The sequence below is a fragment of the Aythya fuligula genome, chromosome 5, assembly GCF_009819795.1.
Source record: "Aythya fuligula isolate bAytFul2 chromosome 5, bAytFul2.pri, whole genome shotgun sequence".
Classification (NCBI taxonomy): Eukaryota; Metazoa; Chordata; class Aves; order Anseriformes; family Anatidae; genus Aythya; species Aythya fuligula.
The window spans coordinates 15,981,810-16,096,137 of NC_045563.1; the positions used below are offsets into that span (position 1 = coordinate 15,981,810).

At 38.2% G+C, this 114,328-nt stretch overlaps 1 protein-coding gene across 1 annotated transcript; it reads right to left on the reverse strand.

Annotated features, from left to right (window-relative positions):
- Positions 1 to 4,097: 4,097 nt before the first annotated feature.
- On the reverse strand, positions 4,098 to 105,881 carry UNC79 (unc-79 homolog, NALCN channel complex subunit). The gene is given in 57 exon segments (XM_032187756.1): positions 4,098 to 4,796; positions 5,573 to 5,614; positions 9,960 to 10,037; positions 11,656 to 11,853; positions 13,468 to 13,654; positions 15,323 to 15,498; positions 18,513 to 18,602; positions 21,747 to 21,824; positions 26,402 to 26,506; positions 31,982 to 32,092; positions 32,720 to 32,788; positions 34,555 to 34,728; positions 35,676 to 35,761; positions 35,848 to 35,960; positions 37,104 to 37,142; positions 38,844 to 38,984; positions 40,846 to 40,948; positions 42,136 to 42,219; positions 44,226 to 44,342; positions 48,992 to 49,099; positions 51,449 to 52,678; positions 54,173 to 54,322; positions 57,487 to 57,649; positions 58,502 to 58,554; positions 58,557 to 58,586; positions 58,589 to 58,621; positions 58,624 to 58,679; positions 62,269 to 62,557; positions 64,635 to 64,700; positions 65,759 to 65,938; positions 67,505 to 67,706; positions 68,972 to 69,153; positions 69,581 to 69,738; positions 70,260 to 70,408; positions 70,491 to 70,570; positions 70,974 to 71,115; positions 71,813 to 71,854; positions 71,856 to 72,041; positions 72,651 to 72,764; positions 72,766 to 72,873; positions 73,996 to 74,136; positions 75,089 to 75,212; positions 76,083 to 76,273; positions 78,497 to 78,727; positions 79,780 to 79,951; positions 80,239 to 80,468; positions 81,506 to 81,534; positions 82,776 to 82,816; positions 83,994 to 84,082; positions 85,900 to 85,964; positions 87,576 to 87,705; positions 88,335 to 88,390; positions 89,501 to 89,593; positions 92,006 to 92,176; positions 95,546 to 95,850; positions 101,698 to 101,818; positions 105,798 to 105,881. Coding segments are annotated over 57 exon segments (8,124 nt in total). The 5' UTR covers positions 105,820 to 105,881; the 3' UTR covers positions 4,098 to 4,595.
- Between the last annotated feature and the right edge of the window lie 8,447 nt (positions 105,882 to 114,328).

Below are 114,328 nucleotides of genomic sequence, written 5' to 3' on the forward strand. Positions count from 1 at the left end.
CAGACACAGAGCCCTTCCTTTCTAATTTGCATCAAGTCCAACCAGTGGCGTGTCAACTTTAAGCCAACTGCATTTCTGTTGCCTTCGCCTGCTATTAGGCCTACTGATAAAATGAAGACCCACATCACTGACTAAAAATTCAATGTGCAGTTGAGATTCAGATCCCACAGAAAGAATATAGGCTCTGGCTCTGCTAAAGTCACATTAAGCTGCAACAACAAAAGCTGTGGATGAAACCCTCTCGGAGCTGTGTGCAAGTGGGGAGCAGCACAGGAACCTTTCCTTCAGAGCTTTTTCCAGGACACATTAGCAAAGACGAAATAGCCCTGGGCTCTGGTAATCTTCATCCAGCTTGAAAGAAGGCGATGCAGGCCAGAGTTCAGAGAAATCTTCAGGCCCAGAACATTTGTCAGTCCTACAGTACATCACGTCCTATCATATCAAGAAAAACAGAGCCAGGGAAGTGACTGTGTGGGTTTAGGGCATCTGACCCAACTGCGGCTCTAATTAGATGTCACAGAAATGTTACATATAAGATAAGGCATGTGTGTGGGTAGTAACCGATGTGCTGAAAAAGCTTTTTGTTTGTGTAGCCCTGCGTGTAGATTGGATAGTGGCTTTCTTAATAGGCTGCAGAAAGGCCTGCCCGGCAATACGAGGGATTCGGTGCAGATGTTAACCTCGCTTTCAGGTCAGAGCGTTATGTAATTTACCCACACGTCGCACCGCGTACGATGTGGGTTTTTACCATCATTTCATCCCGAGTGCCCTGCGTTGTTGAAACTCTCATGGTTCAGTGCACAGTAAATTGCTTCTTTTACTAGGTCAGCCCCAGTAACAGGCAGTGCTTTAAGCAGCTTATCACAACATATGACTAAATACTGTTTCCAAACCGCAGCTCTTTGTGATGGAGGGAGGCTGGATTCTGCTGCAGCGGCCTGGCTCCTGGAGGCACAGCCCCAAAGACACAGCCATGCTTGGATTGTGGCCTCTGTTATGTGCTGGCATTTACACAGAACACCAAATATTTGCTTCCCAATCTGCATAGGAAATAAAAAGAATTGTTGCTCTGGGCTATTTCAGAGGGAGAATGAGTGACTTACTTGAGTTGCACCTTGACCTCAAGCACTGTAAAAGATATATTTTACTGTGTTTTTAAAAACAATTAATGCAGATTTGTGTATTTCTGAAGAAGTCTACAGTGCATTTAGTGATTTTCATGGGGTGTTTAACCACACACATCTGGCCAAGCTGTGTTTATTAGTCAGCACATGCTAATCATCGATCGTAATCTCTTCCAGGCTACATTCTCTGTGATAGTGCAGCTGCTCAATTCATACTTCGTCTTAATTTGACTACGCATGACAGCTCTACAAGAACCATGCCAAATCCCTAAACCCTATGTTCAAATATGGAAGCAGGTTCTCTAAACCCTGAGCTGTAACCAGATCTAAATTCCCACAAAATCTGAAAGAGCTTAGTTATGGACCTGAATTCAGCATGTCTGTGTTTAATTCTACTAACTACCTACCACTGTATTTGCATTTTTTAGTGTTTTGCCACTCTGAATACCAAATCCTCAGAGGCAGAGATTTTGCTTTGCAGGGAAAACTCTTGTGCCATGTTGCCTACATTCGCTATCCACAGGATGCCTGATCACGTTATCTACTTTCTGAAAGTGACTTTTGATGACAAACCGCTTCCCTACAAGCGATCTGCCTTCACTCTGTAAGTTTCCACAACCTCCATTGTGCTCACCTGAGTTCCCCCTTTTTCTCACAGCCAAGGCCCTCATACAGTTGCCTTTCAGTTGTATTTCAGACTCACCAAGTCACTGAAACAGTAGCACAGAGGTGGTGAGGAGTTAGAGCAAAATACAGAAATCTCTCTCCTACATATCCTGCTTTCACAGGACCATTTCCATTCCTTGGAGGTGACCCCAGATTCCACAACAGGTGAGCCTGGGCCCTATTTCTGTGCTTGCCCAGCAAAGTTATCTTCTGTATCACAGACGCAAGCATGAATGAGATACAGCCCAGGAAAGAAAGGAGCCAAACCCAATGAAACCACAAACCACAGCTCCTTTCTGCCTGGAAGTCAAAGTTACAACTGCTTACCACTTAGTTTTTAACTGCAGTGCTGCAAGGGAGTGACAGACAGGGTCTATGAGCAAAGGGCCTGGGATGATGTGACAGTAGAGGATCACAAAATTAACAAAACAGGCAGGGCTTAGCTGGAATTACAAAGCAACAAAACACTTTTAAGGCACCATTACAGAGAAATTTCCCAAACCCTTTCTGTGAAATCAGTATGCTGGGGGTGTCTCTCTGAAGTGCCAGTGCATTAATGCACACAGCACAGGGAATAAACTTGACAAGACAGTGAAGCGGACTGAAAACTAGCTGACGGGCCAGGCTCAGGAGGTGGTGATTGGTGGAACAAAGCCTAGTTGGAGGCCAGTAACTACAGGTGTACCCCTGAGGTCAGCAGTGGCTCAAGTCCTGTTTAACATTTTCATTAATGGTGTGGATGACGGGGCAGAGCAAACCCTTAACAAGTCAGCAGATGACACAAAGCTGTGGCTGATGCACCAGAGGGTTGTGCTGTCATCCAGTAGGACCTTGACAGTCTGGAGAAATGGGCTGACAGGAACCTCATAAAGATCAACAAGGGGAAGTGCAAAGTACTGCACCTGGCGAGGAACAACTTTCTTATAAATAGCCAGTCAAAACCTGGAGAAAGGAAGTGGTATTTCCCTCTGTTACTGCTATGCCTGAAGCACTAAGAAATATCTTCTGATGGACCACTTAATAATGTTCAAATCAAAACAGAAATGCTTTCCAGAAGCTCAAAAATTCTGCCTTAGTCAGATGCAAGTCACTGACCTCAGTACAAGCAAAACTATCTGCAATTAAACAGCTTACGATGAATCTGCTAGGTTTTTCATTGTTGTTGCTTTGACTGATTGATTGATTTTATTTATTTATTTATAATGAATGGCCTATTCTGAGCTTAAACTCCATTAACGTATGAATCTAGGAAGGAAGGAAAACCAGATCAATGCCTATCCTCTAAAAACACTAGAAGGGGTCTTTTAAGCAAGCTAGTGCATGCTTTACTACCTTTCGTGGTGGTGGGCTTGTTTTGTGGTTTTTTGCTTGTTTGTTTGTTTTCAGCATAGTATTAGGTTAATGGAATATCTCCAAACATTTCCACTTTTTTCTTTGGTAATAATACTGAGGAAAGATTGACCCTCCACAACAACTGAAACATACTCAATCACTTCTTCACAGGTGTGCCTTTCTACTTCCATGCAATCAGGGAGGAAAAATGTTGATTCTTAGAGTGGTAGTAAAGACTTTATAATAGCTTTCTAATTAACAAACGTGTTTATGTTGTATTTCTTCTAATCAGTGCATTGCAGTAATAAGTACAGAAAATAAAACTGTGATTGCGCAGATTTAAATTACCAGAGGTGGTAAATTATGGTGCTCTTAAGATTTGGGGCAAAAATCACTGAATTTATTGATTCCTCCTTAGATTTCAGCAGGCTTTGGCTGAGTCCTTTAAAGATATTAAAATGCATTTGTTATTAAAATCATGTTCAATACAGTAGTATGCAAATGTTGTGATTTGTTAATATTATGCAAACTCTCAGTTCCAATCACACTCCTCTTGAAGTCTTGTAATGCAATTTCTGTAGACATCAATAAAAATAGGTCTGGGTTATCCATTTTTAATTGCATTGTATACAAGTATTACAGAAGAATGCAATACAGTATTCACAAAAATCAGAGAGGCTTCTATGAAACCTACAAAAAGCAGCACAGAATCAATGAAGTTAAAGCAATATTTCAAAAAATACTAAATTAGATTTGGCAGTTTTGGAAAACAGTATTGAAAAAAAATAAGACAAATGAATTGGCACAGTTTAACAACCTAATTTCTAAGTGCACTTTATAATAACTCTCCTTACAAGCTGCTATTTTCCCAGAAGATGATGACAAAAAGCCTCATTAGAATACCACTGTTTTGTAGTGACAGGTTTTATTGCATTGCCAGCTGTGACTCTAAAAAAAAAAAAAAAAAAACCTCCCCCAAAAGCTATAAAGGTTCCTAAAAACCCTGTTTTCTTTTATCATCAAAAAATAGCAACATAGCACTTCCATATGTTTGTGAATAGCTACAACTCTAGTTTTAAAAAAAATAGAAGTTAAAGAAAAGTGATTTTTTGTTTTAGCTTCAAAAATAATGTAAAGAAACATTTATTAACGAGATATTTCACTGACCAGAGAGATATGTACAATGTGATAGACTTGAGTCTAATCCTGCAAATATGTTCATAACTACAGACTTGAATACCTGTTGATCCTGCTCATTTGAGCACAAATGAGTAAGTGTAATTAGGGACTGGCAAGGTCAGGCTCTTAGCTTCACAGCTTCACATAAACCTTTCCACAATCTGTTCTGGGCTAAAAAGTATAGATACAGTATATGCTCTGTATACTGTGTTGTTTTTTTTTAAAAAGGTGTTCTACAGCTATCACCCTGTTATTGCTAGACTAAAAATGAACATTTGGAACAATTGACATTAATCATAAAGGATAAAATTGAGATGCAGCTTCCGATGACTGAATTTCCACTTGAGCCATTTTAAATTGGGTACACTGCAGCCATTTGCGGAGCACAGACGAGCTATTGTTCATTTGTCCTGACCCCTGTAGCATTCTTAGGCTGTGATGGTTGACGTTGCTCTGGATGGCTTGGAGGCGTAGCTGGAGTCCAGCAGATAAATGCTGTTGAAACAATGTAAAACATTTAGTTTCTCTAATGTACTCTAGTAGTAAATGTACTTATTGTCATCAAGCGGTGGTTGTTGGTCAGAGGAAGTTCCTCCACTGCCCCAATGTCACCTTTCTTTCTTCCACAGCCTGCACTGCAGCATTGTCATGAAGGACAAATATGCCTACAAGATCACCATGTTTATCAAAACCAACTACATACTTAGGCCACATCCAGCACCTTTATACCCATTAATAAAACTCTTGAGTGGCAAGCCACACTGGTCCACCTCACTCTTCCTTACAAATAGGGACAGCAGGCACAGTCTTACCCAAGTAGTCCCACAATATCTGATACATACATATATATGCACACACATATGTATATGTATGCATAAAAATATATTCATTTTTATATATAACAAAAATTCATCTTCTGAGTCAAGACTCCCAGTCATTATCTGTGAAGAAAGTTTCAAACACAAAACACAAAACCTACCAGCTACCATCTCAGTGAACAGTGTGGAAAGGCTGGGCAGCAGAACCTGGTTATTGGAAAGTGTGTCAAAAGAAACAGAGAACAGCACTGAGTACAGGGCAAGTACCGTAGCTGATGCTCTGCGTACGCTCACGCCCAAGACCTTCAGTGCTGAGCTATCCAGTGCATCTGGATGTGCTACAATGACCTATTTTCAAATAGTTTGGAGACCAAGTCTACTGACCTTATTTCCAGAATTTACAGAAATTTATAACACTGAGAATAAAAGGACAAGTTATTAGAAACAACTTACCTTTAGATTTGACTGTATCATTGGCAACCACATGGGTATTAGCTGTAAGAAGAGATACGTTTTGTTATTATACAAGTGACTGTAAACATGTTCCAGTTACTGTGAGACAGAAGGGTATCTCTATCCCATTTAACTGTCAGAATGGACACAGACTGAACCATAAATCTTCAAATGTGGTTATTTTCCAATGATGTGTATGTTTTAGGGGCGGATGTCTCTGAGGTAAAGAAGCCAGCTTCCTTTGTTTGCAGCTTGATGAATCACCAGTAGCAATTACTGATAGCACGGTTTAAGAATCGCCTTAGACAATGATGAGAGTACAAAATAATAAAAAAGGTGTTAAAGGAAATCACTTCTTATTTTCCTGTGAGGGTGTTTTTGTATGTGTAAGTGAGCAATATTGGAATGAATACAGTATATGTTCTGCATTGTGAAGTGCACATCAAGAACTGAAAAAACATAGAGCAAAAGTTCCTATTAATAAGACAGATATTCAAATGGCAATCAGCATTTTATAAACCACCAGTCAGTGTCACTGCTTCATTGCAGAATGTGACCTGTAGTCCTGGAAGCACAGACAAACTCTCCTAAATATCCAAAATGACAAGGCAAGGAGGTCTGGCAATCTGTCACCCATGGCTGATATTTATTTCAGTCTCCTGCCCTTCAGAGAACTTTTATTTCTGAGTAAGCATAACATGACAAGCTTCTGGAAGACAGACAGGCATTTCTAGCAAAAGTATTCACGTTATCCAATATTAATTTAACCACTGAGGTTCTAAAATGTTCCTCCAAATGGCATCAAAATTTGCAATTTACCAATTAAGCTACCGGGAGCTGCAAGTTAAACCTAATCACTATTGACAACATTAGATAAAGTGCTGTTTCCCTTGTGCAAGGAATGATAATTGTTTCAATTTCACTGCTGTTTTGCTAGAGAATCATATGCAGCACTGTCAGGACTGATTACTTAGCCTACCAAATGAAGAACCATATTCAAACCGCAGCATTAACAGAAAGATGAATGCCAAAACAGCTGGAACGCAGCCAGATGCAGAAGACGTGTGAGTTCTGTGCATCATTCTGTGGACTTTCGCACCAGATGAAGTGCTTAATAAGGTCCAGAGCTCCCAGGTCAAGATGTGGTTTTTGGAGAGGTGGAAATAGGTACATGTAGTGAGAAGCTATGTTCCATGCCCCTCTGCAATCAGAAATGTCACTTAAAGTTTCATTCAGCATTAATGGAGATAGCCAGTGGGGACAGAACTGGTGTCAGAAACATGGCAAGCAAGAAGGAAACTAGGCAGAAAACCCAGGGAAGGGAATTCCTCAGGGTCAAGGCACCCTTTTGCATCTGAACCAACAGTCTGGACGTCTTTTACAGTCAGCTGGGAGAAATACACACTTCTCACACCTCCTTTGGAACAAGACAGATATCTAAAGCAGATAAAGATGAATCATGACCTAAAAATAAATGTTTATATCTATTGACTAAAAAAGGTTTTCTAAGGAACTAGCTCACACTGATATTTATGCTGTAGAAGTCTAAGGTCAGGTATGACTACTGTCATCCAGCACCACTTCTGTCTTTCAGGATCCAGACACACTTAGGGAAACTAAACATCCCACTGCAGGAACAAGAAAGTAAACCTACAGCTGCCAGTTAGATAAATAAGACAGAAGAAATTTTATTGAAGTGCTTCAGTTTTATGACCTAATCCACAGCCAGCCTTTTTCACACAAAGGAATAATACAAAGGAAAAAAACAGCTGGGAGAACACATTGCTGTCAGACACTGTCAATTTTTTGGAATTGGTATTTTCAACAGGATCATGTTGATGCCAGTGCAAGTTTTGATAGAACCCTATCTGGAGAACAGACTGATTGCTGTACCTTTCTGGCTCCCCAGTTCTGCTGCCTGCCCAGGTCTCTAGAAATCTACTTTGCAGCCAATGGAGAGTTGCCTATTCTCCCTGGGTCTCTGGAAATGATTCTGTGGTTTGCTGAACTGCTCTCTTCTCTTCTCTAGGCTAATCTGCATCAGTGTCTGTCCTTCAATAGCTATTTTCCCCACTTTCTTTGACCTGGAAAACCAGAAGCAAAGCTGAACACTATCACTTCAGTTCTCCTAAAGTGAAGTGCCTTCCTCAGAGAAAAATGTAATTGATAAATTATATACGTGAGTATGTATCCATCTTTGTAAGTCCATACATACACATACACGTGTGTGTGTGCACTATCTCAGTCCAACTTAGAAAGGAAAATAAACACATAATGGTTGAAATGTATTCACAGGAAAGAGACTTCATTTTCCTCACCAGATCAGTCAAGATGGTCTAAAGTCAGATCCAAAAATCATCCTCTGAGAAAACAGGAAATGGCTCAAAGACCATAGATAGCAATTAAAGACATGTCTCAGTAAGCTCAGTATGAGGTTAATAGCCAACACAGTACCAGGAGGAGGAATCCTCATAAGTATCAAAACAAGCAGGAGATGGAGGACTGCTTATACCAGGCACAAAGAAAGAAAGCACTTCTTTCAGTGAAGGAGGAATGAATTGTTTACGTCCTCCCTTTCTCTCTTGTTTCAGGACAAATTTTCAGAAAATGGCCACTTGGAACAGTTATCCCCTGAACAGCCTGGCATCATGTGACGTCTTCTCATTGCGGTGCATTAGAAATGTATGTGTTGGATCATGCATTATTACACAATGACTTCATTAACAAGAAAAGTTTTTGCAGCACCTGGCTTCTTCAGGTGGAATAAAAGACATTGCAGTAGATATTATGTGAATGATAAATTATCAGGATTTAACAATGCTATTGTGCCTGTTTCCAAGAGGATGTCATTGGGAATTATCACTTTTGCTGAAAGAATGTGGGGAAAAACTAGGATAAATACTTATACAATTAATTAGCTTTGGAAAAAAAATAGTAACTTGGGACTATGAATCCTCTAATACTATTATGCCTGCAGATGCTCCCACAGGATTTCATGTTAGGGCTAAGTAATGGGGATTTAGTTGTCCAGATTCTTCTCCTTCACCTCCAATCTACTGAACATGAAACAAAGCTTAGCACCTTAACTGAATTTCATGGGTTTACAAGCTTGATTTTATAGTAACAAAACCTGATTTAACCTGATCTAGCATATTATTGATACTGAAATCAGATCACTGATATACTCTGAAATACAAACCTCTGGAAGTGTTCATTTGAATGGTGGCAGGAATTTAGCCCTAAAGGCCTCTCTTTTTACAGCTTCAAAGCCATTCTTCCATCTTCTTTAAAGACATATCCTTGTCAAATTCTGGACATCCTGGACTGCTCCTCTAGGGAGAGCCACACTCACTTTGATGTCCTACGCTGACGGTTTCTGTAGTGAATTTAGTCACTGCTGACAATAAATGTATGTTTTCACAATGAATGTGAATACTTTCAGGCCAGTTAACATTAAAGCCTTTAATTTTAGCTACTAAATTTTCTATTCCTCCTTGACAATAAAAGACTAGAGTAAAACAACAGTGACAAGTCTCCTTTATGGCAACAGAAGAACTATATAAACCAATATATTTCAGCTAGATTAATTTCATTTCAGAAAAAAAAAAATCAGTTGCATTTAACTACTTGTTTTTTTTTTACAATTTTCTGGGAAAAAAAAAAAAAAAAGAACTTCAGAATAATATGATGGGAAAAATGCAAAAAGGCTAGTGAAATTGATTCATGCTTGTGCATCTACCCTGATCCTTTGAACATCTATTCTGTTCCAATCTGGGTAGCATAAAAAATGCACAGAAGACTGCTGATTTCAAAAGGATGAAGTGTGAATTATTTGATCTCTTTTACTCGAAGAGTAGCCTGTTACACTCATCCTAGGGGAAGAAGATTCACTATCAAATAGTATCTGACTAAGAAAGCCAAGTAGGCACTTAAGAATAAAGCGACTATGATATAAGGCTTTGTTATCAGCCTAAAAGAATGTAAGGATCTGAACAATGAGGTGGATCTCCAAAGGATCTGTGATGGTTTAACGTTACAGACTGGCTAAAAATTCAGACAGTACCTCCTAGAAGTTCTTATAAGGTCAGTGACACCAGTTGAGTCCATTAGAGGAATAAGACCAGTACAACAATGGAAAGAGGATCAGAAGTTCATTCCAAAAAATCAGGTGAATTTGGATTTGAGATTATGTTCTGGTCTTACTAGAGATTTTATTGTCTGTTTTGCTCTACTAGATTTTATTTCTGCAATAAAAAATCAATCTCAGGTTGTGGGGTTTTTTTGTTTGTTTGTTTTGAGTTGCAGCAAAGCAAGGGACAGTGTCTCTAGAAATCACAATTAAACAGACAACACCCTTAGTTAAATATTCATGATGTGGTATGCCTACCTTTACAAAGATAGTAGAGTTGCATTCCTGTAAAGCCTCCATTAAACTAATCACATGTAGACACACCATTTCCACCATCTTGGAAAATAAAAAAAAAGTAAAGCACAAAAACAAATTAATGTCCAGTGTTGTACACTAAGACAACAATCCCTAAAAAGAATCTTGTTGTATTTGCTTGGCAGTTACAATGAATCACTAGATGTGTATTTATCGTCTACACATAAGATTAAGTATTACATGTACACACAGGGCATATTTTTCTTTATTTAATTTTCCCCTGATACAGCAGCACCTGGTAAATATTTCAAAGTATTGAATGCATTTTAATTCCTATCACACATCAAAACAAGTTGCCTTCAGCTTTCTTCATTTCAGACATCATAAATCCTTTTTCATGCCTCTGTAGTTCTCATCAATCAAGGTGTCAGAAATTGGTATTTTTATTTACTGAATCTGTTGAAAATTAACGGAGCCACAGAAAAGCATCTTTTTTCCCCTCTCCTATTAAAGACAATTTATTGTTCTGAACTGGCAGCTAGTCCATAATTTCTCCATTTGTACCATAAATTATGACAGATGCAAATATCATTTATTTGGAGGTAGACAGCATTTTATGTTTTATATTATTTAAATTCATAGGTACAAGACAAATACCTTCAGCCAACAGTAAGTACTTACAGTGCCGGCATGAACTGTGTGTACATTCCCCTAGATAATAATAACCTTAGCTTTTATGTCACGTTTTTGTTTTTTGTTTTTTTGTTTTTGTTTTTTTTATCTTCAGAGTGCTTTACAAATACTAACTAATTAACCTCATAACACCTGTGTGAGATGGGCAAGTATTATTATCACATTTCAGAGAGCAAGTACTGAGGCAGATAGTTTAATAACTTGCACTAAAGACACATAATGAGACACTTTCCCAGAATAAGGGTTGTAACTTAGGAATTCCAGGTCATATTCTTGTCCGGAGGGCTGACATTTTCCTTTGCGTCTGACTGAACAACCGTCTAGTTAGTAGCACTATGCACAGCTCCCATTCAGAGGCTAAAATATCATTTAAACACAACTTTAGGTGTTCCTTGCCTAATATAGACAAGACAGAAGGAAAAGGTGAACATTTCCAAACTTTATCTCTAGGAATGTCCTCTTCAAGTCATTCACTGCTTAAAAATGTTTCCAGAGATATCTATGTGGCTTATTTCTGTTGAGGAACCAATGGGTTATGAGTAGTCAAATATCAGCAATGTTTGTTTTTCACCATCATGTAGTAAAAAAATATCAAAATGGTTATTCACAGAATTCTCCTAAAACAGTTGCTCTTGTAAGGCAGAGTAAGATGAAACAATAAGGCCAATGTGAAAAGTAGGAAGATAAATAAAATGAGACTTGAAGAAGAGAAATAAGATGAGACTTGAAGCAGGGAGCTCTTAATCCAGCAAGCAGTGACTCTAGCTCTTGAATGCCATGACCCTGTTTCTGGCAGATCCTGGCTCAGGACCTGATATATAGATCCTGCCTCAGGTCCACTGTAGGGTTAAACCACCACAAATTAGCTTTCGCTTTAGTTTCTCAAAAGCATCAAAGTTGCTTTAGAAAGTTATTCAGCGTCTGATGTATTCCACTGAAATATGGAAGAAAAGCCAAGCCCTCTGAGTTTAATCTGTACTGAATCTGTGCACAGCATCTGACTCACCACTTTGTTATGTGCCATTAGCTGTAGGATGCTAGGTGTCACTCGGCTCCAGAACTCCAGGGCTGTAAGGATGGCTGTAAAGCTAAATTCGTTCTGATTCTGGACTGTCGGAGCTACTGCCGTTTGTTCACAATACACTGTCCAGAGCTGAGCAAATATAAATGCATGGAAGAGGGAACACATGTGCAGAACAGATGTCTGTAAAAATAGAAAAGAGAGGACAATGTTTATTGAAATAAGTGTATTCAGGTATAGTGCAGAAGCTTTCATCGAAGTACTCCTCCGTCATGCATTGCACTCTGCAGTCCTACCCCTCATTCCAGAATGTTTTCCTCTGATTAGGAACTAACCAAGGATGTTTGATAACATCATCTCCATGTTTAAAAACTGTTTTTATAACTAATAACTAAAAACACAGTCCCATGCAATCTTAATATATGACATTAAGGTCAGTCCCTTTAAAGAAAAGGTTAGTTTTGCAGAACAGCAACTCAGAACTTGTCCTGAGACTTTCTTGATGGAAAACTCCCACCACCACCTGCAGAAGGCCTGGAAGCTGGGACATTTACATCTCCATTTCAAAGATGCTGTTGGGGTACATCAGTAAGTCTGGTCACCTGCAAGGAAGGATATCATACAAAGTACAACATCTTACACCTGTCATCCATTTCTATTTCACTGGGACACAACTGCTCTCAGTCCATGTAAAGCTAACAGAGAATTCATCCTGTGTACTCAAGCATGACTTGGCTAGTAAGTGTCATATTTTGTACTGTCTGAGCCTCCAAAAGTGCTGGACATTAACTATTCTATTATAAGAAAGATGTTGCTGGTCAGAGATACTTTCCTCAGTTTAACAATGCAACAATGATTCATGCTCTGTGGCAGTATGACTGCACCAAACATTACAATGGTTGCTTGGTAACTGAAAAGTGGTATTTCAAAAAGAAAAAAAAAAAAGCCAGAAGACATGAATGGAAGCACCAGTGCCTTGGCTGGGTGAGGGGAAAGAAAGGGAGGATTTTCAGTATCAGACAAATGTGTGATCATTCTGCTTCTTTAGTTAATCAAATCCTGCTTGGAGTCAGAGTACTTCTGTATCTGTGTTAAGCTACTGTTGCAAATTGTTTACAATTTGCAATAACACTTCCTGTCAAGCGCACCTTCAGAAAAATAAAAAGTTGTGCTTGAACCATCATAGTTTGTAATTGACTCACAGCATTTATAGGTTATCCAATACTACTATACACGTGGAAAAGAATAAGCAATTCTCTAGAGATTTGCTGCAGAGATGGTCATCGCTAAAGGTTCAGTTTGGAATTCAGTTTTTCCTTCCTTATTCCTGTGCTGAGATATTTTGAAAAAGTTAAATCTCAAACTTACTTGTAGTGATTTCATCATCAGTTTACTATGCATGAAGAGCTAGCTATGGCAGAAAAATTATAGATTCTTTTTTTCCCTTGATTTCAGCTTTTAATAGTTTTACCCCTCTTTTTATCTTAGGAAGAAATAAATACTCCCATGTTGTCCACTTTAATCCAGTGGGATCTTTCTTATAAAATAAAAAAAGTAAACAGTTCTAAAACTCTAAAACTGTATTAGTGAATTACTTCAGAAACGCAGTCCATGGGATACTGTGCTGGAAATACAAGCCGTTTTAAACAGGACATGAGTTTACATAATTTAGTTTTGATGATATTTAGAAAAGTTTAAAATTTCATATCACAATAAAAATACAAGTTAGTGATAAATATTTTTCAATAGTAAGGCCAGTATATACCACATCTCCTCTTAAAACACAGAATCCCTTACCTTCGATTGCTCTGGAAACCCAATCAGAATAACAATAAGGTGGTCAGCAATTTGTGAACCTGCATCCAGTGGAATAGGCATGCAAGATGATGGAGAATTTGGACAGACAACATTGTGTGTCAGAGACCCCAGGAGTAGCCAGGACAGCAAACGAATATGTGAAACACATTCTATGAACTCTTTGGGCCTGTCAAGAAAGAGCGGATTTTATAATGCTGCAAAGTTTTCTATTTTTCCCCCAAACAAAGAGCCTCTTTAAACACTTTGCAGATGCAGTCTTAACTGTGCTGGAGGCACAAATCATTGGCAGAATTTACAAGAAGACTAGAATCACAAAGAACTTAGTGGACTCGACAACCTTTAACAAGTCCAACAGAACACACTTGGTGGGCTGGGCCTAAGAAATGGTTTCTATAAAAGACCAGAACATGCACAGTCTCACTGGTTCCATACACAGTGATTTTTTACACTGAAATCATCAAATCAGAAGAGCTGCCCAAGGGAGAGTGCTCCTTCCAGGTCCCCTAGACAGTGTATGGCTGAGAAGGCTATGGCAGGAAATTCTTCACTCCGAGACAGATGCCCTACCTTACTTTTGCTGTGTTGCACTTCTCCACAGGTAAAGTGGAGCTCATTTCTCTCCTCCTTAGCCTCTCCTTGGACATTTGGACTGCATGCTTTTAAGGGCAGGGACAGACTATGCTTTTTTGCGACACTTATTAATTATTCATGTAGTGCAATCTTCAATTGTAAAGCAATTGTGCTTAAACAATCTGAAAAGGAATAGTACTTTTCAAGTATCATCCTGTCTATCCCCTTGCTGTTAAAAAATTCAAACTACATACTCATTTAAATTCATAGGCTTAGGAAAATACATTGATTTTAGATCAAGAAACCACTGCCTAGGAGGCCACTCACTACTGTTATTCATTTCTAATTTCATGTTGTTGTCGAGGACTCACAGAACCAAAGAGGCATTTCATTATTTTTTTTCTTTGTATAGACTCTGATAAAATGTTCATCTTCAAGTACCTACAGGGTCTCACAGGAATTCCCCATCTTCACCTTGGAACGTATAATGCAATTTTTACACGTGTGAAACAGAAGCCCAAAGAGATAACAATTCCTTATTTCCAAAACTAGGTATGTACACAGAAGTACAGGCAGACATATCTGTAGGACTGGAGCCCAAGCAGCCTACTCCCCAGAAGCCTGGGGCAGGAAGTCTGGAACAAAGTTGGGACAAAAATACTGATTTGTTAAAACACAGTCCAGTGGGCTACACTCAAAACATCTCATTTGCTATCACTGTAAGACAAGGGACAGTATTTTGCCCTTCTTTCTGATCATACGACACTGCATACTCTCACAGCGAACAAAAATAAGAAACGTGTCTTGAAGAGCAGGATTTCTCTCACCTAACTTCACTAGGTGAAGTCAGTATTTTTACTGACACCTGAATAGCTTTATGTTTACAAATCTCACTCATTTGTTCTCAGTAATATCAATGAACATTTCTCATTTTTCTCCCACCATATTTTATACAAGTTTAGGACTACTCAAGTACTTGCATGCTTTTCACTGTCTGTATCTAGATCAAGAATCAAGTTCATTTCCAGTGAACTCCAGTCAAGTCAAAGGAGTTACTTTCACTGTCTCTTTGGTCTGTACTTTAAAAGTTGCACTGATGACCTCCTCTGGTAAGGATCCTGTTTGCTGCTGACCAGCTGTTTCGATGTCCCATAGCCACCACTCCCAAATTGTCCATCCTACCTATTCAATCCATCAATAAACAGAATTCCATGAAGATTTCTAATTCATTTTAATATTCCTATTTGTGGAAAAGCATCCTCACCCTTGTTGCATTGCAGAAGGAGGATGGTAAAGCCAAGGCAAGTATCGGATCACAGCTTTGTTGTCTCTGTGGTTTCCTCGTGTGATTTCCATAGCAGCAATCTGAGCTAAACCAACTTTCAGATGCCCACCAAATGTGTCTTCATGCAGTGGCTGAGAACAAGTCTTCATGTGACTCTGCAAAGCAAAGACCTTATTTCATACTTGAAAAGAATATTCTATTTCACTTCCCTGCAGTTTTTCTCAAGGTCTCTACCTGTCTATAAAACTGCAAAACTCAGAAATAGGTCTAAAAAAATTATCCAGTCCCTATATTAGTAACAATATTATGATGCAGCTTTTTCCATGGAGCCCATATTTTCAAGAGACCACACAAAAGGTGAATTATACAAAATGAAGAAGCACCTTTTGTACCAGCAAACTCAGCAGCTGATAAGTACAAACTAATGGTTGCACATCCAGACTGAAGATCAAAGAATCCAACTGTGTAACAAGGTAGCACTCCGGGCAGGAAATGCCATCTTTGTGTGATATTTCATTTACATGTACAGAAAAGCCGTCTATCATTTACCAACGGTATGACATTGTACCTCTATTCATTTGCTACAAATACCTTTAAGCCCTGGAAATATAAGTACTAAACCTTTTACCAAGAAACCTGCATACATCTCTGCCTGGGAAGATAATTACCCTGTTTTGACAGCTGTAAGGAATGTTTCACTGATGATCCTTGTGATCCTTCAGTACTTCTAGTTGAGCACACTTTGCATTACCTTCTGTCCCTGGACTAACACATGCTGAGTGCATGTGCATACTTAAATGAAAAACATATGCTTTGCACAAGAAAAAACAGGCTATCAGTAATTGAATTATTATAACAGGATAAAAATCAGTGGATCGGTAATATTTTATAAAAGATAAGGACCTGACTCCACCAACTTGTACTCTGAAAGATCACTTTAAGTCACTTTCAAAAGAAAAAAGAAATGTATCAGCATGTATATCTAATGATTTTGCTAAAGAGACAGGTATGAAGGATAGAAAGGTATGCAGGCAGATATATTCTTCAAAAATAATGGAATTTTCTAATTAAAAACCTATCTGAGCTCTATCAATTAAAATATTATCCCTAAGGAAAAAAACAAAGTACAACAATGTGAACAGAAACAGTAAACTGGAATGTGATTATCTTAAGAATTAACATTTAAACTTTGCTTATAATGCAATAGTTGTTAATATACACGACTGCAAATAATTAACTTCTTTCACAACGACTGTTCTCAGACGCACAAAATAAGACACCAGAAATGAATAAACAACTTTAACCACGTTTGCTGAATTCCTATATAATGGTTTTTCTTTTACATATATTTATTATATAATAGCATTTAATAACTTTTTCTCAGTTTTTGTGTTTTTTCTTCTGCAAAACATCACTCAAAATTTGAGAACCAAGATTAATCTTTTGCTGTTTGACTGCAACTAGTCCTATAAAGCATATGACATTCTTTGTGTGAATCTGGTAGTCCAGATGTTGTTGATAATACATACTCATAGTAAGAAATTATACAACTGGATGATCTTAGAACTCTCTTCCTAAGAACACATATGTGAATAAAACCCAGCAACACAAGTAATTATATTAAATCATTTTAAAAGAAGTGAATCTAGATTTTGTGAATTTGTTTAAAGTTTTGGCTATTTCTAAACTTAGAATCGTTTGCAATATTTTCCCGACTATCACAGGAGCACGTGTAACTTTCTCTAAAGATCCTACCAGAATCCAAAAGTAAAAAATATGGCTTCTGAAATTCAGCCTTATTTAATAAGAAATGCCTTTTCATTTTGCAAAGACAGACAAAGCTTATTCTTCACTATACATAAAATTACAGCCATTTTTGATTCTGTTAAGTTCACCTTTTTCTCAGAGTCCTGTATTACATGGACGCATATTACATGGAATCAAATCAAAACAACATAAAACTTATACCATTTGGTTCTGATTTCATTTTAAATGCTACAGAGTACAAATCTGGGGAGCTTCTTGTCTAATTTCAAAACATAAATGTGACGAACTGGGTAGAGTGTTCATTTATGTTCTAGCTATATCTGGGTGCAAAAATGTCATAAATAAATAGTCCTACCAAGAATAAAAAAGCATAAGTAATCAACATAATGGACTTAATTATTGTAAGAGCATTTCTAAAAATCAGGCTACAGTTCAAGGGAAAAGGGGGTACAAAGAAAAAGTGCAAGTAGGAGAGATCTTTCTACAGAAAATTTTTACAAAGGAGATAGGATAACTGCAAGTATTTACAAATAAATTTTACCATTCCCCATTTCTTTGGAAGTGGCAAATGAGATGTATTTCTATCTCATTTATGATTTATTTGCCAATTTTGAAAGCAGTTCTGAACTGGAAGAGAAATGGGTGAATAGCTTTAAAAAGATACAGTGCAAAGGCAATCCAACTGAGCTTAAAATGATTAATTCATTTGTACTTTGAAGTATATTTCTAGTCCAGCACAAAAGGCTGCTTCTCTTTATTGTAGGATTTCTTTTAAAGCTCAATGGGATTCAAGGCATCGGGCCAACAGGGTAAGAACTTACAAAAAGGTGTTTTGTCCAGAAGAACAAGGTTACTGTGAGTTTCAAGAGATGTCATTTTCAGTTCCTCTGAGATTCTTCCTCCTTTATGGTATTATCTTGTAGTGAAGTGTACCCTCTGGGGCATGGTGTGAGGTCGAGGGGGCAATGGGAGAGTGAGCAAGCAAACATGCAAGATAAACCAATAGGGTAAAAATTCTAACCTCATCGATTCATAAAAAAAACCTCCAGTATCAAAATCCACTACAGGTTACCATTTTTCCTGTCTTGCCTGTAACAGAAATTTTGTATGAACTCACAGAATGAAACACTCCAGTGTATTGCCAGTAACTTTCATCAGGATTAGTGCAATAGTAGAGGCCCTTTCAGGGAAACACCATACTCATTTCTCGGGAAAACAGCTCCCAACTAATCTACAACAGCTCTAACACTTAATTAATAAAAACAATAGTAATAATAATATAAAGTCAGTCTTCCTCAAAGACTTCCAATGGTTTTTTCCATTGGCAGGTTACTTACAGAAAATATATTAAAAACAGATACGCACATATACGTATTTTAGATCATGTATGCCCATAACCAACCTTTAATTTGGTCAAGGTATGCATATCTGCAATGAAATCCAGCACTTCCCCAACATATTGCCTCATGCATTCCATTGCTGCTGTTCCACACTTGTAAGAAAAAGAAATACATTTAAGCACCATATATAAAAGAAATATGTTTAAGCACCAATTTCTGAATCTCTTAATGTTTTTTCTCTTTGCTTCTTGTTCACCAGAACACAAGTTCTTGTCTGACTCAAGTTCTTTGTTTTACTTTTCAGTTGGATTACTTTACTCTAATTAGGAATATGCATTCTTTGATGTTTTTCTTCTCACTGCATTTGCCCTCTTATCTGACGATAGCATAAAGACAGACCAGGCACTGTAGCTTCTTCATGAATCATAAAATACTCTTATCTGTAACAGCAGTGAAAGATCAACTGATGAAACTTTCAATAATATACTTGTCATGCATCTGAAATTTACAGCAGTCCAGAATCAAAGTCTTAAAAGTCAATGAGAGTTTAACAACCCAGTTGTTCAACCAGCTGAACATTTCTGCAAGTAAAACCAATCAGATACAATCCCAGAAAACAAAATGCAATCACAGGAACAGATGCCCTCACAATCACATGAATTATGACAGACAAACAGGGTAAGTGACTGGTTTCATGAATTTTATGTGCAAACATCACTGGAATGAACACTGATGGAATTTGGTACTTTTTTTTTTTTTTTTTTTTTTTACACTAACAAAGGTTTTTGGGATATTCCTGTTATGAAGTCATATGGCATTTTAATGGCACTCAAGCTAGTTGCAATTTTCAAAAGAAGATGCACGGGTGGTTAAAAGGGATGAATCCAATCCTATTTGACCCTAAAGTTGTAAGCATTGAGACGTGGTCTGTGCCAGAGTAAGAACAACCAACGACCACAAAGGGAAAACAAAAGGACTCAAGGTGGTGCTTGTATTCCCACAGTACGCATTTTCATAGTTCCTTTCCTAGATCAGTGAAAAACGCCAATCTGGCCTTCAGCTAGTACAAGACATATCCAAGATGTGCAAAGCAGTCAATTGAACAAAGCCGTCAGATTAAATAAAGGCTTCTGACAGACCAGAGAACCCTGGAGAAAAGCTTTCAGAAGGTGATATGACTGACCCATGAGCCATCATATAATGTTTATATGTTAACAATCTACGGTGAAGATAATTCTAGCTGAATTCAAGAGGAACTATGAATGTTCAACATTCCTCAACATCTAGTCTATATACACCTTATTTTTAGAGGCCAAGTGTAAGCAACGCTTAACTTTAGAGGCTATTCTTCTTAAGGTGGCAAAAAGCACTATTGTACCAAGTCATAGGCTAAGGACAAAATATTGCAAAATGCTTACAGAGGGAAAATATTCTTCTCTGACCTTTATTTAATCACCTGTGCTTTGAAACACAGAAACACAAAACTATCTGAGTATATAAATGAATCAAATTTAGTTTTGATCACAGAAGTATTAAGCCATAATTGAGTTTTAGTGGCTGAAATTTGAAAAAAAAAAACTGTTAATGTTCTATTTTTAAGGAACTAATCTGAGTGCTTCTCATTTTTCTAAATTAGTATCCATCTACATGGTGTTGAACTATAACACCTTCTGGCTTTTCAAATGCTATGCAAGTCAGTTCCTTTGACAGAATAAAAAACAGTAAAATAAGGTCACTGAAAGCATATCCTCCATCCAGTTTATGTGGAGTAAGGACCCCACATGGGCTCTATATTACTGAGTGACATAATTATAAAAGATACTATACTCAAACCTCTGAAAAAAAATGTTCTGGTGCAACACTTCTCCCCAGCCTTTTGTTCCATTCAAGGTTCTCTATGATTTCTTCTGAAATGATCACTTACCTATCATACCTTGTAAAATCCATTTAAAGATGTTATCTCTATCTATTTAAACCAAGCTAAAACTTTCCACTGGGAGAAAAGGTCTCACTAAAGATATGAATTTAAAACAAAAAATATAAATAAACACACACACACACAAAAAACACTTCAGAAGATATATAGGAAAAGGCCTGATAGGTCACCCCTAAAGCTGCCAAACACATGCATGGAAACAGGTCTTGGTCTGGCTGGGATGGAGTTTGCTTTCCCTGTGGTGGCCCATATAGTGCTGTGCTCTGTACCTGAAGCTAAAACAGCCCTGATAAGCACACCAATACTTTGTCTCTTGCTGAGCAGGGCTGGCACAGAACAAGACTTGATTCTGTGATTCTGTGAAATCCCCAGAAAGCCTGGGGGTAGGCAAGAAGTGGGGAGTGGACATTGCCAGGACAGCTGACCTAAACCGACCAAAGGGATATTCCATGCCATACGGTGTCACAGTCAGCAATAAAAGGTGGGAAAGGGGAAGGAAAGGGGAGGCACTAGCTATGAAGACCCCAAACAACCACTATACATATTGAGGCCCTGCTTCCCAGACACGGTCAAACATCACTCATTGATGGGAAGTAGACAATAACTGTGTTGTTTTTTTTTTCCTCTTTGCTTCTGTGTGGCACTTACTTTTTTTTTTCCTGTCTCTTTTCCCTTTAATTAAATTATCATCTCAACTGCCTCATGCCTTTTTCTTTCCATCATACTTTCTTCTCCCCCTCTTCTTTTTGAGGAAGGGGAGCAAGAGAGCAGTTGTGGTGGAGATTAACTGCAGGGTAAAACAACCACTGGCTATACTTCATTCAGCTGTTGGGGTATTCAGTGACATGTCATGGAAGAAGTCAAGCCCTACAACTGTGCTACTTCCTTGCACATTCACCAGCCATATTTTCAACACCTAACCAATGATGAGCATTGATAATTAAACTACATTCATCAGTAGGATATATATGAATGCCTTATATTACCAGAAAAAAAATGCCATTAACTCAATTTTTTAACCAAATTATCTTTTGTAAGAATGGAGGCAATGGCTTGTAGTTTCCCACTCTGATGTCATTTTTTGAGGCATTCAGCTGGTCTGTTCTCCAGATTTTGTTTTCTTGAGCACAGGCTCCAGCTAAAGGCAGACATATGACTTAAGATTATTAGTGAGAGTAAGGGAAGCAGTATCATGTCCAAAACTTTTCAACATTAATAAAAAGGAAAAAGTGTATCAACTTCTGCCTGCAATATAGCCTGCTAGCCAGAGGAGAAATAAAAAGAACATTCAAACAAAGCATAATGAGCTAAGACATATTTTTAAAAGCCAAAACTAAGAGATGTTTGATTCAATACTTACTCCAGGCATAGAGGCAATCATCTGTTTATGCAAGATTGTTGACTCAGCTAGTTTAGTTCCAGCATCTGCACAAACAAACTAAGAAGAAATTAAAGATGAGTTATTTTTGAATTATTTGTGGAGGAACCTGAAAACCCTAATAAGTTATTCATGACTTCATTACGATCACTTCAGATCTCTTCTTGCTTATATTTGTCGTAATTTGCCCTTAGAGCTCTCTTCCTTTATAAAGAATTCAGTTTGCTCACTGTTATAAATGAGACAATTTCAATGACAAAAAATTGACTTTTACATACTTGAACATGTGCATGCTGTGCAGAAGCAACTTTAAGAACATTATGTAATAAATCAAGTTTTCCTTTATAAGCATAAATATTTATATTTGCCGTTCCTTGGATATATACAATCATAGAATCCTTTAGGTTGGAAAAGACCTCTAAGACCATCAAGTCCAACTGTTAACCTAGCACTGCCAAGTCTACCACTAAACCATAACGCTAAGCACCTCATCTACACATCTTTCAAATACCTCCAGGGATGGTAACTCAACCACTTCTCTGGGCAGCCTGTTCCAATGCCACAGTACCCTCTCAGAGAAGAAATTTTTTATAATATCCAACCTAAACCACCCTTAGCATAACTTAAGGCCATTTCCTCCTGTCCTATCACTTGCTGCCTGGGAGTAGAGACTGACCTCCAAAACGTCTTTCATTACAGTTTAAAACAAGATATAGGAAAACAAGGCAGCATGCCATGTTCTTTACTGTGATTACAATGCTTTCATTTCAATAGAGTTCTGCAATGATTTAATCAATTAATTTAACCAATTCATCAATGATTTAATATGAACACACTGGTATAGTGTAGTTTAACTTTAGCATAATAAAAGCAAAAAAAAAAAATCCATACTGTTTCTGAGACAAGGTCAGTATCATTCTGTTATATCTAAATACCTTCTTAAGTAGTTTTCTTATGTTTTTATTTTCCTTGATTTCCTTTTTTTAACTCTGTTTCAAATCTCTTGCCCCAAAATCTCTGATGTCCACATCACCCTTGCATTAGATCTACCATTACTGTTATTTAACCTTTATAAGCTTTAGTAATATATTTGACACCACACAGATGATGTGCTTGTGCCTAAAATTGTTGTGCTAATACTGTATTTGCAGTTGAGCAATATCTGTCAATGATGATGCAAAGTAACTTTCTAACAAAGAGAATACAGAAAAGAACTTATAAACTAAGGTATAAGCCTTGATTTTCTTTCTTGATAATGAATACTGTGGTACACAAACTAAGACAGATTTGACTACGCAATATACTTTACAATTGTCTAATGTATGCATTAGCAGTGTTCTCAATGACTGGAACTCTTTTTGAAAATATATCAAATATACTTCACAGACCTAGAATTTATTCTTGTGCTTCCACGACCTTTACCTTTCAACGATAGATTTATTCTGAACTTAAGACTGCCTACTGAGACCTGGAAACAACTCATGTATCAAACCTATGTCTTGACCAAGAGTCTGTTCTTTGGGATAAATACCAGAAATACATATGAGTTTAGATTAATAATCTAATTAGGTATCCTCAGACATAGGCCTGGCTCCAATAGACTTCTTTTGCTTAGAAATTATTTTTCACCAGAATAAGCCAAACAAAAATAAAATAAGAATCTGACTCATATTTCAGTTGAGAGGTAGCCTGGAACTCTTCTTACCAGAGCTGTAATGATCACTCAGAAAGGAAAAAAAAGCCTTAGGGTTATGGGCTATGTCAATCCAGTCTTTGTCTTAGTTTTAGCAGTAACCATGACTCTCCACTTCTCTTTAAACAAAAGACCCATTAATGGACTTATGCAAATCGATGACAGATTTTCTCCTAATGGTGTCTGTATCAGAAAGAGCAATACTGATGCTGGATCTGTTGGAGAATAGATATGCTGTTTTGCTGTGTGAAGGATTTCCCAATCATTTGCAGGTAAATTAGGGTTCCCTTGTAGTACAACAAGATGCAAAAAAAAAAGCACTAAAATTCCCTGAATAATCTGGTTGCGTATATTTAGCATTCAACAGTGAATGCATTGCACTGCTACAGACACTATACAGCACTAAACATAGAAGTTAAAAAAAAAAAAAAAAAAAAATTGACAAAGAGAAATGTCATTTATTTCAGACATTTTCTTTTAATAACAATAACAAAAAACAGCAGCAGCAGCTAAAAGAACTCCTACTGGTTTCCTGCAAGCTTTCTATATTTTTTGCACAAAGGAGTAAAGGAGTTTGGGTTAGACAAGATATTAATTTATATGTGAAAAACAGCTGAGAAACTCCATTCCATTTCTAATGAACAATTAGGCCTTGTTTAGCTTATCTTTCTCATCTTTTGACTACCAAGTCCAAGGATCCTTCCTCAAGTCACAATGCAGTCAAGAGAGGATAGGAAAAACAGACTCAGAACAAGAATTTCTTTTATTTCCAGTCCAATCCACTGTCATTTGTGTTGGCTGCTACTACAAATACTCTAAGGTGTTAAAATGTTACTGGCAAGAGATTCAATGCCAGCCATGTGTAAAGAAAATAGGAAATGAGAGTATTCCCACACTGCAAAAACATGAGGAATGGGCAAATAATTGTCATGCATCTTCCTAACGTTGTCTGATGAGATACAGCATAATGTTCAGTTGGGAAAGTCTGTGGAATGAAGTGAATTACCTATATAATAGTTTGTCTGTATGATATCTCTATTCATAATCAGAGTTGTAAAAGTATATATTCCTAGCAATGTGTTATATGTAACTTTAAATCCTTCTGGTCAGTAATTAGCAGAGCAGATCTTCACAAATACATAAATTGGAACCACGAGCTTTACACTGATTTACAGTAGCTGAAGGTCTGGCTGAAAATAGGAGTCATCTAATCAAAACAGGTCAGATATAGTGAACCTTAGGGACTGACTGAACAAACAAGTCCTAATGAGACTAATATAATTTAAAGTCAGTGAAAATCCTGAAGATGTACACTGATGAAATTTGAGCATAAGAACAGTACTGGAAATCAAAATGCTGGGTGAAGAAGCTGTTCCTGTGGAAACCCGTGGAAGAGCAGCAGGTACATGATGGCCTTCATTTGCTAGGACAAATCAAGGAGACAGACTTTTTGTGCCCATTATCATCCAGAATAGCTATGCAGGATTGGGATGATCTGGTTAAAATTCTCATTCTTTGTGAAGTGGGCTAAAGATACTCTCATCTTAGCACTGATGTCACCAATCACCCTGATAGCACCATATAATCTGGAATCAATGTGGGTGTCAAATGTACATTCCTAGGAACTCCTTTGTTAGACAGCCCACAACTGATCTATCATTGAAATAAAGTGTTCCTAGCTCCTTTGTTACTTTGAACATTTTGACTGAATCTCTGTATTCTGTATGCTCTGTCTGCATAGAATCTTGTATAAAGACTAACATGTTCATGGATAAGGGGCTGTCTTGGAAATGAAAACAATTTCCATTTGGTGCTACATTAACTCTGATTTTGAATCCATAAAACTGTAGCAGACAATTTGAATGAATACTGTAGAGGCCTTGCATGGTAAAGAGGTAAGCAAAGCCTTCCATTCCATTAATGACACCAAAGAAAATTAAAGCAATTAATACACCTTATGCACTGTTGTATTTTGAGAAACCTGCTAGTAAAAACAAATATATATCTAAGTGGTTACCGTGGTATTCAAATTCAAGAGGCTGTTGAATGTTTCAGACCACACAGTACTGAGAGCTTCCAATTTGCACAGGCAATGGAAGAAGTCATCACCATCCCTCCAGTAGGCATCCATGGCAGGTAGTCTGAATACAACCCCTCTTCTTTACCATTGACTGAACAAAAACAGAAGCTGGCTGCTTCTGACAGCAGGAAATATGGCTTACTTCATCAGCCTCTGAAATATTATATAAGACATTCACAACCACATTGGATGCTGTTGTGGAAGGTATGAATAAATCCCGAAGCGAACGTAGTATATGGGAACAGTGCTAGGAGGAAATCCCAGGCAATTATCATTTAGCCTTTACTTCCAGCATATAAGAGAAAGTTTTCCTTACTGACTCTATCAGGTGATTGACTGAACGTTAAGGACAAGTGTTTACCAGTTCCAAATTCCACTGCCAAGACTGAAGTAGTATGTTTGCGTTCCCAAATGAGGACTTCAGGATTGACTAGACTATGAAAATTAAGCTTCCCCATCATTTTCACCATAGGACTGAGCTGTGCAAAATAATGGAGCAGTACAAAAAAGTTACTTTATACCGCAATCTAGAAGAAGTCAGCTCAACACTGATGCCCATGGTATCAAGCTGCATCACTACAGCTTAAGACAGAAAGAGGTTGGTGGTTAAGTTATTTGAATCTGATGGTCTTCGGTTGGAATGAAAATAGAAGTCTAAGAATAAAACAAAAAAGCAAGCAAACTGTGGGAGTCTTAGCAGTATGCACCTATGGTTACAAATGTAACTGGATTCAAATTTTAAAAAGTGTTTCCCCTGATAATGCTGGTACTTTTTGCAACCATGTTGGACTTGAAAATTCTTTTTGCTGAATTTCAGTTAAGACAGAATCTATGTGAGAATAACGTGAGTCAGATCTCCTGTACCTGCACCAACAGCAATAGATTCATGTCTGGTAAGGGTGACTTTAACTTCAGTGCCTGTAGCAACTCCAATATGACACTGCGTGTCAAGTAGAATTTGTCCCTTTCCTAAAAGAGAAAAACACAGAATTATGAATGGCATGAAGTTCACTGACACCCACTAGTAAACCATAACAATACTTTTATCTAAATTTAAAAATAAAGTTATAGAAGTGCACTTTTTGCTCTTATCTTACAAAAAGGCTGACATCATTCATCAATTATCCAATTCTACAGATCAGGTGGAATGGACATAAACAAGAAAATGCATACAATTTTTGCTTGACTTTGCAAGGTATTTCACAAGAAACAGACAGACGGTCATACAGCCCAGGCATGCACGGTAGATCTCCCTGCATAGTTACATATAAAGGGAGAAGGAAAAGCAGCAAGGATTGACACAGAACAAAACTGGCAATAGTATTTAGCATTATTCTTTCATTAAACCTGCCAAAAAAGGTCTAGATTTTACCATGTATTTTACAGTTGTCATTCCCCTTAAAATAAGGTTGTCTGCAGTAAGCAGTACTTTTCCACTTACACAATAAAATCTATCTTGGCTACAGCTGCTACAACAGAAACGTTTTAAAACACATGGGGGAAAATCAGCCAATGGAGATTAGACTACAGAAGCCTAAGAGCAGAGCTGTAAAGCTGAAACAGCAAGGAGGTGCAAGAGATAAGAGGAGCCTGTTACACATCATACTTTGACGTTCTGACTTTAAAAGATAAGATAAAAATGTGGAACAAATGCATAGCCTGCTACTGACCATAGCAACTCAAACATTTGGATCAGCTAACAGACTTACATCAAGCTCTCTTTCAAATGACCATTAAAGAAGAAAAAGATGTCTAATAGAGAGAGCATATCCAAAATGAGATAAAGATTTAAAGATTAGCATCTTTTATCTTGTAAATCTCATGCATTTGTCTGCTCACTTGAATAAGTTAAATGCCTGTAACTTTTCTCTTAGTCAGGGCCTCAGTTACTGCAAAATGGAGTAATGCTGGCCTTTTCCTCTAAGAAATCGTGCAAGGTTTAATTAGTGACAGTCAGTTTGTAGCCCTTCTCCAGCTGCATACAGTAACAAGCTCAACTAAAAGGGAAAGAGTTGGAGGAGGTGAGTGGCTGGAAGTAAGACTGAGCTTTGGTTACTGCAGACCTAAGTTCCTCAGAAAGTTGATGTCACCACATTTTATCTGGGTAGCACACAGCCAAACAAAGCTTACAGGAATGCTGAGTGCCTCCCACGGCATCCACATGCCTCTTAATGAAAGGAGATTTTAAATATCAGTCTTTAGTTTGGAAGAAGGCACCAAAACAACAGTATAGCATGTCTGTCATAGAGATTACAACACCAGTCTGTGAATCAAAAGACCTTACTTCAAGCTCCTGTTTTGCCCAACACAAGCAGAATTTTTTTTGATCTTCAATTACATTGACTGTGGTCAGGTAACACATAAGCTGATGGAACAGGCCCCACACTGCGGTGGTGCTTCTCTGAACACATTGCAGCAGTCAAGCTGCTGAACTTAACAGAAAGCTAAGGCTCCAAGATATTTAAAAAAAAGAAAAAAAGTCCATTCCTTTACAGCAGCAGAGCAAACGCTGGATCAGTGCAGCTGTATTATGAAACAATGTCTTGAGGGGACAAGTACTCAAGTCACAAATCCCACATGCATGAATGGTGCTCTGATCGTATTATGTCCTCAGTAGCTCATCTCCATCAAGGCCATAGGCAGATGCCACAGGAAGAAGAAAAACAGGGCAAGCATGTATAATTCCCACTATCACTCTCATAGCCAGTAACTATTTTTGGCTCAGGGAACTTCTGAGGTCAGTGTCATTTCTGTATAATCCTTAACTCTCGGTGGATTTCTCTTCCACATGTGTCCACTGACCTCTTGCACCATGTCAACTTTTAGCACGAATTATTTGGCAAGGAGTCATTGTTTAAAAAAGTCACTTCCTTTTACTTGCTTTGACATTGGTTCCTACTAACTTAATACGTTCTTGTACTGGGCAGGCATGAAATTACCCACCCCTGCCTGGGTCACTTGTGACCTTACAGACCTCTGTCACATTCCCATCAGTTGTTGCTTTTTCAGATCGAAGAGTGCTGACTTAGTTGCTTTGGAACATGGAGTTTATTCCATGGTTTGATCCTTCTTGCGTTCCTTATCTGAATTTTCTCCAGTTTTACTACATCCTTACTGGGCATGGGGAACCAGAATGGTGCATGGTACTCAAGGTGCAAGGGGACCCTGATGACATATATTCCCCAGCAAGAGTGAGCCTTCCTACTTTCACATGCCTTCACACTCCTGAGTCACACAACACAATGACTTGCCCAGACGGTTGACAACTGCATCCCCCAAAACAATTGACAGAATTTCCTATCATTAATCCAGTACAGCAGCCTGCACATACTGGAAAAGAGGTAAAATTATTGTATAAAATGATAACACCTGTACTACACCGGATACAATTGGACCATCATAAATTAGTTTGTCAGAACACTGGGGAGGAAACACAGACTTCACAAATCCCAGCTTTCCTTTTCTTTAAGGATAATACAACAGAAAGCAAACTTCTTCTCAAACGACTCTTAACTCATTGTCTAAACTCCCAATGTTTGTCCAGCACACGCAGTGCACAGACAGATTAAGGAAAATCAAGCAAAATGGTTTTCGACCTCTTGCTTTCTGCACTGTAAATCGGAAATGATGACACTGAAGTCAGTGACCCAGAGTACCCTTCCTACTGATGTCTCTTCACTCTTATCATTCTGATGGTGATAACTATGTATAAATTATGCTTTTACATATTTTAAGAAATCTATACTCTGCCACAGCTCAGTGAAGTGGCATTAGTTCCATGAGAATAAAGCCTGGAGGACTTGTGTGTAAACATGGAACCAAAGAGTCAAGACTGCAACCCCTTTAGTCTCTGTTCAGCCAAAGTAACTTTCTCAAATGTCTATGCATCCCTACAAAACAAATGCATTGCAGCCTTCAAACTACGGCTTGCCAGAGGTGTATGTGTAGAATGTGAAGTTTATTTCTAACAGTATCTCAGTGCCCTTAATAATAAGAACAGTAAATTTGGTTTAATGCAGTAGCATGCTACCATCCGAACAAGCCAGGATAAAGCAAAAGCCTTTTTATTTGCCTGCTTTGGTATTGCAACAATTAAAAATATTGAAGATCGGCCATCTGAATGTTCTTTAAAAATTCAGTATCAAAATCTTCCCATGTACAATTCAGTGGCATACTCCATTTATTTAATAAGGGCCAACATGTTAGTAGAATGCTAAGTTTAGGATTAAGCTTCAGCTGCTGTAGGAGGTAAGAGAGCCAAAACATGTTCATTTAGGACCTTAAGAGACTTGAGAGCAAAAATGATAAGTTAATAACAATACACAAAAGAGATGCTTCTCTCAACTGCAAGTTCCAAAGGCACTGAAAAAATCACATTGCTGATCTGGAACAGAAACTCAGACAAGGAAATATCGATTGATGTGAGTCTTCAGGCTCACCGACAAGAAGTATTCCTGCCATAGGGTGTTAGGAAAATGTTGGTAATAAAAATAAAGAAAGAAAGATTTGGAGTGGTCGAGCAGCATTGACTTCTATGAGTTACATATTAGACTCGCTTGTTTGAAAAGAAAAAAGATTCCTTCACAGCATATCTGAAAGTTGTATCATGTTGTGACATGGCAACTTGTTCAAGTCAGTACATTCAAAGGTACAAAACAAATAATTAAATCTGAATAGTTTCAGTGTTCACAAATAATATTCCTTCTGGAATTCACTTCTACATGGTATTCTATCACAAACAGCACTATTTGGTTCTAGTGATTTCCATTGTAGAGAAACACAAATAGCTCAACTAGCCTGTTCTTTCTAACAGCAGTCATTAATTTGATATTTTTAATGCAAAACCATGGCAAGCTTTCAGCAATAACAAGGATAATGTAGTGTGGAGTTCCACTAAATTAAGCATTTTGTGGATATAAATTGCAGGAGAACATTCGCTAATGATTCCATTTCTGGGTCACCAGGTTGCATTAAACTAAATCAAGAAGGAGTTTTTACCAAGTGCTATAATCCAAGTTTCCTGTGTGCAATTAAGTACTAAATACAGTTATAGAATATTGAACAAGGAAGCATTCAAGAAAAAAAAATCTGTTTTGTTTTGTTTTTTGTAATACCATGTTTTAATAAAATTTTCTTAAAATAACTGGAACTGTGGAGTTTGATGGGAGTGAAACATTTCCTGTATTTCAAAATTTGCTTTAGAAGGCATACATGAAACAGTCTTATTAGATCTCAAATACAACAGCTGTGTCAGTTCTAAACAGGGCTTTTTTTGTTTGTTTGTTTCAGTGAACACCCTTCCCTCATTCTAAGTTAACATTTTTCTTCACTTTACTACGCCTTGCCCAAAGCCTGAACTATAGATTTAATTCAAATTACTTCCAATAGCTGGATAGTCTCTTTTGTATTCAGCAATTTTTTTTTCTTTCATGAACTCTTTCAAGTAAGACAAAAAAGGGAATATTTGCTTACTGTAGTTAAACTTGCAGTTTCTATTTAATGCTACAAACCATTACATCCAGTGAAATATTTTTGTGTTGTGGTACAGGTTTTCTTTGGGAGTGTCACTGGTTTTTCTCTTCACTGTCTGTCCAGTGATACTTTAAGTCTTACTGACTGAAGTGATGCACGTTCCAGTTGTACAATACCAACATAGAAAATTATGTAGCTACATATGAAAGAATGTTTCATGATGATCAATTACTGTTGTACCTTAATTTACATAATGAAGCATACAAGGCCCTAGTAAAAGGTTTGGTTGTTTTATGTGGGTTCTTTGGTTAACTTCTCACCAACTGTGCGAATAATGAACTTGACTAATAACCAAGTGCTCTCTGTATATCATAGATATACAGACAAGAACCTTAAGAACTTTTTAAAGGTAGACAAGCCCTGTTTTCTACACAGTTAACAGCCATGCACGTCAAAGTGAGATACCTAATACAGAATAAAACAGGATCTAAGCTGTGAAGCTCCTAACTTGGAGTCTTTCACTTTTATCAGCTATCTATTGCCTGCCCTCATAGCTTTGCTCTGAAGTGGCACTACCAGGAACATTTAAGTTTTTACTGCTGCACAAGTTACGTGGCTGAATCTGTGCACTAGGTATGACTACACAGACATTTTAAATCATGAATGACTACCAACCACCATCTCCACAAGAGAAACATTTTCAAAAATTATGAAATCATACTTCTTTTTTTTCCTGAGCAATTTTTTCAGCAGGTTCCCTTTATCACTAACTACAGTGGGAATGTGAAACTCAGTATTAATAGGCACTGAATCATCCTTTACTACTTGATTAGCCAAACTACATTAAAACTGTTGACATGTCTGAGACTTGACACTGATTTCATCTTTACTTACAAACATCCTACTTGAGGGAAGTAGGACTTTGTCTGTCCTATTTTCAGTGGTCTCTAATGGAAGATATAGTCTCGTTACCTTAGTGAAGGCTCGGTAGCACAAACCACACAGTTCCACCAGGTAGGCCAGAGTGAAGACAGCATTCTGAATTACAAAGCTTAGTAATTTTGAAAAAGGTTCCAGAAGACTCTGCAATGACATGATTTAGGGAAATCAATAACTAGTTGCTCAACAAAACAAAAACCACTCCAACTTGGAAATGTCTGAATGGAAAAGCATCATTATCTTTAGCTCAAAGGCTATTTTGCTGTGATTTACACTGTTTCAGTCAAATTGCTGTTCTATCTAGCATTTGCCTTCATTCTTGTACAACAAATTAGAAGCAACAAATCAGAAGACAGTTTCATCTCTGACACAGTGCTATGAGACATCAGAGACTCTATGGTGTTTATGCATGAAAACCTCACGGACCTCAGTGGAATTGTACAAGTGAGTGGACTACAGAATCAGGAAGTTCATTACTATTTTTTTCTCTCCCCACAACCCCACCCCCCTTTTTTTTTTTTTTTTTTTTTTTTTAAGAGGAGAACATCAAATCTTTAAGATATACACTAACACCCACACAGGAATGTAATACCACACGCTCTTTACTGTAACCTAGATTCCAAAGCTCTTACTGTTATCCAAAGGGTATCAGACTGAACAATTTTATGCTTATATATAATATTTTCCTAGCTAGAGGATCAGAATGCATTTGCAGAATAATGCAGGCTGGCTAAACATGAGGCAAGAGAGTTGCATCTTCTTGGAACTTACCCTGGTGGCACTAGTGGTAGGTATCTTCAACAAGCAAATCATTATTCTTAAACTAGAATCTAAAGAACACTGTGAACATATTTGAAGGGGGAAAAAAAAAAAGTTAGTACCTTTCTGTGCATATCTCTTGCTTTTACTGCTGGCAGCTATTAATAAGCTATAGGTTAAGTCTGAAAAATGATCCCTGGAGACTGATCTTTACCTACTTTGCCTAAACTGACTTAATCCTGAACACACAATCATACCCCACCCTCACTGGTAACATACCACAGCATGTACCTTGAAATGAGAAAATTTCACAAAAGCGCTAGTTTAGAAAAGTTACCTTTTCCTTCCTATGACAAACATCTCCTAGAAATACATTCTCACTGTAATGAAAATGGATTTAAAAACAGAGTGGGTTAGCATGTGGTATGTACTATCTACCTCATTTCTGTCATTGTCCTGGGCTGACATTTCCCCATGCCCCAAGACAAAGCTGCAACTCAGAGCCATCAGAATGTGCCTTGGCAAAAATCTGCTCCAGAGGCCCCCCTGTTCTCTGTGGTGTAATTTATTTTACTTCTGTGTACATCACACAGTTTGCAGCAGTGAATGGGACTTTCCAGGATCTATCCATTGTCTTGACTTGCCCCAGCTGCAAACATCTAAAAACAGTAGAGTCATTTATGACCCCTTAGAAAGAACGGGAGAAGGAAAGTTCAGAAGCAAGTGATTGTTTTACTTATATCGCTAATGATACCTCCCATCAATAACAGGGAAATCATAGTAAACACTCCATCTAAATGTTCTGTGAATGACTGATATGCAGATGTAACTATTAAGATTCATTTCATTGATTTTCATTTGTTTTACATTACGCAAAATGCAACAGATTGGAGTGGCTACTACCCAAAAAAAGAAAGTCTGTTTGACTTAGTAAATGCTGCTGGATAGTGCCTCAATTTACCTACACCTGAAGACATGTCAAGATCTGACTACTGCTTAACAGATGGTGACAAGGAATTTAATATGTTTCATACAGTTTGGGAGTAACACCCAATTTAAACACAACATTGTAAGTTGCAAAGGTAGATTTTTTTGATCTCTCAGTTCATACTGAGCAACACATCTTTGCATAGGAGACACATCGTGGGAAATTCACATTGTGGGAAATGAAGTCAGAATAAGGGTATCAGAATCCCTTGTTTACTGGAAAGACTTAGAAAAGTTTTCGCTGTTTACTTAAAAAACATCTGGAAATGTACACAGCGGGAGTTAAGACTTCTCTGTATGTCCTCTGAGCACTCAGAAATCAGAGCCCAAGGCTTCTAGATTCCGTTTCCATATTCTCATTACAGCTGGAACTATAACCTGGACAGTTAAACACCTTAGGCCCAGTTACTACTGGGACTATTCCCAATAGTCTCACATTCCTCTCTGCCTATTGTGTACTTTTAGCAAATAAATTAGGTGGTGATGCTCTTCTGATGAGTTTTATATAGTTTTAACAGTTAAAGCCAGATAAATTTTTACTGCCAAAATGCTGATTCTCTCTGCACAGTAACCTATTCTGACAAAGGTAGGGTATGGAAAGCGTAGATGGAAAAAAATCAACAAAGAGTGGAAGAATAATCTCTAGTCAGAGTCGTTATTGTTACACATGGAAAATATAATTAAAGGGATGGATAGGGTATACGACAAGTCCATTCCTCTGGAAACATTAATTGAAAAGTTAGAAAATGTTCACCACTACTTGTACTCTGGCTCTCATTTCTCATCCACAGCTTTCCTACAGTTTCTGAACATCCTGACCAATGGTAATATAGCTCATTTCAGATGTCTATATATCATACCTTAAGTGGCAAAACACAAGGGAGTTTGGTAAGGAAGGTCTGAAATTGATTGCTAATTGTAGTCCACAGGTTGCTGGGTGAATCCATCGGCAAGGCTTCCATAAAGGTAGCAATGTTTTCTAAACAGCGTAGCATCGCACCCCCTGCTGGCAAGTTCTTTTTGTTGTTTAAACCCTGGGAAACAAATAAGAATCATAAACAAAGGTACACTTGCAGACATGGCCTTTTAAACGATAATTGGAAATACTGAGGTTAATTTGGTCAGACCAAATACTACTCACCTCTTCCATAATACTAAATAACATTTTGTGCAGAGAATTTAAACTGTGCATGTAACAGTTAAGTTCAGTTCCTAACGTATTGACCAAAAAATGTCAATGTCAAAAGTGTAAAATGTAGAACTTTGAGCCATTTTTTTTTAAATGAAGTCCTAACTCACATCCTGCTTACATTGGCATGGCAGTAAAAAGAAAGCAAAACTTGTTTTAACCAGTAGCTTGTCTATATTTTCCTCTGGCTACTACTAAGATGAATTCACTAACATTCAGTAGACTGAGTACAATTTTTTTGCCTTATGTACTAGGGACATGCCTAGAAAGATGTTAACAGTTTTAAAGTGCTGCCAAAATCTTTGAATGAAGCGACCACGATGTAAGAGCAGGAAAATGCATGAAAGTGACCAGTACCAGCCAGAAGATAAAAGTTACAACAAAAGTAAGCCAAGAGCACAGAAGGCAATCAGTGAAAGGCAGGCAACGGATCTTTGGACTACTTAGAGAAACTGCCATCAGATACAAGGGAAAGAACAAACCTAGGAGCAGAAATCTCTCTGAAAACCAGAAAAAGTGCTGGGAAAGAGATGGTTTATCCTGCCAATGAGCAGGACTGCTCTGGGAGCTGTCTGAGTCTGAAGAAAAAAAACAAATGCTATCAGCAAGAGCAAAATCCAGAAGAAAAATGGTGAGGACAGCCAAATCCTGCTTACAGGGACAACAAAAGAAAAATTCACATTACTTTGGGTGATGTAAGTCTGAACTCTTAATGAATGAGGAGAGATGACTCCATACGCCTGATAATGCTAATAAAGCTATCAACATTAATAGAGCTGATTGCCAACATACCTCTAATAGCTGGCTCAGAGCAGCAATAGAACTCAGCTCACTGAAGTCCATAAGAGATGTGGCCAAGGTCCGTAAAAAACTTCCATCTGAAATTGAAATACCATTTTTGTGTTGAGTGTAAATACAGGGATATTTGAAGAGATCAGAAATGCACTCAGGAGCCACACTTCACCTTTAATATTGCTCTGGAAGAGCTGGGGGAAAATGCCATTTGGAGCCAGCTGATGGAAAACACAGCGGAGGAATTGCTTGGCCACACCTGCAGCATTTCCAGGGATCATCATGCTGAAATGAAAGGGAAGGAAGAAGAGAGAAATTGCCTTGTAGATGAAACATTTCTCAAAGCTGACTGTATGGCGGTAATAAGGAAGATTCTTTTAAATTACAAAAGTGTTCAGTTATGAGACAGTCAGAACTTTCCTGATTCAAAAAAAAAAGTTTATTTTATTGCTTCAGCTCAACTATTTAGAGATGAAAAAGCTATGTACACATATCTAAAGTATTTTTCTCAATAAATAGTTGCATTTTCCCTTATTGTCCATATATTTGTGCTTGTGAATTGTCAGGGTTTGAAATACAATTCTGCTCTCACCTTGTGGATTTCAGTGATACAAAATAAGGTTCTTGGATTTACCATAAAACACATGAAAAATAGGTAAACATACACATTACAATATCAATTTGCCTATTTACTCGTTAACTGCACTTCTGAGCACTTTTTGCAGCTTCTCACAATGAATGTATCCTATTCAATATCTGATTTAAGTAGAGACATCACTAGGAGGGGTTGTCCATGGCCAAGGATGACTCACTTCACTGAATGTATGGAGACAGCTAATCACAACAGATACTGAACATGGAACAAGCCAGAAAGATCTGCAGTGAAACTGTGGAAACCAGGAGGCATTTTTAAATTAATTTGAATCTGAGGGTTTTCAGAGTCAGTACATATGCGTACAGGTTCCTATTCATCTTCAGAAGGCAAGAGATATTTGAAACAACTGAAAAAGGGCAGGTTTTTCCTTACTTATAAACTTATTTTTTTATTTTTAAAAAAGTTAAATCTGATTTAATGACAAGGAGGATAATGTCCTCTTCTCACAGGTAACTAGTGATAGGACCAGAGGCAATGGCCTCAAGTTGTGCCAGGGGAGGTTTAGGTTGGAAATTACGAGAAAATGCTTCTCAGAAAGAGTAGCCAGGCATTGGAATGGGTTGCCCAGGGACGTGGTGGAGTCACCATCCCTGGGGGTGTTTAAGGGAGGGTTGGACCTGCTGCTTAGGGACATGGTTTAGTGGGTGATATCGGTGGTAAGGGGATGGTTGGACCAGATGATCTTGGAGGTCTTTTCCAACCTTAATGATTCTATGATTCTACGTTTTAGATTAACTGCCTGATTTTGGCCATGGTATCCTTTGTTACCATACCTTTCTGCTTGATTAGAGAAACTGGTACTTGATGCCAACCTGGAATTAAAAAAAAAAAAAAAAAGTAATAATAATTGAGGCTCATATGCTTTTTTGTGTTCCATTTTGAAATACCTATATAAGAATAAAAAGTAAAATAAACAAGTTTAAAAGAACGTTAAAAACATCACCAGAAAGATCTTCTGAAGTGCTCTTAAATGCAGGCATATCATGTTGGAACAACACAGAAACTCTATTCAGTCTTACAATGCCACACTTACCAGCCCCAAAGACAATTCTACTTGCCTCCCTGGATCAGAATGATCATAATGAAGTAAAACTATTGTCACATGCACATCTAGGATAGTTACTAATTCAGAGGGATGTGGAGAAAAAAGTTTGCCAGAAGCTGCCTACTGACTTAATAGTTTCTGATTAACACTGCAACATAGACTGAGGCAAAATTATCTACTTGGCAGTCTGAAGTGAGGCTTCTAATTTTAGATTTTGGCACCTGAATAAATGGCCTCGTTCTAGAAACAATAAGTACCTAGGCACTCTTGCAAAGTCAGATGAGAAATAGTGGGTTCTCAAAAATCAGGTCATTTAATTCAGTACTTGAATATAGACTTGGAAGCCCAATATGAGCATCCAGTTACGAAAATACTGAACACAGTCTTAAAGCAAATCATGCACTTCTCCAGCCTGTCCAGGTCTCGCTGAATGGCACAGCCTTCTGGCATGTCAGCCACTCCTCCCAGGTTTGTATCATTGCAAAGTTTATGTATCTGAACTAAAAGTTCATAGAGGCAGGCTAATTTACATCAGTTGATGATCTGGCCTTCAAAGTTTATCTTTGATTCAAGATCCTTTTAGGTTGGATTTAGGTATTGCTCAATCCTCTGTCAGCCTCAGAAGACAGTCACTACTCTGGTCTCCTCTCTAGTCACTACTGCAAAATCCACTCTTCCTTGAAGCACAGAAAAAGGTAGCCCACTCAGCCCTCATCCTCATCTTCCAAGTGATTTACTCTCTGTGGCTTCTTATGACCCTTTAGTAATGCTATATTTACAAGAATCACACAGAATGGAAAGCATCTGTCTCGATTAGAAATGTTGCCTCCATCAGAGTTCATTAGCAGTGACAGCAGGGAATTGCAGCATTGGAATTAATGGAAATGGAGGGCTTGAAGTGCTGCTGTGTTTAGATAGAATTGGCAGACGGAATAGAGGCAGGGCTGTGAAGAGCCATGCACCTACAGAATCCAGTCAAGCAACTTTAATTCCAGACACTGAGAGGAACATGGAAAAGGAGAGGTGTATGCCATTTCTGCACATGTAGCGCTGCTCATAAGTTTGGTCTGAAACATCCTAACACATCCCTCACACATCTTAGGAAAGGAAGTTGCAATTGCTGAGGCAGCAATGACAAGTACTGCAATATAATGGTGCACTTGAGTTATCCCATGCACACTGGGTGAAAGTCACACCTGAAAAATAGCAAACGCCTATATTTAAGACGTTATTAGAGATAATCTCATGGAGGAGCTGGTTAGGAAGCCAGGAGATGCAACTCTTTAATTAGTCTTAATAAACATACAAAATATTGTTGAAGAGCCTGACGAGTTCTCCAAATAAGCAGAACCTGATGTTATTCACTCAAAAGTTCTAAAGCATAGAACTCCATATAATGATTTTTATGTAAACCCAATTCCAAGTACGAAAGTTATTTTAATCATACAAGAGAAAGTCCTGAATTTACCGTCCAACAGACTGCATGATGTCCAACAGCAGAGGAGCAGCCAAGTCTGGACTAAGGTGAATAAAGGTTGAGAGCACAACTATGGCCAGGCCTAGTGTTTCTTCATCATATTCTTCAAGAACAGCTCCGCAATCATGGCACCTGCAGTTTTTAAAACAGATGTGAACAGATTTAAAATAAAGCATTAGTATACATATAGACACACATATTATGACTTTTTAAAGTACAATTATTTAGTACATTCTATTCAAAATTAATTTAGAAAATAATGTAATTGTGATCTTTCTAATAACTAAAGGCCATGGCTTTCAAACATTAATAAAGCTTTTCACTAGCTGCACTGGCTGTTTCTACACTGACAAATTAAAGAGGGACACAGAATAGGTCTACATTTTGGGTCCTTCATTGGTCATGTTTAGCTACTTCCCACACTCTTTATTGGCCGTCTTCAGTGTGCACTATCCAAAAAAAACCCTACTGCAGTAAAGACCTGCCCTGAGCAATGTTAACACCAGCCAGTTCGTGTTACTTGGTTTCAGGCAGGGGCTCAAGTCCCAGTAGGCTTTTACTTTGCAGTATAGACACAAACAATGACACTCATAGATGATCTCAAAGAGATTGAACAATTTCATATTGTCCTTCCTGTCAGTAATGAATTATGAATAACAAATTATGCAATTAGGAAACAATAATTTGATTGGTTCCCACAGCTGTTAGAGCTATTAAGAAGGAAATGAAAGGACCTCTCAGGGGCACAGAACCTTAGTTTTCAGAGAAGCGTCCTTTCCCAGGGCACATTTGCTGCTGAGTCACTTATCCCTCCTGAAATGTTAAAAGAAAACCAACAAAGTTCTGAAAGGGCTCTCTAATGTCTAATTATAAAGAGGATGTCAGATTCAGGAGATATGAGACAGGCTTTCACAACTGTACAAAAAAAGCAAACCAATGTGGAAAACTGGCTTATCTCAGCCCAGTAGGAAGGCTTGCTTAATTTGGTCAATCCGTTGCTAATGACTCCAACAGATTGTGATATTTTAACTTAATGGAATTGTACAGGCAATTTTCTTGCCTTTGTGACTAAACAGAAGGAAAATACGCCATCGAAGTCATGAAAGTTGAGCTCAGCTGGACTGCATGTTAATAAGTGGTGCTAGAGGTTTGGGGAATTGGTCAAAGGATGTGCCAAAGATAAGCCTAACTTTGGGGACGTTTCACTTTGTCACACAATAAGGTCTACTTCATCTTGCTGGGTCTGTCTAGTGGACTAAGCACAGCAACACAAGAAAGAACTTACAGTTGCTCTTCCTAGTTTTTGACTAAATCGATGTATGCCTCCCTACTGACTGCTTTACTTCTCCATTAAATGAGTACACTTAAGTTTAACACCTCCTTCAGAGGCATTTTAACAAGCAAACAGATGTTTGCAAAAGCTTGTGGGATCAGTGCTATATTCGTAACAGAAGTGTTGATACATAATCATGACTTTATATTTCAAAAGAAAACAAAAGAAATTCAAAAAAGAGTTGATCTTTTTTTTTTTTTCCCTAAGGCAAAAGTGATTTCCAATGGATCACAAGGAGCCACTGATTTAAAATATGGAACAGTACAATGTCACCTATTTACACAACCAGCTTTAATTAAAGAAAAATCCAAACTTTCTGTTACCCAAATGTCTTTAGTAGGCTACATATATTGTACAATATTAACCACATAAATATCCAGTTTCAAAAGGAGGGTAGAAAGCACTTCTTTCTCTCCACATACACACAATAGCACAAGTCATAATTTCACCTGTGCAAACTCACTCATATCCCACTGAGTTAAAAACACATCTTGCTGGCAGTGTTCAGAAAATTTTTACCTTGGGATAAAAAAAAATAAATAAAAACATAGTATAGGGATAAAGGATAGAATGGACTCTGTATTTCCATAACATATATTTATACTTAACTTGACCTATTTGAAGGTCAACTAGTTCTTTAAAAGGAACTTGAAAACTTACTTGTCAGTCATCACAGTGGGCTGGTCATCAGCAAATTCTTCTGGTGCAGGTACAAACATACTGACTATACTGGGAGCTGACAGCAAGCTAGATTTTGTGGCACCTTAAGGGAGTAAGAAATAATAAAAACAAACAAACAAAAAAGCAAAAGAAATCACTAAACAGAAATCCAAAATGCACTGGTCTGAAGATCAGACTTATAAAGATCAGCTATGATTTTAATGTGTACAGAAGAAAATGTGCCCGCGGAAAGATATAGTACATCCCTTGCTTCTACCAGATTACTCCAATTACCTAGAACTATGGAAAAAAGAAACAAAGTCCGTGAAAAAAAGGTAAAGCACAAAAATTCCAGGAAGGGCAGGTGTAGTTGTATCTACTTTAATATTAACATTAGCATGTTCTGATGATATTTAACAATAGAAACATCAGTTAGCTTCTCCATGTAAGCTAGGTTGAGAAAGAATTTATGACAAGATAATCCCAGTTACTTCAGGAAAAGCAAATTTAATAGCACCTCTCAGTGAAGTAATCTAAGAAACTCCCACAGTATCTGAACTCAAAATATGTGGAGTATTGAGAGCTGGTTTCAAAAGAAAGACAATCATTTCACTAAAGCATGGGAGGAATTTTTTACGTTTCTTTTACATACAGAGTTCAGTACTTCATAATTGTCCCCTGAGGTTTAGCTGGATGAAAACAGACACTCCAGAAAGTCCAGAATATTCTTCAATAACATAGGATATCATCCAGAATACAAAGAATAGAAGTCGATTTTCCATATATTTATAGCTGATTATTTTTCCCCTCACAAACAAATGAAGATCCCTCTACCTTGACTTTGGAAGTTTGCTGTCATTTTTTCTAGATGTAAGTCCCTTTGCAACATGCAAATGCTAAAAGCTGTCATAATGTAGGCTACAATGTCAGAATAAGACTTAACTACTTAAAAATGTCCTCTAGCATACTGAACAAAAGAGAAAACACCATTTAGGTAAAGAAGGTAGGTCTTTGCCCAATTGCAAGATTTTAAGTCTGTATGTATTTTGACTATGAGGGAATTGAACTGTCAACTTCTGGGTAGATGGAAAGCCTCAGCCTTTAATCAGTTGTCTCTGTCTTGAATGAAATGCTTTATCTAATAACTTTTTGATAATCTACATTCTGCAGGACAGTTGAGGGGTTTAATACAGCTGAATGGAACAGAAAATTCACCACCCTTTGGTACTAATGGGAAACCATCCTGGCAGTCTTAGCTGAGATATCAGGTCAAAAAGATGGGGAACTAACCTCTGATTCTTAGTGGTGGTCCCTCCAAGTCAGGGTTTAAGCAAACAGGGACATTGCACAGCCGCTTTCCATGCTGTATCTGCTCTGTGAATAAATACAGAACTTCAGTCTCTAACATTATGAATCCAGCACATCAGCACAAGTTTTAAACAGTTAAAACAAGAGGAAGACAATTAAAACAGCTATTTTTAAAATAATAATAATAAATACAATAAACGTTATTTTTAAAGCATAAAAAGAGCAACAGAAAAAGGAAGGAAGAGAAAGATAAAAGAAGCCTGCAAAGGAAGAAAATGACAGATTACATAACAGCAAAGAAGGCATTTTTGAGAAGTGTCATTAAAGAAGAAAGGAAGTACTGACTGTAAAGATTCAACAAGATAGGGAATATAAAAGCCCCAAAAAGAGAAAATTAATGTTTAGGAATACTGAGAGATTAGAAGTTCATGTATAGTTTTTGCTGACAAAAGCTATACACACAGTGATTTTTATTTTACAGAAAACAAGCTTGGGGGAAAAAAAAAAAAAAAAAAAAAAAAAAAGCATGAAGTAAGTAATGAGACATGGTACCTACCAGTGTTTAAAACAATAGAAAGCATATGTGAACCAAGCATGCATCAAAAACTTCTGCAGAATAAGACTGTTTCCTAGTTGTTATACTTGAACATAATGAGTCCCAAAACCATGGTGTGACAAATAGTCACACTGAGCATTTGTCCCCCTCTCCCCAAAAAAAAAAAAAAAAAAAAAAAAAAATTTAATCTGTCCAGATAATAATTTTCTTTAAAAGCTAGTGGTCAAAAAAAGAGACTGAGAGATGCAAAGCTTTCTGGTAAAGAACTTTTTACTTCGCTCCATACTTGGAGGCCTTTAGTTGATATGAATGTTAAGAGAGAAAAGTCATAGATATTGTGAAGAAATTTAGTGGAGTCAGAACAAGATTAACAAGACTGAGTTCCTAAATGGTTTTGAGTACTGACTTGTTGCTCTGGTATACAGGCTAAATACTTTTCACAAAAGTAGTAACTTTTCCACTTCTAAAACCCTGCATGAAAAGTAGGTGATACGAACTAACTCTCTTTAACAAACAAACTTACAAGTAGGACATAAAACATTGTTAACATTGACAAATTCTACCCTTTATGATTTAAGGATCTCATGCTGAGCATGCTACTCAGCAGACTGGACTAGAAAGGATAAACCTGAGCTATACGCTGTACCTTTAGCCATGCTTCAGCTACAAGATTTAGCTTGATGGGATTTGAGGCTGAAGACTGAATTAAATAAAAATCTGGGCTCAACTGTCCAGAACTGGTAGTTAGACATCCATTCAAAATGCTAAGCTCCACAAGAAGTTTTAAGTATTATTTTCTCTGGATTCACCTGGACCTACCTGCTCATGATTCCTAAGAAGCACAATTCCATAACATCACTAACACAAAGATGGGCAATGAAATACCTAGTGCCTTTTACAAACTAGAATGAGTTCACTGTTTAGTGACATCTGCTATGAATTTGGACATAAAAGAACATATTTTAAAGAAAAAAAAAAATCTTCAAATGACTAATGAGGAAATGATGTGCTTATTTCAGTTTTCATTGTCTGCTTCACATTCATCTTAAAGGGTGAAAAAACAGGTCAGTAACAGAACAGAAACTTCAGGTGTTCAGTGTGAGCTAACAGAACCTGCGCTACAGGGAAATGAGAAGGGATGGCATAAGGTGCAAATCCTTTGTGTACCAACACAATTGCAAACATATATGGAAATTAATGATTCCACACACCAAGGATGAAATTCTATACCTAATGAAATCTACAATGACTCTTCCATTCCATTCAAGGAAGTCAGGAAATAATCCAATATGAAACATTATGGGGACACCACTGTACCAGAGGGGCTGTATCCCAAATATGTATCTTCCAACTCATATCAGATGAGATACTGCTACTCACTATGTGGTTTCTCTTTAGACTTGAGATTGATGACTTATCTGCAGTAGTAGACTAGAAATACTTCTTTTTTAATGGATTGATACAGAAAGTAATTGGTTTAAGGAAACAGAAATAAGGAACAATAAACGCAGCTCACCAGTATCCCAAGTGCTGATATTGTGGGGAGCACTAGACTGGTGTTCCAGCTGCCTCTTCATTAGCTGGTTCATTGTCAGAGCTCCCAAAGAGCCTCTTTTCATTTGTCTGAACTGAGCTGCAAGTCAGAAATGCAAAAGGATTTCAGGGGCTCAAACAGTATGTAAAACTACTCTTATTTCCTGATCTTACAAGTCAGCACAAGAGAAATAGTGACAGGACATGAACTGCCTGCCCCAAAGATTTTGATCAAGTCAATACACGCTTTTCACACAACTACAGAGGGTAAAATTCTGGACCCAGCAACATCAGTCATGAATGACTTGGATCTAGGATCTCATCCACTGTGTCAACTGTCAGTGCCTTTTTGTCATCAAATAATACAAAAGTTCTTCAAAGCACTTGGTATTTGTGTAATGTAAAATCCCACCCCCAAATTCTCATGCCAACAGGTGATAGATAAATATATACTTCAACCTCACTCATGCACTACATACTGAGAAAGGAAACTAAGTGTCCTCCCAGCAAAGTATAGAGAAATGCTCTATCTACACTCGCTATTGGGGAAAAAAAAAAAAAAAAAAAAAAAAAAGGTTTGGCTGACTGTATAACAGTCAGAACATGCCTCCTAAATACCTGCTCAGGCATAACACCTGCACATTCTTCTGAAATGTGAAGCCATTCTCTGAATTGTGATAATGTGATGTCACTTTATCAAGCCTTTGAAGGTGGGTCCCCTTTATAACTTCCCTGACATTTTTCTTACATGGAGCAACAACCATCTGCTGTTTCTTAATATAATACTTCTTTAAACAAGTGTTACCACATGCTTTAAGGATGTGTCTCCTGGGAGCATTGTCCAGTGAAAAAAAAATAAAATAAAATAAAAATAAAGCACTCCTTGTGGACTTAACTATTTAAGACTTATAGTTCATGTATTTTCTCAGTGCTTAATTGGAAGAAAAAACAGACATATAATACTCCTGATTTTCTTACTTTTCTCTCCATTCATAAGAAATTCATATGGAATAAGCATAATACTTTTGCTTTGCCAGTTGAGCCCAAGCAATATATTTCCACCACTGAAACCAAACTCATTGCTGACAGCATGAAGACAGAGGCTGTCACTGAACAAGGCATGCCCACGTGCATCTCCATGCAGGAAAGCTTAGAAACTGTTGACGTAAGTCTATGTTTAAGTGCCTTCCTGAGCAAGGATAGCAAAGCAAAATCTTCTTCTAATGATTATTTTCATCAGTAACTACATTCAACATTGTTTAAAAACCACAATATCAAGCAGTGTACTTCTAAAATTCCAAATAGTACCCAGATAAGTTTTGAAATAAACCTAGTCTTTCACATGATTATTAAGCCCAGTCTATTCACAACTGTGATGAAGAAATACAGACATGGGATAAACTACAACTTTCAGAAATCTCTGATGGGTTGAGTGCCTCGGTCCTAAACTGGCTCTGCTCAGTTTCTAACTAAGAGTTTCAAATTCAGAGAAAGCAGGATACATCCTAACAAAACATCTACTTGCCCTGAGTAATAATAAACACAAAGACAACTTCAGAGGGAATTTGCACTCTAAATCTATTTCACTAGGTGAAGATTTTAAGCTTTTCCTCATTACATCCATTCAATGTATCAGAGTGCATTTAAACACTACTTTTGGTATAAGCACAATCTCCTCCAGCATTGCTCCAAAGCTGCCCTTGTATAACTGAACTTCTGAAACTGAACCAGGCCAAAAGACCCTTCCATGTTTCACTTTTTAAGTTATATTGCAGCTGCCTTTCACAGCAAATCAGGAGAAAAATATAATTTCCATCATTTCCAGGGCAAGGATTTTAAATAGATGCTTTATCACTTTATCAAGCATAGAATTTCCTGATGAAAGAACAGCAATTAATGTTAGAGCTGACAAGACCGCTTGGAGTGCAGATGACTGTCAAAATTTAGAAAATTATCTCCCTGATTTTTCTTAACAGCTTTTGCAATTATAACTTTAAAGTTTAAATGCATATTTCACATCATCAGGCTACTATTAAGCAGGTTTATATTTCTATTGTATTTACCTATTTTCCCATGGACAGACAAGATTTCCAATGTCAGTAAGTAAAGGAAAAAAAAAAAAAGAAAACCCAGATAGCTATCAGCCTTTGAATAATGCTGGAGCCAGGCTGATTGCTGTGGACTACCACGTGAATTTTTCAGTCTAGAAATGACTAGTGGGTGGGAAGGGTGGGAAGCATTTCTTGATCAGGTCTTCTACAAGAAATCTAAGAATCATGAGAGGACAGAGAACTTTCATATATTATTTGGTGAGCGGTGGAATTCCCTACTCAGCAAGAGAAGTCCAAAGCCAGTATGTTCCAATCACAATTAATGATATGCTTTCTGCAGCCAGGCACTGGCTGAAAATGTAATGATATCTATTTGTGTTACAGAAGTGCCTCGTATGCACAATCCTCATCAGGATTTAAGCAAAGCACTGTAAAGGCACATAGTAAAAGGCTAAAAATATTTCAATCTAAATATGCAAGAGACATAATGGAAAGTGTTTTGTTCTATTTTACAGCTGGAAACTGAGGCACACAGAAGTAGGAAAGAAATATTTACAAAAGGAATTTAGAATAGAATCAAATAGTTCTGTTGGAAGGGACTTTCACAGATCATCTGGTCCAGCTGCCTGACCACTCCAGGACTAACCAGAAGTTCAAGCACATTACTGAGGGCACTGTCCCAATGCCCCTTGAGCACTGGCAGGCACAAGGCACCAACCACCTCTCTAGGAAGTCTGCCCCAGTGTCTGACCACACTCACGGTAAAGGCATTTTCCCTAATGCCCAGTCTGACCCTTCTCTGGCACAGCTCTGTGCTGTTCCCTCCCTCCCTGCCATCGAGTGCTGGGAGCAGAGAGCTCCCTCTGTGTTCCTTGGGCTACACAGGCTCACCTCCTGGCTACACTGGGTTTAATGAACCCCAAAATGCAGGTTGCCCCCTCAGGTACCAGGGCACGCTGCTGGCTTGTGCTGGGCCTGCTGCCAACCAGTGCCCCAGCTCCCTCTCTGTTGAGCTGCTCCTCAGGACAATCCTCTCCATGACTTTTCCAAGTACTGATGTCTGTCATCACCTGGGGCTTTTCTCAAGCCCATCTTGTAGAATGGTACAATAGCTATCTTCCAGTCAGCAGGGACCTCCCCAAACCTTTGGTAAATTGTTGAGAGGGGGACAGCTCTAACATCCACTAACTCTTTCTGTGCTCTTTCAGTACACTGGGGTGAACATTAGGCCCTGCATACTCTGACAGTGTCTCTATATTCCGCCCCCAAGAGGCCTGTCCCTTTTCCACATGCTGTAAACTTCCTTCTGTCTGAGCTTTGCCAGGAGCTCCCTGCTCATCCATGCAGGTCTCCTGTCTCCTTTGCTTGCCTTCTTGCTCATAGGGATCTTGAGCCTGGAGCACTGCCCCTCTTGTGACAACGGTTGCCTGCTGGCCAGTGCTTCCACACACAGCACAGTGCTGGGGCTCAGAACCCCCCTCAACCACCCCCTGAGACCTCATAAACCTCACGCTATTCTCAGCACTGCCACTGCCGATGCTATGAGTGACAGATTCATGAGGCTTCCTGTCATTTTGAGCTGCTCAGTATGATCTGGATACGATTCCAGATTTCATGTATCGGAACTTACAAAAACACAGCGCGTACAGTGAAACCAGACAGAGATAGGTCTTAACTGGCAGGTCTTCAGCTGCATTCCTAAGTGCTTCGATGTCATTAGATCGCCAAGGACCATCCAGCGTTATGAGATGCACATCATACAAGATGCTTGTCATAAAACTGGAGAGGAAACCTCTATTCCAATTGCTAAATTTGCATGTCACAATAACACCATCCTTTAATAGACCAGATATCCCATCCAATCAAATCAGCAGATGCTGAATTTCAGGAATCAACATTTAACTTTCCTACAGCAATCTGAAATTGCAGTTCAGTGTGACTGTTCAGCTGATCTAGCAGCTCACTGGTATCAAAGGACATGATTTTCCCTCCTTTTTCTACTAGCCATAGATTACTGTCCCACCCACCTTCAGATGTGTTACTTAACCTTACTGAACCAGACATACTATACTGGATTTTACTGAACTGTTCTAGGATGCCTTTACCTTCCAATGTTATCTACATCTTTTCTGTTAAGCCAATGATTGCTTAAACCAACTTTGTTCACTTCCCCTGGGATGGGTACAGGGACTCTCAGATGAGTAGTTACTGCATTTCAGCTGAGCAGCTGAGAAAGTGGCATTTCAAAACATTTCTTAAAATTGCAAGAGGTTTTTGTTTTGTTTTGTTTTCCTACGGTAAATTAACAAACACGCTGACCACATTAACAGCCCTATTAAAGACCTCACCCTCTGCTTCTGCGCACTGACAGTTGACATTGCTTTCTCTCGCTGTAAAACAGAAGTTTGCTGAAACAAAATGTTTGCTTTTAATTGCCACCTACTCTAATTCAGAAAAAAAAAAAAAAAAAACACATTTGTCAAATTTGCCATGTCACAACAGAGAACCTGGCAGCCACTAACTGCTAACATCCTGCTGACCACCACAGATTTAAAAGACCTAACAATATCCACAGTTGTATTTCCAAGAATCAATAACACTCAGGGGGAAGCATTTACTATACATGATATGTACCTGAAGCACAAATATGCTACAGATTTAATTTTCAATTTAGTTCTTAAATCAGAGATTCACTTACTTGATATGGAAGAGTGACTACTTGTCTCTGGGACACCTGCCTCAAGCGTTGGTGCAGAAGATGATTCTCTTGGCATTTCCAGAGTTGAAAGTCCTTTGGCAGCAGGATCTACATACGGAAATTGTGTTTAAACTGTCAGTATTTAGAATCAATAAATATTTTCCATCTGCTTTCTCTCTGGATGTCTTTTTCACATCTTTTCAATCATCCATTCACCATCTGGCATTCCCAGCAGTTTTAAAAGGACTCAGTGGTAGTGTTTGTAGAGGCATAGAGATCTATTACTTAAAATTACTTTTTGCTGGAGATTTGTACATATGCCCATTTAGAGCTCAGAACTAATGAAATGCATGTAGATTTTGATCCCAGTCACAAAGTGATTAAAGGGACCACCCAACATGGAAATAAGAGAGGTACCACTGATTTAAAGCTAGTCTGTGATATGTTAGCATTCTTTGAAAGTCTTATCCCCAACACATTATCAGCTTTCATTCAAAGGTCTGCTGTTCTAGCAATTGGTCCCAAAGATTCAAGGAGTATAAGAAGGCCAAATCTGTCACTAAAGAAAAGATAAATAAAAATAATAATATTAATAATAAATAATAATAATAATAATAATAATAAAAACATTAAAACTGAGGGGTTTGTTTCATTATAACTAATATTGTTGATATGGGAAGAATAAAGCAAAGAAAATTTCAAGTATTGACGAAAGGTTTCGGCATATCCTATAAAAATGAGTATGTATCTGTGCTGTAAAGGGCCTTAAGTTGGAAACCATGTACTCCAGAACTGTGCAGTTGAAGAAACAATCCGTTTGGCTATTTAATACAGAAATCAGTTGTGTCAGAAGCCCTTCTCACACATATGGCAGCATAATAGTCTGACAAAGCTCAAACAAGGCTTTGAAATTATAATCAGCATATTATGATGGCAATATTAAGCCTACTTAAATGAATCACAACACGTTCTCAAATAAACAAATCAATGAGGCTAAACAAAGCAAAGCAGATGCATAAGAAAGAGACTGAACTATCCAAGTAACTAAATTACCTAGTTATCCAGATTTACTGTATCAACCGGTAACACTATGTGAGCACTTAGTAAGTCATTGTGAAAGTTTTATGCTCCACTTGGATGACATATGTAGATGCATGCAGCCAAATGACCATCTTATATGCTAAAATCCCAGGTTCCATGGGGTGTTTCAGAACTGGGACAGCTCTTCCAAGAAGTTTCAAGGGTGTTTATGTCAGCAGATTCATGAAAACTTAGTGGTTCTTAGTAATGGTCTAAAATGCATTTGAGTCTAAATACTTTTGTGACAATTATTCTTGAGAAACCTATGTGAAACGTCTCTCCTCTGTTTTTAAAATGCTCCAGCAGTTCATCAACTTACTGGTACAACAAATGGGATGTTAGGCCTCAAAAATAAAGGGAACAGCATAGCCATGATCACACTGAATGATTTCTCCTTGTAAAACTGCGATACCATAATTTCATGAATCATAATAGGAAATTATTCTACAGTTCCTTCTGAAGCAATTGAGAAAGAAGTGAGGTCAGGAATACAAAAATATTACCCCATCTTCAAAGAAATGAGGCCTGAAAGATTCCTTCTTTTTTTTTTTTAACTGATAAAAATCCAATAACTGAAAAATCCTGAAAAAAAATAACCACAGAAGTAAAGAGGCAGCAGAACACATTTTTAACACTTTTTGAAACATCTAATTCAAATCTGAGCAGATAAAATGCACTTTCTCTCCACATTACAAACTTGGTAACAAAACCCTGTATTGAAATGAGCTGAAAGAATAGGGATACACAGAAATACTCTATAGTTTTCCCCATGAAATCTTTAAACAAAAGCCTTGTAAACTTTGTGGATATCCAACTACAAAAAAGGCTAGAGAGTTTTTAGTGTATAAAAACATGTCTGTCTCTGATCGTAAATGCAATGTGCAGTTAATTCCAAGTACTCTTAGCTCTGCAGTCCACAGCCTGCTCAGATTCGCATTTCATGATCCAGTTTCCTCTCTGCTGCCTTATGTTTGCAGAATAAGTAGGGGACAAAAAATCACGATACAGAGAAGAGAATCAGTGTAACACGGATCAGATTAACAGGACATAAGGCATAGAGGAACAACAGTTTTACTGACTCCCTGCATAAAGAGGCCATGGAGTTTGGAGGCATTAACTTTGATATGAGAACCAGTATTTTTGTCCTTGAGCTCCAAGTACCTTTTTTAATGGGCCCTTGCACATGCATGTTACCTGTATGGCTGGTACACTTCCGTGTGTGAAAAACAAACAAAGAAACAAACAAAAACTGGAAGCATTCAGCTAGCTCAGACCACATCAGTTGCTATGTGATCACACATCTCTCTCTATACTGGCCTGCAATGAAAACCTTCACAAAATAATAAGCCTTTTCATTGGGTCAGTGGTTGAGCTCACCTGCCTCCTTCTGCTCTCCCAGCTTGTCAAGGATGTTAAAGGAAATGTCCAGGTATTCTCTCTGAATAGCACTCACAGCAATCTTTCTCTGCTTTCTCTGGCGGGGAACAATCTGAATCTTAAATTCTGACTCCTCAGTCTCCTCCTCTTGTTTTTGCTCTGTGTTTTGCTCAGTGTCAGACTCTGTGTTGTTTAAGCCAGCAAGTTTATGACTTTCTGTTTGGTTTTCAGAATCCTCGGGGACTTTAATAAGGACTGTTTTTATGTTTGGGCTTGGAATTGCTCCACTAGGCCTAATTTCCTCTACACTGAGTTCAGAGTTATCATCAATGGACATTTCTGGAAGGGCAAACGATTTCTGCAGCAGGTCCCTTTTCTGTTTCAGTGTTAGCGAGTTCCCACTGGGTATGTCCTGAAGTTCCTCTGGCTTAGCTAACTCTGTAGAGTCCTTTTTACCTTTGGGAGAAATTGAAAGCAACTCCTCTATTCCTGCTGAAGTACTGTTGCTCGCATCCTTAGAACTAAAGTCCTTCGAGCAATCTTCAATGCTGAACTGGACCAGAGGAGTTGTGCTGAGGCTTAATGCAGAAACATCGATCGGAGTTGAGGGAGATGACACAGCAGTTTTACCAGAGACTTCATCATTTAACTGGTTTGTTGTTTCTTCTTCTTCATCACTCTCCACTATTCTTAGGGGAGGAAGTGGTTCAAAGACTAAAGAGTCACTGTCTGAAGTGGAGAGTACCGAATGCTTTTCAGGACCTGATGTTGAGTCAGAGGACAGATCTATCAGATCTAAGTCTTCCTTGGGACCAGCAGGTTTAACCGGAGAGTCTACCTTCACTTCATAGGTTTCCATGCAGTTTAGCCTAACTTCTGGTATGACGGGTCTTCTTGTTTCCTGGAAACTCTCTGTAGGAGGAGGATTTTCTTGTATTTCTATGTTTTCAGCTTTGGTAGAAGAATTCTGCCGAGATCGTCCATAGTCACTCTGTCTGTGTATGATGTAAGCAGCGGGGACAGGTGGCTTTTCTAAGTCACACCGGTCTATGCAGGACTTCCTGCGATGTTCATCTAATGTAAACAACAGGGAGTCTGCATTCCCTATATCAAGAGATTTTTGTTTTAGAGAGCGCAGTTTTTTTTTCTGAATGCTTTCTTCTCTCACACAGCGCAGAATACTGTCTTGTAAGGCCCCCGTCTCTCTATATTCAGCCAGCTCTATTTCACCTGATTAAAACAGAAAGAGCTAATACTACCTTAGTTGCAGACTTCTGACGGATATCTTCATCTTCATCTCACAATTCAACACATGACTGGCATTTCAAATACAAACCCAGTATTAGTCAAAATCATCTAAAATTTGTTTTCACCTCACAGCCACATTACGTAGACTTTTACAATTACAAAACACACCCTACACCCAAATAGTAGGCTTTATTCAAATTCTACTAATCCCGAACAGTTGTACCCTGCAGATAGTCTGTTTAAGCTTATGGTATGGCTTCATTAGGGGTAAGAGTTGAAAGAAGGAATGAGCTACATAGACCATGTTGAAGAGGTTTCAAAGTAACTGGGGACATTATTCATATATGAGCATTATACACACACACACACGTATATTAGAACACATCTACATATTCTTATACTGAGCTTATATTATTAGGGCACGCCTACATGTCATTTATAGCAACAAAGTAGGCTTTAAAAGGATGCTTCTAATCCAAGAAGCAAGGGTAGCAATAGCAGTGAGGATGCAGCAACACAAGCTTGAGCTCAGACAGGTGTTCAGAGAATTGTTTCTCCATGTATACTAGACACCAGTAAAGCCTAGCCACTATCGCATCACATAGTATGACCTCCCCAACTTAGGGAGGTGTAAACCAAGCACAGCTGGTGCTACTACTGCACTTGCTGGTGCTACCAGTTCATTTGTATCTTGCTATGTGAACACACCCACTGAGAACATTTTTTAAGTTTGTTCGTGTTGGTGTCGCTGTTGTTGGTGTTAATGACATATTTTCAAGTAATTGAGAATATTCTTGATCATCATTAGCCCCATATTTCAAAATGCTCCACATATGAATCAAAAAGCAGTGAGAAAAATTAAAGCATTTTCCTATTCAGAACATTCTTCCTCCAGTGCAAAATTTCTGGAAGAAAAAAAAAAGGGGGATGGTGGCAGAGGTAGAGAAACTCTGATGTTTGAATTCTGTTCTGTTTTAGAGTGTTCACTTCAGAATTCTACATTTCTACATTTGAAAACAAACTCTTTTCTATTTTTGGAAACCACCAGCTGACCTTTTCTACCAATGGAAAACCATAATATTTGCTGCAGCAGCAACAAATTTGCTTGACCAATCATCCTACCTCATCAAAAAGTCAATTTCCATGAAAAAAAAAGTAATTTTGAATAAAAATTTCCAGCCCAATTGTAAGAGAATGTTGTAAGAAATCTTAAACATTTTGACATTCAAAAGAGCTTAAGTTTTCAGGAAACAACTACTGATTTTAGATACTTTCATTCTGGAGATTCCTGTAAGAGATCTGAGATTCCTATAAGAGAATTCATACAGAGAAATGAAGAGTACCTGCTCTCAAAAATCAGACAGAGGGCTTGTATTCAAATTATACATTGCAATAAGCTCTACAAAGGTGATAGCCTGAAACTAGAGTAGGAAATTGTACTTCTACACAAGTTTATAGCAATAAAAAAAATCATACTTCTCTGCGCATTCATCTCAACAGGTTGATATTTCACCATTTTGCTGCCACCAATTCTTTTCAGTCTTGCAAAGAACGTTTGAGATTCTTTATTGCAAGGGCCAGTTGGTGTATCATGAATATCAGATTCATCAAAAACACTGTCTTCCTCTGCTGGAGAAAGAAAAAACTTTATTACTTGTAGTAGAGTGCAATTCCTTGAATGAAAGGCCGTCAACATGATAAAACCTCAGCTAGTTTCAGTTAACTTTGAACTGGAAAATTAAAAATCATCTGAATCTTTTAAGAAAAACTACAGAAACAGATATAACTGCCATTCTTGTTACATCTTAAGTTAAGGTCAGAAAGGACATTGATAAATGGAAAATGGGTTACAATACAGCAGAAGTATGCCAATGTTTTTACCATTCTGAGCTGATTTTTTTCCTACTACTAATAGCACAGATTAGATCTTTAGATGGAAGAAAAACAAGAGATCTGGACACTGACTTGAGTAAATAATTGTCTACAGCACTCAGTGAGAAATGGTAATTTGCAGGAGATTGGACCTAGTACAACTGCAAGGTCAGTAATAAACCAGCAAAATAGAAAAGTGGAAAAGAAGGAAAATGATAATCTTGAATGGCTGCTAATAGCAATACAATGACCTATGAATATGAAATGCAAAATTATTGACCTAAGTAGTAATAGTGAAACATTGAGCTCTAATATGAGATGTAGTGTTTAGAAATGCCAGATAGAAAGATCCAAGTCTACCTACCCACCAAAAAATAATCACATCACTTGTATGAAAGTGATTTCTTTTTTAAAAAAAGAAAGTGATTTTAAAAAAAAAAAAAAAAAAAGAAAAGATAGAAAGAAAAAGAAAAAAATCCTCATCTATCATGTGTCTAGTGAGGCTTCTCCAAGGAGGTAAGAAACACTACTGGGACAATAAGAAAAATAGAGAACTCAAGAATAAGTTTGCTTTGTTTATTCTGGGAAGCAGACCTGGAGAGAAAATGCTTTTGGAGTTGAGGAATAAGGTAGAGGAAAATAAGTCAAAGAGTTGGAATGGCCAAAATTGAAGACATAAACTAGACATTAATATCTTTAGCTTTCAAACTGATGGAACATTTTTATAGATGTGAAGCTTTGTAACAGCCACTTGGTATCAATTAGTTTTCTTATCCCTTATGCTAAGATGAAAACAGGAAAAAACATCAATCAAAGTTGATAACATGAACATCTACAGGAACTGGGCTTATTAAGTTGGTACATCGCTTTTAAACTCATGTCCTGTGTCTCTCAATTCTTTTTCCCTTTGGCAACAAATGCTTCTTCTTACAGGATATATCAACAGCTCTACAACAGTTTGTACAGATGCCACAATCCCACCACAAACTTCAAACCTTGTTATAATTTTTTTGTTACATAGTGGGAAAACCATCTTCTGCATAGGGATTCTTGTTGCCTGACAATAATATCCTGTTATGTTGGTCATCTAAATACCACCTTTGATGATGATGGCAGCGCACAATGCACCTAGCCAGAATCTCATTAGAAAAGGTTCCAAAACGTTATAGAGTTATGCTGGCTGCTTCTTGCAGGTAGAAGAGGGGTGGGGGGAGAGAGAGAGAGAGACACCTTTTCTACATAATCTTTATTTTTTCTCCAGCATTTCAGTAAAGGAGAATATTCAGCCCTATAATTAAATCAGCATTTATAAAAACAGCCCATTTATGGTCTTTAACCTCTGGGCAACCCAATGCTCTTCACAACAGCTTTGGAAAGCAAGTAAACATTATTCTCCTTTCTTTAAACACTCGGAAACAATGATGAAGTGACACACAAGGCCACCCAAGGAATCAGTGTCAGATACAGGACTGGAACACTGGGTTTTTTCAATGTAACTTGGCACTTACTTTGAACAGGAAAATTGGTATTTAGGCACCTCACTTTGTCCTAGAAATATCTCAAAATCAACCCAGAAACTGACTATGTTTTATAAATGTTACTACTACCCTCAGCATTCTTAAGTCATCCTAATTCAGTTCTACAGCTCTAAAATAAGGCAAAATCACCATTAAGTCCACAGGCCATAAGTTCCGTAAGTTCCACAGGCATTAAGTTCCACAGGGAAGGCCCTCTTGGCCTTCCTCTAGCAATGCAAAACGGCCAAGTTAGTAAGAATATGCAATACTTCATTTACATCTATTTTGAAGTTGCTTTAATTTGCTAGAGCTGAGTAATAGGGTGTTCAGGTAAACAAAATTTCATGTCCTTCTTCTCTTGGATATTTTTCAATGAGGTACAAACAGCAAAAGAGGAAAAGGATATGTATGTAAAGACAGAGTATTCCTTATATTCTTCTTCCTCTGGAAGAAGAGTTTGCTGAACACTCAGGAAGACTGCTTGAAAAGGAGGTTGAAAATAGTCAGTGAATAAAAGGCAGCTAGAGATTAGCATCAAAAGAACCCATCAAACTTTGATCAGAAATACTTATCACATAACAAACTTCACAGTTGTAGGGAACTACTCTCAGTGACCCCATGTAACTTCAAGTTCTAACCTTACACCAGCTCACACCATCACAGTATCTCTGCTATAACAAGCAAGAAAAGTACAGTTAACAACCAGATGCAGACTCCAAGGGTTGAACCACTTTTCTGCCTTTAGACACAAGCATCATACATGTCTGCATTGGAGCTACTCAACTTCAGCTCCATTTATTAAGGAGGAAAAAAAAAAAGCAACAAAGCTATAGACTGAGTTCATCACTTTAACTTTTAAACTTCTTACTATTTAGTACTAAGCCATGTTATTATTATAAAGCAGCTATCATCCAAAACACAGTATTTTGAACATCTGCTGTGGGATGAGATGAAATGCACTCCAGAAGTGCCTGTTTTTCTGCTAATTGGACAGCTAGCACTTGCATGTCTGTATTTGGTCAGATGAATTGCACTTACCATATCCAAATAGTCAGACTGCAGTGACAGGCTGGTTGCAACGCTTTTATGTGAGCATGACCAGTAAAAATTTTCACTTAAAGGCTAAGCACTACCCAGGCATGGTGACTCAGCTACTCAGCCTAAACTACGCTCCCTTCAAGATAAAAGTTACACTGCTGTGCTATGCTTAGCCTACAAAGAAACAGTAAGCGTATTTCTTTTATTATAGATGGCTATAGCTGGACACAAAAATTATACCTTGGCCTTAATTCTGACTACTGTGTCCTAAATTTCAAACAACATATACCCATTTCTACAACATCTGTGAGACTTAATGAATTAAATCAATGACTGTAAGATAAATGAGAGTGTTTAAAGTACCTTTTTCCTTTTCACTGTATCGGCTTATGTTACTGTTGTCACTATACAAAGGACCAGCAGTTGCATGGGGTTTGCAGCTGTGATACTGAGCGTTGAGGGTATTGACTGTGATGTGGATTAGGTGAAGTACAATCTTGCTGATTTCACAGTCTCTGTAGGGGTACTGTTCAGTGAAAGAGGAAAAACTTCAGCTTAAAACCCAACTTTTCTCCATGGATAAGCATTTAAGCAGTAAAATAGAAAAATGACAAGAATATTGTCAGCTAGATATCCCTTCCCTTTCTTTGATCGCACATTTCTAAATACATGTTGAGAAGCAGGACTGTTTTCAGCTTTGTGCAGACACTTGAAAAGATTTTCTATTAATAAGATTCAATATATAATTTCCTTGACTTTTATATGATAAAATCAACCATTTATAATAATGCAAAAGGTCTTATCAAAACTTTTCTCCCAACACTGTATTTCAACCTGCATCTTAACATTCATTTCTAGCATCTCTACTTCCTTCTATGCCCTGTAAACCTGCAAGAAATATCAGAAGTATTCACAGCTCCATTTCAGTGTGTAAACACACTATATTTTAACAACAGATCCTAAAAAAAAAAAAAAAAGCATCACTTAAAGATTACAAGCTATTAAGCTGACCCCTCATTTAAAAGTTAAAATTTGTTTTAAAAAACAGGGTAGGTTACCCTAAATACTATTCATGACCTTTCTAATTAGCACTTAGATCTTCATATAGAATTTTACTCTTTGCATATCCGTTGTTTTTTGTTTGTTTGTTTGTTTTTTTCAGGTAACAATGGGAAAGACAATACAGACAGCAGGAGTAACAGGTCTGTAGCACAGATGAAAGCCTAACTATTTCAGGCACTGAAATGAAACACTTAAACATTTAATGCAAATCAGACGTATTCTTTATAGCATTTGCAGTACAGATATTGTTCCCTGTAATTAAATTTCACTCTGAAGGTGGATTTTAAGGCAGATGCCACCTTTTAAGACCACTTACCTTATAGAGAATAACAAGTAAAGCTTTTAACCACATCTGCCGAATGTGAGGTTGAGGGACCACAGCGAGCAGCGAGGAGGCTGCTGAAGTAATGCCTTAGCTGAGGACAAGTGCAGTATTCAGTACCTGCACCACCAAAGGAAGAAGATGTTTTCCCAGGTTGATGTTATAGTCCATTCACCTGAAAAGAACATCAGCACAGGAGTTAGCTCACTAAAATCAACTCCACTGGTAATAGCTTTTGATAAAGCAAAAGTAAGTAATGTAGTTTAGATATTAGTTAAGTGAAAAGAAATAAATGTTTTAAGAAAGTCTTACCAGCAATTAAAAAATTCTGCCAGTTTGTCAGGCTCTATTTTTAGCTAGTTAGGTAAAATGAAACAAAACAAGATGCATTCAGAAAGCCTTTCATTTTGCATAGTCTAACTTTTAATGTATATACATATGCATATACATACATACATACATAATGCACATATATACATACATATATTACGCTGGATAGCTTTATATTGTGGCGCAAGTTGATCACACTTTAACAGACAAAACCATGCTAGACATATATCCCATGTTTAACAGACAAGATGCAATTGTGGGTTATCTGGTGGTGGCAGTTTGTTTTTTCAATTAACGCTGCACTGACAATTTTCATTATTTTCTCATCAGTCTTGCAATGCTATCTGTTTTTTTTCTTAAGCCACATGTTCTGGAATCAGGTAATGAGCCAAGAATTCCATTGTAGCTGTAATGTTATGCAGAAAGTCTAAACATGCAACTCTTTAAGGATGATCCAAGAATAAAGCTGATGAAAAATATCTTGCTATAAATAAAATGTTCGTTGTTTTTAAGTGGGAGTGTTGCTGAAGACAGGTTACTGTTATTACTACTAGCCATAAGCCTTGCCTCCTTCATGAACACTGATGAGCATCATGCTATTTAGTGCCTATCCTACAGGTTTGAATCCTGATGACTAGCTACAGTATAGGCGTATATTCTCACTGCCCTAACACAGTCTTGTGTCTTCTATTGAAAGAGAATTATTAGTTTTGATTATTTTCCTAACAGTCTTTCAACATTAATTATTTTTCTTTAAAGCCGTATGTCCTGGAATCAGCAGCTGAACTGGATCATATCAAGGATCCCTTCTCTCTGGCGCTGACCCAGAATGGCTGATGTCTAGGAAGGTACAACAAAGCAAACTCCAGCACATCCCCTAAGATCTATCACCTTCCTGCAGTTTAAGTGGAGTTGGTGCTTTATCAGGAGCCCTGTATACCTAAACAGACACAAACATCAGTTTCTTCCACATCAACCATTTCCTTCAAGTCTGTATTTATTTATTTTTTTTAGTTGTGCTTTTATTAGAACAAGGGACCTAATTTACAAACACAAAGCTTACCTCTCAAGTTCCCTACTGAACAAGCTGATTAGAGTTTTGTCCCTGTAAGTTGCCTCAAATTTTCCTGCTACATGCATGGACCTAAACAGATGAATTCTACATCTCTATCTATCCTTGTAGGGTTAGCCTGTTGAACAGATGATGTATAATCACCAAATATGGTCCTCTCAGGCTGAGATACAGTTTTATAGCATGGTTAGGAAAAGATCATCCATACAAGGAAGACAGAACCCTGCCTTAACACAGCACGTAATGTAACACAGATGGTCCTAAGCTGAGCAGACATATTTTTTTTAAGATGTCACAGGAAGATGTGGAATAAATGATGTTACAAATGCTGAGCAGACCTCAGCCTGGGAGGCAGAGCCTGGCAAATCATTGTAGGTCCCCGTAAGTGCTGTACTTCCCCACCAGACACGACTGTACAACATTGCCACCATGCGGGACAACGCCGAACTGCCTTCAAACACCAACATTTTTTCCACTTCAACTGCTAGAAATTGTGTGCTTTCAAGGACTCAAAATATTCAGATTTTATGACACAAACAAAAATTTGATTTTTTTCCTGAATTGGCCATTACAACCTAGTTTGAATCAAAACTCCTTAACCAGCAAGTTAGTCCAGTCCTACCCTTTGTGGAGCTAATTGTGGAAAGCAAATATATAATAATATTATATATTATATAATAATATTATATATATTTATACAATCAATAATATTTATTTTATTACCCTTACAGCAACTTTCCAATACCTAAAGGGGGCCCACAGACAAGGAGTAACATTTTAAACTAAAAGAGGGGAGGATTAAATTACATACAAGGAGGAAATTCTTCACTCAGAGAGTGGTGAGGCACTGGCACAAGCTGACCAGGGAAGCTGTGGTTGCCCCATCCCTGGGAGTGTTCAAGGCCAGGCTGGATGGGCTTTGGGCAACCTGGCCTGGTGGGAGGTGGTCTGTATTCTATAACTAGGAGAGAGGGTTGTAACTGAAATGTACCTCTAGAGTTATTATACTGAGTTTTCATTCTGTAAATGCATCTTCAATAGTATTTCTCTTGCAGCGAAGATTTTCATCAGAAAGCAGTCCTACCAGCTCAGAAAAAAAAAAAAAATCCCCTGAAAATACAAGTTAAAGTTTTTATGCCTTAGACATGGAGACAAATCATGGCCTACTTAAGTCCTCATACACGCTCTATTTCACTTCAAGGAAGGCAAGATTCAACTATGAAGCTTTTCAAACAGTGATGGTGAATTTGGCTATCCTGAGACATTTTAAAGGCAAAGGAAGACGAAAGGAAAAGACTGATGACTGTGTTACGTAGTACTTCTTATAATCAGGTCAAATATGGTCACTGAAGTTTGGGTACCCAAACTTGGAAAACACACAGAAAAATGTGGAAGATAATGTCCTGTGATCTAAACTGGCACCTCTGAAAACTGTATAATAGGCCTGGAATTCCTTTTACACTCTTTAGCTTAAAACTACAAGTGAAAGATTATTCATTACCAATATATAGTAATGATGCCTCAAGATGAGTGGATCAGAGTACATTGTGATAAGGAGGAAGTGTGGAAGTGATGATTACGCTTCATCACAAATAAAAAGAATATTCTGCAAGTGTGAAATTTTTTCCAGCCTAGCATTACAAACTGCTCTATCAGTAAGAATTAAGTCTTAGAAGAGCATTGTGAGGTAAGAAATTACAGTCCTTCTTACTCTGAAGATGGAGACAAGAAGGCACAAGGCAAGAAAGTGCTAATTTAACACAGCTGTACAGGCAGTTCATCATTTCCACTCCCTAAGAAAAAAAAAAAGATGAGAAGAGAAAGCTCTGGTGCACTCTAAGGAAGGAGGAGAATGAGTCTCCTGCAAAACAAGGAACGTCAAAAAGCTTACAGACCATTCTTGTAAGGTTCCATGTCTTCCTGAATGAAAGGACAGAATGACATGTGAGGAAAGCAAGGCATTTGTAGGCTAGGTAAAGAGAGCAAAGAGGTTTGGAGCAGTCTCCAACTTTTCATACAGTGATAATAATCACACACATACACACAACCCTTATTACAATGCCACCAGCGCAGGAAGTTTAGTGTACCAATAGGGAGCTATAAATAATTCAACCCTTTACTTTTTAACTACAGAGCAAAACTCTACATGAAACACTTGTTTAGACTACAGAGAGCCTTCTAAGAGTAAATAAGAAAGTCCTTGCTCCCAAATTCATTTCACCAACTCAAGATGCATTAAGAAGGTTTAAGCAGGATTACTGCACTCAGCCTTTATTTTGGTACAAAAGCAGCCGTGTTACCACCATTTCAACAACAGGCAAAGAGAAATAGCTGCAAGAGATAGTAAGAGCCTTCACCTACTTGTGCTATCCCAGCAATAAAGGCATTAAAGCAGGTTGAAACACGCATTTTTTGTGGTGCAATCATGAAGCATCCTTCCTGCTGGTCATAACCAAGCAAGACATACAGATGGCGCTTGACTGTGTTAAAAGCTTTAGCACTGCTGATATCCGACTCAGCGCTGCTCTCATCCTTTGCCATGAACTTCATTAGCACAGTAATCAGCTGATGAACAGTCTGGTGATCAATCCCAGCATCCTCTGGCAGTAGGTCTTTTATTGTATTATCATTCTCTGGGGAGGGTTGTCCTATCAGTACAAGAGACAATGGTATCAGACACTGGAAAAGACTGCAAGAAGGATACACAATACATCACAAAGTTCTTCCAGAGCCAGTTGCTCCATTTCTGCCCAAATACACCTGGGTGATGTCACAGGAGAGACGGGCATGCATTTCTGAGGGCACTGTTCCTCTATTGCTTCAGTCTCAACATCACAGTAATATATACTAAGTATACTGAATTACATTTTTCAGCTTTCCCATATTTACCAGAACTGCTTATCTTCCCATTCCAGTGCCCCTCTGACAAGCTGAATATTACCATTCCTTTACTTTCATGTGCATTAAAAGAGAATCAAATTTCATGGTCATCAAATTCTCATCTGGCATAGTTTTCAGTTTTCCTTAGCAAACAGCAGACATTAGACTTCACCAGTTGAGAATGCAGCAAATGGCAAAGGTAGGAAATAGGGAAAATTCTACCCAATAATGATTAAAAAAATGAAGATTTCCCATTTTAACATTGAGTCCATACTTCTATCAGATAACTTGAGCCAAAACGTAGGCATTATAATGGTTTATGTTTGAGACGCTATGTAATATGTGAAAATTTAGGTGGCTTGTTCCCAGAGAAGAATCTTGAGACTTCATTTATAAACACTGAATGGAAATAATCAAACAGTAGTACTTTGCATTGTTGTCAGGTGAAAGACTAGAAGCTACTTAAAAAGCACAATGAAGCTGACGTGCTGCCACTCTCTGCCCGAGTAGAACAGACTCACTGCACATAACAGTTGCTAATTGGACATGAATTTTCATTTTCAAATTCCAGTATTTTTTAAATGCAGTATTACCTGTTATTTTTCAGACCTGCCTTTGGAGTTACCCTCTTCCATCTCACCCTAGGTTTAAGGCCTTTTCTATTATTAAAGATCGTTAGTGCTTAACAGTTCCTACAATAGCAACTGAAATCATGAAAAGCAGCAGCTATTTCACACTTCATTGTATCAGATTTTTTTGTTAAATCATTCTGAATATGTGCATGGCTAGAGCACAATGAGGAATACTATTCCAACTTGTTCTATTTTAAAAGAGTAATTTAAATAAATGCCTACATAAATAAAATATATATATGTAATTGTATGATAGTTCTATTATATATGCATTATATGTGAATTTTTTTTAAATTGGCTAGGGTAACCAAGAACAGATAATACTATTTTGACAGCATCAAAAGCAAGCACATTTTAAAATTAAGTTTTTATTACATCATTAATTTTAGTTTGTTCTGTAAACACTGTTACTATTAATTAACATTGGTGCTAAAATGTATTCAGATGTATTTTCTAATCTGTGGTTAAAAAATCTATCTTACAATGAATTATTGTGATAAAGCAAGCTGGTATGAAGCAGAATTACAAAATGATCTATTTGTTTTCATTTAATGGGTAAGTTCTTTTCATGTATTGGAAATAGCCCTTACTTTTGCAATAATTGTTTAAGCTGAAGTTTGTAGGACTGACCGTACAAGTAAGATTAGCTTAAATTCTGATCTTGCATTTGGATTGTGCAAGGATTAGTTTTAGATCTAGAAAAAACAGATGAGCATGAGGACTAGTTCATTTAAGTGGTATGCATAAAATAAATTATTTTCTACCACAGATGTACATACTATGTTTCGTAGTTGGTTAGGTCCTTAGAAGGATGAGATACGCTCAGTACTGTCATTGCAAAGTGTTAACAAACGTAAGCCAAACCTTCAAAAAAACAACATTAAGATTTCAGAAAGAAATAATAAACAGTGGGCAGGTAGAGAAGGATAGCCTTTTGAGGGTGAGGCACTGACAGCAAAAGCTGGCTGCTTCTGAACAACATCCGCCAGCCCTGAAGTAGTACATACAACTGGGGACAACTTTCAATACAAATCTAGAACAAAACTGCAATTTACACTTTTTGGAACCATGCTGTGCTTGTTTCCAAAAGGGTGTAGATCTTGAAAATAGCTTTCATCTTGCATAAGTTTATCTCATGAGTCAGCTAGAAAGCAAGCACTAGTGTCTTCATTTGCTTTTCCCTTTAAAGCACTCCCCTCCTCTTCACACCCACCTGGTGTTTGCTCTGGTGTTCCGCCAAGTGCTGGAGCAGACTGCTCATGTCTGGTCAAGCTCACAGCTTAAAAGAAAAATAACAAACAAACAAAAAAACAAGAACAGCTCTGTTTAAATAAGCAGCACTCATGACTTAAACTTCAGCATACATTCAGCACTAGCATATTTATGTTCATTTACTCATGCACTGTTGTCAGGCAGTGAGTGTAACCATTTGAAATGTCACTTCTGTACTATATAGATTTTGTGCACCCTGTTGTGTAACTCTAGTTTTCTCCATCATTTGGTTTTGCTGGTGGAAGAGTCATCCCACAGGAGCACCTGTGCAGGACCAGAAGTGGGTCAAAAAGGATTATGTAAGAGTTCCAAAATATGGTGTTGCCTGGTTTGGAGAAAATATATAAACCTTTTAACCTAACAGCCCACTAGTGCCTAGGTTTTGAACATTTTATCCAGTTCCCATATAGGGGTAGGAGCAATGCAAGAGGTCCAATACGAATATAAGATAACTCCATGCTTGAGAAATTCTCTAAATGAGACTGTGTGTAAGCTTTAGTTTTACTCCAAATAATATCTGTACGTTGTTTCATAAAGGCTATGATTTTGAGCACCTAGGCCCTCCTATGCAAGCTGGCAGGAAGAATGTGTTTGCATGGACACTGTTTCCCTTGTTTTCCTGACAAAGGAATTCTGAAGATTCCAAACAGAACATTCGAGAACTTAACAATTCTTTTTAAGATGTGTAAGCACATACTGCATACTAATTTGTTAATTGCAATTATTCATCAGTGTAACCAAGGAATTTTTCTATAAACATTTTATCTATTTTAGACAAAATTACTGTCTATTAGCCACAAATAAAAATTAAGATTTATCCACAAACTACTTTTGGAGCATTTTGTCCCAGCATTTTAAACAAACACAGGACAAATGTAACGTTTTGTCTATGTTCCTTGTCAAACACACTAACTTATTATCTGAATACTGCCCAAATCAGTCAAAAACCTAGATTTGCTATCCTGTTTAGATAAATATTTACAATTCCATTGTGTACCTAGCAATAGGATACAAACCTAAGAGAGAAGATAAGGCTTGTCACAAAAATATAAATAGATACTCAACGAATTTTGGTGGTTAAGGTTTCTGGGAGGGAGAGCGCTCTCTTTGACTCCACTGGTCCCTTCACACTGTCCCTCAGGGAACGTACACTCTTCTGACGGTTACGTGCGAAACGAGCCCTCTTGATCTTCCACATTGCTGCATCACTGAGGTTGGCGACATTTGTCCGGACAGCAGTGATAGCTTTGCAAATGCAATTGACCAAGTTAGGATTCATTCCACAGCATGGTGAGGCCTAATGCTTCAAGTGCCAAATGCAACTGGGCCCCAGGTCCCACTCAGGTCAAGAAAGCTTCATATGGGCTCAAGGGGTCCATCTGCAAGGAACTCATTTGCATCTTCTCATTCTGAAATCCATAAAACCCCAAAGAGATTAACTGTGTTTAAAAAATAATGGTGTCCCTTCCTTCTGTGAAATTGGACAAAAACAGACTCCTGAACCAAATTGAATTTCAGGCTATGGGAATTTGAGGTGCCCTCTATTTTGAGTACACATCACATTTAGTGCTGATAACTCAAATCCAAATGTGGCCTCCAGTTTTACCTCAAACTGACCTCATGTCCTACCTACACCTATCATCCTGGATCAGTGCCCCCAAAATGCTATGAGGGTGATTATGTGTTTACAGTTGTGTTACGAGGAGTATCTCTGCATGCCTTAATGGAGTCACTAACACTTTTCTATACTTATGTCTAGAGTGCCTTCAAACTGAGTTTTAATAACTGAGTGACTAAAGTCAGTGACCCCATCTCTTGCACCACTTATGCCTTTGAAAAGGCAAAGAGAAAGGTTCAAAGTAATCTTGAAAAGTATCTTTTGACCTTACTTCTGCAGCTAGAGGAGCTAGAAACCACTGCTGAGATTCCCTTCTCAGGCCACAGCAGTAGATCCCTGCTTTGTGCCAAGGTACTCACATATGAAGAAGAAAATATGTTTGCAGCTCCACTTCTTATGTGGATGCAGCAGGAGTCCCTAGGCTTTTTTAGGTCTCCATGAAAGCATAGAAGAAGGCACAAGGCTGCTGAGGGAGCGTATGCTGTCCAAACAGCTGTTTCCCACCTCCTCCAAGCAAATCACATGGAAATAGGTCTGCCTCATGGTCCATCACTTGGGTAAGGAAGTTTTCCATTACGCAGCATATTAAACAATCATGCACAAATTATTTTTAGCCCCCTTCCCCCAGCAGTGAATGGAGAGAGACATGGTATCTCATCAAGAAACCAAGTTCAAACAGGATAAACTTTTGCTTTAGTCACTACAGGAATAGCTAACTGAGCACTGGCTCTAAGAATCTGTGCACCTCTTGTGCTGTGCCCCATGTATTTGGTTGTGTTTCAAGGACTATGCAGCTCCTAGGGCTATCTTTGTACATATCATTACAGAACAGGATCAGACATGACCTTTGAGAATAGCAATGCTGATAGCATAAAAGCATCTACAGAAGAACAAGTGGGTTAATGCAGGTTGCAGTTGAGTGATTACAGAACCATACCATGTTTCAACCAAGGTTGGCAACCAAATCCTATTGAGAGTAAAATATGATGCCCAAAGGTGCAATGGAATATGATCTAATCTGCATTCAGGCATTCAAAACGTGCTCACTGTGAGGTACTCTCTTCTGTCCTGCAAGATTACTTAGTTTCAGACAATTTATACAAGTGAGGCCTACATCTCTCTCAGACCCTTGAACGCAGCTGAAATTCCAGAAGCTGATAAAAGGTGATCAGATTGATTTGGACTCTGCTTACTTGTTGGGAAAGGGAATTCTTTGTTGCAGTCCAGATGAAGCTGTGCTTCCAGAGACAAGGTCTCAAAGCGATTCACAAAGAACTCCCAGCTCAAAGCTGGAATATCCGCTTTTAGAAAATGAAGTAGCAAAAGCTTACTAAGAATTGTGGGCCTGTCCTTGACAACTGTGTCAAACTGGAAATCAAGGCAGAGGCAAAGACCCTATAGAGAAAAAAAACAACAACAACACAGTACTGAGATGTGAAGACTATAAACATTTTTTTAAAGCAAAGGAGGGTCAAAGTTCTAACTTCACCCCACAATTTTTAAAGGATAAAGATTTAGCTTCTTTTCCCTCTCCTTTAATCAGGACTAATGCTACTGATATCAAAGGAAAAGGTAAGTAAGGAGATAAACAAATATGATGTTTATAATGGGAAGTTTCCAAGGTTTTGAGGAATATAAAAGTATGAGCAAAAGTTCTGTTCTACTACACATTTGATTTGCAGTATCGAAGTATTCTTTTCATGTATCCCTGTGTGAGAAAAGGCTTACCTTTATGCAACCGTATCAAGCCCTTGATTAGAAGAATAATGAATTGCCAATCCCAAACAGAGAAAAGATTACGTGGTGAAATGTATCAGAAGGAATTTGAGTCATAAAATGCTTCTGTATTTTATCTGCACTAGAATTTTAGGCATACTGTAAAGACTTATGTTTGAAAAGTAAATCCAGACATTAAATATGTAACTGCAGGATGCTGGGACCAGTCTCTGTTCCTCAGTGAACTATACATTTATTTTTCTTAGTTCAAAAGAATTCAAGTTCTCTGGAAACTATTTCGAAAAGATTCTATATGGAATAAAATTAACAAGTATTAACAGCATTTCATAGGCAGCAGCACTAAACTTTTCAAAATACATTTTCATTACATCCTCTAGAGAACTAGAATTGAATTTTATACTATGAGATTTTTTATTTTTTTTCCCTCAAAATCTTATTTGTTTATGTAGGCTTTGATCCATTTTTATATGCACTTTGTTTTAATCATGATAATTTTCATTGGCAAGGCCTCTCACATGCTTAAAATTATATGTCTAAGTAAGTCTTGCAAATATTAAGGCCATGTTTGGTTTTGCTTGAATGTATTTTCTCACTATCAGCTCAACAGGATGTAATGAGAATTGTAAAACCGTTTAGTTTTAAAATGAAAAATGTCAGTACATTTTAAAATTATAAAAACATTTACAGCTTTCTATGATAACAGCTCAAATGTCATAGTAATCCTTCGTAGTCATCAAAGTTGGGGCTCAGGCAGTATCTTTCCCATGTCTATTTTGTGTATATGTCAAATACCAAGACCTGTAAGGCTTGTCTAAAGAGGTATTAGCAGTGACTATGCCACTGTCCACGTGAGCCATTTCAAATGTTGGGTCAAAACTCAAATTCCTGTTTCAATGCATTTTTCCCCTGTATAATGAACCTACCTGTAAAGCTGGCCGCTTTATGGTGTCAAGTAGTAGTCCAGCTCTTGTAGCTACTGCTGGGTTGACATCTTCCACAGCAGTCAGGAAACAGCAGAATGCATGAGCCAAAGAGTACTTCAGTAGGTGGTTTTTTGTCACGGAGTGGATATCCAAAAATCTGCACAACACAGCCACTTTCTCCACTGTAGCAGCCCCCAGAGAAAGAAAATATAAATATTAATTCAGACAATGGCTTCTTTATGCCCTTCATGTCTTAATAATCGTAGATTATTAAAAAATATCTCTAAAATATATATATATAAATTTTATATAAAAAATATATAAAAATATCTCTCCTAGAAATATGCACATCTTAGAAAGTAGCAACAAAGAACAGCTAGGAGGTGTTATTGTGAGTTTGGTCTTGCTCTGATTATCCAGAATGCATTATAGTCTCCTCTATTCTATTGCATTTTTGTGCCATAGTTTTGCATCCAACTACCTCCCAAACTCCCCAAACCAGCAAAAAGATGTAATCGCCCGTTACAAGTTTCATCAATTACAGCAGAGAAAGCTATAGCTCTTCAGTGAAGCAACAAGCACTAAATAGCATATGTTTCTCAGGCTTACCTGCTTCAAACCTCATCTTCCAATCTTTGCTGTTAAAATTGCTGTTTATGATTGTCCAGAAAATGTCGGCTCCATGGGGAAGTGAAAGTGCATGAAGAAGTAGTGGGACTGCCAGAGAAGAAAGCTGAGAGAATTCAGACTTCACAACTCCCCATAAGCTGGAAAGACCAAACACAGCAAGTACGCTTATAAAAGCACTCCCTTGACATACTTTCTTCTAAAAGCCCATACTGTATTGTTAGAGGGAATGCACTTTTTGTGAAAATCTCTATAAGCCATCCTGAGCCTTAATGAGAATACTGCAGAGTTGCTGTTAGGTGAATAGAGCCACTTGGAAATCTTCAAATGCAACAGTTTTTCTTGAAAATCCAGGTTCAAATATTGCTAACATTGAAACATTTTAGATTTAACAAGATTTTGCTTAATTCAAGGCACAACAGCCATGAAACATAATCTGTGCTATAAATCAGCATTTTCAACATGACCAAGTTCAGCACACGAGCCGTGTCAACCACCTTGACATCATGAGTGACATACATTCACAAATCACTATGATATCCACGCTTCTTTAGACCTTCTGTTAGTTTTCCCTACTAAACCTGCAAATTCTTTAATGTCACAAATGAATGTATAGTTGGGAATCAAAAAGTATGAAGACAAAACTTGTGATAAAACCTACCTTGCAATCAGCATGTGATCTTGAATATAGGCAAGAAATTGTGGATGGTCCTTTCTTGCTATGTACAGGCATTCCCCATGAAGACAAAGAATCTTCAGACAATTCAGCATGTTAAAAAGAATGTCTGGTTCTTCAAATCTTGACATTTCCTGTGTAAGCAAGATGCACTACTCTCAACACAGTGAAACTGCTTAACTGAAAATTCAAACTAAACAACATCATTAATTTTACCTGCAGTATTGTGTATATGAGCTTCAAGGTAACTGGAAGTTGCTGATAACAAAATTTTCTTTCTGTGTCATTCTTTATTGCTGTTAAAAAAGTAAGTTACATAAATTGGTGACAAATTCCCTTCATTTGTTAATTCAAAGTGAAACTAGAGAATGTGAAAGTAATCAGAGGTAAATTAATTCTTGCTATCAGTAACACTGATGTCAGTTGAGTTACAACTGCACAGAATTTGGCATCTAATGTTTGCTACTTTATATGTCCACAAAGCCACGATTTCTTCTAACACTTTTTGAGACTCAGTCACACTTGCAGCCAACATTATACAGCCCTCCTATTGATAAGTTGAATTAAATGCATGAGAAAAAAAAAGTGACTATGCATTGTTGGACCTGAAAAAATGCTTCAAAACCTTGTATTCTATACAAGTGAAATGTTTCATTTAAAGCCTCACTTAAATACTCTGTCTTCTCACCCTGAACCTACCAGCATTTTCTGTGGTCTCTGTGTGATTTCCTGGGTTTTCTCCATGTTTTGGTGCTGATTTGTCATCTTCTTCTCCTTCAGTTCCTATAATAAACTCAGGTCTAGTATACAGAAGACTATCCTCAAGGTTATCTGTGGGCTCCTTTAAGAACATAGTAAGTTAAATTCATTTACTGATGTTTTCTGTATACATTAAGCCATATCCTCTTGTTTAATATTTAGTGTGGATAAGCTGAGCCCAAATGACACACTGTCCAGTTTCCATGTACACTCATGCATTCAAATCACCTGCATATCTAAAATTCTGCATCAGCAAATGGATTGACAATAAGACTGTGTTTCAAACATGGATTTTACATGATAGCACTTAACAGCTATTGTATATGCATATTGGAGCTGAGGGGCATCCAATCACACTGGTTTCACTTAACCTGTCCTCCTTTCTCAGCATTTTCAACAGTCAACCATCAACTAAGATTTTTTAAGTTGCCCACTTGACATCTGATTCTCTCAAAGTCATTAATCATTTGAAGATACCCATTCTTAGTTTTTAAAAGATGAAAGCACTACGTATTAAACATTTCACATTTTATTTAAGATGGTATCATAGGAGTGTACTTCCAAAGCAGACAATGGTGGACAGGGAGAAGAATTCATACTGGATGAATATTGCCATCTTCCCTGTGTTCTTTAAATCAATTCAAACCCAGGAGATTTTAAATTCAATGGCATTTTTGCTTTAACCTCCAAGCTCTTCCATGCCATCACAATGCAATGAGCACGATGAAGTAGAGGAGTTATGTGCCAGTAACAGAGGTTCTTTTTCTTGCTGTACTTACCACAAGTCTGATTTCTTCTTTTGGAGCAAGCTGTTCCAGCAGCCTCAAAACCCAGCTGGTAACACAGAATGCTGGACTGACACAGACCACATTCAACTGCTTTTTCATCTTTCTGACAGCTGTGAGAACCACCCCAAGGTGCCTGGAATACATTGTTTATGATGGATATTATATCTTTTGAAATGCTGTTCTCTAAGCCCAAAGTGACACCATCATCCTGGAGTTCCATCTGAAAGGGAGTGAAAAGAATAAGGACTTATTATTTATTTAAAAAACAGAGCGCAGTCCTGGCCTATTCCTACATTTGTTCCAGTGAATTGCATTACTGGATGAGAAATGAGATAAACTGCAACTCACAATTTTAATTGCCACTGGTGTTCAGGACAAAGCTTGAACAGCTGGAGTAAGATTTTGAAGGTAATTAGACAATTTCAAGCATAAGCAAATTAACATTACCTGGAGACAGTTATCCAAAACACTTGGGCTTAGATTCACAATGTATAACTTTACCTATCCAAAAATTATGCATCTAATCTAAGGCCATCAACAAGCCCCTGCTTCTAGTCTGTAGCAATAACTGTATCTCCAAGGAGAAGTTCATTTCATTGATATGAGCCACCTAACATGATGTGGATGGTATCTACCTTCTCTTCACTGACCATGAACCCACAACTCATGTATGGGTTAAAGCCACATGAAAGCTGCAGAAAGGTTTCAATGCCTTGTACTTCATGCACTCCCTCAGCATAAAGGGACTCAATACAGGACCAAAGGAGAGACAAAAGTGACTGCAGAACTTCACTGTCCCTCAGCATGGATGTTTTTCTTCTGCAAGTACCTGCTTCAGGATGAGATCAAACATCAGAATGAAGCAATTAAGATTCATTTCATCATCCTCACAGTCTAAGTCAATTGTCTTTCCACTGGGATGTCCAAAGTTCTTGAAGGGACCTGTGAAAAGGACTACGTATTGGGACTCCGAAATGGGCTCTGGAAAGGACTTGGAAAGGACTCAGCATGTTGTTCTGAACTCTGCGCCCAGGGTCAGAAGCAACGCTTACCTGAAGACATATAAAATAAACATGTCCAAATGAATGTTAGGCATTTAAGCAATCTAATCCTATACAAGACTGGTAAATGTCAAGAACTTTGAAAACCTTATCATTTCCTTTGGTAGCTTTTTTTTTCTTTTTTTTTTTTGAATCTATATATGTCCCTTAGTGCCATTAAATGATAAAATATGGTATAAGTACAATAATCATATTCTGCACAGATGTATGTATTCTCTTAGGTTAAATGGCTGTCATTCATTACCTTATTTCCACTAAGAAGGAATTTTACCATCATAAACAGAACAGAAAATTGGTGCAGACAGTAAAGCGGTCATGAAGTTACAACAATCTTCCCCATGATCCAGACATACCAACTTCAATAGCAGGAAGCTAATAAATGTGGATGCCTTGCAGTACTCGCAGCAGTATAACTAAGACTACACCAAGGATACAGGTAGCTGGAAATGAACTAGATATAACAATAGCAAGACATGCACTTCTGCACAGATTTACATTCAACCACCATACAGACCACCTACAACACCATCAGAACCTTCAGTTATTCCAAGGAGATAAACAGTTAAGTAACTCAAAGTCTATTTTTAGGCCAGCTATGCTCTGGAATACCAGACAGTAAGATTGTCCTTTTTTCCTTTTTTTTTTTTTTTTTTTTTTTTGCTTAGTTTGGAAGTGGTTACAGGCTAGTTGTACTCTCTGCTGAGCTACATCAGAGTTTAGAAGGACTACAAGAAAAGAATCATCAATCGTCTAGATGCTGTAGGTCATAGGTCCTTAAATCTAAAGAGCTGACCTTTGAGCACCCTTTCTGCTGTCCCTCACGCATTCTGTAGGAGATGTTTGCAAACATTTTCTTCCAGACAGACAAGTTTCCTTGGCATCAATTTTTGCATCTCTTGGAGGGGGAAAAAAATGCAGGGAAACAGAAGTAAGTTCTGGTCTGTCATCCTCCCAAAACATCCCTAGGCCCACCAAATTTGTACCTCAATACAAAAATTCACTCTAACTGTTGGTTAAAAATAAATAAATAAATAAATAAAACTTTTTAATTCTTCACATGCATTCGGTTAGGAAAATTGTTCAAAGCAAAAGAATAAGAAGGATAAATGTTACCCTCCGAGCTGCAAGATTTCCCGCCAGTTCACTGGCTCTGGATTTTCTTTGATTTGCTAACTCTTTTACAGAATTCACTCCGTCAGAAAACATGCTGATTAGTAACTGAAGAGGAACAACAATGTCAAGTTCAGATAACACCTAAGGAAAGACAATAAGTTAAAAAAAAAAAGCATGAGTTTCGAGATTGATAAAAATATCAGCTACTTTATAAGCATATTTATCACATCATATTGAGTTCAGCAAGTTTCATGCATTTAATTTTGGGATTTGTTCATGTGAGCTGAGACCTTAGGTTTCTCTTCAAATCAGGGCAAAAGAGAAGTGGCAAAACATTGCATTTTCAAAATATTTGTTGGCATGATGCTTGGTGCACATTGCGAACAGTTTTATGCACAAACACATAGGTATGTGAAACTGTTCCACAAAAAAGTTTATGTGAAGCAAAAATATTACAAATACTTGTATGAATAACTATCTTCATTATTACCTAAAATAGGATTCCTGTAATTATTCTAAGAATCCAGCCAGAATGGTAGCCTACAGACGTCAATATATTGACAAGATAGGTTATCTGCAAATCACAGTGGTAATATGAATGAATAATGAAGATTATCGGTATTATTCTGAGGTGCCGTGGAAAATTTTATAGCCTTTTGAATTGACTGTCCCCAAAGCTGACATGATTTTTCTTGTAGTATTTGAATACGAATATTGGGTGAATGCCAGTGAATATTGACAAATAGGCAAATAGACCACGAGACTGCCAGAGAAGCAGAAAGTGTGGTGGGTACAGTGATAGTCTGATCCAGTTCTTCAGATGTGGCAATGACTACAGCTGCTTCTACAGTTTGGAATTATTTTGGAATTTACAGACTAAATTCTGTGGAGACTAAGGAGTTCTGCTGACAGAAAGTCAGAGATAACTGAATGGCCCTAAAGACACAACCAAAGAGAAAATAATTCCCAGGACCTGTCTACCAACCACCTTACTCAAGGGGCAGAAAGGTTCCATAATCCCTGGTAAGTGGCTTCTTTCTTCCTCTCAAAATCATAAATCAATCAGCATGACTTGTCAAGAGAGTACACTTACATGCAGCCAAAGCAACGCTTGCTCTTGCACAGAGGATGGATACCCTGTGAATCGACAACTAATGAAGCCAAACATCTCCTCCATGGAGAAAGGAAGAGGGCAAAGTTCAATGTCAAACATTTTGCTGAAAAGGAGAACAAAACAAAGCATCACTGAATTACTACAACATACACACTGTAAACTATGAAAACAGAAAAATAATAGAAAGGCAATCTCATAACCACCACTGATGACACTTCTGGTGTTTTATTTGCATCCTCATTCTCCAGGGGAGTTGCGCTAGGTCGATGATACCACCTGTCCTGATTGACTATTATCACCCTGAATTTATTGATACACCTTCAGAATTTGTACTACATCTCATCTGCCCAGTTACACTTGATTTCAAAATCCAATGTATGGGAAATTTTCATCTTACCACTCCATCCCTATTCCTTATTCACACTAAACACATTTTCATCAGTCCCTACAAATGCAAAATTACAGGCAGTTTCAGAGCCTTTTACACAGTACAAAGCAATGCAAAGCTGGATTGTGAAAGGTATACACCAAACATGAAATTATGACTCCAGCAGTCACCACCCCTATTCTGGTATTTTCTTTGCTCAATGGGGGAAAATAGTAGTTAAATCAATAAAAATCAACTCTCTTTCAGTGCTAGTTCTACTAATCCCCAATGTATCTCCTCAACAGCTGGCCAGAAAGAGAAAAATGCTTCCTTCATCATGCTACAGGAAGCCATGGAAAGCGTGCCTTGTTCAGAGCAAAGAAGCTGATTCAAGAATATCAGCATCAATAAAAGGAAACTTTCCCAAAGCTGAACTGCTCTAGTCTAAATATAATTCATGCAAAATTCAGCAGCATTCACTTGTCTATTGCACACCAGAGAGCAGGCTGAATGGCATTTTTATTCTTTGTCAACATTTTATTGCACTAATACCCTCAAAAATCAACATAAATAATTATAAAGTGGTTTCTACAAATACCTACATACCTTAACACTTCCCGGAATTCTTTCAGTTGATTATCAGGCACTTCTGTCCTTATAGCTTCCAGCCACTCTGGCATAATACATTCCCACACCGGCTGGTTTATTACATTGTACGGAATCAGGCAAAGGATTCGATTCAGCCCTTCTTTTAATTGGGTCACAGCACTACACGATTTGTCCCAGTATCCACCAACCTGTGGGCATTTCCAGGAATGATACTGATGAGCAATATTTCTAATCCCTATAACTGGTCCAGCACCAATTTGCTCAGCATATTGCAGCCCAGAAATCATGAAGGATGATTATCAGCACCTGCCAGCCTGAATTGAGAATACGGCCATGGGGATTACATTGTTTTTTTCCTCTCTAGTTTCACCCACAACCTAAGAAGCACTGTCCAAGATTTAGATGAAGTATGCTTACTTCCAGGCCATGACACAAAACAACCCCCAATTGTTTACAATTCTCAGTGAAGGACAGATTTGTTTGGTCAAACTTACACCTTAAAGTATTTGCTCTGGGCCACTAGAGTGCTGGATCTTTTTTTTTTTTTTCTTTTTGAAAGTTTAGTCCTTTTGTGTTTTGTTTTTTTTTGTTTGTTATTATTTCTTTGAGGGAAGGTCCTGAGTGAAGGAAGCCAAAAAATATACTTCTGAGTACATAAATAACTAGTCTACAGAGACTAATTATTCTAACTGACCTCAGCTCACATCTGCTGTTCCTTACTAATGGCTCTAGAGATGCCTGCTGTTTTGGCAGCAACTACTGGTAATCTCAGCCAACAAACTATTTTTTCTCCATTCATCACAGCTAATTTCATGGCTGTTTGTCTTCATGTTCTAGTGAACCTTTGCAAATCTGGCAAGTTGTCAGTCTAGTCTTCAGCACTGCAGTGGGGGGTAATAAAACTTTTAAAAGGGCTGGATCCAAGACAAGAAAAAGGTCCACAATAGACTACAGCATGAGGTTCAGCCCCTTCTCTCCTTAGTCTCAAACTCAAGATCTGCTTTCTTCAATTCTAACACCAGTGCATCCATTCACCTTTCAAATTCCTTCAGCTGTCCTCCAATCCTCCCACACAGACAAGGTCTATCTTCAGAGAGGTGGTTCAGAGTAAGACTTACACATATGCTGGTCTGCACTTGCACAGCAAATCCCATTTACAAGGTCATGAAAAATCTATGGATGCACGCTTCATCCCTGATAATATTATGTATCACACCAAGTCTTTATGGCTCTTCCTATACCAGCCACTGAATTATATGAAATAAAACAAATGTCCAAAATGTATCCAAAGAGGGGAAATGAAGCTGGTGAAGCGTCTAGAGAACAAGTCTTAGGAGAAGCAGTCTCAAGTTGCACCAGAGAAGATTTAGGTTGAGTATTAGAAAACTTTTCTTCACTGAAAGGGCTGTGAGGCATTGGAACAGGCTGCCCAGGGAAGTGGTTGAGCCATCATCCCTGGAGGTATTCAAAAGACATGGAGATGAGGTGCTTAGGGACAGGATTTAGTGGTAGACTTGGCAACCCTAGGTTAATGGTTGGACTTGATTATCTTGGAGGTCTCCTCCAACCTAAAGGATTCTGTGATTGGCCATTTAACATAAGAAGGTCATGAAATGAAAGTTGTCTCTGAATTCTGCAAAAGCACATCTATAGCTGGCAGCAATAAATGTGGAAAAGTCTTACACATCTCACAAAGTTCCTATTTTCATCCTGATATCTAGTTTTCTATAGCAGAATATTCATGCATGCCTTCAGTATCCAAGTTAAGTGGTAAGTTCTGTTTCACAATTAAAGGAGATGGTAAGAAAGACTTTTTCTAGGAGTGATTCCAGCAGGAGTCTCACTTAGGCACCCTGAATGACCTTCCAGGTAAGTCTCCTTCCTTCCATCAGCAGTAAGGCATACTACGGCGGACTAGTCTCTTAACTGAAATTTGGTATCCAAAGCTACAGGTTATCAGTATGCTCAAAATTCCCTTCAGTTACAACCATGTGATTTCATGAATCTTACTTCACAGCTGCAGAGATGAAGTATGCAAAGAACAGAGAAACATATTAGTAAAGCAGACTAGTAAAGGACAGGCGCATACCTAGAAGCTGGCATGTGAAACCTGTTTCTCAAGAGAAATTTTTATGCTTTGGCAGCATAATGGAGATGTACAGCTATTGAAAAAGCACAGTATCTTTCAATCCCCAAAATATTTTTCCACTCTGTCTTCATATTACTGTAAATAATCCCCCACCTCTGGCACAGTAAAACCAGAAAAGCTATAAGAGAAAAAATTCCTGAACTCCACTGCTCCTTTACGAATATTTCTTTTGCCTTGAGAGGGTTGGGGAAGAAATAGACTTACTCTATTTTACGTTAATGTCTATGGCAAATAAATTAACCTTCAGATAAATTACCCTCACCCTGGCAAACTCCATTGGTTTAGGAAGGAGGCACATAACCATGACATCAAAGCGAACATCACAAACTGTCTTCAACCACTTAGTAACAAACTGGGGTTTCAGTTTTTCAACCAGGCTACCAACTTCATCATCCATCATGTAAGCTGTAGAGTGAAACCACTGGAATACCATGCTAACCAGCCTTGCTAAACTCTCTGTGGGTGTATTCTCACTGGGAGTGCAAAGGCTCACCTGTAAGACAGAAACACAAATCTAGATTTAAAGGTGGGAAACTTGAAATGCTTGTCTACTATATTTTGCATATTTTCAGAGATACATGGATGCAGATTACATAGACAGCAAGTGAGCTGATCAGTTTTAAGTAGAGCTTGGCACAGGATAATTGAAAAAACATTTCCATAACCAGAAAATAGCAATAAGAAGAAAAAATTAAGCATTGAATTTCTTTGTTTCTCAGTTTCAACACTAAAAATTTAAATACAGAATGCTGCAACAAACTGAAACATTCTGGTTTAAGCTTTGAAATTACTTTTAAAAGTTCATCTAATGTCCAGTAAAATATATGATACAAACACACATACAAAATGTAGAAATTGTAAAGATAAACCAAATGAAAGGTTTCAAAAAATCTGAAAGAGGATGTTTACTTGGTATAAGCGATCTTTGCTTTACAAAAGGGTTATATATTTGTCCTCATTTAGGGCAGGAATATGAGCTTTAAGACCTCAAAAATTCTCACAGAATGATTAACAGTAGTCTTCTCTCTGTCTCCTAACTTACTTTTTTCTGGAACAGTATCTTTACTGTAAACCTGTCCCAAAGCTGAGACCAAGTTTGTACATGAATTCACAGACCAACCACATTGCTAAACCCATAATGATCTACTGATGAGCTTTTACTACCATCTAGAGACGAGAAACTTTCAAGTCAGGTTCTGCACTGAATCCAAAAAAGAAAAAAGGAAAGGGGATTGCCTCTTAGGGTTAAAATAATGGCATTCAGCAGAGAACATTCAGCAAATGACATTCAGAAGACAGAGAGATAATAAAAAGCTGAAGAGGGTGAGTAGCTATTATACACTCAATAGAGGATTCAGAAGGTCCATCCAAACCAGTTCTGTAATCTCCAAGTCCGAGAGTATCACAGAACTCCGTTTTTCCTACAAATCAGAAAAGTATCCAACTAAAATTCAGACAATGGGGGGAAAAAAAAAAAGAAAAAGAAAAAAAAAAAGACAGAGATAACATCCAGGCTTCAGAAATAGAAGAAAAATATTTTCTTACCAAGAACCAGATTCCAAACTGGCTTAGGAGGCGTTGGTCATGTTTGTCATCATCTTTATTATCAAAGTCTGTGTTGTCCAGGGAGTGATGGGAAGAAGAGAGGCCCATCTGCCTCCTGCGGTTGAGCTCATACTCCCTCTGCTCAGCATGGAACTCTGCTTCTTTCAGCAAGCTACAAAACAAGTTTGTGGTCAGTGAATACAGCCTTCCTGCACTGGATACAGGTATCTAATCAAGGATAATTATAGATGAAGACATCTGACGTCAACATTTTCCTGAGAACAGTAATAAAGTAAGATTAGATTGAAGGCTGAACACTTCCATGAGGACAACACTCCCAGATGATTGGTGCTCTGCTTACAGCAGCAGGAGTTCTGCACCCTGGCACTATGCAGACAATATTTAGATAAAAACCCAATCCTGCTTTACATTTTTATGCTGAATAACCAATAACATTACCTGATGACAGCTTCTACAGTACACACAAGCTCCTCTGCCCCACACTCCCGTGTATTGATTGGGGGTGGTGAGGTCTGGTAAAGGTGGGTTTCTGCTGCTGCCCCAACTTCACTGCTGTGATGATTTGAATGGCATCTTTTGCAATAGCGCACTGGCCTGTTGCCATGGCGGCCACAGCATCCTGCTGAGAAGCACGTAACAACAGCTCTTCTGACATGGGAACTACAGTTCTGCAAAATAGAGAGATTTTATTAGGACACAAGTATCAGGCAGTGGAAATGAAAGCAGTGATGAGAGTCTGCAGTGAGGAACTGGCTCAAGTGCTGGCTCTTTCCAAATTCACTACGCATAAGCACAAATGTGTAAGAATCCTGAACCAAGTGTCACTGAGCTTCCAAGAGGAGCTCAGCCCTTAATGATGGGCCTGGACTTAAATGTCACGATTGCTCTTCTTCAGGAACAGGCCAAACCAAAAGTTAAGTCATCAACCTCTATTTTCTGGCTTGGAGCAACCTTTAAATTTTACAGTAGATCTCTTAACCTCTGCTTGTAATGTCTCTAAGTTTCATATGGCAACTGACAGATCCTTAGGAGTATAATCAATGTTGACACATCAGTTTACTCTACGTAAGAATCTGGCTTATCATAAGTAACTGTCCAAACCTCTGAAATATGCTCTACCTTCACTTTTGCCCTCTGGTAATCTGGCCCAACATAAAAACTTTCTTTACCACACCACATCTCCAATATATTATATGCTGTAATCCTCATTATTAAACTGTTATTAAATCATAGTAGCTGGTATGTTTTGCAAGCAGATTCTTTTTGTCAGCAGTCTTTTTACAGCATTGAAGACTTTCAGTCCATATATTTAAAACTATTTACTATTTACAATAGGAGTTTTGTCCAACTTTGGATTAACCCGGGACTTCAGAAAGACAAGAACATATAAAACACTTAGATTTAAAATTCATCTTGTGCTGTATCTTCCTCAGAAGCAGACTTAGAATCACAACTCAGCTCAACTGCATAATTAGATTGCCTTACTAATTATGACTTCAATAAAAACCTTCAACTCCAATCAAATATCAGTAGTTCAAACAAAAAGAAGTCTTGCTGCTAAATCATTCCCATCCACCAACAAATGCATACATGGATAAATTGTGAAAATTTGGAATGGTACAAAAAAGAATGCACCACACAGGAATGGAATGACATTACACACAACATCAAATCATGCCCCATCACACAAATGACTTTATCTTACCTTCTTCTGACATATAGCAGAAATTTCAGCTGTAAGGGGAAGGCATACAAAACATCAACACAGAATGACGATCCTTCTGTTTTACTATGGCAACCATGGCAAAATGGAATTGCTGCAAGGAAGTTGCTGAGGCTAAACTTGTGCTTCCAGATATAACTGAAAACTCTAAATCTTTTGTATTGCATGAGGTGTGATACTGTATACTTGGGCTTACTAGCTATTTCTGCACTGAAATGAAAGAACAGCCTTGGTAAATTAAGTGTGGTGTGTTGTGCATCCCATCCACCTTGCTCATGCTTCTGCCTCATAGACAGACTTGTAACAGTACTTCTGTTGGTATGCTAATGTGATTGGCATACTGTGAGAGACATGGGTCAGATGTGCCTACACTGACTGTGAAAGCTGGCAGGAAGAAAGATTAGTGCATTTAGACTCACAATGTAGATGTAGCCACCATGTCTGTGGCCCCTAACTCCATAGAGAAATGTTTTCAGATTCAACCTGTAGTCAGTACCTACACAGTCGTTTGCCCCAGCAATATCCGATTCAGTAAATGTAGGTGGCTGAGTACTTCCCTTAAATAAATTAAACATTCTGTAATCTGGATTATGTTACAAGTGTAAAGAGATGGCAAGAAAAATCTCCACTGCCTAAAACTTTTCAGTTTGCAGAACAGAGAGGGAGGGGAGTGTCTTTGTTCTGCCCTTGAAAACTGCAATTTAGAGAATATGTGACTCTCCTTTAAGCCCAGGAAATTCTACTTAGTCTGTCAACAAGTTTTGTCTGCACTCTGGTAGATAATACCAAACACTTTCACTGGTCAATGGACCATGAGTGGATCAATGAAAAATATTTTATATCCTTTTCTGGTATTCTCTAAAACTTTCTGTTCATACAGTCAATTTTCTGAAGCCTTAAAAGCTCTAGAATCAAAGCCAGGTTACCAAAAGAACCAGACCATTTTTGGACACAGATACTTTTAAAAAATTTGGCCCCACTTATGGACACTTCAAGAATTGAAAATCTATTCAATTGTCTTCGTTTACTCACACATGACGAGTTGCATACTATTTCAAGTAGAGGACTAGTTAATTCTCTATAGTACTTTAAAGACATAAAGCAGCATTAAATACAAGCTACTTCAAAATTCTACAATATTCCTTTAAAATAGAATGCAGCATTTCAAGTAATACAGTATGCAGAAAAAATCAGTGAGGATAGGGTTGTACAATTATGTTTAGTTTGCACCTACCCTTGAAATACCTCTTACCTTGTGGTAGAAGAACATCAATCAACCATTCACTGTGATCCCTATAAAAATTATATATCTAATTAGCTTTTCATTTCTTTTTCATTCATTTATTTTTGCACATAGGAAAGTTACCTAAATTAATGTGGTAGGATGACTTTATTCTGAAGAAGCATTTTTACATGGTTTCATAAATTGCAAGCTGTTTTACATTACTTCTCTCTGTTGTGCCTGACTTATTGAAAATTACCACTCTGAGACTGATATTTCATGCTCAAAGCTTTTAAAAATTACTTTTAAGTCACTAATTTATTGAATGAAAATAGTGTGCACCCTGAAAGTTTGAGGACTAAGAAATGATAGTGAAGAGTGAAAGACAAACATGTTAAAAAATTGTACTTGTACCATTTACTGTAAGTCTCCGCAGAAGCTACACTTCTACTAAATTCAATTACTTAACCTGCAGCTTTAAATCAGTAACTTAAAAAACTAAAATGATTTCCACAATACTGCTCCTTCCTGCAGCTGGTATGATGCAAAGGTGTCTGTTAAACTGAGGCCGAACAACAAAAACAATAATGTACATATAGATTCTGAACTAACTGTAACCTTGCCCATTGGAACTAATGATTGAAAGTCACCTTAAGTATTAGTAGATCTTGTAAAAAAAAAAAAACGTGTATAAAATTTCCAATTAAAAAAAAGTAAGTGAGGTTAATTAATTTCAGGATATAGTCCTTTCATGAACTGGACAGGCTTGGACCAGTTTTAATTCTTTATTCTGCTGCTTCACAGTATGTGATAGAGAATAATCTGAAGCACATACTACAGAAGAGCAACAAAGTCTCTGTGATCTTTCATTGTAACATACTTTTAATGACAACTAAAAGATGTGGAGAAAGAAAATAATTAATAACCAAAAGCTTGCACATTAACAAGATTCCCCTATCACAGTTAATTCATCTCACACTATCTATTCATTCAGAGATCTTAACTTTAAGGCTCATTACTGTCCAAGCTAGAAGTGCTAATCATGTGGGGTAAGTTTCTGTAATCCTTATTCATACTGAGTTTCACTATGCTCAATTTATTTCAAGTGGGGTTAACTATACAAATCATATGCTAATCATACAAAAAAAAAAAAAAAAAAAAAGCCAAACACTCTTCTGTAACAGACTGTTCTGAACTGCAACGTTTAACTGACAATACCATTTTCTGTCTCTTAGTATATATACCTACCCTGCAATTCTCTGGCTGCATTCCTCACAAAGATAAAGGGGAGGTGGTTTATCACCCAAAGCCACAGACAAGGATGGATCAATGCACATCTGAAACACAGAGAAGGAAAAGGATTAACACATCTGCCCATGGGATTTCACTGAGGAAGTGTTTGATGCATTAATGCTAGTACAAAATATGTAATTAACATTTTGGTAACTGTTTAGAGCATTTAGTATTCAGAAAGATGATACCAAGCATATGGCAATAGAGAATCTCAAGTCATTTCTAACAAAGAAAAGGACGTAACTGAAAATGAGAGCCTATGGGAAAAGAACAAGGCATGTTCCGATATCAATATTGGATATTCACATTCTCAAGGACAAGTATCTTTTGTGTTATACATTCATATGTATTAACATTACATAGTCACAACACACTTTTTATTCTTTCCAAGACTCAGTCACTGAGAAGACCCATTGCTCATGGCAAGGCAAGGTAAAAGTCCAGATTTCTCTCTCTGAATATATGCCTCTTCCAGCAAAATCTAATTTTCAGTCATCATAGCTGTTAACTACCCAGCACAATTCCAGTGACAGAATAAAGACTATGGACCAGTAGCTACCCTGGCAGCATAGGCTGCCAAACTTAAAACTTATGTCCAAACTTAAAAAGAATGTACCTCGTCTTGCATTAGCTTTTATCCTTCTACATGTCAGTCAATTACAGGCCAATATGCTTAAACATGCATTTGTTTAAGCACTTTGTACTACTTAAGGAAAAGTTGAAAAGTAGCATGCATACACAGTATCTTAACCATTTAAAATGTTTCTTACTCCACCAAAGTGCTTTATAAAGACAAATGCCTTTTTGAATGTTTCTCATCTTTGTAAATCAAATTTACGTTTGTCTATCCAATAGACAACAGGCTGCATTCTTCCACGTGGTGACAGATCATGACTGCCTCAGTCACACAACAGAAGCATGACTGCTTCTGGTTTGCTCTGCTCAGTGATTAGTCTCAATGTAGTGATCATTACAACATGAAGCAACACCTTCCAGCTTTTCTTCCTATGGAAAGGGATCACAGAGAATAATTGAAGTGGGCATCGAAGTGGTCCGTTGCAGGGCTTGTGGGATGCATCACCATTAGGACAATCATTATAGCAACCTCTGGAAAAGGCTAACTGAAGAACTTTTTGACTAATATAATTATGTTACTATATGAACTGATGCTGGGAAAATTGGCTGTATCTACATACTTAAGTATATCCAAATCTAATTAACTAATTAGTATGCCAAAATGTAGAATGCACTGGACTTGGGATTCTATTCTTCTCACTACAACTGAATAGCTCTATGATCCTGGGCAAACCATTTTGCTTGTTATCTTGTGTATTAGCAGGAAAGCTATCATTTACCCCCTCTTAAACATTGGCTGTAAAAGAGGCAAGTAAAGCCTTGTAGCCATTTGCTTTCAGACACATTCCAAGCAAAGGAATAAGTGTAGATGCATTGTATAGCCTCATTCTGATAACAAGGTGAACATATACCTATGTAACTGATGTAATATTTCATGTATATAAAAAGATTTGCGTATATATTTTACACACATACATGTGTTCAGGAAAACATTTAAATGGATTAGCCAGAAGCCAGCTTAGAATTTTTATGAAGTGCTCTGTAACCACTCATGTTTAGTATCACGACTTGACACACAGTTGTTGAAGGAAATACTCTATCTTGCTTTAGGCATCCAAAGAATATATTCAGATAGTTCTGGCACCTTCAGTGTTGAAAGGCTTTGCTGTACCCTTAGCTACTGCCCTTAAGTCATCTGCACATCACTAGGTCATACAGCTGGGGCAAAGTGCAATCTCCCCTGCCTCCAGATACTCAAATTTGACCTCGTAATAAACAGCAGTACCTTCACAGCCGGTTTGTTAATCGCATTGTGGCATTCAATGTGCTGGCAATGAATAGGATTCCAGGCTGCAAAACCAAAATACAGCAGATTAATCAACAGAGAAAAGGTATTTGTATTCTTTGTGTCTAGTGGTATCAATACAGAACAAGATCCTCTTGTATAAGTACTACATAAATACAAGAAAATACCTAGCCATTCCTCAGGAAGCCTAATAACTACAATAAACAGCCTAAAAAGAAAAGAAAAAAGAAAGACATAGACATAACCTTTGTAGGCCCTTCCTCATCTCACTATGTTTTGAATTAATTAATTATTGTTCCCCTCCCAGAGCAGAATAGTAGGAGTAACTCAATACATTGAATAACATTCACAGGCTAAATGAAAACAATTATAATAAAGGAAGAACAGTTTAGCCACAGGAGACTTATTTTTGCAATGACAAGAAGTAAACAACAAAGGTGTGTTTCAGCAGCATCAATTGGATGCCTTATGAAATACCCTGAAGTGAAAAAATGCCATGCAATTGCAGAAAACGTGCAACTCTTCCTGGGATACATTAACAGAAAACTTATATAGAAAAAGATGATTCCAGTCTACCCAGTGCTATTTAGGGGTCAAATGGTATAGTTTAGCTTACAGACCTGGTTCCATGAAACAAGAGATAAAAAGCAGTAAAAGAAATATGATTTAAAAAAATGTCAAGAAAATCTATCAACCTTTCAAGAGAAGGCTTTACGTACAAACTTCTATCAGGAACTTCCTAGATGTACTTGAGTTAGTCTAGTGGGTCTTCTAAGGTCTCTTTCAATCCTTCATTTTCATTATTTAAAATACTGTATTCTGTAAATTTTAAAAATGAACATATGCTACACAACAGACTGTTTGAAACTGACAGGTTGAGACATGCAATTGGGAAAAGTAAGTTCTGAATTGCTGCTGGAGAGTCCCAACCACTGAAGCATAACCCCATCAGCACCTTTAGAGAGTCTGGTAGACAAAGGACTTTGTACTGTCTGCCTTCTCAGCTCCAGCTACACTGCTGAGTTTGTCTAACATTTTCTCTCACTATATTCAGCCTTGAGAACTTATCCGTTATACTGGCTTCACCTGACATCACCTGATTTTTTTTTTTTTTTTTTTTTGACAATAACAGCCAGATAAAGAGCCTTAGCAACAGCAGCAGAGATAGAAGCTGGCACAACAAAAGCAATCAAAGCCATAATTGAAAGGAGCATAAGTCAGAACCCTTTTGAGGCAAAGAAAGCAGTTTCACAGACCATTTGGAATGTTGTATTTATTTCTTCTGTTCTGCTTTAGTTAGCATTTGGAGTAACACAACATACTTATTAGCCACAATCACATTTTTTATTTTTCATAGCATCTTTTGAAAACACAGACAAATAGATATTGTATTGATATACTTACAGAATTACCAATTTACAGAACAAAAGTTTTCAAAATACATTTTAAAACTGCAAGCATGTAATTATAGATTCATAGAATCATAGAATATCCTGAGTTGGAAGGGACCCTTAAGGATCATCAAGTCCAACTCTTGACACCACACAGGTCTACCCAAAAGTTCAGACCATGTGACTAAGTGCACAGTCCAATCTCTTCTTATCACACCATTTACTTTATGTTCATTTTGGTTTATACAAAAAAGCTGCACTGACCTGTGTACTGCAGTCCTCTGTACTCACTGATTGCCCCAGGGGGTTTTAAATTGGGCCAATAGTGAAATAACATTTGTACTGCTGGAGGTTTAACTTGAGATGGTCCATAGGCTATGACATATAGCAAATCCTAAGGAGAGACATGTACAATATGTTTATTTTGAAAGGTAAAAAACACCCTTCAGTATGTATTATTTTCTTTCAGAAAGATACCTGAACAAATAAAATAGTCATTTCATGCCCTACAAATTTTCTTTTGTAACCTCTTACAAGTAGACTAGATTACAAACTTCAACAATATGTTTACAACTGGCCTCTGAGTTGGAATGAAACATCCAAAAGCTATGACCCCCCACACACTAACATATAGTGAATGAAGCCTCTGTCTAGCCATGGGGCAACAATCTGTGCTATTGCTAAATAACTGGTTCCTTCTCTGATTCACATACTCATAATATTCACTCAGAGTCCTTGGAAAAGTTCAGTCCCACATGAACTGAGAAGACTGGTGGTTATTAAAATTTCTGCCACTTGGAGCCATGGCTACATAGTATGTAGGAAAAAAGGGCTTTGTTCTACAAAAGATAGAGCTGCTTCTGTAAACTAAAAATCAGAGGGACCTTCCTCTCCATAACTCAGGAAGATTGGATATAAAGATCATTTAAGAATTCTTGGCACATAATCAGTCCAATTTTCAAGTCATCTGGTTTTCATTACTATCCAGTAATTTCCATGATGTATATATGATCAGAAACTTACTTTCCATACTTCTTGTTTATATTTCATGAGGCATTCCAATAACTGGCAGTGATACACTAAGAGAGAAAAGAAAGTATAGACATAATACTGAAGTGGAAACTCAAGTTACAGAAGTGATGTAATTAACTAACGGGCTTTGCTTTGACAGTCCAAAACTCTACATTTAATTTAATTACTTCTTATTTAAAAGGGTTTGCTGAAGGATCACTGCCCAGAGAGTTATTACAAAAGACCAGAAATAAAATATTACTAGTTTGTTTCTGTCAAGAAATGCAGTAAGCTGAGAAGCCTTACAATGCTACAGCTCTTTGTAGAGCAACAGAGATCTTTTTCGGATACGTCTCTTTTAGGAATATCTGCTAATTCACTTAAAATTTGTCCTTCTGGCACTGTATAAAGCTGTAAATGTGTATCTTGTCATTCATCGTAAGGCAGCAATAGAAGTCACACGTGACAGCACACCATTCCTTTGTGTGCCAAGGGGTAGCATGACGTGACACGTCTCATGCACATACAGCAGTGTGGGGTTCCTCCTCACACACACCATCTACCCAGTTAAGTAAAAACATAAAATGGGAGGTAGTTGACTACTATGAAATATGACAGATACCTCAGGTTAAATTTTGTTTTGTTTTGGTTGTGTGACCCCACTGAATTAACTGGAGTTGCACTGAAGTGAGAGAATGGCATTTATGGTTAGGTACTTCTAATTACAATTAGATTAATGATAGTTCTGTTCTGAGCCTGCAGCCAGCATTACCTGCCATCTTTGAAAAATGGTATCAGTCATGAACTTGGTGGGATATGAATCATAACGTAAGACAAACTTTTACTGTGAAATTCTATACTCAAAGTTAATAGCGATTTCCCTCCAACACTGACATTATAAATCAACACTATTTTCTGATGTCAAGCAGAAGAAGACCAGACTCTTCAATCCTGGGTCCAATCCTAATTCTTCACCACAATGAGATCTTATCTACATAATGATGACTTCAAGCATAATGCTCAGAAATACAAGTTTTGACTGAAATCATTTATTTTTTATCCTGCACTGGATTGTGAGATGGAATTTTATATCACTGAACTTTTTTGATTACGTTTGTCACAGAACTTCATGACTCATAGTTTCACAGAGGATTATACCATACTGCATGTTTACATACCTGGGTTTGATGTGTACTGCATTGCAATCATTAACATTGATGATGCAGATAAATTGACATGTGCTGGAACACCTTCCCTTTTTGAGGAGCCCACTTAAAAGAAAAGGAGAAAAAAAGATTTTTTAGTGTACAAGGAAAAATAGGCAAAAAGAGCATATAACTCTGATTCCAAGTGATGAAAAAAAATTCTAAGGTACCATGTAATTAAAAAAATAAACAGAACCATTCTGTATTGGTGGGGGTGAAACCCCTACGAGAAAAATATGACTAAGAAAATGGCATTGCTTCACAGACCACACACCTGGTCTCTCAGATTAGTGAGATTTCTTCCTCAGAGCTACATCAACCCAAAAAGGTGATCTTTTGAGGCATTCTGCTTCAGAACCCACAGACTGGTCAGAGCAATTTCAGTCATATAGTCACATGCACCTACTACTTGGATCATAGGAAAGGCAAGGAGAAAGTAGAGGGTAAGGAAACAAGAAACGTAGAAAGCCTGCTGTTGAGGTATACGGATGAAGGATTGGTGCTGGCGGTAGATGGCTGTTGCGTATGGCACAGATTACTTCTCAGGGACCACATGGTATGAATTGCAGTTAGAGCTACATACCAGAAAAATCATTCCCCCTTGTTATTGTGAATTGTGCTAAGGATACACAGTAGCACTGCAGTGCAGCTAAGCTGTTGTAACCTTGACCTCACTGAAAGGGGCTTGAGTTCTTTCTCCTTTGCTACTGCATGGTTAGTATCAACTAGTAATAGTTGAATATGGAACTTGGAATAACCCTGCACAGTGTAGGTGTTTATTTGCAGAACTGTATCATGGCAATATGGCTTTGCAGGCAACCTCCTACACAGAAATGTGGAACGTATCTTCCCCATTCGCATTCTACAGCTCTATCTCAAGCCTGTCTGCCAGCATTTTGGATAGAAGCACATAATTGTAACTAACAGTTCAGTGAGATCCTTTCATCCCTCCCATCTGGCTCTTCAGCTGCTTATACAATCTCTTGCACCCTTCCCTTTCAGTTGATTCTGAGCTGAACACAAGGAAAAGGAAAGGTTCTACACTTGCCTTGTGAAGGGACAGATCATTCCCAGTAGAGAAAGCCTAGGATGCTATTTAAGAACACACATGACTGGAAAAGGGAGACTCTCTCTTTTCTGTCTGGTATTTCTCCACACGTCCCAGCATTGCTATGGCTCTCTTAATTACACTTCAACCTTTTTTGAAAGTCATCCACACACAATAGGGCAAAGCATTTATTTATGTTAGCTATGGATCTGGCTCAATCAGATGTTTTGGAGAATAGTTTTGGAGATGTGAAGATTACCTACATCAGCTCCTCTGAGCTGGGAAAAACACATTTAGTGCAACAATGGGGAGAACACATTTAGTGCAACTTTCTGCTCTTAATCCAAAGAGGACCTTCTTGGAGAAACTTCTCCAAAGAACACTGACCAAAGAAAACCTTACGTGTAAGTTTCCACAAAATCTTAGTCTTGAAACACTGGACCACACTTCTTTCTTTGTTCTAACATTTTCCATAAAGGTCTGCTATGCAGGTAAGGAGGAGACATTCTCATAGAATTACAGAATGGCTGATGTTGGAAAAGACCTCTGTAGATCATCTTGTCCAAGCCCCCTGCTCAAAGAAAGGTCAACTAGAACAGGTACTCAGGACTTCGTCCAGCTGCATTTTGAGAATCTACAACCTTTCAGGCAACCTGTTCCAGTGATCACCCTCACAATAAAACATCTGTTGGGTAAAACTGACTTTAAACTTAATGTTTTTGTCTGCAGAACATGGTTAAATCTCTCTGCTACTATTGTAAGCCCATCAAGCTTTATCAGGTACAAAGATGGGTACTCAGAACACACTTTAGGATTCATAGTCTTCAGGAATTCTGAAATTACAAAGTCCTATCACACCTTGAGGGGAAAATTAACAAAACAAAAGAAAAGAGGAAGCCACTGTCAGATTCAATTTTAATACTTAGGGACCAAAGATGTGCACTACTATCTAGTACAGAAATTAAATGGAAAAAAAGAGAGAAAGAGAAAACCAGAAATTCATCATGGTATCATTGATCATGGTATCATTACATTGATAAGAGTCATTATTGTACATCCACATTTAGTGCAAATGCAAAAATTATACATGTTGCTATTGCATGTATCACTTTAGCAGCGTTCTGCCCATCAATTCTGTACTCAAGATCCCCTTTACCAGCACTGAAAGTTTTGTTAGTCTGAAAACTGTATTTCTTTACAGTTTATCTTCACTCTTTAAGTGAAGAAAGAATTCACAGCAATACATCATAATACATACATATGAAGTATTTCCTTTTGAAAATAGTTCCATGGAATTGTTTTTGTATACATACAGTATATTGGTGTCACATAACAATTCTATGACAGATCACACTGACTCTTACAGTCTGACATTATAGCAGTGTACCACTTTTCTGAAACATAACAATACTAGAGTAAGTTCTACTTACAGATAGCCATAGGCAGAAAAGATGTGCTGAGATACTCTATAATATCCTTGTGCAGAAATGGAGGAAAGGTAGCTAATGTTGAAATCATTGTATAGGGTAAAGTACTCAAAATATCATCATTGAGAAAAGGAAGCAAGCATGTAGTAGTGTAAAAAATTGATTGCCCAAGATCTGTTGAATAAAATGAAATACATAATCATTACAATGGAAAAACAATTATGACTATGTACTTTGTACAGATCTATCATAAAAGTTACATTTAAATTCAAATTTTCCCCTCAAAGTATTTCAGAAACTTAACTCCCATAGTCACACACAAGTGACTTCACCCATCACTGAAGCCCTTCTTAAAAGAGAAGAAAACAGCTGTTCAGCAGCATTTAGAATAGTTTGGAATGAATATGAATACTATAGCCAATAAAATCAACACACCTACATAAAGCAGCCTGCATTTAAGCAAAGGTGTTATTACAATCAGAATTGATAAGTATTCCAGCATGAGAAGGCCTGCTTTTGCAAAAAGCATCCCATACTATCTCTCAACAAAATCAGATTTTGATCTTAATTACCCTTAAGAAAGCTACAAATTGCCTCCCACATAGAAACTAGAGGGAACATCACTGCATTTTGCAAACAGTATGTGATTAAACAGTGGATTTTATTTCCAGGGGAAGCCATTGAGACCAAAAATGCCCAAAGCTTAAAAAGAATAAGCCATTTATAAATAGTTTCCAGATTTTTCTGATTAATTACAATATAATGCTTTGGAAGGGATACTTAAGGTATCATGCATTAATTCAATATCCAAATAGAGCAGACAAGTTGCCATGTAAGTGGCCATTGTGGCATCTTACACATGAGGAACTGAGCTGGGACCAATAACCCTCTGAGAAAGACTACAGCACCCAATAAACCCCAGGTTTGAACCTGTATGGTGACTACAATACATCATAAGGCTTTCTGCCTGCAAAAGAGGGATTTCTTTTGTCACTGACTCCCTCTGCAACCTCAAGGTGTAACACACAGGTCTTGACCTTCATCTGTATAACTAGGATGATTTAAAGCTGCCTTTTAAAGTTCTCAAAGATCTGTAGCTGTAGATGTAAACATCATGAGTCATAATATGAAGTTAACACTTCATTCTAGTCTTGTGCAACAACTAGACCCTTAATGCCAGAGAGCATTTGCTCTTGCAATACATATTTGTCGCCGAAGCATTGACAATTTTGTATAGGCTGACAGGACCCAAGCTGAGGAGCATCTAGTGCACCAGTTGTACTTACCCAACCAATACAGACTGTTCAGATTAAAAAAATAACGAAAGAAAAAAAAAAAAAAAAAAACACACACACACATATATATTTTAGTCAAATTCTACGCTGAGGGAGAAATAAATAACAAGTTCCACAGCAAAATGTAATTCTTTGTACACGGAACCATAGGAAATAGCAGGTGACCTTCCCCTGCCCCAAGCATGAGTCAACCAATTATTTCTTGCAGACGTTTATCTATCCTGTTCTTAGAAATCTGCAAGACAAAATTTTACTTGTTCATCTGGCAATTCTTAATGCTTAACCATCTTTACTGTAAAACCGTTTTTTGAAATTTTCTTTGCTGCAATTCAAGCCCATTACTCCTTATCCTGATGCTAAACACAAATAGTTTGTTTATTTCTCTTTGCAGCAATCTTTACATGTTTGTAATAATGTCTCCCTCCAGTTTTCTTTAAGCTAAACAATGTTCTTTCAGTTTTTCCTCACTCTTCACAGATTCTACACCTCTGATCGTTTTTGTTTCTTTTTCCTGGACTCCTCCCAAAAGGTCCATGCCTTTCTTGAGACCAGATGGACAAATCTGAAAATTGTACTCCAGCTGACGTCTTGCTAGGGCTATTAAACTAACTAAATAAAAAATGCTTTGGGTGTCTAATAAAGCATGTGTTTACATATTGTTAGGATAATATTAATACATTAGTGAGTTATGGTCAGACTCAGATCTGCTGTAACACCCAGATCTTTTCGCAGTATGACTTTCAAGCTATTACTTCCCTCATTTAATTTCTTTATTTGATTTCTCTTGCTTAAATATAATATTTTACACTTCTTCTTTGAAGAGCCTTCAAAACAGAATGCAATTTGCCAAGATTATTTTGAATCAAATCTCATATAAGAGACATGCTATTCACCATCTTGATATCCCCTGTAAATTGTCATCTTCTCTCACTGCTATCAGCCAAGTAAAAATTTAAAATATTTATTAACACTAGATGCAACACAGACTCCTGTAAAATTCCCTCTTGGTATACCTTCCAACTGACATGAGACATGAGTAATTGCTCCTGGAGTGTTTTCCTCACTAAAGTGGTGACCGTATGTCCCAGTTTGCCCATCAGGATGTCAAGTGACACAGCAACAAAAGCCTGCCTAAGGACAAGAAAACCACAGCAGGAGAACCACTGTCCTGCCATAAAACAAAATTATGTTTGTTCAGTGTTATTTTTTCTTCACAAGTCTCCATTGGTTGTTAATTACCACCATGTTATCTACTTAGAAAAAGATTGCTTTGATAATTAACTTTGATTTCTGGAAAAAGTCAACAGGTCTATAATTTGCCAAGAGTGCCTTTTTTCCAAGATCATAACATTTCTTTGTGCAGCAATCTTTGATTCAAAACATGCTGCTGCCAACTCAAAAGAAAATCAGCATTTAACAGAATTTCCTGCTAAAGAATTTAGCAGTGTATGAGATTGATGACAATACTTCCTATACTGAACTATATACACTGATATAAGTTCATCTTGATGTAATACACCCTGATATCATGGTGAAAATTAATATTTGACTTTTACCACATGAGAAAAATACTCAGCTCCTGTACCCCAGTATGAAAAGCCAGAGACTAACAAACCAGACATTTGCAGAACTTGAGAATAAAACAATATAAACACAACACAGTCACAGAAATCTAGTGCTGAACCAATTCAAAACATACGAAAATACTGCTTTTCAGCAAGTTAGACAGAGATATTGCTACCTTTCTACCCTGAAATATTTTAAAGCCATCTCTAGAGCCATTGTTTTTCTTCAATCAAATATATCTTATGTTCTATTCAGAGATGGACCTTCACCAAAACACTAAATCTGCATATTCCTTATTGGACATGTATACACTTTCAAGCAATGCATGCCTCTTTAGAGAGCCACCCCAATAGGACCAGTTTGAAGATATCCCAGCAGATCCAAATTCAAGTTCCAGATATTTTTTTTTGACCTATTTGTATTATTTTAGTTACACATCACAAAATATCACTGAAAATCAGACAACTTCAGAATTCAAAACCAAATCCACAGTTCACAATAAATAAATAAATAATCTTTTATTTTAAAAAGACAAACCAAACACTTGGATATAAACATCCCGGTAGATTTGAAATCCAGATCCAGGTCAGTTTAGGCCCATCTCTTCTACTGCATTTATGCATCATTCATGGATTCACGGCACTGAAGTTAAGCGTACTGAAGGGTTCAAGGGCCTGCTTACCATGTTGACCATGTTGTAGCAAAGGAACTAGATCCAGCAGTGTCACCAGTGTCACGTAAAGTCCTTGATAGTCCAAAGATGGGTAGTCTGATAACTGAGCATCACGACTTTGCTGGCCACGTTCAGATGGAGCATCTCGCAGGACGCTGTAAAGGAGGGAGCGAGTAACAGTAGGGTTGATGGAACTGACCTGTGGTCTTAGAGATGGGGTGAGTGGGAATGGCACAGGAAAAAGACACATGGTCATGGGCACTGTCAAATTGGAGGCATCTTGATTCTCCTTCTTCCCTGTGCGGGACAAAATGCTGTTGGGGGGACAAAGAAAAAAAAGAGACAACAAAGACACAAAGAACAGCACATTACATTGAAATGACACTATAAAACAAATAATAAAACACCAGATACATCCCACATAAGATGCAATTGCTACCAAAACCAGTGTATCTACAAATCTAGCAACCATTCATTTTCATGCTTCAAGATACAAGAATTAAAAATTGACATCTATGGAAATTTTCATTGCATCTCATGTGTTATCTGGTTCATAAGGAGCAAAAATATAAAAATGCATGTTTCAGTGCCCTACCCATGTTTCACAGTTAAGAAAAATTCTAGGTATTAAAAGTGTTCACTACAGAAAAATAGCTGTATCAAAACAGATTGCTATTTTGCACTGAGAATATTTTGAGGATTTTGAGTGTTCTCCCCCCCCCTCCATGAAATCTTTGAGCCAACTAACTGAAAACATGTAAAATATAGGTGTGGCACTTGCAGAAACATGTTTTAGCAAAGAATAAACATGTGTGTTTGTTAAGATAGTCTTAAAAATCACATGTTTATTGCATTAAAATAATGTCTATGTATTTTATGATACTGTTTCATGACCACTCAGTCAGTATCATTTGAGATAATGAAGTTTAAACAGGCACATGGATTTAGAAATAATATAATATTTCTAAAATGTTAACTAAACTACATTTCAAAAAGTTGTAAAATAATATATAGTAGATGGTCTTTAGCATATGTTTGTGAGCTAATGATAATGGTTGTTTATGTGTTTTTAATTTTGCTCATGTTTAGGGAAGAAACATTTTACTTTACAAATACAAACACTTCTTGGGTAAATAGTTACCTTCAAAATCTAAGGGCTAAGCAAGCAAGACCAATTACGTAACTGCAGATCAGACAGTATGTTACCATACATTCCTGCTGCTACTTACGTTATTATTCAACAAAACTCACTATAAACTAAAGGAGAGATAATTTCAAAAAATAAAAAGGATTTAGTGGGAATCAAAATAGAGGCTATACGTCAACCACCTTGTTATGTTGTTTTAAGAATGTTGTAAACATGGTTGTAAGCATGTTAATTTAATTTTCTAATAAAGAAAAATTAATAACTACTTTAAGTAGATATATATTGTCACTTAAGCAGTGCTGTATTTTAGTTATCAGGCAATTATAGTGTTAGCCCATAATCTTAATATGTGCCTATAGTACAACTTTAAATATATTAAACCACACACAATGTTGTTTGTTTTTTTAAGCACATTTCGCATCTCTCAGCAATTAGGATTTCCAAAAGTGATTTCTGTTGGTTTAACTCCACTCCCAAAGTCAGCATTAAAACTGTTAAGACAAGTGAGTGGGATTAAAATTTCCACTGACTAATGAAGAGTAGAGTTACGTCAAGAGGGAGCACTTCTGGAAATCTCAGTCCCCTTTACCAGTACAGACATCCCTGCCATATAATCACCTTAGCAAAGATACACCTGTGTCAATGCAACGACTCACACAAGTAAGCTAAACTCATGCCAAGGTGCTTATAAGAGGAGGTGCCATTCATTTACCAAATATATAAAACACTTTCACAGGTACAGTCTTATGCCAAGTGGCTACTACAAGCCAGATCTCATATCACACTTTCAGTCAGAGATTACAGTCAAATTGTCTGTTTTAAGATTTTTTTTTTGAATTGTTATTACACCTTATGTATTTGGCAATTATTTTGGTTTCTGTTACCCAATGTCCAGTACAAGAAGAGTGATGAATGTTATTACAGTGTTTATGAAATTGTATCACGAAATTACCCAAGATCTAATATGATTTTAAAAAACAAATGACCAGAGTGCTGATTCCTCTTTTTCATATTAACTTTTAATTTGCTTGACGTTTATTTGCCATACTCTGCAGCTCTTGCTTATAGATGTGAAGATACTAAATCATATTCCATCTCTGTCTTCTAACAGATTTTACCAATTATCCATCCTTTTACTTGCCAACACATCACTTCAAATACCCTTACTTCCAGAAAGAACATTATTGTATTATTTAATCCTTGCTTTGAAAAGTGTAAGGCAGTGATGCAAAGCCTGCACTATAGGCTTCCCTTCTATTCTGACATGGAGCTATTGCCCGTCTGATTAGAAACCAAGGCACATATTCTTATATGTTGACAGTGGCGTCCTTCTGTTCACTTCAGGAACAGAAGTGAGACCAAATTCCAGCTCCAATCATGCCAAATATAGGGATAAAATAATATTAAACTTTCAGACAATATGTTATAATGGCAATAAATCAGAGTCAAAGCTGAAAATCTAGGAAGTCCCCCTAAGACCATGATCCAATATTTATAGCTTGTTCCTGTTTCTGCTCAAAGCACGTGCTGAGAACCTGATCATGACTCTATACTGAACTTGCCTCATGACATGCATGAAAGCCATCAGGGCTTGTTTCAAGATTTGTACACCTTTCCTATCTATCTATCTCAAAATTACCATCTTCCAGGAAAGATTTCCTAAAATGTCCACAGGAGAATTGCATCTCACCAAGGCAGCAAAACAAGCTTGATCATTAATTAGGTAGTGGCATTTATAACTATCCCTTATGTAAAACATTTTACTTAGAAGTACATGTGGAGACCTTTCTCCAAGAAAATGTGAAAGAATGAGCTGTTCTGCAATATGTTTAAGTCTTAGATCACTCCTCAGATGAGGGGGAAAAAAAAACACTGAAAATGAGCAGGGCATGAAACAAATTCATGCTGTAATGTAAAGGAATGTTTTCGCTCAAAGAGAAAATTAAGAACTAAATGAATCAATGTGCTATGCATCGTGTATGGTGATTTTATGTAATGTTTGTTCATAGAAATAAGGAATTGATTTTTTTTCAGTCATTTCACATCTGATCCCCCCACCCCAAGCATGTGATATATTGAGGCTACATACAGAGCAAAGGAACAAATTAATCCCTTGCATGATCCAACTATAGCTAGCAGAATGACACCAGATATGAATGTGATCCAAAACAGTGGGCATACCCTACTGAAAAGAACACATTCAACATTCCCATTACATGGAAAGTTAAAAAGTATCATAAGTAGTAAATGCTACACCTGTAAAACCCAATCATCATATGGAATTTCTGTGACTATACGTTACTCCTTTGAGGAGTATACATTACTCCTTTAACTACACGTGTTCATCAAGAAACACTTATCCTAAAAATTCAGCTGCAATAAGAGTACGCATCAAACTGGAAAATATTTTTTAAGTTATTTTGAAATAGAAGATGATCCCAAGCAACCTATTCTGAAGGCCAGACCCAAATCTCTCAAAATCAATGGGTGTTTTTGCTGTTGTTTGATCAGTATTCTTTGATCAGTCCAAAATCATTTCACATGTTCTGTCTTAAACTGGAAAGGTTATTCTCCATCACGTACTTCTATCACTGATGTTAAAACTTACGCAATGGAGTCTCAGTGTAGGAGGCAGAAAGAAGACTCAGCATGCAGAATGTTCAAAGAAATGTTTGATCAGACTCTTCAGAAAGACAAGTTCTTAACCAGTCTGTTTAGTTTTAGGGTAAATCTTACAGAGATCTGCATACAGTGGGTGGGAGTTTCCTTCTTTCCATCTGCCACACTAAATACAGGGTATGTTTTGTTTTGCTTTTTTATCCAGCTTCTTTCTTAGTATCAGCAAGCGTATAAACTTGTATTGGTTCAACCATAGCATTAAGGCTTTGCCCACAGTTCAAATTCCCCAGTCACCAGGATCTGACCTGGCTGAGGTATCAGAATGCAGGCCACTTAATAAATTTAGATTGAAGTCCTGGCTGCAACTTCTGGAATCCTTCTAGTGCTGATGCTGATCAGATCCAAGATCGGAAAGGACAAAGCCATTTGTGAACCGTGTAAATCTATGTACAACATATGAACAGCATTTCTGCCCCATGAGGTTCAGCATCATCTATGAAGGATTTTGGTTCAGTCCCATTCCAAGCACAAATTAAAGAAGAGGAGCCAAGCAGTTGTACAACTGCTACCCTGATTCTGATCTGCTCTCATAGCTGGTAACTATCAAGCTTCTTCAACAAGCCCAGAAACATCACTGTCAATGGAGTGTGAAGAATTTGTCACACAGGACATGTCAGCTGTACTGTTTCGGAAGATTAAGGCAGCAGGGTGGTATGGAGATACTTCTTAAGTTTCTAAATCTACCCTGTCTCAATTGACTTCTGCCCAGAAAGAAATGGATCTCATCGTAGCTAACACTTGGTAGTTACAGTGAGAAGAGAAGAGAGAAAATGTCCAGAATTAAGCTGTTAAACCAAGAAAGTCAGACTTGCAGGTTCACAACATTTAAGCAGAGGCTGTTTTAAGTAAGAGCCTTCCTTAAATGCGATTGAAATGTGTTTGTTGTACAAAATAATCCATTAAAACACCCTGATTTGGGAACAAAACCCTATCTCAGAGTTATTTTCAAGGACTCTTTGAACGCTTTTTCACCACTGTTACAGTGTAATGAGACAAAAATTCATTTTTTTTAATATTTAAAAAAAAAAAAAAAAAAAAAAAGCCCTTGTGGTTGTCACAGTTTTATTCAACACTCTCAATGACAAGGCAAACAAATTTAAGTGGTTAAACAATTCCACTCTTGAAATTTTCAGAAGTTAATATAAGTGCTGGGTTTCTTTGTTTGTCTGGTTCTAGGTTTTGTTGTTTCTGTTGTTGTTTTGTGTTTTTAAGATTGCAGTACAATAGCTATTCCACTGACAATGAGTGTTTTTGTCTGTGTCTTCTCATAAACAGGGTCACGAATCTTATTGCATTACATTGGCATTAAATGAATGTTAGAACAAACTACTGAAATTCTTTCAAGTTTAAACTTGCTTCTCCACTTGTATGCATCATAGGAGTATGTGTACAAATATATAGTAAATTGTATTTTATTAATGTTTCCTTATCAAATAAGGCAAATGCTGTTTTTCCAAACTAGCTTCTGACAACCTTCCTAGGTATAAATTAGGAAGCTATACAGAGAAATGCAGCCTTAACTGTATTTTTCTGGATATAAGAACTAATACCAATCAAAACCTGACAGACAAAAATTATATCTTCACTGTCAAAAGCCACTTTAAAACCAATTTGAAAATTAAATTTTAAAACAACCAGGTAGGCACTATGGAAAAAAGCAGCATATATATTCCTAATTGAGCCTTACATTTTTTCACATCTTTTTAGAAAGACAAGAGGCAGTATTTCCTATTCAAAATGTATTCTCTAATCATATGGTATTTAGCACTATATATCATCACTAAATACTAGACTAGATCAAACCCCTTGGTCAGAACAATCCTGATCTGTTTTTCCATCCATATCCAGATTTGTATACAAATTTCATGTCTGTTCATATTGTTATAAGGGACTGAACCAGAACCCAAACCTGGAAACCAGCTGAACAATGGCACAGTCAGAACCTAGTCCTGCTTTTCTGGCTCATTACTCTACAATCCCAAAGCACCAGGACTGTCAAGGAGGTCAGAAGTATATACTTTTACAAATCTACAGGTCACTAACTCCTTTCCTTACAGGTTCAGCATATTTGTACATTCACCTAAGTCTTAGGAGGGCCAAGCAAATGTGTGATCAACCAAGTTTATTTTAGAATCAGCCACTCAATAAGCAGCTCAACTGGGCAAATTGGGCAACAGCCACTGAAGAGATGAATTTATACCATTCGTTTCTTCAATTATGCTCCGACTTTCTGGTTGAACATTGACCCATTAAATACTGCAATCAATTCAAAGTAAATGAATACCCCCTACACTTTAGCATTTTTTTTTCTTCAACAGCATTAGTTAAAACTTACCTCAATAGTGTCTGAGAAAAGTATTTCAAAGTATTTGCAATGTCAGTTCCAGAGGGCACAGGGTAAATGTTGTGGAGAACCCGGTTGTGGTATTCCTGAAGGTAACGGATTTTGGAAGCAACTATATAGAAGACAAAAAACAAACACAGAAACTTGCATTTAGCTTTCTGCACATGTTAAGGGGATCATGTCTGTTCCTACCATTCTTGATTTTTCTTTTTAGATTTTAGATTTAAGAATTAAACTGTAAAAAACTTTCTACTCTTTTTAACTGAATATACTGAACATCCCAGTGCACAGGTGCTAAGGGAAAGGCAAGGAAGGCAGCGAATGTCTGCATCTGTTTTAGACTGTCTTTGTGCTAGCAAATGAAAAAATAAAAATAAAAACTGCACATCTTTGTGTCTCCAAAGATCTCAAGATTCATTATAAAAAAAGTGACTCACTGGATCACAGGAGGTTCATGTATTTCTGTAGCCAAAGCAGAGATAAAAGCTAAGACAGCGAGAGCTTATATAATTTACTTCATGCCATAAATTTACTTTATGCAATGAATAGTGGGTATGAAAAGATCTGTGCTGTTTATTTAAGTGTCTTAGGAAGTCTGATCAAGTAGGTGAGGGGATTTCAAAGAGCTGGAGAAGCTCTACAACTTTTCTGAGACTACTTGTTTTAGAAATAGCATTCTCAATTTCCAACAAAGATCCCTGTTTAGTATTGGAAGAATGATTACTCACCATAGTTGTGATGCCTGACATTGCCTACTTGGCACAAGCCAGTCTCATGCTGAGATAATCGAGCACACTCAGAACTCTTTTCTGCTCTACTTAAGACTAACCAACTGCACTGGGAAACCCAGTCTTCCAGCACTCGATTGCCCTAACCTGATCAGCCTTTCTCCCCTGTTTCCAGCTGTACTGACCATACCCTTGCAAATTCTGCAGGAAGTGAAGCTTCTACAGACAAACATCTCCTTCACACTACTTCCCTGCTTCATCACAGGGAGAAAGCCCATCACAGGACTCAATAGGGCTGAGGCCTAATAGAAAATAGCAAGTAAACTAGGGAGACTACCATACATAATACGTATGCAAAAGTAATAAGATTGCTTATGAATCCTTAGTTTATTTCTCCCCACTTTTAAGCATTTTACCTTAAAAACTTATTATTTTAAGGTGTCATCAATTGATTTTAATTATACTTCACTTCTCTTTGCTTCCCAGAAAACCAGAAGACGAAGTTTTGTCCTGTGGGCACATGCTGTCTCAGAGTAGCTATGAGTAAGATCAGAACCCCCCAAATGACCACACAGGCCTGGGGCACACGAACAATGCTTTGCAGTATGTTACCCACGTCTCTGGAAGACCAGTCAGAACTAGCTTCCTGTAAGACTCCAGAACTACTGGGATAATAACATCTGAACATCAGGGGTTTCACTCCAGATTACAGGTGAAGTTTATTTCAGTCTGCTTTTTCTCATCTCATGCTTCATTCTTTCTGCCCACTATCTCAGTTCTGATCCCCACAGTGCAGGTGCAGTTTTGTGTTTATTTTTTTTCCAAAGGTAACTGTATATCTTTTACTATGGTGAAGGTATCTGTAATCTAGTCTAGGTTTGTTTTTAATAATTATTTCATAAATGTATTTTGTGAGATTATCTTTGCTTGCTAGGGAAAAAGACCACGAAACCAGGCATATTTGCAAGGAAACAGATCATGTATCTTAAAACCCAACACAGAAAAATTCACAGTAAGATGCACAGTTTACTGTGGCTGCCATGGTCTGCTGCCAGAATGTGTAATGAATTGGATTAGCTAATGCTAAAGATGACGTCAGAATTCAGGTTCAATATGTATTTCAAAAAACTGTCCACCTCCCTAGGGCCACTTTCTTTCAATAAAGTGTATAGGAAATCTAGAATTATCTTTTTCGCATAAAGAATTAAATCTGTTTTTTTCTATTACTCAGCACTGTCACACAATTATGTAAGCTAAAATAACAAAGCAGAAAGACTTAGTTATTAGTTTAGAAAGTCTAAATATTAACATTAGCCTTTAGGCTCAAGGCTTTGGCCTCATCTCCCAGAGCTGCCCAGAACTCTGGTCCATTTCAGCACAGCGTGCCAGAACACTAAGACACTTCTGAAAGGAGGCCCCAGAGCAAAACTCGGGAAGCCCCGAAGATACAGAAGTATGTCAACGGCCTGAGTTTCTAAGTTTCTGAGCACCCAGAGATACACTTAAAATGCAGAATCATTCTGCGGAAATACTTCCTTTGCCACTGTTATAGGATCATCATATAAAGAGGAAAAAAATAAATAAAAATAAATAAAAAGAAAAAGGAGAAAAAAAAAAAAGATTATTCCTATGATGTTTTGCTAGGTATCGCTCTAGTATCTACACAGACCTAACTGAACTTCCTAGCCCCCATGCAAGCATTTACCAAATCAAGAGTGAAACCATTATGAGTCTGTAAAAATGGTTCTGATTGCTTTCTGTCCTGGAGAAGAACACAGTGGGCATCGGCCTTCCCAGGAACATTACTTACCACAATTTAAATGCTAGTTACTGTCATTTAAGGTGAAAAGAACATTTCTCTTTTGATACAAAGAACACCTCAGGCATGCTGTGGAGGTGAGTCAAATGATGAAAGCCACTGTCAATATTTCTTAGTATGAATTCAAATGTGTGTGGTCACAAGAAGGAAGCTTCTCAAGATGATTTTCCCACATTGCCACCATTTTACCTGCTTTTCATACAACCTGCCAAAGTGCCGTGGGGTTGGCCATGGATTCACATTTAGACCAGTGCCTTTTTGCTCTTCTGAATTGACTGGTCTGTTTCCTCATTCGCAGTGTTTTTGTTCTGGTAAATTCAGATACATTGTAACTTGTGGCTCCTTTTTGAGACATTCCGGTTCTCATCTGTCAGTCAATCAGGGCAGAAGCAACAGCAGCAACAGTTGGAGTTTGAAGGTTTGCCTGACAGTGATGCACGTACACCAACATAATCCTTGTTGGAGACCATTTGTCAAAATTGCAGGTGAGTGAATCTTAACATTATATAGAGAGAAAGACATCTGATAATGCCATAATAACTAGTCAGGAGAGCAACCTTGGTAAACAAATACAGAAGTTATAATGCACAAGGGTATTTCCACTAACTGAATACTCTACCTAGAGGCACCATTGAAAAAGCATTAGGAAGAAGAAAGATCTGCAATCTGGATCCCAAAGAAATCTTAAAACAAAGAGCAACACTCGATGTGGCAGAGCCAAGACGCAGTCTCCAGAACAGTACAAGGGGATCAAAAGGAAAGACAGGGAAAAATATGAGAGAGAAGCTCAATAGAGCAGACCACAGACATCAGGAATGGAGGAACGGAAGGCAAACAGAAAAGAAGAAAACGGCAGAGACAGTGGTAGGACAAGGGCAGCAGAAATCCCCCCACAGGGCAATGTGAAAGAGGCATAATTAGAAGGAAAGGACACAAGTTCAGAACTCAGGTGGGAGGAAGGCAGCGCAGAGCAGTGCAGATCTGAGCACTGCACACCTCAGGGCTGCTGCACGGCCGGAACATTGCCCGTCCTTTAATTGCGAGGCCAGCAACACATCCCTACAGCAACAAACCAGCATCCACGTAACACTTGAACAGCACCACCATCCATCACGGTAAACAAGCGGCAAGCCCTAAAGGACAAAACACAAGCATCCTCCTCAGAGCAGCTCAGCACCGGCTTGCAGGAGCGCCGGGACGCCTCCCGGTGACCCGAGGAGCCGGCGGCAGGACGGAGGGCACCGAGCCCGGCACCGAGCCCGGCTCCTGGCGGCGCGGCCACCGGCAGCCCCGCACCGGTTGCCACCAGGACCGGCGGCGGCGGGGGGGGCAGAGGCCCGGCGAAACGACCGCGCCTCGCCAACATGGTGGCTAGGAAAGAGCCAGAAAAGCGGCAGCCCCCTAATTATAAAAAAAAAAAAAAAACACCTCTCCCCCTGGCTGCTGCCGGGATGCCCACCACGGCGGGGGGAGGCCGGGCAGCGCCCCCCGCTCCCCCCCAACTGCCCGGCCCCCGGCCCCCGGACTCCGGCCCCGCCACTCACACTGCTCCGCCTTGGTGGACATGCTGCCGCCGGGGGGGCCCCGCTCGGCCCCCCGCACCTCCCTGCCCCCGGTTGCAGCTCCCCGGCTCCGAGCCGGGCTGGGGCTGGAGCCGCTGCCGCAGGGATGCGGGGCGGGGAGCGGCGGCGGGCGGAGCCGGGGCGGGAGCGGGGCCTTAAAGGAGGCGAGGGATGCAGCCGCCTCCCGCCGCCCTGAGGCACCTGAAGCGGGGAACGCTGTCCCAAAGGGGCTGGGGGGTGCTGAGGAGCCCCCCCGGGAAGCGGCAGGGTGTCCCCGCAGGGCTCTGAGGGCGCTGCAGAGCCCTGAGGTGGCCGCGGGTGGCGGCGACATGGCAGGGATTTGTTCGTGAGGCTGTGCATGGTGCTCAATAAATACGGCTTTAATCGGGGATGTTGTTTCCTTGGCTGGTTCCCCTCCCCTCGGGCTGTCACGGCGCATCTCGGGATGTGCGCCCGGCTTGTTTTCCTCATTTGTTTCCATAGCGCGCCCGGCGTCTTGGGGACAGTGGTGCGCCTGGCTTCCCTTCGCCAAGGAGCTGGGGGCTGAGCCCGGGCCTGAGGGTGACACCTCTGGCACCGCTCCCATGCGGTGGGTGCTGCCCCGGGCTCCGTCAGCACCGCATGAAGGTGAGGTGCGAACACCAGTCGGGGTGGGACCAGTCATGATGGGAGCAGCAGGCTTGCCACAAAGCCATCCAGTCCTGTGAGCGAGCCAACAACCCGGATCGCCAGGAACTAATCGTGCCACAGAGGTGGCAGGATCTCCTTCCTTCCCAAAGTGGAACTAGTGGTATAGCAATAGGGAGGAGAAAGGATAGGAAATGTTCTGAAATGGGCCCCTTAAAAAGCATAAAATTTACTGGGTACACAAACCTATGGATATGTGTTCATCTATCTTTGGTTTAAACTGTCAGTAGTATACAAATGAAGAACCCTGCGATCCATGGCAGTATCCAGCAGTGTAGCTCAGAAGGTTGCTCAGCCCATTTGAGATCTGAATCCCCTTCCAAAAGTGCCTGGTTTTATCATCAATTGCAGAAGGCATTGGTGATTTACAGGATCCATCTTTAAACTTACAGGTGCCTTAAGGTGGGTGGGTGGCATCTGGACCTTGACAAGTAGCACATATGAGTAGCTGTTCTTTACTGTTGGGTAGAAACATGTCTGTATATGCAATCATTTATTAGGGTATATCTACTTATGAGGTATTAGAGGGGGGCTATAATACCCCCCTCCTATCCTATATGAATGCTAGAATATTTATACATGGACATAGAATCACAGAATCACAGAATTTTCTAGGTTGGAAGAGACCTCAAGATCATCGAGTCCAACCTCTGACCTAACGCTAACAGTCCCCACTAAACCATTTCCCTAAGCTCTACATCTAAACGTCTTTTGAAGACTTCCAGGGATGGTGACTCCACCACTTCCCTGGGCAGCCTGTTCCAGTGCCTCACAACCCTTTCAGTGAAGAAGTTCTTCCTAACATCTAACCTAAAACTCCCCTGGCTCAACTTAAGCCCATTCCCCCTCTTCCTGTCACCAGGCACGTGGGAGAACAGGCCAACCCCCACCTCGCTACAGCCTCCCTTGAGGTACCCATAGAGAGCGATAAGGTCGCCCCTGAGCCTCCTCTTCTCCAGGCTGAACAAGCCCAGCTCCCTCAGCCGCTCCTCGTAGGACTTGTTCTCCAGGCCCCTCACCAGCTTCGTCACCCATATATATCTATAAGGGAAAGAGACATTTAAATACTAAAAAAATGGAAGGCCACCTTGTATTGGTTTTAATTTAGTTAACTTCTTCAGTGAAAACCAATATAAATATTTTCTGTGGCATATGGAAATTTTATTTCTCGGTATTTGACATTTTCAAATAAAATAGCTTTGTCTGAAATACTATTGCTTGGAAGCATTCAAACGGGTCAAAATGCAGTAATAACAACATAATTTTTGTCACTATTCCTTTGCCTGCTCCAAGAGAAATAATTTCAGCAGTGTGTGTCTTTTCGGTTTCCCCTGCTTTCTGACTTTGCCAGGTCTTAGGTATGAATGGTTAGCTATAATTTTCTTCTCTGAAATTCTCAGAAATAGTTTTTCAGATCCTCACACCTCTGAGAAAGGTATATAGAAGCAGTATTATTTCATCGCCCAAGGTATGGCAGAGTTAATAAATATTGATAAAAGGCCATTTGCAGTATTCTCTCCCCAAAAGGCTGAGCTGCCTGAGATGAGGAGGCCTGCAGCAGCCAAAGAGAACAGTGCTATGGAGGAGGAGAAACTTGGGTACATTTTCCTGTTCATCATGCAAGGCAGTGTATCCAAATTACTGCGGCCCAGATTTGAGGATGATGCACATTCTGTGACAGGAACCGTTGTGAAGGGGCAGGTGCTGTTCACTGATATTTTACAGGTTGGCTTTTTTTTCTCAAAATGATCTAAAAATACTGAATGTGCAATGTTTTTCCAACACCACTTAGTTCCAAAACAGAGCTCTTAAAGCTTTTCCTTGAGGCCATCACAGCCTTCACAGAGCTCTTCCCACACTCCCTCCTGTTGAGAGCCCAAAGAGAGAGGAGCCAGCTTAAAGCACTACCAGTGGCTTGTGTGAACCAGCTGCAAAGACAGTAGTGGGACTGAGCAGTAACTGAAAGACATGAGTTAGCTGGGAAAGGAGTTACCTCCATTTCCATGAGTAGTACTTCACAAAAGCAAGGAGCTCTGGGCTTCTCCTTCCTGTTTAGCTCACTCCAAGATCCTCCTGTAGATTCCCACCTGAATAGTAGAGGTGAGACAGAGACTGCTGACACTTCAGTTCACTCTTTTATTAGAAACTGACATGGTGTCAGATCCTACTGAAGCTGATGAGAGATTTTCTATTTATTTATTTTAATGAAGTGCCCAGGGAGGTTGCATGGTGCTTCCAGCCCCTCTTCCCCCAAGTCTAGGCCTCACAAGTGATAAAAACAGAATCTTTCGGAGTATAGGTTTTCAGCCCACTTTTAGCCTATTGAAATAGGCTCTTGAAGGCAGGTTACGTCTTTATCTTGAATTTCCATCTGTTGAAGCAACAGATCATGGTAATATTGCTCATTGCAGAACAATAGGGAACTCTGTGCACTGAGAGGAACTGAGCTCCCATAGGTATCCTTTATAATATACCAAGCATTCACATACCACAGTGCTGAGCCTTCTGAAAACACTCAGCTTGATAAAGCAGGAGTACGCTGAGAAAATATGAATTCCATTTCTCATGTAAATTTTCATCTTTGGTTTAAGAGCCTGAAAATTGCAGCTATGCCTGCATTTACTGAGTAAGGTCCTATACAGTTCAGCATGTAATTTAAGTATATGGAAAGTGATTTATTGCTTATGAGTCCTTATGCATGCATAAACAATCCTAAGCCCCAGATAAATCCTGATAAAAGTCAAATGTTATTTGGTCAAACAATGTGATAGATTTCCCTAGTTTGTTAATGTAACTAGGACACTCATGCTTTAAATTGTGAACAAATGTCATAAAGGAGCAAGTACAGGAATATGGCACTCTAGGAAGTAATTTCTAAAGTCTCTGTACAGAACAGAATTCACCATTTCTCAGCAAGATCCTTATGGCTTTGTCTAATAAAGGTGTACAGTGCTCTCCTGGAAACATTTTAAGCAGCTAAGGTTTAAGTCCATATGCTTTTTAACTCTGCATGTACTCAGTTAAGAGAAGACAAAAGCTGCAGGCATCGGAAAGCCCATAAGTCATTACTACAAGAAATATTTTTAGCAGTAAATGAATGGGGAACTTAACCTTTGGTATCAATTGAAGAAAACCAAAAAGAACAGTTTTTCTGATTTCATGAGTGGAAATTTCATAGAGTCGCAGAATTGTTGAGATTGGAAGGAATGTCTGGAGATTGTCTACTCCAAGTTTCCTGCTTAAAGCAAGCTCAACTAGAGGAGATTGCATGGGGCCATGTCCAGTCACATTTCAAATATCTGCAAGGAAGAATACCCTACAACCTCCCTGAGCAATCTGTTCCAAGGCTTGACCATCCTCACAGCAAAAATGCATTTCTTACAGTTAAGTGGAATTTCCTGTATTTCAATTTGTGCCCATTGCCTCTGGTCCTGTCACTGAGCACCACTTAGAAAAGTCTAGCTCCATTTTCCTACACATTCCCATCAGGCATTTATACACATTGACTTGAGACCTTTATTGTTGAGGTTAAACAATCACATCTCTCTCAACTTCAAATTGTGTGACAGATACTCCAGTTCATTCATCATCTTTGTAGGTCTTCCCTTTACTCACTCCTCTATGTCCATGTCTTTTTTGTACTGGAGAACCCAGAACTGGACTCAGCACTCCAGATCTGGTCTTACCAGTGCTGGGCAAAGGAAAATAATCTCCTTTCTTCACCAGCTGGCCACGCTCTATCTAATGCAGCCCAGGATGCTCTTGAACTTCTTGTTACAAAAGCTCCTTGTTGACTTAGTGCCCATCAGGACACCCAGATCCACTATTGCAAAGCCACTTTCCAGCTGATCAGCCCCTGGCCTGTACCAGTGCTTGGGTTATTTCTCCCAAGGTGTAAGACTTGAATTTTCATCTGTTGAACATCATGAGACTCCTGCTGGCCAATGGCAGCCTCTCAAGCTCCATCTGAACGGCAGCACAACCATCTTGGGTATCAACTACTCATTCCAATTTTGTATCTTCTGCATACTTGCATCATCCCATCATCCAGGTCACTGATGAAGATGTGAAATGGTACTGGCTCTGGTACCCTGCAGAATAGCACTAGCAATTGGTTTGTATCTGGATTTTGTGCCACTGAACATATCCCTTTCAGCCCAGCAGTTTGTCCACTTTCCAGTTTGCATCATTTTCAACTTATCTAGCCCATCTGTTAACAGTTTGTCCATGCCAGCATTATGGGAGACAGTGACCAAAGTCTTGCTAAAATCAAAATAAACATTCTCTGCTCTCCCCTTGTCCACCAAGCTGGTCATTTTGTCATAGACAGCTATCAGGTTGGTCAGGCAATAATTTCCTTTTGTAAATCCAGACTGACTACTCCCAATCACTGTCTTGTTCTTAGTGTGTTTGGAATTGGTTTCCAATATTATTTTCCCATTAAATTCCTAAGGATCAAGGTAAGGCTAACTGGCCTTCAGTGTCCTGGATCCTCCTGTTTGTCCTTGAAAATAGAAGTGACATTTGCTTTCTTCCACTTCTCAGAACTCTCTCCCAGTTGCCTTGAGCTTTTAAAGATGATCAAAAGCAGTCTCACAATGACATTGGCCAGCTGTCTCAGCACTTGTGTGTGTATCCCATTAGTTCTCATGGCCTTGTGTATGTCTGGTTTGTTTAAAATTTCCCTGACCTGATTCTCCCCTACTCAAGGGTAAGTCTTCTTTGTTCCAGAATTTCATGCTGACCTCAGGGGGCCTATGATTCCTGAAGGCAGGCCCTACCAGAAAAGACCAAAGTGAAGAAGACATTGAATACTTTGGCCTTTTTCATGTCCTTCATCACTGGGTCTTCCATCCCATTTTCCCTGGCCTTCCTTTTGCCGTTGATTTTCCCATAGAAGCCCTTCTCATTGCACTTCATCCTAGATTCAACTCCTGGTGCACTTTGCTTTTCCTAATCCCATCCCTGCACACTCAGACATTCCTGCACTGTTTCTCTATTCCTTGTAGGTCACCTACCCCTGCTCTCACCTCTTGTACACTTCCTTTTTGTATTTGGGTTCTGTCAGGAACACCTCTTTCATCCATACAGCCCTCCTGTGACCTGTGTTTGACTTCATGTTGAGAGGAACCATTTTTGAGTTTGAAGGAGGTGATTCCTGAAAATCAGCCAGCTGGATGTCTGGATAGTAAGGTGACAAAGTATATTCAAGAAAGCTACAAAATTTATCTACCTCTTACAGAGGAATTAGTTATAATCCACATTTTCTGTTCCACTAGGAGACTTAGTTCTCATATTTCCTTCCACTGTGTCTTTTGCAGGGTAAGGCAGATAAGGTTTGGAAGGGATGGGGATCACATTGCCTCTGTGGTTTTTGCTGTTTCTGTAACTTAATTTTGCCTGCTGTAACAGTGCGAATTGCAATTAATAAATTAAGGTAAATGTATATATGTATGAATAACACGTTTACCTGTGTATCTGATTATAGGTATATTTGTAAGTATTTCTGTATAGATGTGCTCACTGTTTACCACCTCTTCACATATTCTCATGGTGTTTTCCTTAAAGGTTCAGCTTTAGTCAGGGAATTATATGAATCTCTATCTGAATTTTAAATAAAAATTAGTTCTTGCCTGGCACATTTAGATACTCAAATGCAATATGAACACTGTTTGAAACAAATGAGCATTTAAATGCCTAAATGTGAGGGAAGGGTCTAAATGCCTCATAAGTTTATCAAACAACACAAAACAAATAAAGACAGCCAGCTTTTAATTTAACTTGTAACCCACTGTCTCAATTTTTTGAGACTTGCTCACAATTTCTGTCATGAGGTTATCATTAACTGCATTGTGATAGGATCACTAAACCCCACAACAGAGGTGGGAGAGCACAGAGGGTGTCTCAGAGGTTTGTTTTAGTCACTGCAGATTTCTGAATGCAAGGCTCCACCATGCCATGGAGGAGGCAAGGAAGAGCAGAGTCAGACTGGTGAGGCAGCAGTAATCCCAACAAGAGAGGTGAAACATAACAAGTCCACTGGAGCAGAGCCAGGAGAGGACAAGCTTCTCTGGCCTCAGGGCTTTTCAACCCACATGGTGCTCCCTGGGTATCTAACACTGTCCCCAGGCTGACCCAACCCAGAGGCCAGCTGCTTGGAACAGGACTGGAGCCCCTGAGCAGGGCCTGCGTAGGGACTGACCTCCCCCGTCAGATGGGAACAGCAGATGGAGGCCCTCAGGCTCAGACGTGCACATCTGACAGCAAGAGTTAGACCACATTAAATTTAATTTGTCCCTAAATCTTTGCTCTCTGTAAACATTAATCCTCATGAATGATGGTAAAATAGATCATCGCTTGAGGAAAAAGTCTATCCGGGATTAAAGTGAGCCATTAGGCTCAGCTCAGATATGCTACAGCATGTATCCTGGTTGACACAGGATGATTTCTGGAAGCTGTTGCCCAAGGCTCCAACACCTGGGCTAACTGGCATCAGCCAGGATACAGAGAACACTCTTCCTCCTCACAGAAAATCATGTCTATGCACAAAGGCAACACAATCTTTGTGCATCATTTCAGAACTCAATCTTACTGACAAATCATATAGTTTTGCGCTGCTACTCCGCTAAGAATTAGTTTCTTCCTAAGAGAAGAATATTCAGGCTCAGCCTCTGTGCTGAGACTCAAACATACAAAGAAAACTTCCTACCCTGATGGCAGTGCTACTGACACAGAAGAAAATCAACCAGACCTCCTGTCCTGGGAAAACAGGAATGCAGCAGTTCTGAGGAGGAAGATGTAGGATAGGACAGGACAGGACAGGACAGGACAGGACAGGACAGGATAGGATAATAGATGTTGGCAGTCATGGTAGAAGTGATCGTGATGTGTTCAGAGGCTTGGCTGAAGCCACCAACACGTATCAGTTATGCCATCTGGCATGTGACAAATACATTTCAGACATCACTGACTTGGGTTGATTTAAAGTGAGAGGCTGAGTAGTAAAGAGCTCTGGGCCTCATTACTTCTGCTGTGATCCCAACAGGGTAGCCAGCTTGTGTGTTAATATTTGTTCTTTCTCTCCCAAATATAGAATAAGGACTTTGAAAAAAAAAAAAAAAAAAAAGCAAAAAGAAAAAAAAAAAAGCATCATTAGGAAATACAGTTGTTATTTGGTTGTTTTAAGAAGTCTCCAATTTTCTTCTTATTCTGAGAATTACTTCAATTAACTCTGTGGATGTTAGATTTGTTTGTCTGTATCTGTCACTGTAAAAAAAAATCTAATAAATGTCTTCAATTACTCTTCTAGAGTAATCTCATTAGGCTCTAAATGAACAAAATACTTAATTTGTTGCCATAGCAGTGGAGTTTAGAGAAATCAGTGACCTGCATAGAGAACCAGAACAAACCTGATGAGCATGTACTAGGACTATTAAAAATCAGAGATTGGCTTTACTAGCTCTAAGAAGCATGGTATTTGTGATAGCTGCTATGCCATGTGGGTGAAAGTTGGCATCACTCATGAATTAAATTTCCCTCCAATAACCTGTGTGTTTTTTGTTTTTTTTTTTATTACCTATAATCTCACACTAGTGCAGAATTGTCTGTACCAACTACGTGCATGGCCAAAGTAAAAGTATTGCAGTATTAGGAATTATGACAAGTGAGAAAAAATCACTTTCTTAAACCTATTAAGGCATCATGGCCCAAAGGATAAGACACTGACAGGGATGACAAGAAACCAGAGCACGGTTTTCATTTTGCTTTAGTATTTCTGCACTTAGGTTAAAATGTTTGGGAAAGGGCTCTACTGGGCAAAACCAGTG